At 36.0% G+C, this 144,179-nt stretch overlaps 4 protein-coding genes and 1 pseudogene across 5 annotated transcripts; 3 read left to right on the top strand and 2 right to left on the bottom strand.

Annotated features, from left to right (window-relative positions):
- Nucleotides 1-4,862: 4,862 nt before the first annotated feature.
- On the top strand, nucleotides 4,863-40,089 carry LOC109085988 (solute carrier organic anion transporter family member 1C1-like). The gene is made up of 15 exons (XM_042721625.1): nucleotides 4,863-5,399; nucleotides 8,511-8,662; nucleotides 19,432-19,573; nucleotides 23,149-23,281; nucleotides 24,777-24,895; nucleotides 25,800-25,946; nucleotides 26,154-26,252; nucleotides 28,846-29,091; nucleotides 30,387-30,551; nucleotides 30,966-31,161; nucleotides 32,615-32,780; nucleotides 34,838-35,007; nucleotides 36,795-36,859; nucleotides 36,984-37,101; nucleotides 38,735-40,089. The coding sequence occupies exons 2-15, from the start codon at nucleotides 8,525-8,527 to the stop codon at nucleotides 38,973-38,975; spliced, it is 2,145 nt and encodes a 714-aa protein (XP_042577559.1). The 5' UTR covers nucleotides 4,863-5,399; nucleotides 8,511-8,524; the 3' UTR covers nucleotides 38,976-40,089.
- Nucleotides 40,090-42,269: 2,180 nt separating this feature from the next.
- Nucleotides 42,270-52,472, bottom strand: LOC109086002 (B-cell receptor-associated protein 29-like). The gene is given in 12 exon segments (XM_042721627.1): nucleotides 42,270-42,326; nucleotides 43,108-43,208; nucleotides 43,295-43,406; nucleotides 44,166-44,301; nucleotides 44,383-44,530; nucleotides 45,251-45,351; nucleotides 45,423-45,524; nucleotides 49,103-49,333; nucleotides 51,171-51,293; nucleotides 51,647-51,764; nucleotides 51,986-52,107; nucleotides 52,185-52,472. Coding segments are annotated over 12 exon segments (1,392 nt in total). The 5' UTR covers nucleotides 52,247-52,472; the 3' UTR covers nucleotides 42,270-42,290.
- Nucleotides 52,473-52,674: 202 nt separating this feature from the next.
- cog5 (component of oligomeric golgi complex 5) lies at nucleotides 52,675-125,274 on the top strand. The gene is made up of 22 exons (XM_019100486.2): nucleotides 52,675-52,792; nucleotides 53,005-53,144; nucleotides 53,330-53,387; nucleotides 54,133-54,187; nucleotides 54,348-54,417; nucleotides 58,564-58,684; nucleotides 79,225-79,355; nucleotides 96,006-96,165; nucleotides 96,256-96,368; nucleotides 96,898-96,975; nucleotides 101,810-101,891; nucleotides 106,175-106,376; nucleotides 108,155-108,316; nucleotides 109,707-109,806; nucleotides 112,381-112,491; nucleotides 114,103-114,165; nucleotides 116,810-116,913; nucleotides 119,940-120,177; nucleotides 121,134-121,210; nucleotides 123,269-123,395; nucleotides 123,771-123,850; nucleotides 124,845-125,274. Exons 1-22 carry the CDS (start codon nucleotides 52,744-52,746, stop codon nucleotides 124,954-124,956), a joined length of 2,433 nt encoding a protein of 810 aa, XP_018956031.2. The 5' UTR covers nucleotides 52,675-52,743; the 3' UTR covers nucleotides 124,957-125,274.
- Nucleotides 64,800-69,762, bottom strand: LOC109085999 (annotated as a pseudogene).
- A 1,708-nt stretch (nucleotides 125,275-126,982) lies between the features above and the next one.
- LOC109072371 (transcription factor E2F7-like) lies at nucleotides 126,983-143,590 on the top strand. 2 transcript variants are annotated; one of them, XM_042721622.1, is made up of 12 exons: nucleotides 126,983-127,314; nucleotides 128,234-128,521; nucleotides 129,287-129,437; nucleotides 131,130-131,351; nucleotides 135,887-136,045; nucleotides 136,128-136,265; nucleotides 137,532-137,690; nucleotides 137,776-137,845; nucleotides 139,020-139,338; nucleotides 139,939-140,089; nucleotides 140,919-141,241; nucleotides 142,473-143,590. In XM_042721622.1, exons 2-12 carry the CDS (start codon nucleotides 128,246-128,248, stop codon nucleotides 142,620-142,622), a joined length of 2,118 nt encoding a protein of 705 aa, XP_042577556.1. In that variant the 5' UTR covers nucleotides 126,983-127,314; nucleotides 128,234-128,245; the 3' UTR covers nucleotides 142,623-143,590. The 2 variants fall into 2 exon arrangements, with proteins under 2 accessions (XP_042577556.1, XP_042577558.1); XM_042721624.1 differs by lacking the exon at nucleotides 126,983-127,314 and adding an exon at nucleotides 128,106-128,162.
- The last annotated feature ends 589 nt before the right edge of the window (nucleotides 143,591-144,179 follow it).

The following is a 144,179-nucleotide window of genomic DNA, read 5'->3' as shown; positions in this document are numbered from 1 at the left end:
TACTGCAGGTGACATGAGGAGCAGGGAACTTCCCGAAAATACACATTAATCACAGATTATTTTTAGGTTGTGACAGGGGTGTTTCTAGTATCAGTACTGATACTGTACTTTCTTAAATATTGTGGATGCTGTATAGAGTCGTTCACAAGCTGCATGCTAAACAAGCTGATTTGTCATTGACAAACTATAGAAGATGTTTGCAAGTTTTGTTTCCTGTGGATTATGTAAATATCCACCTCATGGTTTTATTTTCAGACTTATAAAATATACTATTTTCGTGTGTTATTTTAGTATAATTGAGAATTTATTACATTTTTATTAATATTTTGAATCAATTTTTATTTATATACTTCTCATTTTAATTTGTTCTAATCATTTTTTGTACAGTTTTGTAATTTTAAAATGTGTATGAATATTCTATTCAGTTTTAGTTATTTTAGCACATCAAGTACTAGACAGTGCTAAATTAAGTATTAATTTAAAGTGAAAAATTGCATTGTCAACTAGATGAAATTAAAAGTTTTTCATATATTTTATTTTTTTAATTGAAATTTAGTTTTTCATTTTATTTTCACGTTTTGTCATGTTCAGTGAGGTTAAGCATTATGAAATTAAATGGATTGCAATGTAAATGCATACTTCATACTCATAATTGATCACTGCTGTAAATAGAAAATGAAAAAGAATATATCATGAAATTAATCATTTCAAAATCGGGAGAAATGATGATTACTGAAACTAAAATCATAGACTTTTTACATTTTATTAATGTTATTATTTTGAAAATTGTTTCTAAAGAAAGCAGTTTTCCTCAAAAATATTACATTTTTTTTATAAATAATATAAAAATATTATGTTTATTTTGTATCATAATATGTATTTTATTATATTATTATTGAATAAAATTAAAATGTCATTACATTTATCTTTAATATTAATGTTATATTATTTATTTTATTAAATATTATTTCATTTCACCTATATTTTAACCATTAAAAAAAGATGGATGATGCAGCTCCACTTATAGTAGTGAAGGCAAAATGCCAGAAAAATTAACAGCATAATCCTTTATATTACATCAACTTTATATTTATTGTTATGTTTTTTTATGGTTTTTTAGAGTCATGTTTTTTTATTGAGAAGGATCTATTTATATAATTACCCTTTTGTGAATCAAAAGGATCTAAAACTTGTGAGAAATTGTTTTTCCAAATGAAAGTGAATCACAAACAATTTCAGACCTTTTAGCAAAAAAAGATTAGACAAATTTAGCATCTGATTCTCAACACCTAATTGATATCCCACAACTTTTGCTAAAATATTATCAGGGAAAATTATTCTCAGTTACACATCTGTCCCATTGACACACAAGGATTTATCAGTAATATTTTACAGAAATATTTTATTTCACAGCAACATAACAGGGTCTAGCGATGCCCCTGCTGTTTGATTCTTTGGGTTCAGACATAAAATGTGTGAGAACAGTCTGACTAGTGTGCGTACAAAAATACTTTCCTTTCTATCTACTTATGACGTCACACGTGGCCCTCAAATGCAAACGCGGCACACTGTATCTCTACAGTATATGCACACAATCAGTTCAAGGACTTGAGGAGATGTTGTGTTATGGATGAAGTCATGAATTCATATTTACAGCTGAAGCATTTCTCTCTTATCTTCTCTTTAGATGAGATTGCACAAATATAGCGGTTGCCCTGAGTCAAAAAAAACCCTCTCTGATACAAGAATTAAACTCTTGAGTCAGGACAATTAGCATATTATTCATATTCTCAGCTGTTATTATTATTCTAACGTCATAGATTATCCTGTGCTTGTTTTGTCATGTTACTGTAAACGGGCTAACCCAGTTATAAAGCACCATGTCAGGAGTACGGAGCTGAAGTAACCGTTTGTTCGACAGGCCGCTGCGACGGGTGAGAAGTGATTAGTGAAATCCTATTAGAAATACCAGGCCAAGAATTCTGCCATACTCTCCAAACCGTCTCAAACCACCGTAAACCACCACAAACAGATTACTAACGCCCAAAATCAGTCAAAGCTAAGAGGCAAAAACCTGTAAAGCGCCTGCAGTTTGGGTGTCTGTGTAAAGAGAATCCTGACGTGGATTTGTCTCATTTCAGCTCAGTTATACTCCTGACACTTATATTAAACAGCATCATATCAGTTACACGGTGTGAGCCATTCACTGAAATTACTGAAGGAGAAATGAAAAACCAGATCAGATCGGTTCTGTCTAGTGCAGATGAAGAAACACTTTCCTAGAGCTCTATTATGTCTGTCTGTGGATAAACAGTATTGTTTGACTTCCCACAGTAAAATTCTTTACATCTGAAATGTCCCTGTAAGGGGAAAGGCTAAAAGTTTATATAATCACATTAAAAAACAATTTTTCTGTTTTATACACACTGAAAAAAAACTTGGCTTTGAACCAATTTTCACTCAGAAATTGCTCATAAATTTCACAAACAATTACAAAGAAATGGCAGTTAACAAAGAGAATTAAATGTAACATTTTGAAGTAGTAAGACTGAAATAGCATTTTCTTGTAAAACATAATCCTTTTTTAAACAATATTTTTACATTATTTTACAATATTTTATACATAAATGACTACTGTAAAAAATTATTTTATTTCAGTATCAAATTGTTTTTATTAAATAGTTGTTCAATATATATTCAATATACATAATTATATATATTCATAATATGTAATGTTGATGCTGTAAATAGAAAATAAAAATGCATAGCATATTTAAACATTTCAAAATAGATAATTAAAGACTGATTGTTACAAAATTTAAATGAATGAATAATGTTTTATTATTTATTATTATTTTTAACTAATTATTTTTTTATTTCATTATACATTATATTAATAAACATTAAAGTAATTATATTATTAAATAATATTTTTGCCTATATTTTAACAGCTTAATCACAAAGATTAGATTGACTGCATATACATTTAGAGTCTGTTGATGTATAGAAAACACTGCAATGTGTTCACTTACGGAGACTTAATGCATGTTTGTTTATAATTTATATATATATAAAAAAAAAACATCTCTCCCATTTTTTTTAAAATTTAAATATGCAATGAATTTCCATTTTCTATTTACAGCGGTTATCGATTATGAACATGAAGTACATGGGCATTGCGTTTTATTCCATAATGCTCCACGTGGTTGCACTGACCGTCATCTCGTATTTGAAATCAGAAATACAGAGACATTTGGTCCATTAATGGCTTTATCCTTTGGGTGCTGTTGAGTCTACATGGACAAGCCATGTATCAGCAAGAGTAGAATGTGTATAATCCACAGTCAGAAGGTTATGACAACTGTCATATTATGGCTTGGTCATCTCCATGGAAACAAGGCAAGGCAAGTGCATTGTCTCTCCTCTATCCACCCTTTCCTGAAAACATGTTATATGAGGACTCCATATTGGCCATAAGACTGAATAAATAACATCTTGTCAAGAAAATGAATGTTTCTCTAAACAACTAAGAAGTGTGGCTGTAAATACTATGTGGCTGAAACAAAATCATCTGGCTGTGGATAAATATGATCTGTATGAGTACACACATGTTTGGCCAGCTGTTCCTTACAGAAATGTTTATCTTTGGAAGTCCAGGCTCAGTATAATTGATCAGGATGGGGGACGGATAAACGGTCTTGAGGAACGACTGACTTTGCACTCACAGTTTGACATTTCGCTTTGGCATTGAATGAGGTGGTCGGTCTGTCTCTCACATTGACGTCACTTTTGATTCGCAGGCACGGTTTTCCTGAAAAGCACTTGGAAACTCAAGCAAGGCAAGTGAGTTATCTCTGCAAAAGCTAACAACTGATTATGTTCATGTTAAATTCAAACATGATTGAGACTGAGCTTACTAACAAGGATCACTTTTAAGAAAGTGTCTTTTTGCAACCTGTTGGAATTAGTGTTAAGATTTTGCAGTGGTACACAGGTTAGATTTGAATGTACTATTGCACATTAATCATGTTATGTTAAAACTGATGTTTAGGATCTCCGAGACCTTGTGATAAAACTGAAAATCACTGAAAAATGTATTTAATGTTTAATAAATGTAATAATAATAAAAAAAATTAAATGTTTGCATGCTTTTAATGTTCTTTTAAAATGGAATTTGTTCAGGGTCTCAGAGACCTTGTGATAGAATCATAATTTAAAAATGTAATATTTGATTCATAATTAATATATTTTATACAAAATAATCAATAAAATAATAAAAAGTGCTTATTTAAATGTTTGCATGTTTTTAATGTTCTCTGACATAATGAAAACATGTTTTACAAATAAAGATCAGTCATGTTCCATTAAAATGTACTATTTTCAGGGTCTCTGAGACCTTATGATGAAACAATTAAAAAATTTATATGTTAGTAAGATTTATTAATAATATTTTATTAATAAAGAATATAATTATCCTTTAAATATTCCTCTGACATAATGAACACTCATTTAACAAATTATGACACATGGATCATGTTCTATTAAAAATTATTTTCTCTATGTGTAGGGTCTCAGATACCCCAAAATGTTGTGATAAAATAATAATTGGATAGGTTAATAATTATAATAATACATAATAAATAAAATAATCAATAATAATTTTATGAATCTTTAATGATCAACCCTCATATCTTAATGGTAAGTATGTTTTGGGGCTTTTTAAAGAGCCCTGTTGGCTCTCAAGGGTTAATTACACGGTTTGTGTTTTTCAGCATGACTTTAATGTAAATCATGACCGAGTGCGTTTATATGAAACTTTCATCCACAAGCATAACGTGAGGCTAAACAGATCATTAGAAGTCATGTCATGCATTTTATGAATTCGCAATGATCTAATGGTCGGTAAAGAATCATGTTTATCAAATATATTCGTGTATGATAAAGTGTCACCGGTTTATAAAACCAGTGATGAAACGGTCAGCGCGCGTGATGTGATCATCCAGAGCCTCTGTGCGCGCTCATCACGTGCTTCAGCTCAGTGCATCCAGTCCAGCCGCTCCGAGCAGAAGAAACTGTCTCACCTCACAGGAAAGGCTCGTGAAAAACCTACAAGATTGACGTCAAAAAGATTAAACTATTCGGACGCGTCGAGCTGAACGCGAAGGAATCGGATGTGAGTGAGTGGAACTGTTTGGAAACACCTCCAGGACCAAGTGCCTTTCCTCGTCTCCGGCAGCCCGTGGGAAGTTTCTTTCCATGTGAAAACCCTCTGACACATATGATCTGCTCCGTACGCACTCATTCTGGACCACCGGGGACACTTACATATCCATAGATTGTGTAACAACCACGAGAAGACGAGACCGGATCGCGCATTCGTATATGAACTGTGAGATCTGGTGAGTAAAACGCAGCTGTTCTTCTGTATACCAAGACAGACACGAGACATTTGACCCAATTCATCTCTTGCTTACAAATTATGGATATGCATTGCGCACTAGACATGACATGGTTTAAAATGGGTCTGGCGGTGCGCAAAGCTGCGTGCGTCTGTGTTAGAAGAGGAGAAAACCAACATCTGCTCGTTAAAAGTAGGTCTGCGTGTGGACTGCCGTGTGTTTGTGCTGTTTACTAGATTACTTTGAACGATTGAGAGTTATTGTGCATCATAATTACCGCGCCATTGACATATTAATTATATTAACTACCATTTTATAGCGTGCTTTTATTATTCATGCTCATGTGGGTTCAGGAGACTAATGCGTTTTTTATTGCTTACATTCAGTCTGCGCAATCGATTTTATACATTCAACAGTCTGTGAGATGTTTTTTTTTTTGTCCTCTGGTCACTCGTTGGATTCATATCAGCTGCTGGTTAATTAGACGCACTTGCGCACTGGTTGTCATGACCACTCATCCACATCAATTCACCAGACTACAGACTGTTTACCTTCTTCATGCGTCTGATGTATATGTGAGCTCCTAGTTTCGAGATGAATGCGATGCATTAATTCTAAAAAGTTGTGCAGTGTGCTGCAGTGGTTAAAGATCTGGCTGGTACACTATAAAAATATGGCTTTGAAACAGCTGCACTTTGAAATTGTTATTAAGTTTTACAAATAATTACCAAAAAAGGTAACGCATTGAATTAAGCATGAAATTCTGAAGACTGAAATACACTGTAAAAATGACTTTTAAAGATTATTAGAGTATGTTTTACGAGAAAATATTATTTTAGTTTTTATGCCTCATAATGTAATGATTGATTCAGTGTTACTTGCGGTTTCTTTGTGATCGTTTGTTAAATGTAGCAATTTATGAGTGAAAATCATTTCTATACAAAATAATTTCTTGTAAAATGTACTCCAGTGACCTTAAGTTTTATATACAACTTTAAAAATATATACATTTTTACAGTATAACTGAAAGGTTTTGTGTTCAAAACCAATATGTTTACAGATTATTTTTATTATTTAATGCAGAATTTTACCCTTTTTTAAATTTTAAATGATCAACACTCATTTCAATGGTAAGTCTGTTTTAAGTCTATTAAAAGTCTCTCTCAGACCATAAATAAAGGGTTAAGTATATAGTTTGTGTTTTTCATCATGACTTTAATTTAAATCTTGTGCTAAACTTAAACTTAAATTCATAAACTTTATGAAAGGCTACACAGATCATTAGATGTCATAAAAGATTCAAACACACATTTTATTAATTCCCAATAATCGTTAACAATCATTTAATGTTTTATACTTAGAAACTTAAGTGACCTTGAGTTTTATTTGCAACTTCAAATAATAATTTTTACAGGGGAAAAAAAGGTTAATATTAAATTCTGTATAAATATTATAATTTCTGCATTCTGTGTATGTGTATATATGTATGTATGCAGTTTTGTGATGTAAATGATCACATATTAGACTGAGTAAAAGCTTAGTGCTTCTCACTTACAAATATGAATGAACTGTGGTGTAATGATGTTGTTGAGTGCATTTCATTAGAAACACATTAAACTGTGCCATTTAGACATGATATTACAGACCTAATTTAAGTTTAAAACAGCCAATAATGTTTAAAATCAGTCAAACCGATAATTTGTATGTTTCTACGAAGAGCTGATTCATGAAGCATTGTGTCCTTGTGTAAGACACATAACCTCAGGTTACTCTACAGGGACTGTCCCTGTCATAATAAGTGTAGTGACTCAGAAAAGAAGAAAAAGCATCAGCTAAATGACTAAGGTAATCATCTCAGGTTGTGAAGAAAGCTGCAATATTTTTTAAGTTGCATGCTTTATATGTCCCATGATTTATGAATTCAAAGCTGCCTCTGAGATTTATAGTTAGTTGATGTTTCATTTACCGCACTGGCTGCACTCAAGGACTCATCAAGTTCAATCAGAATATACAATCAGAGCTTGAATAGCTAAATTACCAGCCCATAAGGTTCAAGAGATCTTGGAGACTCTTATAGAAGTTGCTTATATGAGCTTCTTGCATTTGTGAGTAATAAAGGACCCGACGTTGTAAAATTTTTTTTTTTTTTTTAACCAAATAACACAAGTTGCAACTTTAAGTTATGGTTGTAGTTGATAGTTTGGTCATAACTTTGTCAAAAGAACTTGAAGTTTAATTCAACCTGTGTGACATTCACTTGCTTGCTTTGTAACCAATAAATCTTTTGAACATTACTTTTTGGTTGTAGTTGATAGTTTAACTGTATATATATATTATATATCTATATATATATAGATATATATATATATATAAATATTATATATATATATATTATAAAAGTATCTCAGTGATACTGAAGTAACAGTTATATGAGAGATATATTCATCTCCCCAACAGTATTTAAGAGTTAGTGTTGTTAGGGAACAAGTTTGTTCATTTTTAATTCTATACCTAATAAAATAATGACTAACAAAGAAGTATTTGCAGGAGCTAAATCCCATAGAAACTATGGTGCATGTGTTGCACAAGTTCATTGGTTTTATTTGGCATTGGTCGTTGAGATTAAAATTCCCGAAGCGACGTATAAGGTACATACGCACTGAGCCTGTGCTATTAGATTAGACGAGCATAGAGCATGCCTTTGTTTACATGCTTGCAAAGAAAAGTTTACACAGTACTCCACTAGACTTCATTGTATCAATTATTCTAAATGCAGCAGCACTGCAACATTTTCCCATGATTTCATCAATTCAAACATGCATTTTGCTTTGAAACTCGTACCAGGATGTTATAGGAGAAAATGCTCTCCGCAGAAAGTTGCACATTTCTCCTGGGAGCTGATCTTTCCGCTGCTATTCTTAGAATTGTCACTTCAATCAGTCTATAAGAAGTGAACGAGAATTGCATTGCAAGAACACAATTCAGAACTTCTGTTTCACACCATGTGTCAAATTCTATTTAAACCTGTAACAAGGACAACATAGTCTTGCTAAAAGCAGTTTATGGCAGTAGAAATGGATCACACACATATGAAAACTGTTTCTCTTTCAGGAGTGCATGCATAAATGCCAAGAAACTGCATTAGAGAGACATCACCCAAAGAAAACGAGATCTTTTTGTGGAAAATGGACCCACCGAATAAGGAGAGAAGGTCACCGGAGAATGGCCCCAGCTCGGCTCGGCCCTGTTGCTCAAGCCTCAAGGTAAATCTATTGACTTAAACACCTAAAGGAGCTTTATTCTCAATTGTCACATCGTGATGATTGCTGAAGCAGAAGTGCTGGTATATCTGAGAGTGCGCGGGTCCGTTGCTTTCCGCGTATCAGGCTTTGAAAGGCCTCTGGCGCTGTGACGTCATTGAGTCCAAACAAGATTTAGCTTCAGTTTGTGGTGGAATCTTCTTTTGAAGAGCTGAGCACTGAGAACAGAGGGGGTTTTGAGCCAGCGCTCCTGATGAGATGATTATGGCTAACGATGTAAATAATGAGAGAGTCATGCTCCGCAGTTCCTTTGTCATGAACACATGAGCGCGGCCACAGAAGATCCATTCAGCTCAGTGTATAAGACATCCAGTCATGTGCACCAGTAGATGTATTGTAAAGTTATAATGTAAAGGTTTACTCGAGCTCAATTTTAAAACATACAGTACTAATCACACAGATAATCATGCAGATTTTTCACAATTGTGGCAAACAAGTGAATAGGTCATGGAGGTATTTAGTGATCATATATCACTTAATAAGCATTACCGGCACTTTGAGAGTCAAAAAACACATACAGGCAACACAAGATTAAACCCTGAGGCTCCTGATGATATATTGAAGCCTTATGAAGCGAAACGATCACTCTGTGCAAGAAACTGAACATTATTTACAGCATTATTACCTGTAATCCAGAGCCTCAGGCAAACGGTTCGGGGTGATGTACGGTTCATGAATGAATGATTCTTTTGATCCGGTTCTTTTTGGTGAACTAGTTAAACCAGTTCACCAGATCTGACTGAAGTGTCTGAAACAGTTCACGGCTCGAGCAGCACAGATCTACAAGTTGTTCAATCAAAACTCACTTTCAGACGCCTGACAGTCACTCCGATTGGAAAGGAGCTGAATCAGTTCATTGAAATGAGCTGTACGATAGAACCAGTTCAGAGAAAAGAATCAGACTTCCTCGTTTACCCGCGGCCCGGGATTACAGGTAATAATGTTGTAAATAATGTTAAGTTTCTTGCACAGACCAATCCATGTTTCATGTAGACGTACCTCTCCTTCTTTGTAGTCAACATCAATTCAAAATCGACCTTGTTTACTTTATTAATTTACATTTAATTTACACATTTGTACCTTATTTAGTGCATATTAGTACCTTTATTAATTGAATCAATCATTGGCTAAAGTGCAAATATTAGTACCTTTTGAAAAATACCAGATTTTCTACTATTTTTATGTAGAGAAAAATCATGTATATATTAATATATATATATAATATATATATGATATGTATGTGGTATGTGTGTGTGTGTGTGTGTGTGTGTGTGTGTGTGTGTGTGTGTGTGTGTGTGTCTGTGTGTGCAGTTATTCCCTATAGACTTACCTCTCTTTCTTGTAGTCAACATGATTTCAAAATCAGCCTTGTTGACTTTAATAATACACATTCCTTGTTGTGAATAATTCATGTTATGCACGCTATTCCACTGGGGAAAAAACTTGGTCTTTGTTATATATATCATTAAAATATAATCACTTTCTCTGCCTCTGAAACAGCTTTGTTTTTTTGTTTTTATTTACTATAATGGATGTATTTTTTTTTTCTCATTAAATATCCAGTTGAATCAAAAGATGTCTTTAGCCACTCCATGTAATGGTTTAGAAAACACTTTAAGTAGTTGAGCCTTTAATTTAAAACACCACTAAACCATAATTTGCTGTTTGCTAATGCTAGTTGATAGCAGGTGGAAGTACACTGTTGTTTTCATTGCATACAATCATGCACGACCACTATTTTAGTGGTGTTTTTGTTTTAAGTGCAATGATTTTATTATGATGACATGTTTGTTATACGGATAATTGCATATACAAACAGTATTCTGCACCCAAAAATACAGCTTTTGCATCAAACTATAGCAAAGAGATATGATGAGCGATGACAAAAATCCAAGAGTGCATTCTGAAAGTTGCTCTCTAGGCCATCGAGGGGTTAAATGCCTTTTTAAAGAGCATAACAGCAATAGCAGAAGATGTTATCAGCTGACTCGTTAGGAGTATCGAACCTCCGACCCTCTGGGTTTTAACGTGTGAATGACTAGCATTCAGAAAGAGCTCTTGTTGAGTTCTCAGATGAGCTATGACAGACTCTGAAAGGCTCAGTACTTAATTAGTGACATAAATAGTTTTTCTACACATTAAGATCAGCCACATGCAGATGAGATCCGAATTTAGGGCCTGTTTTTGCTTGGGATTAAATTTGCATGAGACAACAGTGTAAAAGCTGCTTAGAGTCAGATTATTTTGCACCGCTAACGAGAGGAGTGAGCACAATGAAAAGGCCGTTTTTAAGAAAAGAGACCACACCGAGGTGCGGTAAATTACGTCTTAGATGTGTCCTGAGCATAATCCTCCAATAAACCTTTACGGAGGCCTGTTCTGGTTTCCAAATTCTTTGCTTTAGCTCGAGGTCTGATCTTAGAAATGATCTGCATGCTTCAGGAGCACAGTCTAATCTGATGAATGAAGGTATTGTGATTGCACTCATAGAGACTCTAATGGTAAAGCCGATTAGTGTTTCCAGTGGTGTTACAGCTCTACAAGTTTTCTCCCAGTAACACAAAAATAAGACATTTTGTCACATCCAGCTAAAAAAAAAAAAAAAAACACACCTTTGACCACATTCAAAGATCTGGGGATCAGTTTGTTTAGTTACAGTTCATTTATGATCCTTACCAACACCAAATATTTATGAATTATGGTATTGCTTGGTATAAAGAAATGGTTTAAGAATTTTTATCTGATTATCTGAAGTCGCTACAGCCATGGGAAAAAATAAATAAAAATAGGAAATACCAGGGAATTAAAAAAATTGTGATATCCAGACATCGAAAATTCATTAAAACTATTAAAAATAAACGTGTCATTGCCTTTTGCCCCTCTAAAACATTTCAGTGGCTTGAAATTGCTGTATGTTAAATGTTTGTGAAGAATACAATTTTAGTGCAGTTGATACACTATTTTTTTTATTATATTTTTGTTAAAGTTTTAGTAATTGTGCTGTTTTTGTAATTTTCATTATTATTAATTCTTTTTAAATATGTCTATAGTGTTGATTGCTTCTTTAGTTGTAGTTATTTTCGTACTTAAGTTAAAACTAAATGAAAATGAGAAATACTTCCTTGATAGCTGGCTCAAATGTATTTGTTTTTGTGTTTGTTTATTTCAGTTGTTTTATAGTTTTATTTAGTATAATAACACAGCATTTTTTATTTTTTGTTTTCCTTAAAAAAAAATATTATTAGTTGAGTAATGTTTTTTTCAATGTGTTTAGATAGTTTTTACATTTTGGTTTATTTAGTTTAGCTGTTTTAGTGCTTAAATTTAAAATAAACAAAAATAAGAAATGTTGACGAGTGTTTGTTTTAAAAATATATGTATTTTATATTTCAGTTAATATTTACGGTAAGGTTTTAGTGGAAGACAATAACCCTATTTTTTTATTTTTATATAATTTTTTGTTTTAATTTAAATTTTTGTTAAAGTTTTAGTAATTTGATTGTCTTGTAATTTTTAATTATTATTTTTTCTTCTTATTATTATTATTTAATGGCAATATAATTTATTATTAATTTCCGTTTTTTATTTTTTTTATATATAATTGTTTATACTAAATGAATATGAAATGTTGCCTTGCCAACTAGCTGAATAAAATACGTTTTTTGTCTCATCATTTTTTTTTTTTAATATAATTATTTTTTTATTTAGTTGATTTTGAGACGAAAATTATAATATTTGTTTTTAGTGGAGATTTTTGTTGTTTTTGTTGCTGGTGAAGTTTTTGTTGAGTTTGTTACTGAAGACTAGGCCTATGTATTTTGTTGTTACTTTTTTCCTGATTGTTTTGCGATCGCATCATTTGCTATGTTCAGGTATTAATTGAGACGATGCTCATCAAAGTTTTAGTGTAAAAAGGAGTTTCAAACAGTCCTCCTCTCTGCAGCACCGCAGTGCTGACACACACCTGATAAACACAGCTCAGTTGAGCAGCACTAGAGAGATTGAAATGACAGAGACGTAAGAAGTGAAAGTGCAGAAAAGCTGAGTCTATTTCGTGCATAACTTGAACAAACTACAACAGGTAAAGCTGTCAGCTGTGTGGATATTGGCAGTATCGTTAACAATTCTCGTTTATAATCAATAATATGGCTTCTTCTTAAGATCTTAGGTCTATGCTGTGTTCTGTTAATGCATGAACTTCATTATTTGAAGTGCATTGCCATCCAGTAATCTCAAAAAGCTTTGTTACTTTTTAATAAACAAAGTATCAGCTTTAAAATTATTCAAAATTCATAATGAAATACAAACAGTAAATACAGTTTTTGACGATCTTTAATGCGGCAGGTGCAACCGCTTTAGCGCCTCAGTTCAAGCAGCAAGTAATCCATTTACTCTTTCTCTTCATTACTAGAGTACATAATTAACATCAAAAGGTAGGTTATTTTATAAGAGAGCCTACAGTACAACTGAAATGTCTCGTGTAAAAGCTCATTCAGTGTTTCAAACTGCGGAAAGCTTGTAAACATTGCAAAGTAATATGCATTGACATCAGAATAACCACTCGGTGTCCATAAGCTCATCAGTCAGTTAGAAAAATAACTATAAAGAGGAGCATTTTGCTATATTTATGTGCTATTGCATTTTAATATTCTTACTTAACCAGTTGTCTACATGATTCAACTCGTCCTTTAAAATTGCATATTACTTAAGAAAAACAGACTGAAAGTGTGAAAGACATACACTCTTAAAAATAAAGGTGCTTAAAAGGTTCTTCACAGAACCATTTTTGATTCCACAGAGAAACATTCAGTCAAAGGCTCTTTAAAAAAGCATCTCTTTCTCAACTTTTTATAATCTGAAGAACCTTCTTTCGCCACAAAGAACTTTTGTGAAACGTAAAGTTTGTTCAGATGTTAAAGGTTCTTTATGGAACCATTTAGACAAAAAAGGTTCCTCTATGGCATCGTGAAGCACCTTTATTTTTAAGATATACAACAACATTTACAGGATGCATTGAAGAGGAGCCCAAACTACACTCAGTGGCCAAATGATGTTTACGGTCCATGATACTGGTACAGATAATGAACACTTCTTTGAAACTCTATATTTCAAGTTGGAAAAGACATTTAGTTACAAGACGAGATGGATTAAAATGCCGATAAAGTCAAGAAATGATGAGACATACACACGACAGTATGACTGAAATGTTAAAATAAAAAAAAATAAAAAAATATATATATATATATATAAATGTATGTATATATATATATATATATATATATATTATATATATATATTTATATATATATATATATATATATATAATAAAAATAAATAAAACACGTTTATTCTGTTGGCACCTAAAGAAATAATTTGGCACCTAAGCTTTTTCTTATAGGAGCCAATGGCTCCTTACTCGATTTTTTTGTTTGGAGGCCTGTATTTTTTTTTTTTTATATCAGTTGATGTTTATTTTATTGGTAATGTTTACCATGATATGTATAAAATATATAAATGGCAATATGATACATAAATGAATGTAAAAATTAATATCCAGTAATGACATTAGACTGGAAAAATGACAATAGTCAAAAAGTGAGGGAATGCTAAATTACAAATTTCTTCTATAAAATGTTTACATTTACATTTATTCATTTAGCAGACGCTTTTATCCAAAGCGACTTACATTTGAGGAATACACAAAAGCGATTCATCTCCAAGAGGCAAACAGACACAGGAAGTGCTTGCAAGTTTCAAGCATTGTTCAAATAAATACAAGCTAGACAGAGAAAGATGAAAGAAAAGAGAATATATATATATATATATCATTTTTTTTGTGGATGAAGTCAGATAGTGACGAAAGAGGTGAGTTTTCAAGATGATTCCACCAGCCAGGAACGGTGAACGAAAATGTTCTGGAAAGTGATTTTGAGCCTCTCTGTGAAGGTACCATGAGGCGTCGCTCGCTAGCGGATCTCAGACTTCTAGAGGGGATGTAGATTTGTAAGAGTGAGTGGAAGTAGGCGGGTGCTGAGCCTGTGGCTGTTCTATATGCAAGCATCAGTGTCTTGAAGTTGATGTGAGCCGCAACCGGTATCCAGTGCAACGAGGTAAAGTGTAGTGTAACATGGTCTGTTTTGGGCTCATTGAAGACCAGTCATGCTGCTGCATTCTGAATCATTTGCAAAGGACTGTGTATGATGGAAGTCCAGCCAGAAGAGCATTGCAGAAGTCCAGCCTAGAAATGACAAGGGCCTGGGCAAGAAGTTGTGCAGCATGCTCTGTTAGAAAGGGTCTGATCTTTCTGATGTTGTGCAATGCAAACCTGCAAGATCTAGCTGTTTTTGCAATGTGGTCTTTGAAGGTCAGCTGGTTAAATGTTGCACAACGATTTCTAACGCAAGTTGATGGGGTAAGTGTAGAAGAACATTGCTGGATGGAGAAATCATACTGACAAGAAGCTCAGTCTTTGCCAGGTTGAGCTGTAGGTGATGTTCTTTCATCCATGCAGAGATGTCCGCCAGGCAGCCTGAGATCCGTGCAGCTACCTTTGGATCATCTGGTTGAAATGAGAGATAGAGCTGTGTGTCATCAGCATAGCAATGGTAGGAGAAACCACATGCCTCTATGATGTTGCACAGTCGTCAGTGTACAAAGGTGTTCAGTTCTGTGCTGTCCCAGTGCTATGAAGCATAAACTCCAGACGTCAGTGCATGACGGCTGCTCTGGCACATGCTTGGGAAATCCATAAGCGCGTGAAGGGACCCATGTGCTCCTGAGTGAGGAAATCTCTGGACTGTTGTAAAAGCTGAAAATTAGCCCAGAGGCCACGGCGAGCACGTGTTGATTTTGGCTGGCGGTCAGATTACTGCGCCCACGTGTAATGTGATCTAAGCTGTGCTCCGAGGAGATGAGGGACATGCCACTGCATTGACACTAAATTAATGGCGATTTGAAGTCCGTGACAGATGCTCGTGCATGTGCATGGATTCTAGCGTTTGAAACTTTTGGTTGAGGGGTCTGCTCACACTCGCCATCTACATACTCGTCAAAAGTTTGGAAACATTATGATTTTTAAATGTTTTTAATGAAATCTCTTCTGCTGACCAAGAATGCATTTATGTGATCCAAAATACAGTCAAATTGTGAAATATTATTACAATTTAAAATAACTATTTTCTATTTGAATATGTTAAAATGTAATTTATTCTTGTGATGAATTTTATTTTATGATTAATTAATTCTTTATTGTGTGTTGATTTTTAGTTATCATTTAATTCTAATATACTGATTTACTGCTCAAGAAACATTTCTGATTATCAGTGTTGAAAATAGTTGTGCTCCTTCATATTGTGCAGAAAGCTTTTTTTATTCAGGATTCTTAGATGAATAGAAAGATACAGAATTTATTTGAAATAGAATATTTCTTACATTATTAACATTTGATCAATTTAATGCATATTTGCTGAATATAAGCATTAATTTCTATTAAAACACACACATCCCAAACATTTGAATGGAAGTATATCATGGTTTCTGCATAAATATGAATATGAACTCTATTTTTGAAAATAGAATAGAATAGAATAGAATAGAATAGAATAGAATAAAAGTGTTTCCTGAGCAGCAAATCATCATATTAGAATGATTCCTGAAGGATCATGTGTTACTGAAGACTGGAGTAATGATGCTGAAAATTCAGCTTTGATCACTGGAATAAATTACATTTTACAATAGGCTATATTCACATAAAAAAAACAGTTATTTTAAATTGTTTTTACTGTATTCTTGAGCTCACTAATGCAGCCTTGGTGAGCAGAGAACAAATTTTAAAATTATAATGTTTCCAAACTTCTGTCAAGTACAGTACATTCTGTGCTGCTTGTTTGCATCTGTCAGTGGACAGGTGATTGTCACCGTTCACCTTTCAGCTGTGTTTCTATTCTGAGCATCCCGTCATGGGAGAACATGTGTGGCGTGCCTGAAACGTCCAGTTTACTTTACACACTCTTTCTCACATGCCCTCTCTTTGTTTTATCCTTCTTTAAGACATTAGTTCTTTATCCGGCGTAGAACATGTGCCAAATCAGTTGTGCGGATCACTCCGCTGTGTGGAATAAGCCGAAAGAGAGAGAGAGGAGACATTAGTTCTTTAGATCCTGCTTTCTTCACTCAGCGTAAGAAACCTCCCAAATCCCAGCATGCTCTGCGCTATCCCCTAAAGTAAGCATAAATCTTTCAGAAATGTGAGTGCTCGAGTCCCAGTCGAAGAACACAATCCATTATGACACAGGGTTGCGTGACCCAGAACAAAGTTGCGATAACTTGGTTAGGTGAAGGACGCAGACTGTAAACACTTCAGCGTTTGTGAGAAGAACAGCGTCGGCTAACTGATTGATCGATTTTAGATGTTAGAAAATACATCTTTGTCAAATGATTACTTTGGACTGAAATGAATCAAACATGACAGTTCACTGAAGCTGTGATTGTCTGGGTTGATATTTTTGCTTTGAGTATCTACGAGTTATGGAAAAAGGTTTTTTTTTTTTTTTTTTTGGGGGGGGGGTTTTTTTTTTTTTATCTTACCAACCCTTTTTTAAGTCTGTTTATGCACAGGCTGCATTTATTTGATCCAAAATACAGTAAAAAAAAAATTGAAAATCTTTTACAATTTAAAATAACTGTTTCATATGTGAATATATTTTAAAATGTTATTTATTCCTGTGATCAAAGCTGAATTTTCAGTATCATCACTCCAGTCTTCAGTGTCACGTCATCCTTTAGCAATAATTCTAATGTGCTGATTTGCATATTATATTATATTATATTATATTATATTATATTATATTATATTATATTATATTATATTATATTATATTATATTATATTATCAGTGTTGAAAACAGTTGTACCACTCCATATTTCTGCAGAAACCATGACATTCAAATGTTTGTGTGTGTGTTTTTTTTTTTTTTTTTTGTTTGTGTGTGTGTGTGTGTGTGTGTGTGTGTGTGTGTGTGTGTGTGTGTGTGTGTGTGTGTGTGTGTGTGTGTGTACAGTTGAAGACAAAATTATTAGCCCCCCTATGATATTTCAGTCCTTTTTCAGATATTTCCCAAGTGATGTTTAAAAGAGCAAGGGGAATTTTAACACAGTATTTCTTATTTTATTTTCATCTGGAGAAAGCATTATTTATTTAAATCTGCCTGGAATAAAATAATTATTAAATAAATTAATTAATTAATTGCTAAGCTCAGTATTATTAGCCCTCTTAAGAAATGATCTGTTTGATTGGCTATGGAACAAACCACTATTATTCATTAACTTGCCTAACTAACCTAGCATACCTAATTAACCTAAGTAAGATTGAAGATACCTTTAAGTACCTTCAAGTACCTTCTGTGTGGAAGAAAGGGCCAAAATCACACCTGAGCAATGCATGCGACTAGTTTCTCCAGACAGGAGGCGTCTGGAAGCTGTCATTACCAACATAGGCTTTTGTATGAAGTATTAAATACATTTCAGGAAGCGTGTTCAATAGTTTTTCCCCGTTCTTCCATTTTATTACACAGAACTTAATTTCTGAACTTATTTGTATTGTTTTCTTTGTATTGTTTTTGTTTTTATTTGTGTTTTTATTGTGTTGTTGTGGAAATTTGGTGTAAATTTCATGTTTAGAGATATTTTTGATGTGTATTTTGTTGGAGAGTTGGTTACTTGTTTTATATTCTGTATATGTTTGTGTGTATATATATATATATAGATAGATATATATAGATATATATAGATATATATATATATATATAGCATCCCTGAACTTTTAATGACCATTACAATAGTATCATTAGAATATTAAATATATAAAATTATCATTAGAATATTAATACATTTTATTTATAATTTTAATACTAATTTATATATTTTTTAATATAAATATACATAATTTAATCTACTATAAAAAAGTGTTTTTTAATATTATAGTGATTTATAAAAGGACTTTAATGTTGTCATAAAAAGATTGTTTTAATCAAGTTTTACTCCGATGAGCTTCAAAAAGTGATTCAGCTTTTTTTTCCATCTTTGTGCATGGAAAATTCAAGTGTGGGTTGAAAGACGACTGTATAGCTAACGATTTGATCATCAAAGGCTTCTCGTCTCGTCTCTTCTCCTCTGGCCTCATCTTTTTTTCCCCCTCTTCTTTTTGCTTCTTCACCCTTCTCTTCTCCACCTTTCTGTTGATTATTCATTTGGATGCAGGGAGTGTGCATATGTGCGGGAAACCCCACAAGAGTGAAGATGCACCACTGTGCCGAGGCGAAACCTTGATTTGATTTTGGCCCAGAAACCCCAGCAACAGACGATAAAAGTGTCTGCGTTTCATCATCAAAAGCAGCGACTCATTTTTCCCCTTGTTTTTCTCATATGGAGGCTTAAGTCAGTATGGCTGAATGCAGTAGCATCACTCAAGAGCGTGACATAAGCTCCCCTAATCCGCTTTTTGTCCCAACTACCCATAATGCAGTGCAGTTTGAGAAATGCATCCCCCCTTCATCTCTCCATCTCTTCTCCGTTTCTCTTTTCCCCTACGATTTTAAATGCATATTAATGAAGAGTTGCTTCCATGTCCAAAAATAGGTTAATGAGGGAGAGTGTGAGTTGTGCGTGCAGCATCTGCTGAATATATCATCTTTCTTTCTTTTCTGTGTCTCATTATGTTTGTTGTTGGTTTGTTTTTTGTTTGCTTAGTTAGGGAATTATTTGTGAGGTATATGTATGGAACAATAACTCAGCTGGAAAGACGCTTCGACATCCCCAGTTACTTAATAGGTGTCATTGATGGCAGCTTTGAAATAGGTAAGAACCGTATCTTCATGCGTCAGCAGACCTTGCGCTGTGTTTCGATCCCGTCATCTCCGCCAAGCAGTTGCCAAGGCTCTCGTCTAGCCTTTCAAGGCATCCGCAAAATAATTCTGAGACATACCATGTGTGCTGCAATTTACGCCTGTCATCGTCTGCAGTGCAGTCATCCCACAGATCGGACAGTTACGCAACTGCAAAAGCGTTAAACAAGTCACAACTGCAGCGTAAAGCGCTCATCTTCACAAATGCAAATTGCATTTTTAAGTTTACACATGCATAAGTCATTACATTGCAATAAAAGGCTTTACTTTGATATACAGCATGGTCCCAAAGAAAATATGGTATTACCAGGGTACTTGTTTGCATCACAGTCGTAATCTTTGATTCTGTGATAAAAAGAAAGCTCAAAAGAACAGCATTTATTTGAAATAGATCTTTATAAATGACAAATGTCTGTACTGTCACTTTTGATTAATTTAATCAATCTGATCAATATACTAATCTATTTAATGCATTCTTAATTAATAAAATTAGAATTATTTAGAAAATAAATATAAATATAATATTTGCAATACAAATACAATGTAAATAGTAATTTACATTGTATTTAGGAAATATATATTTAGAAATATTTAGGAAATATTTTATATAATATATATATACTATATATATATATATATATATAGAATATATATATATATTATCTATATTATATATATATATATATTATATTATAATATATAATATTTAGAATATATATATATATATATATATATATATATATATATATAATATATATATATATTTATATAATATATATATTTAGAATATATAATATTTTCAAAATAAACAAAATATAAATATTAATTATTCAATGCATTTTTCTGAATATAATGACTAATATTAATATAATAAATGTAAATATAATAGTTACAAAAATAAAATATAAATATTGATTGATTAGATGCATTCTTGCTGAACAAAATTACAAATATATATAAAATACATATATTTATAAAATAAATAAATTATAAATCGTAATCTATTCAATGCTTTCTTGCTGATAAAATTACAAATATTTAGAAAATAAATCTAAAATTTACTAAATAAATAAAATATAAAGATTAATCCATTTAATGCATTTTCACTGAATAAAATTACAAATATTTATCTAAATATAAATAGAATATTTACTAAATAAAATTTTAATATTAATCTATTATTTAATCATATTATATAATTAATTTTTATTACATATTACTATTAACATATTATATTAGTATTAACTATTAAAGATTATTAAAGAAAATTAAAGATTATCCCAAAATCTTAATCACTTAATGTTTTGACTTTTCAGGTGTGCAGGGATGCCAGGATTAAAATAAAAATCTATATTTTTATGTTGTAAGGGATGCGTCAAAGCAGCCATAAAAAGATTGTTTTAATCAAAGTTTTATTCCAACAAGCTTCAAAAGTGACTCAGCTCTTTATTCATCTTTGTGCATGTAAAATCATAATCTAGAGTAGTGAAAGCGAGCCTAAACCCTGCTCACACTGTTGCAGATGCCGCTCACGTGGCCCTAGCAACCAGTGTTTCCATAGAAGCGGGAAACAGCGTGAAGCCTCGCAGAGATCATGTGTCAGAGTTAGCATCACTGTCTCACTGCCTTGCGTCCCCATTATTAACAAGTGCTAGAAACAGGCCAAACAAAGGCTGCTGTGTGTTTTGTAAATGTTTGGGTGAGTTGTTTCTTTTTGGTTAGACTGACCTCCTCTTAAACTGAGCCATGGTCTAAATGTCTGAGAATTCCTGTTCCCATTAAAGCCGTGAAATGTCCTGAACGCCACGCTGTGTACAGAACTGTGCAATAATCGTCCTCACAAAGACCTCCGTTCATGGAGCCGTGAAGCTCAGAAACCAAATAAATCTGCCAATAAATGTTCCTCACAGACAAAGAGGTCAATCATGTAGAAATCATTTGGGAATGAGAGTTTGTGGAGCGGATACGTGCGTTCACGGGTCATCATAATGGGGGTTTTTATTGCCTGATAATATGCACTCCAGTACCAAAAAATACGCAATCAGAATTGCTTTGTATTTTACACTTGTTCACCTATTATAGGAAAATTTGCTGAGAATTCACTTATAGATGGGTTTGTTTCTTCATCAGATTTGGAGAAATGTAGCATTCTATCACTTGCTGACCAATGGATGCTCTGCAGTGAATGGGTGCCGTCAGAATGAGAGTCCAAACATCTGATAAAAACATCACAATAATTCACACCACTCCAGAACATCAGTTAACATCTTGTGAAGCCAAAACCTGCATGTTTGGAAGAAACAAATCCAGCATTAAGATGTTTTTAACTTCAAACCCTTGTTTCTGGCCAAGTCCATAATCCATAATAACGCTTCCTCCAGTGTAAAAAGTGCATATCCTGTTGTCTCTCACATCAAAATCTAGCCACATGTTTGTTTAGAGCTGTTATGGACTGTTTTGGCTTGTGAACAGAGCTTGATCTGTGCAGATTTCTCTCCTGATTCAGACAAGACCACTTTTTCCACTGGAGAAAGCAATGTTATGATGGAAGCATTTGACTTTAAAAATGCCTTAATGACGGTTTTGTTTCTTACAAACACGCAGCTTTTGGTTTCACAAGACATTGATTGATGCACTGGAGTGGTGTGGATTATTGTGATGTTTTTATCAGCTGTTTGGACTCTCATTCTGACGGCACCCATTCACTGCAGAGCATTCGCTGATGAACAAGGCATCAATCTGTTCTGTTTAGAGGATCCACTGATGAACAAGTGATGGAATGTCATATTCCTCCAAATTTTTAGCAAATTGTAATTTTGGGGTAAACGTTTCCTTTAATATCCCCTAACATATTTGGAAAAAGAAAATGTACACAACCCATTAGTGGATTATTAAACTTTAGGACTGATCACATCTTCTGTTCAGAGATTATCTCAAAATGACCAAATAATCAATACATCATTCGTAGATTAAAGCTAAAAATTATATTTTGTACAATAACATAAATATGTGAAGATTGTGGTCTATATACTGATCTTCTAATCTTCCTCATATGCTTGCATTAAAGTAATAGTTCATTCAAAAATGAACATTTTGTCATCATTCACACACCATCATATTATTCCAATCCTGTGTTAGTTTCTTTCTTCTCTTAAACACAAAAGAAGATATTTTGAAGAATGTTGGTGACCAAACAGCTGACGGTAGCCATTGACTACCATAGTTTTTTTTTTTCTATACTATAAAGCCAATGGCTACCGTCAACTGTTTGGTTACCAACATTCTTGAAAATATCTTCTTTTGTGTTCCATGAAACTCATACAGGTTTGGAACAACGTAAGACAGATGATGACAGAATTTTAATTCTGGGGAACTGTCTCTTTAAGGATAGTTGCTTACTTAAGTTCACACTTTTTTATTTGGATTTTTCGGAGAAATCATTTAATTAATAAAGCCTGTTCAGCTCAGTTGCAATTTCCATATCATTAAATGTTTATCCAAACTGTTTTTCCCATTCTCTGCTTCTAGGTAACTTGTTGGTGATCGCCTTCGTAAGTTACTTTGGTGCCAAACTTCACCGTCCGAAGATCATCGCCATCGGCTGCCTGTTGATGTCACTTGGGACTTTTCTAATTGCTTTGCCGCATTTTATAATCGGACGGTAAGCCAAAGTTTCATCCGTAAGTGAAAATGTGTGTGATGTCAGCAGGGTGAGCTGTTTTAAAGGGTCACATGGATCTAGTTTAATCTCATTAAAGCCCACGAATGCCTTCGAGTCGTGTTTAGTGTGTGTTTGCTGTGAGACGCTGTGTGCCGTTTCTTTATCAGATGTGTTTCTTGGCATCGTAAAGCTGCTGCATCAAGGAAACATTTTCAGTTGATATACAGAACAAACAGAATTTTGCATGACCTCGCTCTGCTCATTCAAATTTGACTTCATCCTTGTACATCGACATGCAGTCTCAACCTTGAAAGTGTGCCAGGTTTTTAGTTTTACACGCTGCTCTTCGAAGGCACTGCAGCTCGGATGTATTTAAAGAGACTCGAGTGCAGTTTCCGTGATGGATTGACATGCTGTATTTTATATGTTAATGTTTCGTATGGCCATGTTTTTGAAGTACATTATTTATAGAAATGATGCATTCTATATTGCGTCCTGTTTTTACGACAGCAGCATGTTCACAATGTGAACTGCTCAATCTGAGCGTCATTTATTTTCAGTTCACCTGTGGATTTGTTTCACAGTGTCTGATGTAGATTGTGATATACAGCTGATCCATCTTAGACAAATTAGTTTGACTGGATTATTTTTTTCTTGTCATGTTTTTGTCAACATTTTACAGATTTATAGATATATTTACTGTATACATTTATACAGATTTTTTATTATAACGCTTTTTATTATTTAATTATCATTATGAGGAATCTTTTCCTTCATTATTGTTAACAAAATAAAATTATATATATATATATATATATATATATATATATATATTATTGTATATACATACACATATTTTACACCCACAGGGATCACTAGAGATCAGCCACACACACACACACACACATATTGTTGAAAAAAAATGATTGCTATTTTTATTATAAACTATTTTATAATTATCATTATCATGCACCTTTCACATCTTTATTATTGCTGACATATATATATATATATATATATATATATATATATATATATATAAACTTTTTTTATATATATATATATATATATATATATAAATGTGTGTGTGTGTGTGTGTGTGTGTGTGTGTGTGTGTGTGTGTGTGTGTAAAATTAACTATTTTTATTTAATTATCATTACAATGTTTTTTCTGTCCTTGACAATATAAAAAATTAATATTTGTATTATCAGCTATTTTGTAATTATCATTACAACGCACCTTTTCCGTCTTCATTATTGACAAAATAAAATATATTTTTTTATTGATAACTTTTAATAATATATTAATAAAATATTATTATTATTATTATTATTATGCTTTTTCATTATCTTTTTCATAATCATTATTGTTAACAAATATAAACTGTAATCTGATCTAAATATGTATGTTGTATCAGTCTGTATCCCTTTTGTTGTGTCATGTGACATGGTTTCTGATTTCTGCTGCTGCCAACTTTTGATGTTTTATATGCAGCTACAAGTTTGAAACATCGATTCGATCGTCAGTGAACTCGAGCAGTAACCTCTCTCCATGTCCAGTGGGTTCTGGCGTTCTGGCCACGGCTCCCAGCACTACTGCAGGACCCAGCTCAGGTACAGAACCAATTACGGCTTGGTAGATTGGAGTCTTGCTGGTTAAACTAGTTATAAAACCTGAGGGGGACTAACATACGCTGGTGCCATGTAGGGCTTCATATGGTTTAGTATAGTCTTGCTTGTTTATGTTATGCTAAAGCATCATATTTGCTGAATGAAATCCAATACTTGTTTCTTACTAATTTTGGAGTGCTGGTTCCAAAAATACTGCCTGTTTTGCTTGAGCATGACACACTTTCTTACAAAATCTGTGCATTTTGTTGTATTTTTGCTTTTACAACCATTTTTGTGGTGAAGAAGTCTTGTGTTATCCAGTAATTACCAGGAATTTTAATTACCATCTTAGCCAGGTTACAACTATTTGTTCAGTTCTCAGCTGATTTTTATATGTAGGACATTATTTGATGTCTAATCCTGATTTCAAGGTTAGAATTAGTGACGGGAGAAAGTGCAAACATGACCCTGATGTTTTCTGCTATCCGTGGGTGATTTACTACAGATACTGACAGAAAAAGCAGACTTTGTGAAAAAAGCTTATTTTGTAAAGTTCACTGACATTAAATGAAGTATATGGACATATTTTTCAACTCCTTTGCAGATTGTAAGTTAAAGGATGCATTTTGAATACTTAAAAAACACAAAACTTGACATTTGACTGCTTTTGTTGTATAATTTGAAAAATCTTCTTATTCTTATTTGATTGAAGTTTTTATTGACTATTTTAATTCAGTATCACCAAATTAGCTAATATTACGCCATTTTTTTTCAAGATGCATGGCTGTGCAATAATCTGTCCTTGCTTGTTTATCCTGTCTCATTTTATTTGGTATATCTGTCGTGTCAGTTCCTCGAAATGCCTGACATTTGCAACCCTTCTCACCCCCTCTTCCCTCATTCTCAGGTTGCGAACACGAGTCCAGGTTGTCCATGTGGATCTATGTTTTCCTAGGGAATATCTTGCGAGGAATCGGCGAGACCCCAGTGCAGCCTTTGGGAATCTCGTACATCGATGATCACGCTCTGGAGGAGAACGCAGCCTTCTACATCGGTACATCTATACGTTTGCGCATGCATATACAATTGGAGTGAATATAGAACAGATATGCATTTGCTGCTTCATCGATTACCATGCATTCAGAGAGAATCCCAGACTGTTTTGCCCTTAACGGCTTCCTGGTATTAATTGTTTTTCCTAGAGAGCATGGTCTTTCTTGGTAAACAGCCCAGACTAATCAATTCTTGCTGTCTGTATTAGGATGCGTCCAGACGATATCAGTCATCGGTCCGGTGTTTGGCTACCTGCTGGGGTCCGTTTGTGCCAAGATATACGTGGACATTGGATTTGTCAACATGGGTGAGTCAAACAGCAATGCACTATTTCCTAAAGGAGTCGTTGAGTTCAGTTGCATCTGGATGACTTGAATGTGTTGAATATTGTGCCGTATGTCTCTGAAAATGTATAAGTCACGGTTTTCTTGAATATAAAGAGCCAAAAATAATAGAAAATGCTTCTATTCAATATGTTTTCATGGGTTTTGTCTCGTATAGACTAGACTAGGGAATCTCAAGCTCCTAAAAGGTTTTTAAAGAAGTAATTCGCTGTGAAATCAAGAGGAAATCTGGAGGAAATCCAGCTTATTCATATAAGTCTCATTTTGTTTGTATTTCAAACAAAAGCGGGAAGAAATAAAAAACTTTGTTGTTTCTTGTTTGAAAGCCACAGAGGTTGTTTATGTTGGATCTGAGTACGTTTCTGGCATGCGAATGCGCACTTTATTTGACTCGGGACGATGTAAAGGGTCATAAATGTTAAGCTGCGATTTATCCAACAGCTGTTTTGGATGAGATGTGCCTGTGAAATGAGACTGAGAGGTTAAAGGGGGCATAAACTGAAACATGTAATATCCTTAAATTGCATCATATTAATATTAGATATGTGCGTGTGTACTTAGAAGGTTCAGAAATCAGTGATCAGTACATCGTGGCGTATGAAGCTGATTCCTTCCAGAACTTTTTTGGCATTGCAAATTTCATATACTGTATGTGAAATAATGCGTGTTGGAGTTCATGGATAATATAGCGTTACGCCCTGAAGTCAAGACATTTGGCAGTAAAGTTAAGCTGTAAGATACTGTATAGTAAATATTCAGCCAATAAAAACTGTATCACATACCTTAACATCAAATGTTTTGGCTTTAATTGTATTTAATGGACAATAAAACAAAGTACAGACTACAACATCTGGATCATAAGCATAAATCCTTGCAGGAATATTGTTTCTATAGAGATTTCTGCATTTAATGATACTAAAGATTACATAAATAAGATTTTTGAATACATTTTGGAAAGAATTATCTAATGCTTAGGGAGGCTGCACTTTTTATCAAAAATAGTCAAAAGTTAAACATTAGTGAAATTTAAAATATGTTTTCTATGTGTTATTATTTATTTCTGTGATCAAAGCTGAATTTTCAGCCTCATTACTCCAGTCTTCAGTGTCACATTAACCTTCAGAAATCATTATCATATGCTGATTTGCTGCTCAAGAAATATTTTTTTTTACTATTGTTAAGGTTGAAAACATTGTTTTTGCTGTTTAATATTTTTGTGTAAGCTGTGATACATTGCCATTCAAAAAAATTGGAGTTAGAAAGCTTAAAAAAGAAAGAAATTAGTAAATTAGTAATAGTTTTATTCAGCAAGGATGTATTACATTTATGAGGAGTGACAGTAAAAAATATATATATAATCTTACAAAATATTTCTATTTCAAATACATTTCTATTTCAAATAAATGATTTGGATTTCTGTTTAGCAAAGAATCCAGGATTAAAAAAAATGGATTACTGTTTAAACAAAAATATTAAGCCGCAAAAACTGATTTTAACATTGATAATAAGAACCATTATTAATAATAGAGTATGACATCTGGATTAAATGTAAAGATTTGATAGAACTGGCTGGAAGACCTGCCAAAAGAGCACAGAGCTTGAACATGGAGTTGTGAAGCATGTTCTGAAAGAAAGGGCCTGATCTTCTTGATGTTGAATAAAGCAAATCTGCAGGACCGGACAGTTTTAGTAATGTGGTCTGAGAAAGTCAGCTGATCATCAGTCATAACTCCAAGGTTTCTGGCTGTTTTTGAAGGAGTTATTGTTGATGTGCATGGTGAACTGGATGGTGAAATTGGGATGAAACGATGGGTTTGCTGGAACCACAAGCAGTTCTGTCTCGCCAAGGTTGAGTTGAAGGTGATGGTCCTTCATCCAGCAAGAAATGTCTGTTAGACAAGCTGAGATGCGAGCAGCTATCGTTGGATCATCAGGATGAAATGAAAAGTAGAGTTGAGTGTCATCAGCATAGCAGTGAAAAGCCTTGTTTTTGAATGACAGAACCTAGTGATGCCATGTAGACAGAGAAAAAAAGTTGTCCAAGAACTGAGCCCTGAGGCACCCCAGTAGACTTGGACACCTCACCTCTCCAAGATACCTTGAAGGACCTATCTGAGAGATAAGACTCAAACCACTGGAGTGTTGTTCCTGAGATGCCCTTTTCCAATAGGGTTGACAGAAGGATCGGCATTATTCCGTAATTTTGTATGGAAAAGAGCAGTTTGAGCATTCCGCAGAACATCTCGTTTTGCGTTTCAGGATTAAATGTGGCAAAAAATGTGTTTGATCAATCCATTCCGTGTTTATGTGAAATGCTACAAACGTTTCGATCTCCTGGCAACATGGAGGCTGTCTGAGCGTACATGATAAGCTGAGAGCGTCGAGAGAGAGTGCGAGACATCTAAGACTGTCTGTGGATCACAGTCTGCATCTGCCTCGACTGTCTGCCTGGCCCAAATATTCTGAACATGTGACAAGCTGCAGCGAGCCTTGTAGCGTCTGTATTCTCGCTGTTGACATATGCGTGTGTGTATGTGTGTGACTGTCTTCTCACAGAGAGCATTAGCATCACCCCGGGAGATGCACGCTGGGTAGGCGCCTGGTGGCTGGGATACCTTATTGCAGGACTCATCACCCTGCTCTCGGCGGTGCCGTTTTGGTTCTTGCCCAAGTCTTTGCCCCTGCCAGAGAGACGGCTTGCCAAGTATTCTCCAGAGCGGACCAGCTTCATCAAAGACTCGCCCCTGCTGGAGCACAAGTACCAGGCAGACGAGCCAGCAAACTTCCTAGAAATGGCCAAAGGTAAATCACCTAAAATTCACAAAAAAATTCCCCATCTAAAATATCAGAAGTCTGCGCAGGTCCAGGCTGCATAAAAAGCACATTTGGACATTGATGACCCATATAAAGTGCTGGATTGTCATTGCATTAATAAACAATATATTGGCATTTATTTTCAGACCTAGAAAGTCTATTGTATCATATTTGATGATCTAAATTCTGCTGAAAAAACTGTAGTACACCATCTACTGCATGCATGCTATAATTTTTTTTAGTAAGTAAAAGTCCTTTTAGTATAATTGTACAAATGTCCACCTTTGGCTCGTGCTTCATGTACTTCAAATTTTTATGAACTGAGTGTAAGATTAACTTTAATAATATTTCAATTTAAACACTTACTTGACTGAAGCAGCTCAGCTTTACTTGATTGAATTATTTTGTAGAAAAATCAGAGCGTCTCAAATCTGATCATCAGGATCTTTTGAGGAACATTTGCTTTACTTTCACTGTTCCTCAGTGGAGGTATGATCTTCCCAAGCCTCCAAAACATCTCACATCTTCTGAGGAACATTTATTTCTTCACCTCTCAGTCATCATTGGATTGCATTGCATTATATGTTTGGACCATTTCAATCTCATCTCACTAAGACATATTATTGGAGATACAGCGTGACCCCTGATTTTTATAGCATTTTATGGTATCTGCTATACTGTTATAAAGATCTCATTGATCAGAATTGCATCACTTTTTGTCCATAAATCTACACCAAATTCCATATATTTGCTCAGTTTGGGCCTTTGAATGAAATTGAGCTGTTTCGTCCTCCATATTCTCACTATATCAGACTATATTAGCCATAAAAGTCTAATGGATAAAAAAAAAAAAAAAACTATTTTTTTTAAAATTTTTTTTACTTTGTCTAAAGGTTCCATAAACACTTTAACTGTTTTAAAAAAAAAAGTCATTTTTCCATACGTCAGTCTTTCCAGGGTTAAAGAAAGCGTTGTCATGCTTTTCAGTCAAATGTTTTGCTTGCATGATTTAAAATGACAAAACAATAGAATTACTTTTCTAAATGAGAACAATGTGCCTTTAGCAAAGTCAAATGTTTTGCTTGCATGATTTAAAATGACAAAACAATAGAATTACTTTTCTAAATGAGAAATTCAAGTTAATCCTAAGAAAGTTTGTGAAGTTTGCCATTTTGTATTTAATGCAATGACTGAACAGTTGTGGGTGCATGTATGCTGTCGATTGGCAAACAAACAGCAACTATTTGCATCATTCTTAAACATTTTGTATTCATGTTTTTCAGACTTTTTGCCAACGCTGAGATCCCTTTTGGGGAACCCAGTCTACTTCTTGTATCTCTGCATCACCATCATCCAGTTCAACTCTTTGATCGGTATGGTGACATACAAGCCAAAATACATCGAGCAACATTACGGACAGTCAGCGTCCAAAGCCAACTTCTTAATGGGTACGTCGTCTTCCTCTAAACACGGATACGTTACCGTTCACAGTGCAGCTGTGACCTTAGAGCTACATGTTTTGATTCTATTTTATTAATGTGTGTTAAATATTAATCTATAGTTCTTATATCGAATCTTAAGGTTTTTATAGCTCGGTTAAATCACAGTATGATATGGACCATTACTGCATATGAAAGAGAACGAAATCCAAAAATAATATCAGCTCAACGCATGCAGACACCAGAGACTGTCGTGCGTTTCGGGAAACGGCATTAGCATTTGAAAATCAGACGGAGGGAAAACAAATAGACCTATTCTGTATCCCTTAACCTTTCAAGCACAAGAAGAGCCTTCGCCTTTGTTTCAAATCTGTGATGCTGCTCCTTTGATCCAGATTTTCCTGATGCAGTCTGTTTTTTCAGGAGTCATCAACATCCCAGCCGTGGCCTTGGGAATGTTCTCGGGGGGTGTGATCATGAAGAAGTTCAAGCTGAGCATCATGGGAGCAGCCAAGTTTGCACTGGGAACGTCTCTCCTGGGCTACTTCCTGTCGCTTTTCTTCTTCACCATGGGATGTGAGAATGCCAGTGTGGCCGGCATCACCAGGTCATACAATGGGTAGGACGAGACTTTCAGTTTGGCTTCTGCTCAAATCTGGGGCCATTTTGTTGTGTCTTAAAACCTAGTCTGACCAGTTTGCAGTTAGCCAATGGGTAATCAATCTTACTTTATGGATTCAAAAAACTCCAGTCTACATTTTTAGGAAAATATTTTTTAAAAAGTTACTTGAAGAAAAAAAAAAGTGACTTGGTGAAGACTAGTCCAAGTAGTTTATGTAATCGGCCTTATTAAGGTCAAGCAAACAATGCTAAATGCAAATAATAAAATGCAACTATATCATCATGCATAAGCAGAATAAATAGGATAATCTTTGACAGAAGAGGAAATGCTTTGCATATCTTTTGTTGTTGAAGAATGATTATATATATGTATAATTTTGCATTGCATTTTTCATTTACAACAATTTTGTATTTTACATTTGCCTGTGAAGTTCATTGAAAAATCTATTAAGGCTGGAAAAAATAATATATGTTTACCACAATCAATGCAGTGCCCCATCGTTATTTGTATCATTGAGATATTATCATAGTTTTAATTAATAGTTTTTCATTTTTAAATTTTTAGTTAACTTTTATTGAAGTTTTAGTAATTCTGTTTTGTTTTTGTAATTTTTATCCAGTCTTTCTATAAAAATAAATAAGTAAAATAAGTAAATAAATAAAATAAGTTTAAGTTTTTGATAACACTTTCTTTTGTTAACATTAACTACATTAGTTGGCATGAACTAACAATGAATAAAACTTTCACAGCCTATAGTAATTATTTTTAATATTAGGATCAGCATTTATTAATAAATTTTTTAAGATCAAACATTGGGTCTGTTAAAATTAGTAAATGCACTGTGAACTAACATAACATTTTTATTAACTAACATTAACTAAGGTTAATAAATGCAGTAAATGTCAGTTAATGCATTATTAATGCATAAATGTAAAAAAAAAAAAAATGTTTTATTTTAAGTAACAAAATGCTGTTTTAGTATTGTTTTTAGTTTTGGTAATGATCTTGGTTTTAGTTTTAGTTAACTATAATAACGCTGTAATGCATTCCACCATAGAAAGAAAGAGGGGGAAAATTGCACATAAATGCTTTTTATGCCAAGTTTTGAACGCATCATAAGAATTATGAATTACTGAAGCAGGCCTTATAAATTAAACAATAAATTTACTGTTAATTCATCAAAATATATGATGAAAATTTGATGATCCTCAATCCAAGAGAGATCCACCAATCATAAAATCAACTTCATCAAAATAGTTTTTACTCCTGATGGGAGTGAGGTTTCCTCTTGAGAATATTTTTTTTCTGTTTTACTGAAGTACAAGTCAGCATTGTCCTTTTTACTGATCTGTATGACACAAAGGTATGAATTATATGATGTGCTTGATTTGCTAAATGATAAGAGCTGGATGAGCCAGTAACAATCTGCTTGTTACGTCTAACAAATTAGGACGGAAAGTCTGTACAAAGAAGACAAATATCTCTTGGCGTCCTGCAACACAATCTGTGACTGTCCCAGAAGAAACTGGGACCCCGTGTGCGGTGAGAACGGCCTCACCTACATCTCCCCCTGCCTGGCTGGATGCCGGACGTCCCACGGCTCTGGAATGGACACGGTAAGCACGGCCTCTGAACCAGGAGTGTGATTCTGGAACAATGGCGTGTGTTTGTTGTCCCGTCCCTTCAAAGAATGCGAGCCACATTGTGTTGTGTTCAATATGCCTTGAACTCGGCTTTTCCCAGCACTCTCTGAAGGGTGTGCACAACCTGTTTGTCTTCAGCTCAAAGGCTATATTGAATTTTTGAAACTTCCTGAGACGGTTCCTTCCCCGTCTCTCTTTGAGAGCGCAGACCTGCTCGGTTCTGTCTAAACACTGTGGAGTTTCATAGCATCTAAACGGCTGTGATACTCTGACTTTAATCTGCAGACTGTGCTTCCTCCCTCCCATCCTGTGTGTCCTTTTCATATCTCCAGCATCTGTTATACACACTGTCTTTTGTCCCTTCCTTTCAGACTGTTGCTAAAGAAAGAATTGGTGTAATCTTTTGTTGACTGTATCTCAACCAAAGAGCACCTTGTGACTGTATTTGTTCAATATATGGACAGCGTATATTTTTTAGATGAAGTTAAATTAAAGTAGAAAATGTATAAATATAACATCTTTAATATTAAACAACTAATTTATTTTCTCCATATATATATATATATGGAGAGAGAGAGAGAGAGATTTAGTAAGATTAAAAATTTAAAACTTTAAAAACAGACACCTTTGATTTTTAGTAATTTATTTTATGCTTCTGTTGAAGCCATATTGTGATTTTGGCTTGAATTTATTTCTTCTTTTTTATATAAACAACTACATTATCTTTAAATAATTTTTTTCTTTGCATTTTACATTTACAATAATTTTACATTTTTAGATGTTACATTTGCCTGTGAAGAACATAGGAAAATGTATTAAAGCTGGTCAAAATGACGCATTAATATTCATGTGCCACATTAAAAATGGTCAATGCAGTGCACTCTAAAATAGAAAATGTAGAAAAAATACAAAATATATAATTCCAATAAATATAATTGGAAAATAAGCAATGCATAAGCAATCTAAGTTTATTTTAATTAAATTTTTTTTAAATAAACAACTACAATAACTTTTAAAAATAAATTTTTCATTGTTTTTTACATTTAGAACAATTATACATTTTTACGTTATATTTGCCTGTGAAGTGCATAGGAAAATGTATTAAGGCTGGATAGAATAATGCATTAATATTCATATACCGCATTAAAAATAGTCAATGCAGTGTAGTTTGCAATATAAAATGTAGAAAATAAAAATATAATAAATATAACTGGTAAATAAATAACTTGAGCAACACACTTCATCTAAATTGATTTTATTTCATTAGATTTTTTTAGTTGATAAACAACTGCAACGTTTAAAATTAGTTTTTTCATTGCTTTTTATATTTAGAACAATTGTACATTTTTACATTTGCCTGTGAAGCTCATAGGAAAATGTATTAAGGCTTGACAAAATAATGCATTAATATTTATCACACTGAAAATAAATAATGTAGAGCGCTCTACAATAGAAAGAGGAGAAAATAAAATATTATAAATACAATTACAATATTATTGGTAAGGAACTTAAACCGCACACTTCATCAAAATTCATTTTAATTATTTAAAAAAAATAAATCTTTAAATATAACAATACTTAACACAATCCAAGAGAGAATCATCAATATTATTTGTGCATCATGTGACCATTTTGAACATTTCTGCTACATAATGGGGTCAGTAGCTCATTCCCTCAAAGAATTTAAGCAGTCTTTCACCTTTTGTCTGCTTTTCTTTCTTTTCTTTTGCTTCAAATCAAAGATTGCAAGAAATAAAAGAACCAGTTTTAGAAATGGGTGAATGCTTTTTAATATGAGCTCATTAACTGCATGAATAAAACTTTTAATGACCTTTTTTTATTATTATTAATCGCCCATATTTTATCAGACAGTATATGTGATGGTAGACCTAGTTAAAAATTGTGGTTAGGAAATCACTGCACTGAGTAAGTTGCAACCAAGTTGCAACCAACAACCAACAGAGCAATGCACTGTGATGTTGTTTTGCTGCTTTAAGTAGCGTCTGATGTGCTGTGTTTGTGTGTTTCAGGTGTTCGAGCAGTGCAGTTGTGTAGCAGTCGGGAATCATACGGCCAGTGTGGGCCAATGCAACAACAGAGACAGCTGCCATCGAGTCTTCCCCTACTTCCTGGCTCTGTCTGTCATCACTTCCTTTATCATCTCGCTGGGCGGAACGCCAGGATACATGCTGCTCATCAGGTGAATATCTGACCGTGATTTATTGTTCAGGAACCGCCGATGATCCTGAGCGTTACGGCTCGCTTTAAGGGAATTATTCACCCAGAAATAAGCTTTTGCAGAAAATGTGCTCACCCTCCGGACATCAAAGATGTAAATCAGTTTGTTTCTCGATTTTGGATTACTTGTGGATTATTGTGGTGTTTTTATCAGTTGTTTGGACTCTCATTCTGACGGCACCCATTCACTGCATCCATTGGTGAGCAAGTGATAGAATGCTTGAAAATTTTGAATCTAATAAATATTAGAAAGTCTTGGTAAAGTGAACTTTGTTTGCATGCTGAATTATCGTTTCATAGACAACAGAATGGAAGCACAGAAAGGTCGTCCAGTCATGTGTTTGTTTTTTCCCCCCTTAGTTCAAAAGCAGATTACAGATGAAAACTGACTGCATGTGTCTGCAGCACTAATGTGATTTCCCCCTCATTATTTCATGTCTTAGTCGAGAACTGTAGGCCAGTCAAAACTGTCACTCGATTGAATGTAAAATCATTCGAGACAAGTTTATGGTCACTTGTGAAGTTCAGTAATCAGACTTGTGTCTTGAAAGGAAAAGCTTTAGCACCAGGGACTGTCAGCTTTCTCCCAAAGCTCAGTCAGCTGACGCTGCTGGAATGCTCAGCCTCCCTCGGGCTAAATTAGGTTAGCGGCGGCAGCAGCAGCGCTGACCCGGCTTTGTTTGGTGAAATAAAAGTTCCTGTGTGTCTGTAGCTTTTGAGAGAAGATGTGATTACTTTGGATGAAGTAATCTACATAGTGCTTTTCTAAAGTCTAGCGGCTTGATTCGATAGATAGAAATCACTCTGTTCATGTTTGATCATCCTCTTAGCAATATAAAATCAATGTATTTTCATAAAAATTTTCTGGTATTATGCACAATTTATGGATGCAAGTTAAAGATTTTAATTTAACAAACTGTAATAACTGATGCTACTTTTTTCCGTCTGTTTAAAAATACAAATAACCAATAATATCATGCATAATAATATGCATCCTGATTGATTTTTAAATGTCTTAATTCAAATACAGTGGATAAAGTCATCCACAGTGAACAGTGTTAGCAGTTCATGGTACATATAAGATAGTTTTTTATTTTCATAATAAATGTTTGTGGTCTTGTTTACAATTCAGCAATGTATGTTATTTTAAAGAAAAATGTTTTTGCAACAAAATATGATTTCAGTTTTTTTTTTTTAAAGGCATGTAAAAATAAAAATAACTTTTTGCAATATTTTATGAATGATTTGCAATGCCTTCATCTTAAATCAAAAACAAAACCCTATTCTTCTATTTATTTTCATAATAAATACTTTTTATAACATGCAATGATTATTTAATTTATTATGACAAACAGAAAAATAGGGTTGATAATATATTATGGTTATTAAAATTTTTACACGCCTTTTACATGCAAAATAATAATCATTTTATTAGTAATTAAATAATTTAAATTTAAATAAAATATCAATCAAACATCACTATGCAATTATTCAATATGCAAACTATGCAATTATTTATTAATTAAATCTTTATTATCTATTAGAAGTAGTCATAGTAGGTAGTGTACTTGGTTCTATTGTATTTATTTTTTTAGAGTATCTGTTTCCTTTTTTATTATATTTGCATTCTTTTAGCGATATAGAATCTTAAATGTCTTATTTCTTGTATGCAGCTCATCTGTCAAACGTGTTTTTATATTATTCTGAAAGGAGATAATCTAGCTGCTCTTTCTCTGGTTTCATCGACAGATGCATCAGACCTCAGCTGAAGTCTTTAGCTTTGGGTTTTCACACTTTGACGACACGCACTCTAGGTGAGAGACGCTCTGGTGTTTGCTGCTGCTGACGTCTCTGCTGAATCATTGTTTAGTCACGGTGGTAATGATGATTTGTTTTGAAGCAGTAGTGGATGGAATGCTGTTTTTTTGTTCTCCACAGCTGGAATTCCAGCTCCTATATACTTCGGAGCCATCATAGACACCACCTGTCTGAAATGGGGTCAGAAGAAATGCGGTGGGAGAGGAGCCTGTCGAATCTACAACACTACTGCCTACAGGTATTCAGCTCATCTCTCCACACTCCACCTACATGCATACTACAGTGTAGGGTTGGAATAAGCAAAAGCAGCAACACAACTAACTTGTATTTTTTGCTAAATTAAAAATATGGTTTTTCCAAATAAATGAAAACAAATTTTTATTTGTAGTAAACACCTCAATCAATCCAAATGAGTGTGGTTTGAATTAATTTTCAGGTGTAAACAGGAAAAAATATAGTGCTTGAATCTAAATGTTCTCAATCGGATTCAGAAATATTTTGGGCCGTGATGCATGTGTTTACATGCATTTTATGTTTTACAAATGTTTGTTTATTTACGTCTCGCATCTCACGAACTGGCCAGTGAATACTGGATTAAATGTTTGATAAATATTTGCCAAAAAATGCTCATTTGACATGTCAGTTTTCTTTTTAGGCAAAAATTGCATCATGCCACGTGCTAATAAGTTTTGTTTAGAATGCATTTAATGCTCATGTAAAGTAATATGCAAATTGGATTGCAATATTTAGGGTTCATATAAACAGAAGATTCAGAATCTGAAATCGGGTTGGATACATTTAGAAAAACTAGTGCATGTAAACATATCTTGTGTAGTATTCAGTGACACTATTTTACTGTGTCCTTTTTACACTGTAATTGCACATTTTAGTGCAGAGTAATATTAATTAACAACATGCACTTATTATGGGGTTATGGTTATTGGTTTAGGGTTAGCTGCATGAATTTATGTATGATTTACTGTTATTGCTATAGTGAGAACATGTAACATTTGTAACAAGGCCACTGTAAAGTGTTACCTGAAATTCTTATGAGAAATTACACAGATCTTGTGTTTTTAGGGTTTCTGCAGGTTTGGAGAAAGTAAATTTAAGACCAAGTAAAGAAAATGTAAGATATGAATTGAAGGGAACAAAATAGGTCAGCGTTCTTTAAATGTAAATATATAGGAAGCACACAATGAGTTATATAAGCAACAGTTTGTTTGAAAATACAACTTTATAATATATATATATCATTTTTTTTAAATTAATTTTAATGTTTAAACTTTAATAGCTTGTAGCTTGAATAGCTGTGCTCCAAACCTCTAGATTATGAAAATAACTTTTACTGTACATTCTGATCACATGGCAAAAAAAAAAAAAAAAAAAAAAAAATTCTCAGTATTTTTGTAGTTTTTTTTAATTGTAGTTTTTTGTAGTATTTTGTAAATCAAGATACACTTACTTGAGAAACAAAGTGACATAAGAAGTCTTGTTTTAAATGAATCCAACTGAAGTATGTTTATGATTAAAACAAGAACAAAACTGAAAAAAAACTGAACAACTGGACTTTTTTTTTTCATACACCACTGACAGATATTTGTTCTTGTTTTAAGCATAAGCTTACTTAGTTTTGTACAATATTCGAAGACATTTTACATTTGCATCTCAAGGAAATGTATCTTCATTTAAAGGATGTTCAGATATGTTTATTGGAAAACAAAATATTGAGGAGAATATTATCTTTATTTTTTTGCAATGCATGCAAGTTTCAAGACATTTAGCTCTGATACAAGACTTCCTAAGACCCGCAGAAACCCTGACATGTTTAAGTTTGTAATTGTGTTCATTTGATTATCCTGTATTTTCAGGATAGCATATCTGGGCCTGACGCTGGGCTTACGGACCGCTTCCTTCTTCCTGTGCTTTCTCGGTCTGGTGGTGTTACGACGGCACGTTCAGCGGCAAGAGCGCAACACGCTGGCAAACGGAGGCACGGGGGCCGCGGCCGGCGAACTGCAGGCCCTCAGGAAAGAAGAAAACAACAGCTGTAACTCGGACCAATGCCCACAGACCGCAGATTATGACCCGGAGCGGGAGACGCGTCTGTGACGCCTGCGCAGGGAGCAACAGGGCCGTGACGCGCCATCTGTTCCACACTTTCTATCAGACTCGTGTAAATGATGTGAAATAAGTTGTTTTTGATATAGTAGATTTATTTCTTGAATGTACGTGATGTTTTGGGTAAAAAAAAAGAAGAAGAAGAATGTCTTACAAACTACCTAACTCATTTGGATTTAACATAAAGATGCTTTTAGAAGCGTCAGACGCCCAACTATATTGGATTTCCTCTCATTTAAGCCATCGTTGTGCACAGGCCCTGTAAGGATAACACCTTGTGGGCACATGATCACGTCCGTCGAATCTCTCTCTTCTGCCATACACACAGATAGATGCCTGAAACAGTTGACCATGACACTGTGTGCTTAATATACGTAGGCCTTGTTAAGCGGGTTACAGGTTGACTATGTTGTTGGATATCTCCAATTGCGTCCCATTTGTGTTGTCATGAAGGAACGAAACGCTCACCATTGTGCTTTTCAGTGTCACCTGACAGCAGTTCCTTCTGTTTAAGAAACGAGCGAGGAACGGGCCAGAACTTTGAGAACGCCGTGGGTAAGTAATCATCTTCATGATCGATGTTGTGCAATGTCACTGTGAGAAATGTTGTGTGTCGTTACGTGTGAACGGGTGCATTCCTGTGCCAAACAAAAAAACAAACAAACAAAAAAAAAAGTGCAAGAAGGCAAAGTCAACATGGTCTATTCTCAGGTCATTCAATCAATTGTTCCTCAAATTTGCAAATAATTATTCTTTTATATACTTGTATAAATCGTTGTCTGGTTTTAGCTGGCGAAAATGTTCCTTTGTCCTCGGCAAGATTTGCTTATTTCGGGCAACTGTCTTTTACCAGTAACAACCGAGCGAAGGGTTTTTATTTGTGAATTGTAAAGCAAATAAAACAAGTGGCATTTATTACTTGCTTTTACGTTAGGGAGTACAGAATTTTATTTGCTGATGTTTTTGTTTTTTTTGTATTCTTCAAAGTGATGTGTAAAAAATGCATTTATGTGAAATATTAGATACATTCTTTTTAAAATAAAATGAATGATTTGCTACATTTCGTGAAAAAAGATCCACAATCGCTTCGCTTTAATCGTGAAAATGGCATATACAATCACAGCAGAATGTAAACGAGGCACTTTGACAGGTGATTTCTGCACCCATTAAAAGAACATAGGATTCATAAAATTGCATATTTGACCACATTTGACAGGAAGATAACGATACAGCAAAGGCATAAACAATCCCCTTATCAGACCGTTTCCATCCCTAGGGAATCAGCCCACCATACAAGCTTGCATAGCAATGACGACTAAGAACATTTTTGGTTTTCCCCTAATTTTCCTGCGTCTGAGGGACAGGAAGTGAGCGTGGAAACCTTGTGCATCATAGACACATCATGTACTGACAGCATGATTTTCAACACCCACACTGTGGTTGACGGCTTATTCTTAGTAAAAGAAAAAAAATTATCTTTTTACAGAAATCTGATTTAGCCGCGTTTTTTTTTTTTCCTGTCTTACAGCACAGGATCATTTTCAGTCTTTCAATCTGCACACAAGTCTAAATAGTTTTAATTGTAAAATTTTGTGACTAGAATAGGCGATCAATGACATAAAATATCCAGCCCTCATCTAATAACAGAGTGAATCTCACCAAAACATGTCCAGGTCAGTTTAGATTATACAATAAAATAATAAATTAAAAAATGAAAGATTTATTTTTATTTTTTGAATTGAGTAATTGTATTCAATGTAATGCATCTGAACGTTTGTTTTTGAAAATTCATGATGTTTTGAATATTCTAGAAAAACATCGTAATTTTGAGATATTAATTGCAATGTTTTCTCACTTTCCAGTGAAAAAAACAAGATGTAAACTCAGAATTGCAAGATATAAAATGTTAGGAGATTGGAATAATTGGAATTACAAAATACAAATTCAAATTTCAGAGTTTATATATTGCAACATTTTTTTGTTTCTGCTATGGACTAAAAAATTTTTTTAAAAAGTTCTCACAAAAGAGACTTCTCACAAATGCATGTTTATATCTAATAATTCTAACTTTATAATCTATAAAGTTAGATATAAAATTATATCTATTATAGCTATCAATTCTGAGAAAAAATTGCTGAATAGTAAAACATTTTTAAATTATAATAAAAATGCAAAAAAAATATATATATATATATTTTTTTTTTTTTATTTTGAGGATGTATAAAAAATGTGTATATATATATATTTTTTTTTTTTTTTTTTTTTTGAGGATGTATAAAGAAAAATGTATATATATATATATATATATATATATATTTTTTTTTTTTTTTTTTTTTTTTTTTTTTGGGGTTAAAAATGGGGTGAAATATGGCCTGGACATGTTTTGTAAGATTCAACAATGTTAAGCATCGATAGCACAAAACCATCTACCTCAAATGGACTCAAAATTAAGAAATGATCCCTTATCTCTATTGGACTGTGAAATCTGTTTAGTTTCACATTTCAGCATTTGTTTAACAACTAACAGCATTTGAACTCAGGTGTGATTGACCTACCTCTCCAGACTCCAGAACAAACACACTAACGGCTCGCCAGCAGACTGTTTGCTCAGCACGGAAATACATGGTCTCTTTGTGATGTGTTTACTTCTTACCTGTTGTTTGTGTGTATACGGTTTTATTCTTCTTAATTAAAGTTGATCAAATTACTAAAGTATGCCTGTAATGTATGTCATCTTAGATAGGCTTGCTTGCATTATGTCTTCTTTGGAAAATAATATGAATGGAAATATTGCTGTGGAAAAGTACTTCAGGAAGTATTACAATCGTACTACTGTTGACTCATGTTTGCATGTTCCCGGACGTTGCATGACTAACCTGGCTTGATATGCACTTTTAAACAAAATAAGGGAGAGAACCGAGCAGAGGAGAAGGAAAGTAACATGAGGGATATCATAATGCGACATGCAAACACATCAGTCACTGGGGCTTTTTCACTAAATAAGCTACAGTTTCCTGTAAGCACACACATCAGTGAGTGTTGGGTTTCATTCGCACTATTCACAGACAGCTGCATTATGCAGCAATCTCAAAATACAGCGCTGCACCGCTTCAACATCAAAACCAGAAAACTGTGAAAACTATATCAGATGTGTGGCGAGCAGGAAACCTGACAGGATGTGATGTCATGAACTGAGAACTCCTAACAGTTTGCTTGTAATGTGACCAGGTGAGTGCATGTGGGAGGAACTGAGCATGAGCGTGATTATCGTGCAATAACGTACAGGTTTCCACTGTGTCCACTTGCTTAGTTGTCCTTTTTGTCTCCACTGTTCAGCTGATTCTAAAAAAACAGACAAAACAAGAAAAAAGCGATTCTTATGTAATTTGTGATTTTGTATTGTTCTCGGTCACATTATATTCCTTACTGTTTATCTGTAACAAATCACCTCTTTTTACTAATTTTGTCGAAATGTTAATTAGCATTTATGGTATAAGTGTAATTTATTAAGATTAATTAAAATTACTAGTTGTATTTGTTTGATTTCTATCTGCTAGATTTCATAAATTACTAATCTTTTTACATTTTGATGGGATTATTTGAACCATGGTAGTCAGTATTAGTTTAAAACATGCAAAACAATATAGATTGTTATTTTAGTATCACTGAGATAAAATATATTTTTTTTATATTACAGTTCATAAAATTTATTTATACTTTTTAATGTTTATTATTGTAATGTTAATTGTTTAGCACTTTAAAAGTGTGTTTTTTAAGGAAAGTTGTATTGTCGTTTAAATTTTTTTGGTCTTTTTTTGTAAATATGTCGATATAGTTTTAATTTAATTGTTAGTTATATTTAAATATTTCGAAATATTTAGTTATATTTAGTTACATTTTCTGTTTTCACCTTAATTTGCATGCAGTTAATATGATTTTAATTATTTATACTGTGTTTTTTTTTTTTTTTTTTTTTGTTTTGTTTATAGTTAGTTTGAGTTGTTTTAGTACTTCAGCTTTAAAGGAAAGTTATTTTTATTTATTTAATTAACGATAATAACTTCTACTTTCTAAGCACATGTATAATATCATACGGTTGGTCTGAAATTCAGGTGAGTGTTACCTGAAGCTGCTGGTGCTCTTGAAGGAGACGGTCATATTCTTTGGTCAGTCCTTCGGTTTGTTTCTTCATGGCGTCCAAATCTGAGTTTGACTTTTCCAGAGCTGCAGAAAAGCAAACAGACGTGGATCATTTGTTTGTAATTTGTTTAGCAGAATGAGTGTGGAGTGTCTGTGTGGCCTGTGCTCACCATCTGTGCTGCTCTTGAGCTCCTCCGTCAGTCTCTGCATCTCTCTCTTCAGCAGTTTGTTCTCTTCTGGATCTTGTCTCTTCCCTCCTTCTCCTTTACTGTCTGTAAGTGCCTGAGGATGACAACAGTTTGTTCTTCTATTACTGAAGAGACTTTAAGCACACCAGTTCCTCAAACGCTACAGTAATTCATTCTATTCCTCCTCAACCAGGATTATAACTTTGATAATTTGATAATATTTATATTTATCAAGTTCCATTTTACCCCAAAATCTTTTTTTTTTTTTTTTGCAAAACTGTTTAGCATTATTTTCATGACATTTCATTGAAAATGTTTTTATTTATTTCTGTCTTTTGATTTTTGGGTTATATGTGGTGCACGTTTCATTGACGTAAAAATTATTTGACAATTAAATTGAAAATATTTATTTTATTCCTTCTCATCCATGTTTATCACTTGGATAACTTAATCATTATAGAGTGAAATGTCCAGGTCATATTTCACTCCAAAAGAATAAAAAATTATAATATGAAAACGTTTTGCATTATATTCATAATTAAATGCATTATTTGTTATTTCTGTCTTTTGATTTTGAGGTGAAATTTAGTGCAGGTTTCATTGAAGTACAAACGTTTTTGCGTTATCTTCATGAAAATAACATTATTAATTGAAAATGTAATTTCGATAAATCTGTTCCTTAATTTTGGGGTGAAATGTGTTGCAGGTTTCACTGAAGTAAAACTGTTTTTGCATTATTTTGATCACAGGTAAATTCTTAATTGAAAATATTATTTCTATAGATCGGCGTTCTGATTTCAGTATGAAATATGGTGCAGGTTCCATGGGATTCCAGCTTTTTAAGGCTATTAACCTGTTTGAGCGTCTCATTGTCCTCCATGTACTTCTTGGCAGCTTTGTTGGCGCTCTCAGCCTGAGTCTGCAGAGCGGCGCTGGTGCCCACGGCCGTGGCCAACTGGTTAATCAGAGTGATGACTCTCCTCATGACACTGTGAGAAAACAGCACCAGAGTTCAGTATCACAAGACACACTGCCAGCGGGTGATGTCACTGATGAAGATCAATGCGTACAGCCACAGGAAGAGCGAGAAGCCGGAGATGTAGAGGTTCCTCTGGGCTCGGAAGAGCTTCATGTGCATGTGGTCAAACATGTTGGGTTGCAGTTTGGCGTCTTTGCTCCGGTCGGTATTTGAGTACTTCCTCACCTCCCGCAGGGCGTCTGCAGCGGGTTACAACACAAATTTGGGTCATTTCCAATCTAAATTGACTCACCCTCAGACCATCCAAGATGTAGATGTGTTTGTTTCATCATCAGATTTGGAGAAATGCAGCATTGCATCAGTGTCTCAGCAATGGATGCTCTGCAGTGAATGGGTGCCGTCAGAATGAGAGCTGATAAAAACATCACAATAATCCTCACCACTCCAGAACATCAGTTAATGTCTTAAGAAGCCAAAAGCTGCGTGTTTGTAAGAAACAAATCCATCGTAGAGAGGTTTTTAACTTCAAACTATCGTTTTCGAATGAAGTTCTCTATCCATAGCATTGCTTTCTCCCGTGAAAAAGTCATCTCATCTGAATCAGGAGAGAAATCTGCACAGATCAAGCTTCGTTTACAAGTGAAAACAAAAGTCTTGATGGATTTGTTTCTTACAAACACGCAGCTTTTCTCGTCACAAGATGTTAATTGATAGAGTGGTGTGGATTATTGTGATGTTTTAATCAGCTGTTTGGACTCTCATTCTGACGGCACCCATTCACTGCAGAGCATCCATTGGTGAGCAAGTGATAAAAGAATGCTACATTTCTCCAAATCTGATGAAGAAACAAACTCATCTACATCTTGGATAGCCTGAGGGTGAGTAAATCATCAGCAAATTTTCAATTTTGGGTGAACTATTCCTTTAAGACAAGGCAATAAAACTAGAAAACTCCATACCAAGAAAGAGAACAATGAGGATTATTATCATGGTGAGAAAGCCCTTGTTCCAGAACTGAGAAAGACGGTTCCAGATGCTCCATTTGAAAATACTCTGCCACCTGCAAACACAGACGTCAGTAAGAGCACGCGGACAACAGCGAACACAAGTGAATTACAAGGAAACGTTTACCTTTGAGCGGAGATGAAAGGCAGACAAAAGACCAGGAGAACACCAATCTCCACGTACAAGAAAGATGCAACCGCAGTCCACTGCAACGTCATCTTCTATCAGCTCTGTGAAAAAGAGAGTGTGTTTGTGAATTTTATAAATTTGTTCATTTATTTTATAAGTTTGAATTTAAAAAAAAGGCAACCAGTTTGAAAAAAACTCATTCATAATGCCTTACTAATCAAAGCTCTCAGATAATCTATTTATGGCATTACGCCTGGATCAAAGGTCTTGTTCAATGACATTTCAACCGCATCTTCACACTTTGATACAATGTTTGTTAACAGAAAGCATATTTATCATGTTTTTCCCACACACAACATATAATAACAGTATTTAGAAGAAGTATTGTGCAATTATCAGATTCATATAACCACGTTCATGTAGTAAAAATGCATAACAGTTGAATTATATTGAATGTTAAATGTAAATGAACAGCTTACAGGAAGAGATGTGATCAAACAGGAAGCGAACATACAGAAAGCACACACCAAACTCAAACGTAGATAAACTAGAAATTACGACGCCACCCGCGGAGCCAGAAAAGCGGTGTGTTTACGTCTCACCTGCGAATGAAGAAACCCTCCGGAGAAATGTCGGACGAACCACACAAGTCGGGAAAACTAAACTAACCCACGCTAGACGAGAGTAGGCGCCGCACTGCCGTCTCACGCGAGTGACGTCATTACACCGCGCGTGCGAAGGAACGTTCACCACGTCACAGACAAAAGTGAAAACGCAACTAACCGAATAAAATGTTTTTCACAAGAAAATATTTAAATGCTATGATTGCAATCATGCGATTGTTAAATTACACAGACGAGCAAATAATAAATAAAACCAACAGTTAATATAAAAAACAGCTTGAAAGCGTGTATTTTAAACAGAACAGAACAATCATGCATGGGGTAATTATAATAACAATGCTCTCAGATGCATCTAAAGCATTTAGAAACAGAGAATTGCTTAAGTTAAGTTACCCATTTTTTTTTGTTTGATAAGTTAAGTTGAATAGATTTTTTTTTTTTTTGTATGTGTGTGTTATGTATGTTATATATTTGTCTGTAAACTGATGCTTATTATGTCCCCCTTCTCCTTTTTCTCCCTCTTTTTCCTCGTTCCTTCTTGTCGATGCATGTGATGTTGTTATACAGTGGGAGATGGCATCCTACATATTAGTGGTTGACAATAAAGCATTAATATAAATAATAAATAACAAAAAAAATACAAATAAATAATAGACTCAATTTGTAGCACTGTAATTCACGTAAATCACCACAGGAGGGCGCAACCTGTTTAAGTTCATTAGAATTAGAATATTTTTAGCATAACTATATATGTTTTATTTATTTTTTTTTAATACTCATTTTGTGTGTAATGCTTTGGCAATACTGTATGTAAACAGGCATTCCAATAAAATACTTAAATTTAAGTCGATTTTCAGCACTGAAATTCACAAAAAAAGAGACTTTATTATATTTAATATTTCTTAATCATATTTTTATTCATTACTCAAATCCTTTTTTCAATGCAATTTTTGTAGTTACTTGTTTTGTGTGTAACACTAGTAATATTGTATTTAAAACAATCATGGCAAATTAAGTCTCTTCAAACTAAAATGTATTTGCAGTGGTGTACTTCACAGAAATGAAGAAGAGAACAGGTTTAAAGTCATCAGACTTGATTTGCTGTGGTGTTATTAAGAGGATAAATTTTTTTAAGTCATCAGACTCGATTTGCTGTGGTGTCATTCACAGAATCAATTTTTTTATTTTTTCACCATAGATGGGCACATGTTTCAGATCATTTGTCTTTTTGGTAAATAACTTTATAGCTACTGTTTTAAAAAAAGAACATTAGAAAATATGAAATAAAGCTCATGATTAGTTTTGATGGGCTGTTCACATTGCAATGCATTGTGGGTATGTTCTTCTGATCTCACCCTCTTGGAGAAGCATAGTGCATTAATGCTATTAAATTTGATTTAAGCTTATACAATTTTGCAAAATCACCACAAAAGTGCATAACAACTTATTTGAACAGTGGTTTGCTTTAAATTAAATATCTTCGCATCAAATGTTTTTAATTAAAATTCGAGCATTTTATCCCACAGTGTGTTGGCTTCGTTTGCAGCTGAGCTGAAATATGTGCCGTTTGCTATTTATTTAGAGCTTTTACAAGCAAATGATCTGCAGGAGTTTAGCGTGATGTTGTTATGACTGTCATCAAGCGTTATGTTGTCAAACAACCGAGGAAGTGAGACTCAGACTGAGGGAGAACCACACTGCCGTGCAATTGCATACAGTGTCTTATTAAACACAGCTCTATGGAGCAGGAGGAAATGATTCACTTTGGAAAATGATAAGCAATATGAAATAAATATTTTATCTAAATAACACATCCGACCCAGGACTTGAACCAACAACCACTACTCAGATCTAGTTTTAGAAGCATGTGCTTCACCACTGAGCTACCAGCCAAACACCTTCAACAGATCCATGAATGCAGACTAAATGTAAAAGTTTTTGTTTGATTTGGGTTGGAGCCATCAAGCGCTGCTACTATTTCACGTCCAAAAAGAGCATTAACACAGACATAAAAACAGGCTGTTTTCATCATATATATATATATATAAATAAAATCAAAAACTTTTTGATTACTTTTAGATTGCTTTTGACCGAACTCGTTTATGACATTAATTTAAATATCTTTTGCCATATTAATACAAAAATACAAAGAGAAAGAAAATATATTTCATTCGTTGCTATTAACAACATGAAGTGAATTTAAAATTAATTTATTTTGTTGTTTTGAAAAATTGTGTATGTAAAGAAAAATCAGGGGGTATATGAGTTTAATGAAAAGCTAATATTTATTAAAGCTAATAATTATTAAATCATGAAAATGTAAACTTAAAATAAATAATTTGAAAATATCATTGATCAAATAAAACACTTACTAAAAAATTAAATATTGTATTTGTTTACCTGCACGCCATGTGATCATATGAACATGCAAATGTGATAAGTTAGTTATTAAAATATTTATTTTAAAATCTCAGGAGTGCTTCAAGTAAATATATTAGGTGAAAGAGGTGAACAAATGAGAGGTGAAGAAATGACAAAAACAAAAAAAATTAAATAAATACAAAATGATTTAGAAATGCATGATTTGACCCTTATAAGAAACTATTTAACATTTATTTTTGAATGAATTCATTTCAATTCAAACAGCATATATATTCAGATGTTTTTTTTTTTATTTGTGCCTTTATTAAAACTTATAAAACAATGCATTCATTAAAAAACACCTACATGGAGCCGTACGTACTGTGAAGGAAGTCAACGACGGCAGACGTACTGGATAAACTATTGAACACCCTCCTCTCGGGCTGAGAGCTGATGCGCTCCAGCATGTAAATCAGGTGATGGTGGAAACAGGTGAACGGGGTCCCGTGTTCCACAGCGATGTCCAGCCAGTCCCACACGCACTGCAGCGGGGTCTCCTCGTACCCGGCAAACATGGCAGGATTGGCCAGCAATCCCCGAGCAGCCATAACACCTGCAGAAGTCCACAAATATCAGACACAAAATCAGCTGAAACAAGAAGAGACATGAAACCAGATGCTAATTAAACGACACACACCGTCCACCCCTGTGAGCTCGTAGACAGCCTCCACGTCCTGCATGCTCTTGATGTCACCGTTAGCGATAACCGGGATGGAAAGACTGTCCTTGATGGTCTTGATGGCGTTGTAGTGAACAGGCTGGTGTCTCTCGTCGGCTGTACGACCGTGAACCGTGATCCAGGAGACTCCTGCTGCCTCCACCTTCTGACAGAGATCCACCGTCTTCCTGAGATCCTTGTGAATTCTGAGGACAACTCACTTTTATATATAGTGCTTTTCACTATACATATTTCAAAGCAGCTTTACAGAATATCATAATGTTTATATATATACACACACACACACACACACACACACACACACATATGCATATTTCAAAGCAGCTTTAAAGAATATAGTAGTGTTATTGAATTAAGTTGGATATAAAAAAACAATTGAAACACTATAAACAATCACGAATATTGACATCCACTGAAATGTACTGCACTTAAGATAACAAGCATTACAAAAAAATTGCAAACATGTATACTGGTGATAATTACACAGGGAGCAGAAACACAATAATATAATAACAGATATATCATTAATATGAATAAAATGATAAATACTTATCATGAATATTGGTAAATATACTGTACAAATGGACATACTTTTTATTTCCATCCTTTTATTTATATCCAACTTTATATTAAGAGTTGGACAATAATTTAGTTCATTTTTTGTAAACAGTATAGCTTCATGAGAGTATACTGTACATATGCAGTATGCAAATAAAGTTGGACATACTTTAATAACCAACTTTATATAAACAGCTGTTATAGAGTATATATAGTAATATTCTGTGACAACATCTTTAAACATTGTTTAAAACACAGTTATTTTATTTACATTCATTTATTGATAGTCCAATTGTCCAACAATTTCAACAACTTTCAAATTAAATTACACACTTTCTGTATATATATATGTTACGTCCATAAATGTGCCTGTGTTCGCTCTCGCTCTCGCTCTCTCTCTCTCTCTCTCTCTCTCTCTCTCTCTCTCTCTCCTTGTTAACTGTCAATCTCTTAGGTCGCCTCCCTTGTCTGCTGATTGGCTCTGGAAGCTGTCAGTCATCATTAATCAATGTGACACCGACCTATCCAGTGCCAGTAAAGTTTCCACCGGCAGATAAAAGGACATGCAAGGAAGTGAACAAGGACTTCTTTTGCTTCCTGGGTTTTGCTGTCATGTTACTTGTTTCTTGGTGTTGATTTTGTTTCTTTATGTCAAATTTCAATTTGTTTGTTTTTGCCATTTTTCTTTTGAACCTTACCTTTTTCTTGATTTGCTATTTTGTTTGTTTTAGTCACTTTGTGACTTGGGATGGCGTTGCTTTGCTGAGCTTAGGCTCTAGGACGTTTCCTCTTTACCCAAGAGGAAGGTGGATAGGAAAGATGTCGTGCGACTTCCATTGTGCAACATTTAGGTAACTCGATCGGTTTAGACACCCTAGGTAAGAGGTGAACGCCACCCCCTGTATGTTTGGTTTTTATTAGTTGAGGATAGGGAAAGTATATGGCGCTTGGCGCTGAAGATTGCTTTCTTTTCTTTAGTTAGGTTAGATTTAAACAAAGTTAGAAGTGTTTGTTTTTGTTTCTTCTTTCTTTTGGCGTCACTAGCGTCCTCTTTCTCTTGGGTTGATTTCGTATTGTTCTTTTTTGTTTTGTTTTCTGAGTTGTAAATATTTGTACATATTGGTTGTCTCTTTAATGATATATATATATTTCTTATAAATATTTTGGTAGTTATTTGGATTTTCACTTTGTACAATAAATCACATTTGTTTGCAATGGTGTGTCTCTGCATTGTATCTTGCTGCCTCCTTCAGTTTTACAGTTTTTACCACAAAAATTGAATGTTACTCCTTTTACCCCTAGACCATTTTTAAGAGGGTCGTAACTATATATATATATATATATATATATATATATATGTGTGTTTTCTAACAAAAAAACGTAATGTTGTATCACTTTGTCTTCACTTGTAATTGCACTGCGATCCTGAAAGCACATTTTAAAGTCAGGAAATCATATGCTCACCTTATTTTAATGGATACCGCATAGTTGGGATTGTCGATTTGGTTTCGGACATGACGGACCATGTCTTTCACCAGCTCGGGTTTGTTAATCAGACACGCACCATAGCCTTCAGACACGGCCCACCTGCGACGAAAAACAGAGAAATATGCGGATGCTACAAATGCAATCTGTGCAGAAAATGTTCAAACTTCAATAGAATTAAACCACATTTTTTCACTCCTACTGCATTTGTTTATTAATTATTTTGAGCAAATTTATTCAATTTAAGTTTAGTACCAAATTTAACAGTTAAATCCACATTTTGCATTAAATTCAGACTGAAAAATGCACAAAACATTCAGCAGATTACATCTGGCACTGCACAGAAATTGTTTGACATGCCATGTTTAATACACTGCTTTAAAAACCTTGAGTCAACAGTCATTCAGGGTAAATATGTGCACACATTTTTTAAACACTCTGAGTATCAGCATTACCTTTGTGGACAGCCGCAGTTCAAGTCCACCCCATCTGAGAAAGGAGAAACCACACACGCCGCTTCGGCCAGGGTATGTGCATCCTTTGCAGCAAACTGGACGATCAAGGGTCTGTCAGCTAAGAAGATTTCTAATTACTGAGCAGAAAGATGTGCAAGCGATTCAATGAAAAGTAAAAGGTTGCCTACACCTTCATGAGTGATGGCAATGTTCTGTTCACTTTTGCATGATGAATTAATTTATTTAATAGTGAGTGTTTTTTTTAATGGTGTGTGTAAAAGTAAGTAAAGTTAGTTGAAAACCACCGGCTTAAGAGGACAGCTAGAAGACAAGGCTTACTCTTATTGGTGGTGAATTCACTGTCTCTAGCTTTTGCAGAGCGCATGAAATCAGCTGCAATGATCATTGGGGTGAAACACACATCACAGTCATATTTCCTCACCAAACACCTGAAAGCCAACCTGAAAAATCAGGAAAAACACTCGTATCAGGGCAACACATACATCACAGGACTCAGCTCAGATTCAGTGTCTCTCACTTCGAGTAGCGGACCATGGGTGCACACACTCTGACTGGCCTTCCCCTGTTAAACAGATCCATGAGATTCCCACTGTCCACTGGGATTTATCTCCGCAGCTTACAGTCCTAAGAAGTCATTGGGAACACGTGCGGTTCAAATACTCAATATTAAAACGTATTTCATTTTTATTACAAGCAGGACGCGTGCATTTCGTTAAAGTTCTGAATAGTAAACATTAGAATAAAACACCCGGCTTCGTGAGATTCACACGCGTTGTAGCGTATCACTTCCTGTTTGTGTTGGTGGGCGTGTTTAACCGTTGACCACGTGTCCACAAGAAACGAAATTCGCATTTATTTACATTGATAAAGTAATAGATCGTTTACATAACTGAACAGAATACACGAGAAAAAACCTTCTAAGATTAGCTAAATTAACATTAGCTAAAACTATATCCGTTCGCGAATCAATAATGATGTGACGTCAGTAAAACTAATTAATATTCCTGACCAATCGCCGTTGCGCTCCATTCACGTTGTGACGCAGGAATTGTACGTCACTCACTGATGAAGTGGCAATGATGGAGGCAAGTCAGGAATCAACAGCGGATTCACTGCTGAAAGATGGTAAATCTAGCTTTAATAGGATTTCTCTTTTTGAAGTGTATATGTGCATGTGTTTGTACGTTAATCAGGCTGATTAATCCTCTCGAGCGGTGCCTTTACCTGCAGTAATAGCACAGTAACACGCATACTCTGTGTGTTGTAATGTAGCCGGATCTCCAGGTAATGCTTTCTCCTGTTACGCGTTTAACAAATCCTGATCCCTTTCCTTCCAGAGTGCTATGCTGATTTCCTTAAAGAGGGTTTCGATGTGAAGACATACACAGCTCAAGCCATTCATCATGCTGTCATTGCAGAGCAGCTGGCAAAACTGGCAGAGGGCATCAGTCAGCTGGACAGAGAGCTGCACTGCCAGGTGAGAAAAACACCTGTCCGCATGAACAGCTTTCAGTGCAGATCCGTGCTAGCATCATGCACAGGAACTTAGAAAGCGACCTAATGCTTTACAGATCATCTCTAAGCACTGGAAACTACATGAACGTTTAAAAAACTACCAATTGTAAATTGCATGCCGATATTTTGTTTTGATTTTGATCTCAGGTTGTGGCTAGACATGAGGATCTGCTAGCTCAGGCAACAGGGATCGAATCTCTTGAAGGTAATACTTCACTATCCGCTTTACAATTTCAGATCACAATCATCAGTTGCATTGAGTTTGTTATGTGATCTAATAATATTAGTTTCAAATCCATTTTATCTGCATGATAACTCATTTGAAGTTGTAGGAAATTTCACAAGCATGTAAAAAAATGACATTTGAAGTATACTGAGATGACGTGTATATATATAGAAGATGCAGTGTGCAACTTTCCCCCCTTCTAGTACATTTACAAATAGTTTTCAGGGGAATATAATCTATGACTTGCCTGTAGTTGTCTCAGTATTATAATCTAAGAAAATTAATAACATTAAAAATGAACATTAAATCACTCTGATGAATTTGAATGATATCAGATGATGCCATCTTTAAATCAACATACACAACTGCCAGATTTTCTTTATATTGTGATCATAATGATCACAACATGTAATCAAGGCTTTAATGCATTCATTGTTTTTGCTTAAATGATTATGTGACGTTTACCAGCTGCGTGATTTGTATGCACGGACATTACTTTGACACATTTAAGTGTAATGTAGAAAAGTGCGTTTTCTGTGAAGCTGCTTTGAAAAGATATTTATTGTGAAAAGCTAAACAAATGAATGTGAGTGGAATTGAATGTACGTGCAGTTTAGCAGCTGTCCACCAGGAGGATCCCGTGTCACATCTTAAATTCTTGCACAGTGGCTGTACTTCAGCTCATTCTTCTGAGCATGGAAATTATGGGTGTTTTTGCTTCTAGGTGTCTTACAAATGATGCAGACCAGAATTGCAGCTCTCCAGAGTGCTGTGGACAGGTAAATGACTCCACTGAAGGCAGTGAAATGCTCCATGTTTTTAAAAAAAGTGGTGGTCGCATGCATGGTTAATCGATATCAGAAAATGTGCTATTTGTGCTATAAATTGAAAGAGTATTTTATTTATGCATTTCTTATTTCACTTTCCTTCCTTTTTCAGGATAAGGACCAAAATTGTTGACCCTTACAATAAGATTGTGGCACGGACAGCTCAGCTCGCCCGCTTGCAGGTTATTTTATTACTTTTATATCTGCTTCTGTCATCTCATATCTGTCTATCCCTGGATATTCCAACAGAGACATTCTGCAGAACTATTATTTCTTCGTTGTCCTGCTTTATAAACACTGTGCGCCTTCGATCAGAGGCATGATTTCCATGTTTATTGGCTAGATGGAGACAACCCTGACTTCACAATTGTTTGCAGTCAAGACAGATTCTGTAGTACACCCAGCATGGGAAAAAAAAAGAAAAAAAGGAAATGCACACAAACAAAAAGAAAATTATTCTGGTGGAATAGATGTATTTCAATATTGATTTTAGATTATCACATCCAAAAATAAAAAAAATAAAATGAAAATATAGATTTCCAAAATATTTTAACATCTAAAAAGAATAATAAATAAATACATTTTTGAATAAAAAAATTACCAAAAATAAAAGACATTTAAATTTGTCTTTCAAAAGTCTTTTAAGAGTGTATTTAGCATGACCTATTATATCTCTTAAAGTGGTCATATGATGCTTTTTTAAAGATCATTATTTTGTGTATTTGGTGTAACAGAATATGTTGACATGCTTTAATATTTAAAAAATGCACTATTTTTTCAAATACTGTACATTATTGTAGGTCCTCTATGCCCCGCCTCTCTCAAACTCGTTGTTTTCTACAAAGCCCCTCCTTCTGACAAGTGCAGTCTGCTCTGATTGGCCAACTGACCCAGTGCATTGTGATTGGCCGGCGGACACCGCAAGCACTCTTTCCAGAATCCAAAATAAATGTAAAGACAGTTAATAATGTCCTTAGTTTTACCATCAGTTCAAGCCGGAAAGGGGGACATGAAGCTCGTATGTGTTTGTAGTACACAAGCCACGGACGGTTAAGACAGCTGACTCCTCTGTGTGCTGTCTCTCTCTCTCTCTCTCACACACACACACACACACACACACACACACACACACAAACACACACACAACGTGCAAAACTCCGCATTTGAACAGTCAATAGCAAATACTTAAACTAATAACAAAACATACTTCCAGTAGCTGATTCAGAAGCACCAGATTGTCGTAGTAAAGTCAGAATTAACTCCTCTTCTAGGTTCACGAAACGGTTGTTCATAAAATGCGTTCCTAAATGCATCTACTTTCGGAAAGCCAAATAAAGTGCTTTTGCTTTCGTCTTGATACACACAGCATCTCTCTGACATGACTGCTTCAACACTAACAGCGGTTACTGAAACCACGCCTTCTTTCTTTGCGTGAACATTTGGGCGGCATTACGCAAATATTTCCACATAGTGACGTAGAGATTTGGGGTGTGTTTGAATGAGCCGTTTTAGGGGGGCATGGCAGAGTCTTAACTTTGATAAAGAATATCTCTTTGGATTTGAGACTTTAGTCTTTGCAACTTTACAGATCTTCTTTATGCACCAAGAGCTTGTAACACTCCAAAGAGAAAGAAAAATTGAAACCGCATCATATGACCCCTTTAAATGATTTGTAATTATTTATTCACTCTCATGTAATTCTAAAAACATATACTTTTGTTTCCTTAGAGGAACATAAAACTAGTATCTTTGTGCAGTATTTAAGATTTACAGTCTTTTTTTTTTCTGACCTTCAAAATTAATTTTAAAATAAAGTTCCAAAAGCAGAACAACAAATAAAAAAGTCTGTAGTGCCTTTGTGCCAAAGTCCATATCTTCTGAAGCTTGTATGGTCTGCTTTTACTGTGCTTTTTGTTCTCTATGTAACTTGACAGATGTGGTCACTATGTATTGTCATGGTAAAAAAAAAAAAAAAAAAAAAGTGGCTGAAGGAAAGTCGTTTGTGCACCTGCTAGTATCTTTGTGTTTCAAGGCAAGAAAATGCACGCTTTTATCATGTTCACTTTCTGCCCCCGGTTCACATGATGTCATCATGAGTGTCTGAAGTCTGCAGAAAAGAAAAAAAAATCAATAAAAGTCAATTTGGACCTGGAGAAGAAGGGTCTCTGTCACACTCTATCTGTCACACACAGCTGTCCCGCTCTATACGTCTTGTGGATTTACCGGGTCTTCGGTCCTGGTTTTTAGTGGCTTTGGGGAATTGTTATTAAATATGTATGAAATACAGCTGTGGAAAGGTCGCTGTGGTTATGAAATGCTCCCCTTTACTCTCAAATCACCTTTCTGCTCCTTTTCTTGTGAGGCTTTATTAAAGTGTGAAAACACATTTGCATTTTTGTGTTTGCTAATCAGCATAGCACCGTGATGATCCGTCAGTGGTTTGATCATGATTTTGCATGCAGCTATATAAAGGAAATACATTTGTAAAGAAGAGCAGGGCATGTTTTCATAGTATTTATGTGGATAGTCTTTTTATTTTTTCAATTCTTTAATATTTTTTAAATGTTGGCAGATACGTGAAGGTCTTAGTCACAAAAAATAAATAAATAACATGAATGCAGGAATTGCACCAGTGTTATTGTACGGGGGTGGGGGGTGGGGGGGGTTTGATGAGCATGGGGCAAGTTGTCACAAATATTGAAACCTATGAAAATATCTAGTGTGTGTGAGAATTTGATCTTCACCAGTGTGCCTGAAATATTAGTGGTGATTGCAAAAGCATGCATCACTATTTTTGTTCATACATTTTTTTTTTTGTTCATACATTTTTTTTTTGATATGGTGTACTATTTTATTTTTGTGTTTGTATTTATTATATCTGATGGCAAAAATAGCTTCAGAAGTGTGAGACTTTGTCATGCCATGTTGTTTTTGTGTCTGGGTTTGACCTGTCCTTGCCTTTAGCAACACATTTTTATAATTTATTTTTAATCCTAGTAAGAATAAGACCAGACCTGACGATGGGGACACAGCTGATTTTTTTTTTCTTTTTTTTTCTGTTATCCTTTTATAATTTTTCTGTCACAATATCTGACGCACTGTCACCCCAGGACAAAGCAATCAGTTTCAGACACACACACAAAATCAGATGCACGTACTTTTGGGACAGTTCAGCGGCACCTATTCACTGAAAACCAAAAAAGAGTGACCTCCACGAGTCCTTCATCCACCTGCTGTCTGCCCACAAGCTTTATCATCGCCACACTACTGAATCTGTGGCTCAGTTGCATGATTTTAGCACAAACGCACTGTTTTACAAGCATTTCATATTTATTTTTTTATAATATAGTGTCTGTTGGCTGTTAGTGTATGAACTAAATGTTTATTCATGGCTGTTTGTAGTATTTTTATGTTTGTGAAGTGCATTGATGATTAATTGATAGCATATTCTAGTGTTAAATTAAATCTAGTGTTAAACCCTGTTAGATGATGCACATCCTTCTCCTTAATTAAATTAATCCAAAAGTGATTAAAGCACCACTTAAAAATTAATTCTGAGTCTATTAGCAAAGATTTGTGTGAGGGGAAAAAATGCTATTATCCTAGCTAAAGACCCTTAAAAAGAAAAAGACCTCCAATTGGTCTCTGGATGTAGGTCAGGTCCCTCCTTGAAATTTGGTCTATGTTTCATCCATTACTAGTCTTCCAGACAAAAATTATAAGTCTGGTTAGTAAAACCACACTTTTCCTTAAAGCGATAGTTCACCCAAAAATGAATTGTCATCATTTACTCACCTCAAGTTGTTCCAAACCTGTATGAGTTTCTGTCTGCTGCTGAATACAAAAGAATATATTTTGAAGAACGCTGGTAACCAAACAGTTGCTGGTAGCCATTGACTTCTATAGTATTTTTTTCCATACTATGGAAGTCAATTGTTACCAGCAACTGTTTGTTTACCAAATGGTCTTCTTTTGTGGGTGAACTATCCCTTTAACGAGCCACACTATAGATCCTTTTTGTTTGTAGCACAAAATGTGTGTTACAAGGGATCATAATCATAGATTTTAATACCACGATTTTACACTAGTAGCATGAAATATGAGTCACTAATACCAGATTTTCACAGTTTTATTGTAGATTCAGTCTGTATCATGGAAACTATGGTTGCCATGGTGAATTTTTAGATGGAGGATTTCACGTTATCATAATGTAGACATCACTGTCTTTACCTTATCATTGATATTTGCTTGCGCTGGCTATCATAGACCCACAAGTCATTATGTTACTTGATGAACGCAGTAATGAGAAGTCTTATTTTGTCTGGCAGGTGGCGTGTGACCTGTTGAGAAGGATTATTCGCATCCTGTACCTGAGCAAACGACTGCAGGGGCAACTGCAGGGGGGCAGCAGAGAGATCACTAAAGCTGCCCAGAGCCTCAACGAGCTGGGTGAGTGACCTATCACGATGAGCGTCCACTTTACTCATCTCTCGTGTCCTTCAAAACATTTATTCATAATGGGGCACTCTGCACGAGTGGCGACACTTTACCTCTGTTGTCTTCATTGGGTTGTATCTAGGGATTTTATTGTTTATTTTTCCTGTTGCAATTAATTGATAATGTTTTGTCACGGTATACGGTATTATCACGGTATTGAAATTTAGTTTAAAAAAAGTGGTCATAATACAGTAAAACAGGTTAAATAGCTTTTTTCTTATAGCAAAAATAACTGAAAATTTAAATACAATAAAGCAATACAGAAAAAATATATAAAGTTAAAAGTTTTACAAATTAAAGTGCAAAAGAACTATCAAGACCAATAAGTATCACTTTACAATAAGACCTCATTAGTTAACCTTAGTTAATGCATTAACATTCAAGGCAAAGGCAAGTTTATTTATATAGCACATTTTGTACACAATGGTAATTCAAAGTGCTTTACATAAAAGAAAGTAAAAAAAAAAAAATTCAAGAAAAATAACCTCAAAAATAAAACAAGCAATTTAAGAACTTTGAAAATGATTTAAAAATTGACTTAAAAAGAATTTAAGACAGTTTAAAAATAGAAAATGATTTTACATAAAATATAGTGCAATACAATATAGTGTAATCAGTTTGGACATCGCATAGTGCTCATTCAATAAATGCAGCTAAACAATGAGCAATAGCTACATTTGCTATAGAAGTTATTAATCTTTGTTAAAAAATACAAGTCTTAGTTAATGTTAGCTCATTAAATAACACAGTTGCAACTTTCAATTTTAACAATGTGTTATTAAATATTGGAATACCTAAGATTAATGAATGTTCAGAAAAATTTTTAATTGGCAGTTTGTTAACTAAAGAAGCCCTAATGTAAAGTGTGCATTACCGAATATCGGCACAAGTCTAGTTGTATCACGTCCATGACGGCTAATCAGAAAGCAAGTTGGTGTAATACTCTTAAAATTAAAGGGGTTTTTTGCAGCAATGCAATAGAAGAACCATTCTGAGCTCTCCAAAGAACCTTTCAATGAACACATTTCCTGCTGCTGGTGCAGATGCAACCAGGAAAACGGCTTGGAGGGAAAAATTTGTTCCCTTCTAGCCAGTTCCTAGAACTACACAGTGCGAAAGGCCCTTTTAAGTGTACCTATTTTTCTAACATGATGGCAGTTTTTCATATAGGATTTGGTTGTTTGGGCATTTGGCAATGTTGTATTTTGTGTTCCTGTTTTAGGCCACTAATGGCAATTATTCAAAAGCTATAGAGCATCTTCCACTTTTGTGTAAATGGCATTAGTTCAATGTTGCACAGTTTCCAGGTCAGCCCTGTTCTTGTGGCCTAAATGTTTTGCTGAGTTTGCGACGCAGGTGTGAGGACCGTCTGAAACCGGTTCTGAAATTGTCTGACCTGCTTTGGAGATATTTTAGGTTATGCTTCGTTGAAACCCCCTTGATTAACGCCTGACCCGAATCGCGTTTACGTGACTTCAGTTCCAATAGTGACCCGAGTGCATTATAATAATCTCACAGAGCTTAAAGTAGACATGAAATCAAAGTTGACCCCATTTACTTTCTTAATGCACGCTCCAGGTCGTATTGGTGACGTCAGCCCTCAACCCCTCTCGTGTCATTTAGAGAGCACCTTTCATGATCCAATCAATTTCTGTTGCATCAAATTAAAGTCTGTCCCACATATTTGTTTCCACATTGATAATCTTGTTTCACTAGAAAAGCCACATTTCAAAAGTAAAATGAGAACAAAGAACATTGGCGTATTATTGTCTGTAATTCATGTGGTTGTGGACACTATCTGAAATGAGAGAATTTTCGTTCATGGGTTTAATGGCTGTAATATCAGATTCATATTGACTCGTGCTCTGTTGTCCTTTTGTTTGTACATTTGCCTAGATGTCATATGGACAGATAAATAGCGCAATGCAAATTCAGTGTGCTCTTATTCCAAGTTTGTGTGATACAGTAAACACATGCTTCATTATTGCCTCCCAGGCCCTGTGGGATAAATTCCAGTGAAGATCAGCAAGGTACCTTTCCCTGGTTTCTATTTGCATGTTGTTTTCAAATGAAACTAAATCAATGCAGACGCACAGTAGTTTACCATTGTGCATAAGGAGGGCATGCTGATTTTTGCATTCACCAGTTGCATAAGCTCTGTTTGTGAGTTGAGTTCCAAATAAGTCAGTTAAGAGATTCCTTAAAAGGCAACCTGAGGTGTAGTCTTATTCTCTTTGTGACACAATATGATTCAGTAATATGTTTTCCATCCATTAAATTATTTATCATGTCAAAGTGAGGGTCATATTTGGATTCGTCTCACCCAGCTAATGGATTACAGAGACATCTTTGCATTAGCGTCACCATCCAAGACGAGACAATTAGACTGCTCTAACACCACCTGTCCTTCTTTTCATTCGATGCTCTGCTCTTATGCCTTCCCTCCACCCCCTCAAGGTATAACATGAACAGCCAGGGTCTGATATGATATCATTATCTGTATGTGCAACTCTCTGGCATCCAGCTGGAAAGCTGTCTAACAAATCTCCCATTAGGCAAGTTGTTTAAAAACACGCTGTCTTACAAGGAAAGCTTTTAGTCTGTAGGTTTTGACAGTGTTTTACGGTACATGCTAAATCACAAATACAGCAGGATGCAGCTCTGAAACTGTAGAAGCAATTAAACTGCTTTCTTTGTTTTGAAGTCTGTCTCTGTCTAGTGCACGCTGTCCTCGGATGCTGTTACAAGAAACCAGACGAGGTGCAGCTGGACAGTGACTGGCTCGAGCTTCAGCGTTTATAGAAATGCTGATAGCATCATGTTATTGGATTGTAAACAAGACAAATCAGTAAATGATAACGGACCCTTGAAGGTTTAATTGACAAATCGATTTCCTGTTCACCATAGTTGTGTGAGAAGTTAACTGAGACATCATTGTGTTCCAGCGTAGTGTTGAATGGATAGGCAGCATATATCATTTATCATTTTTTTTACCAACGTGGTCAGTATGGCATTAATTCATTTGTTATTTTCTTGGTTTATCTCACTGCTTACACCAAACATATGCCTGAAATAGCTCTGAATTATGGCGGTCCTAACACAATAATGACAGCTCACCATCTTGCCAAGATGATTTATGAATCCCTTCACAGTGATGTGAGGTATGGATGGGCTGCCAGATGGATTGAACAGTTGAGGGAAAACTCTAAATGGCTTAAAGGGAAGATTGACTAGGGCAATGGAAAGGGGTGAAGGTGTTTTGATTGGTGGAGGGCATGTGTGTGACTGCTGTCAGTCATAATGAGATGATTGGAGTGGGATAACATGGGCAAACTGAAGGAATTAGGCTGTTATTGGGGAGAGGAAATCAAAGTCAGATAAATGTCAAGAGCTGAGAATTGACAGGACGAAAGGTGAACTGCATGCTGCAGTCTGTTTGGGAAACAGTCATATATCTATTTCTGAGTAAATGTACTTGCATTTCCTACCTTGTTACCCTAAATATTGAAATAAGGTGTCCTCGTTACATGTACTTAATATTATAATAACAATTAATTATCCTTAATTGCATGCAAGTAACACTAAGCCAAACCCTAACCATATAGTAAATAAATGTAGAATTAAACCATTACCACCTTAACATAAAGTGTAACCTAATAAAGTATATTTTTTTATTTGTACAGTACTGTATATACATAATAGCAATTGCTATTACTGATCATATAAACTCGCATGCCTTGGCTAAATTTGTCTATTTACAAAGCAAATGACTTTCAGAATAGTGGACAGAAAATTCAGTGCAGGGGACTTAATTCTGTTTGTTTTCTACGTCACTTGAACTGCACCTGCCTGTCAGATGGAGATGGAATGTCAATCACAGGACTTTTGACTCAGTGACCCACTCCTCTGGGAATATATGAGTGGCATGGATGTCGCAATCAGAGTAGCAAGGTAAGAGAAATAGATTGAGTAAATGAAAACAGACAGTGGAAAAGTAAGGATGCTCCATGAGGATGCTCCAATTAACTAGATTTTTAAAGCCAAAGATATGATGTGGTTTGTGGTTTGGCTGTGGATATGGGGACAGCCAGAGAGAACATTTGACTCTTGGGTGCTGTTCAAAGAAGATTTGATCTTTTTTTTCCTAGGTGCATTAAGTTTTTGGTTGGTGTTGTCGTTTAAAACAAACAAACAAAAAATAAGCTAACCAAGTTACCAGGGTCTAAATCAAGATACATGTAATAGTAACAATACCAGTCAGTTCAGTATTCTTTTTATTGGCATTAACAATGAAACAGTACTTTGTATTTGTGCTAATGTGACTTTGGATGCTTTCAGGCCCTGAACACGACTTGTAAGCAGAGCCATCCAAGTTTTGGCAGCCTTTTTTACTGGCAGAAGGCCCATTGCTCGCTTGCAAATACGTTATTTTTCCCCGCATGCCTCTCAGAAATGTCTATACAGCTTGTTTACAGCAAAACAATAAAGCCTCCATTCATGGCCAACCCCAAACCTTCGGTCAAGTCATCACAGGGTAACAGCTCCACAGGCCTCTGTATGATCTGTTGCATATGAGGATGGCCTAAAGGGCTCTTAGAATTTGCCATGTGCGTTTTAGGAGTTGTCTGGGAGTACATCTACGTTAAAAGTAACCATTTTGCCCTTGATATTAAAGCATAGAGCCCCAGGATAGCTGGGACTCGGGTACAGCATTGACAGATTTGTCACATCGTGCAGCTTTTGTTACAGTAACTCACTGTTTTGAGAGACCTGTACTCCATAAAAGACGTGCATCAATCATACACTTCAGCTCCCACTTTCTCTTGTTCGGCACAGTGTGTGAGCTCTAAATATGGATCAGCCCTGGCTCTGACCCTTTATCTACAGATAAACTTAAGAATGTATGATTGTAGAACAGTCACTTGATGATATAAGCTAAAATTAGTAATGTTTAGTTCCTAACACTGCAGTAATCACAAACAAACTGTCAGATGGGTTTTCAATCAAGTTTAAAGCCTTCCCAACTGAGATGCGCTTTGGGTAACTGCCCGAACCTGTGCATATAATTGTTTTGCATTTTGCACCAGCATGGACTGAAAGATTTAGTGTGAAAATCTTTTAGTGCTTGAAACAGCTGTTTAATTTGATGAAGTATATTCAATTAGCATTTAGGGGCTCTACAGTGTCATATGTAACACCCTTGAGATGTTCACACCTCTATTTACTAACCTTAGATACCCCCTTGAGAACATTATCTGGATGTCAAATTTATTACCAAATTATGATGTTTTATTTGTTTCCAGAACTTTTATTGGTTTGATTGTTGTTAATGTTTTGTTTGTGAACACATTCATCCAACACCATTTGCATCTATTCCTGAAATTGAACATGTCAACTCATTCAGGAACCAACCTACCACTCATGACTCTGTATTTTACTTAATTTTCATGTTTAATGGCATGACTTTGCCTCTCATACTGAACAGTGTGTGACCTTTCATTGCTGCAATGCAAAGGTGATTATTTTTGTAGGCTGCCAAAAGATACAGTTATCACCCTCTAATCCAGTCTAACCCATAATCAAACACCATCAGCTCAATAGGTCTCATAGGGTCAAGTATTTGGAATCAACACCTTTTCATTGACACTCCCCATCCACTTCATACTCCAGCAGCTTTTTTGGATGATATGCTGTGAGCCACCTCCCTCATCCCTATAAAAAGATATGATTTTTTTGCCAACTGGCCGTGCAAATGATTTTGAAAGGAAGCAGACCTTGCTTTGTAAGTGCACCCTGTGACTTGTTGACCTGAGTAATATAGCAATCTTGTTCCTTTTATTGCAGGGTGGAGGGCAGGTAATATTCACTTAATGAAACTCATGGTGTGAATTCTTAACAGTGTTTATCTTATATTTTGAAACAGTAAAAACTGAGGTGGCTGAAGCCAAAAGAGAACAAAGACATATAACCACTTTCTCTACAGAGTGAAAAAAACTACTCGAGAAATACGACCCAGTGTTATCACGGTTGTGCAGGGTTCATCTTGAGAGCAAAAAAATTCATCTGCTGTTTTTGGGGTATTTAATGCAAATGAACAAACCCAGAAGCATCAGTTTCTACGTCTTTACATTTGTGGTTTATAATTTACTTGGTTATGTATGTACAATCTCTAGCACCACTTCAATAAAACACATGCAGTATTTACACTTTACCATCTATGACAGCTACAATAGTCACCATTACAATAAATAATAATAAATTATTCCTCTTGAGATACTGTACAATTAATACACTTCAATTCATTACTTCTTTGGATTAGTGGTTTCCCTTTTTAATGATTATGTACCTGATGTGGATGTTTGCCTTAAATTGGCCCAGTAGCTCATTCCACATCCTCTGATGAGAGGCATTTTTGCCTGACCTCGGTCTCCTCAAAAGTCACCTTTTTGTTCCTTTTTGGGTCAATCCATGAGTTGTGGATGACCACATTATTAGGGATAGGGTCACCCTCTACAACTGACACAACACGCTTCTTCATTTTACTCTTTAGAACCTTCTGAAATTTCTGCCGAGTGAAGGCATAGAGCAGCGGGTGAAAAATGGTGGTTCCATAAGCCATGACCAGGAAGCCCAGTCTGAGACGCACCGTTAAGTTGCTCGGCCCTGCACTCAGGATAACAGTATTGAGCACAGTGATGGGTGTCCAGCAAAGCAGGAAGGTGGAGATGATAAGAAGCGACATGCGGAAAAATGTTTTTGTCTTTTTGCTGTTTCACGGTTCCTGTGCCGTTTGACTGCCCTGCGGAGGGCTATTATCACGGACACAGAGGTACGCATGGCTTCCTGCCTGCACTGCTCTGTGAGGCGTCAGTGGACTCTGGCTGAGTGGAAGTCATGGAGATGGTCTTTTTCTTTCTCGGTTTCTTCTTGGGCACCGAATGGAAACGTGTGCCTATGCGGATGTTGAGCGCCTGCAGAATCTTGTAGTAAGTAACCAACATGACCACAGCAGTGAAGAAGAAGATCGGGATCTGTGCCAAGAGGTGATAGTAGAGGCCCAATTCAGTGTAATATTGGTTTGACGGTTCCTCTCCCTCTGTCTGATTCCTTTCATTACCTGCCTGGCTAAAGAAACCCTCTTCTATGAAGGGTACCAGAAAGCTAAGGAATGATAAAGCCCAAATGGACCCTAATAAGGCCACTGCTCGTCCCATTGTCAGAACTCGATTTGCAGGCCGAACTGAGATGTCATAGCGGTCTAGTGTGATGGCCAGGACATTGGCAGCAGTAGCCACACTAGCAAAAGACACACAAGCCTCGTGGAAGCAGCAAATGAGTGCACTGTTGCCTTCCAGTGGCAATAGCACCACCACAATCGTAAGTGGGATGCAGCCCACACACACCAGGACGTCTAGCACATGAAGGTTCATGGTTACAATGTTGCTGACAGAGCTCACCAGGTTTGACTTCATACAATAGAGAGCCAGCACAGTCAGGTTGCTACTGAGACCCAGCACGATCTCCAACATGAGGAAACCTGTTAGAGACACCTGGAAGCTGACAGGGTAAGGAGTGTCCAAGTCCATTTCGAAGTCAAGAGGTTCAACGTTATCGAGGACAGTGACGTTGCTCATGATGCTCTGGAATCCCAGCACAGAAGGGGTATGCATTCTCCTACACACGCAAAAACAGAAGATGGTTGTTTAAACGCTACATGTATTTTTAAGAAGCATTTCCATGACATGCTACTGAGTGTATGATAATGGCAGAACTGATTAGCTTCTGAAATATAACTTGAAGTTAATTTAGCCAAATTCTAGCTGGCAACTAACAAGTAAGTGAATGGAAAGGACCACAGTTAAGAACGTAAAAAGGTTGAGATATTTATCTGCTTTGAACATGCAGATAAAAGATGTGCATACACTAACAAAACTCACCCCTCCCTTGTGTTCACTGTCCTGGTTAGGAGCTTGTGTAGCAAATGCAACCAAAGCGTTGATGTGTTGGCAGGTTGTCATAGACGCCAACCATACTACAGAGCCTCTTTATCTCAGCAGTGTCCTTTGCTCCTTCAATGCCATTCTGTTATGTACTTGCTCCGTTGTGTGCTGCTTTTTTTTTAATGAGCTAATATTTAACAAATGCATCAGCTAAGGCTGTCCTCAGCCCCAGCATGGCACAGACTGGACAAGTGAGGACACCCCGGTTTCCTCAAACACCTCTCTTTAGGGTTGATTAAACACCGTCTAACCAGCTCATACCTCTTTCCCTTGCATCCTCAGATTTCTGTGGGAGGATGTGGGAGATGGAAACACTCTGCTCTTCCTTTTCAGAGTGTGGGAAGGGTTTGTGCATTGTAATATCCACGTGGTCCTGACATGAAAGCTGTGTTGTATTCAGGCTTGTTTTTAGCCTTTTGTCCTTTGTGTTGACCGAGCAGATCTTACAGAAGCGATCAAGGACAGCACCATGTCCCATCTTTGCAAAAGTCCTCTCTTTTCATTGTTTATTCCAAGACTTTGTGAACCACAAGAAGAAATTCATCTCCCTCAGTGTGACAGGTAAGGACTGGCATTCCCTCCTCACTATATAACAAAAGTTGTACCGACTCCTACAGAGTCCATGGCCCCTTGTATTCCACCTGAGTAAATCACACTCCCACCTGCTGTGCCATAATATAGCTCCAGGAGTCCAGGCAGGTAGACAGCAGTACGCAGTAATCACAACAAGGTCACAGGTTTCCAGAGGGAAGGAGGTAGTCAGGCCGGTGCACTGTGTGGCATTTTTACCCTCTCTTTTTCACAATGTTCATGTGGTACAAAGGAACAGGGGCTCCATCCTCAGTAGTTTCACACTCTGGCTGCTGGTAGGTGCAAAAAAGTGAGAGTTAGAATTATTTTTTTGTCTTTCTACCCAAGTCATAAATGACCTTGAAAATCTCTAAAGGATAGTGGTGGCATCTTAGCATTCACATAAGCCATTTTACACTAACTTTGTCCATGATCAATGGTTTCTAGTTGTTCTGAGACAGTGTAATGATTGTGCACCCTTCCAACTGCCTTTTTAAGAATTAACCCCAGTCAAAGCCAACTTTTGTCTTTGAAGGTGTCTCTAGTGTAATTTGTTAGTTGAAAAGCCTTAAAGGTGCCATAGAATGCATTGATACAATATTTAAAATTGTTCTCTGATATCTACATAGAAGGTATGTTGTTTATGTATTGGGTAAGGTTATAAATTCTAAATGTTTTGTTTTTCATTTTTCCAACCCTAGGATTTGTCCCTAGAATGAAATAGTCTGTTATTACATATTTATATATATAGTGTTATATATATATAGCGTGGCTTATATATATATATATACAGATATATATATATATATATATATATAATATATATTTTTGTATGTTTTAGAGTTTTTTATATATTTTGCTAGAATTCTTAGTATCCGTGGCATGAGCATGATCGCTGCGAAACGCTTGCGGAGTGAACGAGGCTTGAGAGAGAGTTGTAAGTGAAGGCGTGGACGCAGCCTCTGTGTTTCGTGTTGCATGTTTTTTTGTTATTTTTTTGTTTTTTTGTTTTGTATTTTTTTTTTTTTTTTTAGTTTGTTAAGTTAATAAAGTGGGACGTTGCAGTTTAGCGTCAGCGATATATTTATCTTATCTTAATTGCAAAAGATTTGAAATAATTTGGGTTTATTTTTATATATTTAGCGTTTTTGTTTGTTTTAATAGCAATATCTGGCAACACCGCATTGATGATTTTCCTGTGCAGGTCCGGCTGGCCTAGAACATGGGCTGGTATATGTTATCCAGATGTTGGGGGCGTAAACATTAATGATGCCGACTGTAACGTCACAGTCAGTGTTATGTTGGGATTTGCCTCTTTTTCAGTGGTCTTTTGAATACACAAGATTTACATAAGAAGGAGGTAACAATGGTGTTTGAGGCTCACGTTATGACATTTCCATGTACAGAACTCTTATTATTCAACTATGCCAAGGTAAATACAGTTTTCCATTCTATGGCACAACACAAGCCCAACTCATTAAACTCAAGTTCCTTTGGAATAATGGACTCCCACAGCGGCTGTGAGTGGTTGTTTGCAGAGCAGGTTTGCAGTACTCCCACACCATACTTACATGGGCAATATTCCATATATGTGAAGCAGAATACTCATACATCTCCAAGCATCTCTCTCACTCTTTCTCTGTTTTTCTGAGCTGAAAGGCAGCTTTCAGCACAAGCCGGAGAAAGTAATAGCGACAAGAGTGCTCACATAATTTTCCCCTTAAGAGGATAATGGGTTAGATGGGTTTCGATTACTCAGTTTTGCTCTTTCCACATACATTAAATGAGTTAAATGTGTCAATTACTGTGTTGGCCACTGGAGGAGTCACATCAAAATACAGCATGCATCAATTTTTTTCACATTGCAAGCATCAAAGCAAGACAGCACACAGTTTTTCTTCAAAAAACAGTTGTTAAATCAATTCATATTCCCATCCAAAGCATAGAATCTAACTGCTCTGAATTTAAAGCATACTGTCACATAAATTTATTCATTCTTGGTAGCAACCCTGCACATTTTAAAAAGTAAAAGTTGTCAGCTTTGTACAGATTTCTAAAGTTATGCCTTGTATGGAATAGCATGCATTCCCTTTAGCAGATGCTCTAGTTGTGAGAGTACAGGAAATTGAAGCTTTTTACCTCTCGTTGCTGCCATAAGAGTGAGTGACCTGGTAGCCCATATGTTTCCCAGTTTGAGTAGAGCCATGCCAGGACGAGTAATAAAGGACATGCTTATCTGACGGGATGAGTCTGGCTGTCTTCCTCTTTCTGCCTTTCTGTGAACGCTCCCTTGCCTGACAAGGGGGGCAGGGAAGTCAGATGTTGTAGGATGTTGTGCCATGCATCTCGCTTAGAGATCTGCTCCTCTCCTTCTCCCTTGTTCCTTCCCTCTCATTCTTTCTCTCTCTCACCATCCCTATGCTCAGCGCTTTCAAAATGCCCTACCTACTCATCTCTCTCCTCCTCCTCTTTTTGCTCTCTCTCTCTTCCCTCCCACCTCCCTCATCACTCTCGCTTTCCCTCCCCCTTCCTCCCTGTCTCTGCTGTGGTTTATATCACTCCTCTGGTTCCCGATTGGTCTCCTGTAATAGTTGTAACCCTTTCTTCCCCTGTTGCTCAAATAGGGCTTTTACCAACAGGTGAATTTTAATCTTTGTTGACATTGTCACAAAATACACTACTTCTCTGTTCTGCTTTCTTGCTAACTTTTTATTGCAGTTCTTAAATTGTCCATGCATTGACAGTTAAGAAGTGAGGAAATAAAAATCCATGTAATAGCCTTGAGCAAGGATGTGGGTGAGTTTACTTGCAAGGCAAGGGCTCCATCTGAGTCTTCACAATGCAAACATGACAAACCTCGCATGAAGCGTGATTTAGGTTCTGCCTTTTTTGCCGCACTTGTGTGGGTGTGTTGGTGCACACTGATGTGGAGAGGAGGAATGGGCTAATTATGGAACATCACTTTTCTCACCAATTCAAAACTATGTTGTAGATGACACAAATTTCACAAAAAGGCTTCAATTTACCAAGTTGAACATACTTGTAAATATTTCAAGGTAAGCATTAATATTTAAAACTATTATTTAAGATGCCTGAACGAGAGAGAGAGAACGTGTTCAATTTTTACTATTTTTAGTCAATTTCTTAAACTAGTGGCCCAAAGCGCAATTCCCTTGGATTACAAAAGCTGTTGTCTCATTTGACATTTCTAGCGTCTGTCAGTAATGACCACTCTCTTTATGTCATTATCTCTCTCCCGTTGTATAAACTGCCCTATTGAGTGTGTTTGTGTGATTCTAGCTTGATAATGCTGCTGTGACTGATGCTCACTGAGTGGAAGCAGAACTCCAGAAGCCCTGGGTGAATTAACTTGTGCTTAGCAACCGCAGGTTCCAGGAGCGGAAGGTAAGACGCCAGGTGCCATCTCGCTGGGAGAGGCGTGAGGGATGAAGAGTTGTGGAAAATCTACGACTCTGCTCCCTGGAGCAGCCTCCTGGAAGCAAGTGTGCCCATTGGGGCTCTGGCACGACCCTCTGGGATGCTGCCTTGCAGTTTGCCACTTCTCATCTGGCTGAATTCCTTCCATATGTTTGGGGTCCTACCACCAGTTTTTTAATGTTGTTTTATTATACTTCAATCTTCTTATTTCATCTCTTGTAAGTTTATATCTGTTATTAAGTTTATACTTCAATCTTCATATAAATTTAAAAGTTAAAGTTTTGTTTAGTTCGTAGTTCACCTAAAAATGTATGAATTTCTTTTTTTCTTCTGCAGAACACAAAGATATTTTGAGTAGAAAAAAAATCATTCAGTTGGGTCCTAAACAACATTTGATTCTGTTGGACAAAAAAGCGTTATTTCAAAATATGTTCTTCTGTGTTCCATTTTCGAGATACTGTTCCATTTTTACTGGTACATGCTGTTAATTTAAACAAGCACATTTGAGCAGAAGTTTAAAGAATATGGCCTCCTAAAACCAAAGCCAAAAAGGAAATTCTGGTTGGCCTATAGTGTTGTATTTTGTTGGCTCCCTACACCCTCAGAGACTCTGGAGCTGTTCGTGGTCACGTTCCCAGTGTCTCTAAGTGCTGTCTTGCATGTGGACTTAGGACAGACCAAATACAGATGACAGACCCAGTGGTCAAAGTCGCCTTTGGCAGTCCACAGTCCCCAAAGACCTACAGCTGTTCCATCACGGCTCAGTGTATGAACTGCACATCTGTTGAGCCGGGTCTAAGTAGAACTACAGTTTACCATTGCACTGCAAACAGAAAACATTTGGCCACATGACTGAACTGACTTTGGAGCAGTTTATCTTGTTAAACTTATTTGTGTTTGACATTCAATGGCCTGGAATATGATGCAAGCAGATGCAAGGAGCTTTTGGATGCTTTTACAGAATTAAACAGATTTTCAAGCACTCTTTCAACCAATGGAATTGATACAGATGGTTATACTAAAGATAGTGCAGTCTCATATTCTGAGGTGTTAGGTTGCATTTTTCAGTCCTCATTATTAGAGTTATTATGAACAATAATAGTTATGGCTTTTCTGCAGACAGCTTCAAATACAGTGGAAGGGTCTGGTCTGTATTTTAGCAGATTTCAGAGGCTTTAGTTGTATAAACTGTCAATTCCCCTTAGCCTCTGCAGGGCCAACACGTCATTCTGTGATGCAAGGTTAGTGTTAATGTGAGTCTAGATCCCCCACATTGTGTTTTCACGGTGGCAGATTAGTGGGGACACCCTGACTGTGAACTTCTGCTTTCTGCGTATGTTGGTTCAGCTTTGCTTAGCCATCCCATAAGGACTCTGTGGAATCCCAACAAAGCATTCCTAGTTCATCCACTTCCTGCCACAGTCTAGAGGGCTGTGTTATTATGTGTTTTGTTGTGCCGGGGGAGGGGAGGCATGGGAAAACGCCATCCCTTATGAGAGGGGTGACCTTCAGAAAGCTCCATCACCCCCTGATGCCTAATCTGTTCTGATTCAAGGACAGAAACGTTTGTATCTGTTACTACTGGAATCTCATGCTAATGAAACAAACGTTCATCTTTAGTTGTTGGTTAATGCTGAGAAGGAAGGTGTTTAACATGTAGGACTGCCTGTTTCTTGCTATAAGCACTACACATAGACATGTGTACACAGTATAATTAAAATGGAAATTGAAACTGAAAAGCAAACCACGCATTCCTTGCTGAAAGTGTGTATATCAATACTTTTTGTGCAATTTTTTACAAGTGCTTTTTCATTGTTCAGACAACGCCCCACTAAATGACTTGCCTAGTAAATAATAGATATTCTTCATAAAAATTCTGTTACATTTATATTTCACTTTTGCAATAAATGTAATATTGTTATGGGAAATTGTAAATGGTATGGTAATATAGTGGTATATCCATAATATTATTAAATAAAATAAAACGGGACATCTAACAATATGTAGTCTCATAAAGTGTAAGTACATTTTACCAGAATCTTCTCTGGTCTCTTCCGAATCACATTTACAGTACATCATCGATTTTATTACACCATGAACAGTAGCAGCAGTGGTTTACCACCTTAACTTGGTGACAAGTGAACTTGGTATGTTATTGAGGTATAGAGATGGTAGCTTGAACACCTGTCTGAAAGAGCCCAGCTTATTCTTCCAGTTGGTCAAATTGATGTGCGAAAACAATGCCTGACCTTTGGATGTGATTTCATTGTGCAAGTAGTGATCCTGTCAAGAAGTTGCTGGAGCGATAGTCACTGTCTTGTCAGTTCTGACCAGCTGAATTGTTTGTGTTTCCCTCACCTGTCACGTATCGTAGCAATGAAGCGTCCAGGTGAAAGGAGACATTGGGTCTGGTGAGAAAATAAGTAATTTGACAGAGAAATGATCCAAGGTTGCTTTCAGTCTGTGTGACTAAGTGACTTGGCATGACGTTCTCACATTATATTAGCATGATTTCAGGAATGCATGTAGGTTGTTCTCATGACCGTCGTCTCTCATGGGATACTGTGCAGGTCACAGATTAATGAAAACAGTTTTCCTCCACTGCTGCTGGGGTATGATACGTGATGAGGTCCTAAGTGCTATAATTTTCTTTGAAACAGAAACCGTCAGTAAACATTTGATGTTCTTTCAATTAGATTATCCAGATGTTTTGGCATTGCAAATGTTTTCTGCTTTATTTATTTTTCACTGAAAACAGTGCAATTTGTTTGGTTTTGGACATGTCTTGTGACTCATTGCTATGCTTGGTGTTGAGTTCTTGAATTTAAATGCTTTTGATCCTAGTATTGCACTTTTAGTTGACGTTTTTTCTTTATCTTCCTTGTAATTTTAGAGATGACTATCTACACCAACAGCAATTACCTTTTTCACTTTCATTTTAATCTCAAACTAATTGAGTGCCCTGCTTTGCAGGAATCACCTCCTCAGACAGACCCCATATTGAATTTGCGCTAATGTTTCTTATCGGTCCCTTCGTTTTTACACCGTAATAGGGAAAAAATTGAATTTCCAAGGTCACAGTTAGAATCGTTTTACACTATATTGCACACTGCACCTTCTCTCTGTGGAGTGGCTGTTGTGCTCCATTCCAGATAAATGCAGGTAATAACTGTGATTGATGCTGAGCCTACAGTCCTCTAGTGCCTCTACAAAAAGGAAGGATATGCAAAGTCAACACATGGTCATATAAGTGTCTTTTTCTCTGCAACACCGAAACTACAGAGTCAAGAACAGTGATTGAACAACCACCTATGCCCATCCCCCTGACATCCCTTCTGACACTCAATGCCCCACCAAGATTTGGTTTTGGAGAGAGGAGCTGTCACTGCATTCATAACAGATGCTAGTGTCTGTCTTTTTGCATACTGCAGGGTATCTGCTGTTCAAAAGGTGTATATTCCACTCAAAAAAATTTGATTAATTTTTACTTTTTAATTTTTTTTTTTAACTTTTTTTTACCCTCTTGCCATCCCACATGAATTTATAAAATGTCTACTCAAGTGAAACAGTAGGTTTGTGTGTTTTTGTTTATTTTATTCTAAACACCATTCCAACATCTATGGCTATATTGACGGCAAGAACCAGTTAATTCATACATAAGTCTGTCTTGCAAAATAGTTGTGTGTTGGACCATTTGTTGTGTTAGGTTCAATTTACGTGTATTTATTTGGTCTATGGGAGGAAACTAGAGTACCAGTAGGTTTGTGTTTTGTTTGATATTTTGGATTTTGAGGTTCAAGGTAGAGGTCTTGCTTTTGATTAAAAATAATGAAGATGCTTGGATTTATGTTGGTTTTGTTTTAATGATAGGTTTGTCTTATGAGAGTTGGCTGAAATAGTAGAAGTTTAAAAGGGAGTGGATTATTCTCTAAAAACCTGAAGAAAGAAAGGCGTATATACAGTGGAGATCAACAACACAGAACTTCCTAAATTTCAAGGTCACTGCTTAGTCCTGTTTGCAGTTATCCAAGCAGGAGTAGAAGGGCAATTGTTTAAGCATATTTCATAAATTAATTGTACTCTGAAACACAGTATAATTAAAAAAAAAAAAAAAAAAAAAAAAAAAAACCTTAAATGAGATATTTGAAAAAGAACTCTGATAAAAATTAGAGAACAATTAAAGATACCTACAAGGTATCCTGAGCTATATGACAAACCCTGTTTAACTGGTACAAGTTTTGTTGTTTTCATGATTTTATTTCTTCATGATAAACCGTATTTAACTTGATTGGTTATAGCTTTTTTTTTTAGAGTGCTTACACTCACGCTGGACTGAATTCAGTTATAGGCCTATTCTTTGATAATATAAATGTTCTTTGCTCACTGTATAATTTGTTCACTTTTTGAATAATTGTGGACATGCGGCAAAATCTTTTTATTAAACGTTATAAGGTTAAATACAAATTCAGTCTTGTTAAAATATTTTATGGCATAATATGGTACCCTACTTGCCTAAAATGTTATGATGTGCATAGTTAATAGATTACATTAGGCTACAGTGTTTTGAGGACATTTGACCAGAGTGCAATTAAACAGCTGTGCTTATGTGATTGACGGTGGCTGTCTTGAGAAGCGAGAAAGCTTTGGTTTTTACAAGTCGGAATGTAAAATTACGGTAATATCGCATGAACGTTTCACATGAAATTCTGTCAAAGTGAGGGGGAGATGTAGGGGCGTGTGCCGCAAGGCATGCAAGAAAAATACAACTGCACTAGGCTATATATTTCTGGTCAGTTCAATATATGATTAATCACAAAACAATCACAAAAGTTAAGTATCTTGGGGTTGATCGAGGGGCACAAGGAAAATCTCAGGTTTTTGTTGAAATGCCATAGTTATTTTGTCATACATGTTAGTACAACAGTGGTATACCCACATCTAATATTCCTTAAAATTTTAAGCAATGAAGATTAACAATATTTCAGAAAAAGTATTTATAGATTGTTCTCTAATTTTGAACTCTACTGTCAACTTGAAAGGCATAGGGGTGAGTAATAATGGAATAATTGTCATTTTGGGGTGGCATACCCCTTTAATTTAACAAGTAGTGTCCAGTTACTGTTATCTTAGAAATAAAGAGGGTTCTTTTTGGATTTTGAACCCAATATTGCATAAAACCATGCAACTATCAAGTATGAGTATCAGATTAAAGACACAGCAGAATGCTGTCCCTTACATGAAGAATGCATTGTGTGCATGCTATATTTAATTGAATCTCAGCCTTTTGCAGTTTAATAATCGCAAAAGGTCCCACTGCAATTTTGATTACTTTAATTGTGCAGCCCAAGTTGCATGGTATTCCAAACAAAGCCCGAGTTACAGAATCATCATGTCATGTTAAATCCCTGCGACCATTTGTCCTCTTAGAACAACACGCAACAGTTTCAGCACTTGTCATCAAAGTGCAAATGATAGAATGCTAATTGAGAGTCCCCCTTCAGTATTGTGGTTTTCTTCTAGGGCAATGTAATCATTGTTGCAGTCTAGAAGGGTGAAGCAGAAGAGGGTGAAAATGAGGTGAAATGAAATTGCGCTGCAGGGATTTTTGGCAGGGATCGTTGATTTTATTCTGGCTTTAGGCCTGCCTGTACAAACAAGAGCCAAAGACTCCCCCCTGCTTTCCTGTGTAGAAGCCACCTGTTTCCTACAGCTCTCAATCTCTCCAGATTTTGAACCATAAACTCAAAGTCGCCTCTTAGCATCTGGATGCAACAGTATGGAGTCATTTCCTCAGCAAGATATCTGACCTCTTCTAATGAGACAGCATTGGGGTTTTTTTATGATCTCTTAGTTAGCAGTCTGCAAATCGAGTCACGGAGTCGTCAGCTGGTGTGCGTTCCCCCAGAAGGTGCTAATGAGTAGATCTATGTAGTGACATTGTTCTGCTTGGTGCCACTGTATCCGTATCAGTCAGCATCTCTGACTCATGGGCTGTCTGTTCAGAGGCCTGTTCAGTATGGCACCCTGTGTTTAGAGATGCTGTTTCTTTCCTCTCATTTACTTGCAAGAACCTTTTACTCTTTAAAGAGCAGGTCATATGGCATTTAAATTTGTCCTAATATTGTGTTGGAGTCCCCTACAACAGGTTTAAATGCACCAAAGGTCAGAAAACATTTTTCTTATAAATATTTTCTTAAAATATACATTTAATATTAGAGTCATTTGCCAATGATTTCGAAACGATACGTTCCAAGCAAGTACGGAGCAAACAAACCCACAAGCCTACTCTGCTCTGATTGGTCAGCTGGCCAAACCTGTTGTGATTGGCACAGAGAGGAGTCCTTGAGCCAGTTAGCCAGCGCTACCATTGACAAAGCGCCTTTACATAAAACAGTAATATATTGCTCCAATCCATTCTTATAATAATGACATAAAATAGAAAAACACTTATGCAAGCGAATTGTGCCCACAGCTAAAGTTTAGCTGCTAAACTGTGAACACTTGGTGGATACGTTAGTCGAGTGCTAACGTAACTAAATGATGAACCATTTTGACACTAAACTATTAAAAATTTTCTGCACAAACAGCTACTGTTTATGTCACGGTGGTCTGCCAAGGCAGGGGTTTTTAACCTGTGGGGCGCCGGCACCTGTCAAGGGGGGCGCGAGCATCAGTTAATTCAGAGACATTCCCTTGAGGATTAATGAATATGAGTTAGCAAATCTTTAGCCATCCACTAGGGGGCAATCAGAGTTGGCCATGTCGGAAATCCAACCACGGATAGGCATGTTGTTATCTCAGAAACACGCTCAGCCATTGCACTGAATCAGGTAAACTGGTTATACATTTATGTTTCAGTATAATTACGCACTATATACCAGGGGCGGTTCTTAACCCCTTTAGGTGGGTTTCAGCCCCCCATCTGTCATCTTATCCCCCCAAAACTATCTTAACGATCAGGCCAGTGCTGCCTCCTTAATGTTTTTTATTCTCACGTGTTTTAAGTCTTGTCAGTTTAAACACTAAAGTAATTTAAAGCCATTTAAGACCAAGACATCTCAGTGCGGTAACTTACTCATGTGCCGTGATAAGGCAAGTGAAATTAGACAAACTTGGGGGTCGCATGTCCTAAAAGGTTGAAAACCCCTTGTGCTAAGGTGCTTACTTCACTCATGCAGCACACCTGAGAGGACAGGTGTTGTTAAATGAATGACTACCTGAATGAGCACACATTTGTGAATAGCATCTGGTCTCCCGTGTGGAATATTTTCAGGTGTAACTGGGACGTTCCTCCTCCTCCACCTGTATCCCACACCATCCTAGGAGCTGCTACCCTACTTGCCAATGTATTCATTCCAGGGCATGCTGCCATCTAAGTAACTGCTTTGCTCTTTTCGATAAGTTTAATCAGCCCTAAGTAGGAAGCTGCTAACATGGGTCGAGTGGCTTCAAGACTCCCTGCTTAGTGCAGACAATTGCGAAGAAGACAGTTTGCATGCTAACAGCTCAAATTTTATTACATTCCTTGTAAACGGTGATTGATAATGGATAATCAACAGTAACAACCAGCTGAAGTCTGTCTCAGTGAGAGAATCTCGTGGAGAAATCGAAACAAATGAATGCAACTGCACACAGAAGAAACATAAAAATGTAACTTAGTTTTAATATTTATAGCACACAGCCTAGTTAAGCAACATATGACCAAGAGAGTGAAGTTTTCTCTGAAAACCATGATTGCAAATTTGACATTTTATAGTTAAAACGAGTAGTTAATTACATTTTAGTTCATTATTTGAATTTGATATATCGTCAGCGTTGACTGTTTTTGCTCCATTTGGTTAGTGAAAGTAGGTCCAAACAAAGATCTCAGCAGAACAGTTGCAGATATCTGAGCAACACACAGCAATGTTTCGTCACTGAATGATTCACGTTTTTTAATTTTGAATCATTTGAGTCAGTGATTCAGTGGTGCATTCATAAAGACAGGCACTTGCTTCATTCTTGAATGAATCAGCCATCTGAATGAATAAATCGTTTGGAATTTGTGAATCGTTAGTAGACAGAATCACGATTCATATATGAATAGATTTTTACATGCACCCATATTTTTCTTCCTCTTCTTTAAAGCAGCGCAGCATGGCCTCGCCCCCTTTGTTGCATGTACCTAGGGGTGGGGTTTGTCTGATATCACAAACCCGGGAAGTAACTCGTTGTAATCCATGCGATCCATTTTTGTAGGCATTAAACTGCCAGAATTTTAAAAGACAATATCTCCGTTTGCATTGAACTTTCAGCACTGCAACTTTGCAGATATTGTTTATGCTCAAACAGCAACATTATATACAAACTAGCATAAAAAAAGTGAAATCACAATCAACCACCCCTTTAGACATCAAGCCCTGTATATATATATATATATATGGAAGTTTTTATCAACAACATAGCTTAAAAACCAACAAAAATGTTTTGTTCTATCTCTTGCAGACTACCTGTCCCAAGGTGTTGATCTGTCAGGTATTGACGTCATAGAAAATGACCTGCTGTTCATCAGTCGAGCTCGTCTGGAGGTTGAGAACCAAGCCAAACGGTTACTGGAACAGGGCATGGAAATTCAGGTAAAAATAAAACAATGTCGGGGAGAAACAAAGTACAAACTGTTGCAGAACTTGACAGCATTTCGAAAAAGCTCTCAATGTAGTCAGCTACTTGGTAAATTGTAGCATAGCTAACTACTTTTAAAAAAGATTTGATTTTACATTTAAGATGCTGGTGTTACTGTAGGGGTAGATTAACTGCCTTCATTTATGAGTTTTTCACTTGGCAGGCTGCAATTTCTAAATTCTCCAACACCAAATCCAAGAACTGTTTACAAGTACAAGCATCGCTGAAAATGCCCAATTTGCACTGTGTTATGAATTGTCGTCCAACATATTTCAAAACACAGCCATGAATGGAATCGTTTATGTGGTTAGTTGTGTGTTCATTTAGTTGCTCTTAAAATTTGATTGATAAAGCCATGTCTGACCTAAAACTTCAACTAGATGAAACCTGTGCCAGTATTCTTTCTGTCTCTCTCCATCTCTCCCTCAGCATGTTTCTCTGTCACACGACGCAATCACACACAGCAGATGGGCCACACTGGCCTTTTCTCCCATCTACAGACACACAGGCATCACACTGAACTGTCCAGTCACATTTCAGAAATTCAGCTGCCACATGGAGCTGTCTCAGGGGCTGAAGGATGCAGAATATATATCTGTTTTTCAATTATAGACTATTTTAAAATGCCTCCACAAATAATCATGTTGCATATCATATGAATTCAGCTGTCACGGCCCTTTTTATGTTTTGCTCATTGCGTCTCTATTATATATATATTTTTTTTTGATTGACAGTTTAATTTTTCAGCACAGTTTATGCAGCAAATCAATGCAGAGCTCCAGTTGGAGATGACAAGACTGTTGAAATACTGGCTATGAGGTCAAAAATTGCTTGCTTTATGCATCTCTCATGGGCCATCAGCTGTCTTTGAAAGCATGAGCGTTCAGGGAGTTTAGGTGAAGTTGAGGGGATGAACAGCCCATAGCTGACCTGGTCCAGTCAGGTTTTGTTTGTCCCTGCATTTTTAATAGTTTCCATTGCTGGCCGCTTGGTAAAATAAGCCTCCCAGTGCCTGCCTTTTTTTTTTTTTTTTTTTTTTTTTTTTTAGCTTCATGATGGCCAGTCACCCCCATCTTTCACATGATGTCTCAAGGTTATTGGCTGCAGACAACGAAATGACATTAACCACTGTGTGAACTCTTTAAATTTAGGTATTGGGCAATGGAAGTTTCTGGTTATAGTGGTTGTCTTTTAAAACCTTGTGCGCTGCATTTTTGGGCATCATAGCTGCCTGTGATACTGAAACGAGATTCTCAGTGTAATGTCTAACCGTATATATTACTTAAGTCCCAAAGTGAAAAATAAAATGCGCTTAATAAAAATACCCTGCAATTGTACTTGGTATACTAAATTGGTATACTTAAAGTCTGCTAAATTGGAACAATTAATATTGTACATAATGCATTTTAATTGTGCAGAAGTAGGGCTGAAATCCAACTAAAGTGGATTGTTTAATTGTGCTAAAGTGGAACTATTGTAAGTTTACTTTAGGTTAGGGCTTTGCAAATAATGCTCTGTGTACTGTTTAGTGAATTTCAATCTGTATGAAAGTGCTTGTTGTTTTTTTTTTTATTACTGATCAGGGTTTAGTGTTTAGATGCGTATTGTGTTGTAATTAAATTATTTGCACAGCCCTACTTTAGGTACACTTAAATGTTCTTGCATTTAAAGACTGATATTATTAAAAGATCGTACAGTTCTCATCAGTAGTGTCATTAAAACACATTTTAAGCTTAATATTAAGAAATGTGCATTGTACACAAGTAGTACTCAAAATAAAGTTTCATTACAATGTTTATGTCAGTAAGTCTCAAGCGATATGCATGCGATATGAAATGTTTTCCTTCATCTTTCTCTTTATTTTCATTGTTTTTTACTAAGGATGTTTTTTCCATTGAAGTTAAGACTTTGCTTCTTGAGAAGTGTTACATTTTTTGCATAGAAATCTACTTATGAAATATTCTCCTTTATTTCTTGATCACTTCAATTAAGTGTGAACGGCTAGTTCAATGTCAGTTCTCTATCCCAAGCATCTCTTACAAATTCCTTCTCTGCTGTCTCCTTACAACACATTCTTGCCCTATTAGCATCTCATTATAAAACCAAGCGATGCAAGAGCCCCCTGACCTCTGTTCATGTTTTTGTTGTTCTGGATCTTATCATGTAGTTCACTCCACTCCTCCACGGCCAGTCCTGCATCAGTATATTTAGAATTGTGTGGGTTACATAAGCCGCTATTCCTGAGCTCATATGGAGAGATGGTCCTCTTCATTTCACTCTTTTAGTCTAAACAAAAAAAAAAAGAAGAGGAATTTCGATTTAAATAGGGAATTTTAACCAAGATATCTCAAATCTTTTAATGTCCTTTAATGGAAACGTTCTGGGTTTAATGCAAGTTAAGCTGTATCGAGAGCATCTCATCCCTCATTTATAAGAACAGCTGTGCTTCCAGTAATGCACTTACAGTTTAAAATTATGGAGCAAAGATACTGGTGCTGCTTTTGTTATTTTAAAAGTTGTTTTCTTGCATGTTGACAGTAATTTAATGATTAAAAGCTTCATAAGATTATTTTCAAATCTTGTCTATTTTAACATTTACTCCCATATAGTGCCTTGACTTACACTGTAAGTGCATAACTGTAAACAGCTTGTTTCTCTTTTTAAGGTTATCTTGTTTTCTGAAATGGCACATTTGCAAGTGAAACGATATTCATTTCATTCATTCAAAATAATGCAAAGGTAAACAAGATTTTGTCCAGTGGGATTTAATAAGATCAAAGTTGTTGTTTTTTTATTGATTATTTTTTTAAGGGTTCCTGTAATTAAGTTTTGATGAAAAGAAACAAAGAAAAACATAATCTGACTAATCGTCTTAAAGCAGCAGGAACTGTTTTTCATTTTCTTTAAAAACTTATTGGAGGATTGGAGGGATTCTTCTGTTCTTAATTGCTTTTTGGTGCATAGTGACATAGTGCTTAGTTTAGTTTTCTCCTCTAAATGTCATTAAAAACATACAGAAGAGTGGTACTTTATATCAGTGTATTCCTGTTTTGAAAGCATCAGCTGTCTGATTCGCTGCCATATTGTCAGAAGGGCACTCAAAAGGAGATTGTGTTTGAAGGTCAAAATTAGACATTGACGTGCAGGGAGGCAGAACAAAAAGTGTAGCCTGTATCTGCACATTAATTTCGGATGGGGTGATGGAAGAGGAGGTCTGTTACATTTTTTTTTTATCCACCTTGTTTCAAGTCTGTTTTTATTTCTCTTCTCATACATTTATATCAGCTGCTTAAGAGGGATGTTTTCACGCAGAAGGTCGAGAGAGGTGACACTCTCGGGGGATGGAGGAGAAATCATGTTTTTTTCTTTTTTTAGTGTGTATGAGGGGATGAGGTTTTGGAAGTGGATTCTCATTACTTTACTGCTCTTTTTTTTTTTGTTTGCTAAGATTAGTTTGGTTTGAGTTAGCTGTGTTTTTTTTGTGGTAGGTGGTGGTGATTACTAGGGTCTCAAAGGGCTCAAAATTCACTGTGTGGAGTCGCACAAGTGTGTCCACAGACACACATATACAAATGACTACTCTTGCCTTGGCTCCTGTCTTCCTGACCCAAAAAAAGCAGAGTACTCACGGGGCCAGTGTCCTGTTTCACATACTCGTAGGGGAATGGACATTAATGCAGCCTTCTCGCTTACAGAAGAGGAAAAAAAATGACAATCTCTCCATCCACAATACAGTGACCCTAAAAATGTCATTGCATTAGATTGCAAACTAAGTGTCGCTTAAAGAAAAACTTTCAAAGCAAAACATCTCACAAAAATACGTTTGTCTCATTTTGAAATAATAAAAAAATAGATGTTGTTGAAATTGTAGACAATGAATTGTGAAATATTAGGACACTTGAGTGAACCTGAGGACAACTGACTTCATAAATTCACTAAAAATCAACAATACAAGAGTTGATTAAAAGACACTGAGCAAAAATATTGAAAAAAGTGAAGTTAGTGATGAGCGGATCCTGCATTATGTGGTTTTATGCTTTTATCTGATACAATGACATTTACACATTTATCACAAAAACATAAGTGTCCATATACTTCCTGTATTCCTAAAAACATCTTCTCTTAAGATGTCTCTGTTCATTAGACTAGCATGGATATTGTTTTTTACGCATTCATGAGTCCTGTATAAAACTAAATTATCGGAAAGTGTTTTTACAGTCTTACAGATAGTAACTCATTGTATCCATTACGAGAAAATATACTGTATGCTGATACTGTATAGTGGTTCTATGAAGGATTTTTTTATAGCCACAAAACCTTTCCATTACACACAAGCTTCTTTGTGGTGAAAAAGGTTCCTTAGATTATTAAACATTTTCTTCCCACTCAGGATTTTTTATTTTTTTTTAAGAACTGTTCACTGAAAGGTTCTTTGGAAAACCCAAAACGGTTCTTCTATTGTACCGTTCTTTTGGAATCATTATTTTTAAGAGTGTAGGACTAAATTGCTGATGTGTTTGGGAGATGTTAAAAAGCTAGTCTTTAGCATAGTTTGACTGCTGACCAGCACATTCTTAGGAAATCATTTGTCCATGTTCATGCATGATCAAAAACAGTCATAAACCAAGGAAAGAACTAACCTGCTTCAGACATAACCAGTGAAATCACAGGAGTGTGGTTCCTCCACATAATAGATTAGGCACTGCCTGCATTGGAAGGGTGTTGATGGTGGAATCAATGAGAGGAGGGAACGAATGAGTCTGGGTTTTAACTGAGTCTCCGCTGCTTTGACAGACAGATGCGCCTCTTGCCCCACCATGAGTAACTGTGTATTACATAAGCAGCCCCAGCAGAACATTGATCATGCACCCTTTAAACAATACGTCACCATTGTCCATTTCAAGAGGTCAAAAGTGCACCTGATGGTTGTCTGGCATAGATTTTTGTTCTGTTGATATAAGGTGCAGATATACAGTAGTCCACATTGCCACAATCAATCGGGTCACGTTATTAGTTTTCAAAAGTCATTTTACCAAACATTCCACTTAGTCTAGAAATACTGTTTTCCCTGAATGTTTTTTAGGATTTGCATTCATTTTATTTTGGATTTGAGGTTATGCATACTTAAAAATAAAAGTTCTTTATAACCCAGTATTTAAAAAAACAAAAACACATGCATCTTTATAGTGTAAAAAGGTTCTTTTAAATTATTAAAATGTTCTTTACACTAAGAAAAAATATTTCTGTTAAGAACTTTTCATTGCAAGATTCTTTGGAGAACCCAAAATGGTTCTTCCATTGCATTGCTGTGAAAATCCCCTTTTGAAACCTTAATTTTTAGAGTGTATCTAAGATTGAGGTTGTTAGGATTGGAATGATTTTCATTTCTCTGCTTTTGTCCATTCTGTCTGATCTGTTTAGTGTTGTCCATTGTCATGGTGGAATGTGATTTTTGTCATCCAGAGCTTAATAGACCCATGTACCTGCGGCATGTAATGGAATTTTCTCTCACACGCTGCTGAAAAGACACAACAAAAATGTTATCCGCCTTGGGCCAAACAAATACTGACAAGAATGTTAAGTGAAATCGATTCAATGCTTCTTTTCTTTCTCTGCTATACCACATGGCAATTTGTCTTTTTTCTATGTAAATAAATGCCTTTTGCTCATGCATGATTATTTATAGACAATCTCCTGCAATTGCTAATGTGCAATCCTTGTCACTAATAATTTGATAACAGCATTTTTTTTATTGTTCCTTCAGGGCTGATCTTGATGCATGACTCAAACTGTGCGTAAGAGGGTAGTAATCTTTTAGAAATGTCTTTTTAGTGCACAGTTTAGCTTGTCGCTGCATTGTTACCACGAATGGCAGGACTCAAAGCACATTTGGTATTTGTAAACGCCTGATCAGAGATGTGTGGCTTCGTTTGTGCTCCTTTGACTACATTTTTTTGCATGCTGACATTTTAAGGTGAAAGGAAATGGTGTTGCCCTTTAAGCTAACACAGTCAGGATTCAGACAGGGTTAAAATTGTTTGTGTGTTCTTGAATGATCTGATCTGTCTAATATTGCAAGAGGCTTTGCATTGTTATGTGACAGATGGGTCCTTATCCCGAGAACCTGCCGGATTCAGCTATGTGTTTATGTATATAAGGACAGGTTTGTCAGATATGGATATGACAGCTTGCTTGCTTGTTCCAAACAAGAGAAAAAAAACGGTATGGTAAATCGTTTTTAATTTACTCCAGCCTGTAGAGTGCAAGAGTTTAATAACTACTCACTCTCACGCATGATTTTCAATGACGAAATTGAGTCATTCATCCTAAACTACTTGTATAAATTCATATTTAGCAATAAACTTATCATTTATAACTCTAAGTCAATAGCTTGCCATACCATCACTAATACCATCCTTTTTATCTTTGCTATTTACAATACTTTGGATGCATCAAGAAGATAATTCCATTATAAAAGAATAAAGAGAGACACACATTTTTGCTGGTTTTAATGCTAATTTTGTTTTAAATAAAAGGTCATAATGTTGGAGCTGGTTGATTTGGTTTGGTGTTTTGCTTTATGGATTTTTTTCAATGCCTGTGGTGAAAATGAATGGGGAAAATGCCAAGGTCACAAAAAAGTGGATGACATTGTTGCACTCTATTCAAATCTATTCAAATCAAAAAACGTTTTCCAGTGTGCTCAACTGTGCTGGTCACTGAAAAGGTTATGCAGTCCCCCCCTGATATTCAAGGTTCATCCATTTTTTGAAGCATGTGTTTGAGTAACCTTTACATCAAAAGGAATGTCTCTCAGGACTTGAAGCTGCTAAGGAGTGAAATCATTGCTTGTGTGTGCACCTCAAGTCTTTTTTGTCTTTTTTCTTTAGCCATCGCTGTCACTCTCTCACATTCTTTCTCTGTTTGCTCTCTAAAAACCATGAAGATGGAATATAGATGCGCTGGATTGCTCATATAGCTGACGAGCAGACAGCAGGTGTGGCTTGTTCTGCCAGTATGACTGCTTTTATCTCCACACTGCTCTGTCAGTTGAAAGAAGGCAAAAGTCTTGTTCCAAATGATCATACTACTCATCTATATTTACAATATGCATACTAGGGCTGCACAATATTGGGAAAAAATGACATTGCGATATTTTATTTTTCTGCGATATATATTGCGATATGAAATCTAATCTAATTTTTTCTTACAAACAAAAATGGGGTGCCAAAAATGGGGTGCCAAAATGGGGTTACATTCTCATTTTAAATGATTTAAACATCAGAGTATTATTTAAATTAGAGTAAATTATTTGTTTGTAACTTTAGGATATGGTTTGAATTGTTAACATTTTAACTAACATGAACTTACCACGAGCAATACTTTTGTTACTATATTTATTAATCTTCGTTTATCTTAGTTTATAAAAACACAGCTGTTCATTGTTTGGTAATGTTACTTCACAGTGCATTAACTATGATAACAAATACTGTACAACTTTTGATTTCACCAATGAAGGCTATAGCCTAAATGTTGAAATTAACAATGTTGTAGAAGTGCAGTTTAGTAATAGTAAATGTTAAATAATGTGGTTAAATAGTTTAATAAATAGAACATTATTGTAAAGTGTTACAGATTTTTTTTATACACCAATTCAGACGTCTCGTGAGTTCAGTGTTGGACAGGTCAGGTGTTTAAACCATTCATTAAATTGAATCGGTTCAAAGGAATCATTAGTTCGTGAATCAGACGGGTACGGCACGCGTTGTGTAATTATCTCGGCAGTTTAGGATATCGCACAAGATTTGACAACACAGAAAACATTTCATCACTGGATAGTTTTTTTTTCTTTTTTTTTCTCTCGACACCATCGTGTCAATTGATTTTTATTAATATGCGCGAGGGAGAGAGAGCAAGACAGCCGGGGCTCTCTCGCGCTCTCTCTCTCTCTCTCTGCTCGTTCTTATATGCGCCCTGTTAAACTGACAGGACTTAAAAACACATGCAAATGATAAACTTTCACTCTATGATGGTTAAGCTGTGCAATTAATCCGCGAATCACATTTGTCAAGGGCCAGGGAGCAGCTGGCCCGAAAGGTTAATGAATAACGGATCAACTACGACAGCCTACATCGCACATCCTGCGATGTGACTATCATGGATTCATACATCGCGATATCGATGCTTAAACGACACATCGTGTAGCCCTAATGCATACTGTGCTCAGTAGTAGCCCAGTTATGGGAAATAATGCGGACTTGGCGACACTGCATCCAACACAATCTGCAGGAGGCAGATTTGACAAATCACAGGTCGAGAGTAAAGAGAGATGACTGACAAGACCATGCTGGAGGATTTGCTGCTCAACAGATCCTGGGTTTACTGTGGTGTATGTTTTGTTGTTAGATGTGTTCTGTGTTTTTTGTAATATTTATTATGATGTGGAATGTACTTGTTTTAAGTGGGTTATAATTTTGTAGAATTTTCAATACCCCGCTTATTGAGTGTGGCTCCCAGATGCACGAAAATTATATACAATATTTGAATGCTTCCAGGAGCAGGAGGGACTGGACACGAAAACACACAAGTTGTGGTAGTGGGCGGTAATGGCCAAAAATTCAGTGGTCTCATGCAGAGCTCTAGTATGAAGGACTTCTCCAATCATTTAGTCCCTGCATAAATCCCTGCAAACTCATGTTCGTCTGCCTTCATTTTTAAGTGCCACGGCCACATCTCAACATCCAGTCAACAACCAATGTACAGAACCAAGACCCAATCCTACAATTTTTCAATTCGATAATCTGATACACTCTGATGCATGGAAATAAAGATCTGTCACTGCTTCCATTTCATTACGATCCTAAACTAGCCTAAACCGGGCATGTCTGAAGCTGGGAGATGAGCAGGCCAGCCTGCTAAGCCAGCGAAGACCGACAAGCCACTGTAGACTGGATTAAAGCTTTGTTTTTCAGCAGGGTTGTGTATGATATATCGAAAGAATACTGGTACACTGTTACAGATCAGAGACCTGTTAGCAACTGGCTCCCATGTGTGCTGATTAGCGCTTCTCGTTCTCGCACGCCGACTTCTCTCACCCATTACCCATCAGTAACACGTTCCTGCCAAGCACCCACCTGACAAATTACTGTTACCATGGAGACCATATGCACATGCTTTTTAACATCCCTTTTGCCTGGTGTCCGTTCTTCACAATTAAAAAAGTCACACAAAGGTTAAAAGCACAAAGATGCCGCAGTTTATTTATATTTTTTATAGTGTCGTGAATGAGCTAGTCCTGTTGCACTTGATCAGTGATAGTATCTACCATATTTTGATGTGTACCATGTTACTGACTGATTATCATTGATTTTTACAGGTTTGTATACTTTGATACCATGAAATGGTATCCTGCTAGTAACGATAAACATGCAATTTGCATGGTTTGTTAATACTCTATTCCAGCACCATTCAAGTACCTTGATATATGAGTATGTTAGATCAGATTAAGATTTTGGCTTGGTGGATGATGAAATTCATAGATTTGCATTGGAGGAGGAACTCTTGTGACCAAGTCACCACCGTTCTTTTGTGCACAAGTGTCTTTATCTGAACAAGTTTTCTGCTTTCACAAGATCGAATAGTTATTTTATTTACGGTTATGCATGTCCATCTTTTTTCTGTAGGTTAACCTGCACTCATGAATTAGCACTTAACAAATATATGAGGGCACATAATGGGAATGTATTCCAATATTTAATAACACTTAAAAGGATCACTAAAAGATGTTCGTTAAATTTGGGTTACACTGACATAAAAGTAATGACATGATACAAGATGCATTTAACCTCAGGTCTTACAAAATGCATGAATGAAAAGAGTTAATTTCCTTTTAATGCCGTTGCAAATCAAAGTTTCTTTATCGCTGAAGATCTCATTAGTTATTCTAAGCACACCTCATCTTTCACCTTTCTCCTTTCTCCTTTCCATAATCATCAGTTCTCTCCCAAATTGAGTTCATTTTGTCCTGGTCTGGCATTGCGGTGACATTTACCAAGTGCATCTTAAAAGGCTTTAATCGGTCTTCGTAGTGTTTGTTTTTGGGTTGCTGTGGAAACAACACGTAAATGAATGTCTTAGTGATCCATCATCTTTTCACTTTTTCCTCACACTCAAAGTCTCACTTTCGCTGCTCTGTTCAGCAGTACTCTTGCATGGCCAAGACACTTTTCTAAGTGTGAGAAAACGAACTCTGCATGTTCCTATGTGCTGTCATCGGCCATGTTTGTTGTTGTTTTTTGGATTGGGAAAGACCTGACCAAAAGGAAAATAAATGTCCCTGTATGTTCCATAGAATTCATGTCATTCTCATATTGGCTGGGTCATTTGTGCTATGTAGTACTTTCTATTACTTTTAAAAATTTTAACATATTGTGTTGTAACTTAAGGAAGTATTTCTACAAAAGATTTAACAGACTTTTAAAAATTTCCTCTTGTCAAGCCAGTGCCTTAATGAAAGTAACAGAACAAACATAAGCAAGTATTTGATCTTTTGATCATGATTATATAGTTGATTATTTCCACCATATTAATTTTATTGCCATTTGTGTAAACTAATAACTAAAATATCCATTGCTCAAGGAATTGACAGTTAAATTGAGGATGCCAATTTTTTTAATGTAGATTTTGTATTTTTTTGATAATCTTTAAAAAACTTGATATGGTATTATCTATGATTTTATTATCTGTAATGTTACTAAGCAGGCTGAAATCGCTTGCTAATACTTACTGATGTTTGTGCAATTGTTTTCCCAGCCACAATTACGTCACTTCTTGAAGAAGGAAGAAGTAGATTTTTGTCTTTAAAAATTCCCAGTTATTTGTATTTTAATTGTATGTATATACATATAACATTTAATCCAATATTACATTGCATATAATGGGCACATGGAAATGTTCTTATAGTAGGAATTACCTGGGCACCGCATGTGGGCAAAGACATCTACTTATCTGCTACTGGTTGGTTTGACAAATATCCGGACTGATTCGTCCATATGGTGACAAAACAAACACAGCCAGAAGCTAATGACACTGGCATGGTGACCAGGTGTTTTTATGAAAGGAAGCAATTGGCTAGAAATGACTGTTGTTTTTCTCATAAGGCACTGTGCAGGCAAACTCTCACCCTGTTTCTGTTGAGGTGGCATACTTGATAGCATTGCCAGTTCCCTTTTTGGGCCGTGTTTTTTTTTTTTTTTTTTTTTTTTTTTTTTTTTTTCAATGTGGTTTCTTCAGACAAAGGACATCTACAGTACCTGAAGCGTTCATGCAGGACGAAGGTTGACCGAATTGAATTCTACCAAGCAGGACAGAATTTAATCAAGCCCCCACACAGTGTTTGTAATGGAGGTGATACCATCAGTGTGGTATAGTTATGACATGCCCAGGTAAGATACATGATGTAGGCAGGTAGGACTGTGATAGTGACCCAAGGATGATCTACCACATCTCCTTCTTGGGATCCCACCCCATCTTGTTTACCTTGTGTGACCCAGTTTCTTCCACCAGGTTAAACACTAATACATCAGCTTGTTGTTACTCTTATAAACCACCTCTGAGAGGAATATGAAAGTTACCAATGCCATCAAAAAGCAAATACAAGAAGCAGTAAGATGCTTTTTCATATGCATTTTGTCTCCTACGTTGCCCTTGAGAAAAGCGCCTAAATCTCAAGATGGCAAAAAAAACATTGGCACATCTCAAAACTCCTTATACATATGATCTGTAGGATTCAGATACAGTGATGTGTTTGCCAAGCATGCCACTTGCATTATGGTACAGATGAACATGCAGTGCCTTTCCACGAAGATGGCAAGACCGTTTCTGACCTTCACTGTTTATGAGGGGTTATCTGATCTAGACATATTCATTCCAGTATGAAATGTAATTCTCCCAAGAAACAAATCAAGAAAGGGCGCTACACCCTACACAAGTTCATGTGATCCCATGGACAGAATGAATTTCGCATCTGCTGGACAACAGACGGAGTGAGAACGGCACTGACAAAACTAAACACGCTGTATAAGATTTCCCACTCTTTGCAACAATAGCCCACAACATGCAAGCCAATCTAATCAACATGGAACCGAGGTGTATTTTTAGTTGCATTTCACCTTCCCAGTGATGGCTAACTGTCTATGTTCCCAATCAAAAATTGGTCTCTTCTGCAGTTTGAGCTTAAAAGCATTAGCCCAAATATGTTTTTCTCCCTCTTGCCAGTAAAGAAAGCGATCGTTGGCCACCTGTTCCAGCTAAGTGCTAATTCTGGGAACAAAAGCGTAGTGCTTGCCTGGATGTGAGTAATGTGAAAACACCTCATTCACGGCAGTTGGCGGCTAGCCACCCTGGGTCACCGGCTTGCACTGAGCTGATCAAATCCATCTCCACGGTGACTGTGCATGTCCCTGCTAAACCATTATCCCTCTGCAGTTCAGGGTAAATGAGGGCTAGCGCATTACATGCTGCGAGTGAACCTGCTGCAGGCAATTAGGTCTCTCCCAATCCTCTGTTTTTCTTTGTCTGTAATTCACATCTGTTCTTTGACAGCTACACTCACTGTTGCATAAGTGACGACATATGATTAATGCTGCTGGACAACAGCCAATTTTGGCTCGGTTTGTGAATGTTTCAGCTACAGCTGAGCAGTATCAATAAAACAATTATACCACTGTATTTTTCAGCAACAAAATATTAATTGCCACAAGTCGATGCACAAATTTTTGCATTTTAAATCAGACTGTATCATACGGTGGCTGAGAGAGCTCAACTTAAGAAAACACATGCAAATAGAAAATTACAAAAGCAGATTATGAAAACATCATCTGTTTGACAACACATGAGCTGCAAATACTCACAGCACAACCAAATACAGAAATGTGCTGCAAGTAGCACAGACCACAACGGAGCCCTTACAGAAATGAACAATGGTTTTACTACAAATAAGACCAAAAAACTGTGGTTACTTGTAGTTAAACCATGATAACCAACAAATTAACCATGGGTTTGCTACACTTACCATTGTTAAACCATGATATTTGTAGTAAAACTGGTCATACAAATTGTAGTTAATAGGCCAAAAAAAAAAAAAAAAAAACATGGTTAAACTATGGTTAGTGTAGCAAAACCATGGTTAATTTTGTTATGAAAATTAACCATGTTTTATTGTAGTAAAAGTGTAGTAACCGTATTTTTGGCATATTGATTACCATTTGTATAACCACAGTTTTACTACAAATACCTTGGTTACACTATGGTTAATATAGCAAAACCATGGTTAATTTGTGGTAACCATGTTTTTTTGTTTTTATTTGTAGTAAAGCCATAGTTAATTTATAAGTTGTAAAAGTAAGTTAGCCAGCTTACATAATATTTCACAGTTACAGTAATTGTGTTTTTTGTCAGCTTATTTAAGCTAATAATATCCAAAAAAAGAGCTAACGAATCATATGATCAGGGTGTTAAAATGAACAAAATCTCACCTTTCAGAGTAGACATTGATGAGCATGTCCAAGCCTGGTTCATCACTTGTTGCACTTAAATATCTCTGATGGGTATGTGCGTATTTGCAGAGGGTTTCTGTATTTGGCTGTGTTGCCGAGTAATTGCAGCACGTGTTGTCAAACAGATGTTGTTCTCTTAATTTGCTGGTGTTTTTTTCTATTTGCATGTGTTTTTTTTCATTTGCAGCACGTTGATCTCTTTCGGCCACTGTAGTAGTAAAACATTTTTTGTCTACAGCTCTCATACAGTACTTGCACGTTATTGTCATGGTGTATTACATTCACATTACATTACATTTATGCATTTAGCAGATGCTTTTATCCAAAGCGACGTACAATGCCATTCATGCTATACATTTATTTTTTTTACCAGTATGTGTGTTCCCTGGGAATCGAACCCACGACCTTTTGCCCTGCTAACGCAATGCTCTACCACTGAGTCACAACCAATGCTTTGCAATTTTTTCTAAGTACAGGGACTGCTTTTCCCATTTGGTCTCACTTCCTAAGATCGTAAGTAGCTACAAAAACAATGCAGCCACCAGTGTATCAGTAATCGGAACAGCCCCTCACCAACACCTGTAATGAGATCACAAGGGATTGCTGTTTCTTTTTGTACATACTATAGTCAGTGAGTCCCTTGGGTTTTCCAATGTTGCAGTGCATAAAAACTAAGTGTTTCAATCAAATTGACTCTTTAAAATTAAGTTTTATCTTGATACATCCATTTTGTACATGAACCCAATCTTTTTGCAGTTGTTTAGAATATTAGAGTGAATCTTCTTTCATAATTGTGCACATTTCTCTTAAAAGGAACAAAATTCAGAGCTCAGAGAAGCTGTTGCAGCCCTGTCCTCAGTTTTAGCCTTCACTTCAAGAGGACTTGGACATCATTTGCGTGATTAGAGCTTGAAAACCCTGATTGCCGCCAAGTACTTAGCCACCACTGATGGCTTTATCCTACCACTCCTGCCTTTTACACTCAATCTGTGCACCATTAGTCAACCACATAGACAAAAAGGGTAGATTTACTGGATTATCACTTTCTATCATATTTTCCTTTTTTGTTTTTTTTAAAGCACATGCATATATCCATTCACCTGCAGTTTTCAGTGTACCGTTTGGGAAAGAGACTGGGCCTGATCATCTTTGATCGACTGGGATTAGATTGAAGTTGGACGGGGTCTTGAATCGTTTGTAATGCTTGGCGCTTTCATCCTGGAAGATTAAATTAAAGGCAGCATCAGAGATCAGGACCGTCTGCTAGAAGCTGTTTTGAATGAAGCATTGGAGAGCTTCCTAGTTTGCATTTTAAACTCCAATGTCCTGTAGTCACTGCTAAGCTGAGACAGTTGAATTTAAAGAATTTGAATTTGACCTACTTTCCTAACATGTGCTCTGGTGTTGAGCGCAGTGACGTCAATCGGTGGCTCTCGCAGCAAGTGCTGCACACAGTCTGTGATCCCCTCATGCAGAGAAGACTAGTCTCAGGTGTCAGGTTCCTACAGGGAAGAGGTACAGCACCTGGCCACATGGTGCGCTGACAATAACCTGCTCCTTAACACCAGTAAAACAAAGGAGCTCATTGTGGACTTCAGGAAGAAGAAAGGAAGCACGCATGACCCCATCCACATTAACGGGATGGTTGTTGAACGTGTCTCCAGCTTCAAGTTCCTGGGAACCACCATCACGGAGGAGGACCTGTCCTGGACCACAAACACCTCCAGCCTGGTCAAGAAGGCTCACCAACGCCTCTTCTTCCTCAGAACACTGAAGAAGAACCAGCTGTCTTCAGCCATAGTGGTGAACTTTTACCGGTGTGCGATCGAGAGCATCCTGACCAGCTGCATCACAGTCTGGTATGGGAACTGCACGGTGGCTGACCGCAAAGCACTGCAGAGGGTGGTGAAAACTGCCCAACGCATCACAGGGACACCACTTCCTGCTATTGAGGACATCCAGAGGAAACGCTGTGTACGTTGAGCTCGCAGCATTCTTAAGGACTCCTCTCACCCTGACCATGGACTGTTTAACCTCCTGCCCTCCGGGAGGCGCTTCAGGAGCCTCCGGACAAGGACCAGCAGATCCAGGAACAGCTCTTTTTCCCTACAGCTGTCTCCTTGCTGAACTCTGCCCTCTGACACCCCCCACACCATACACACAGACTCCTCCTCCCCCACTTCATCACTACATCTGACTGATATTATTATTTATTTATTTACAACAAGCAAAAACAACAAACTTGCTATTACTTGCACTACTGTCTGTTCATCCAGGAACACTGAATAATCCATTGCACACTGAATATTTTCTATGCACTTTACTTTCCATTGCAATAGTTTAAATTGTTCATATGTTCATAGTTCTGCCTATAGTGTACATACACTTCACATATTCATCTGTATAATATGTTCATAGTACACCTATCTGTATATCATGCTGATAGTATTTAAAATCTGTAAATTTTGTCCATAATACTTATCTGTATAGTTATTGTACATATTGTAGACCTTGTATATTCTGTACTTACTGCTTATTGCACTTCTGGTTAGATGCTAACTGCATTTCGCTGCCTTGTACCTTACATGTGCAGTGACAATAAAGTTGAATCTAATCTAATCTAATCTAAATGTGATTTGGAACTGAAGATGCGAATGTAAAGAGTTTGGCGGGTCAGGCATATTTTAATGCATTTAGATTTCTGTGTCAGTGGCTTATTCCCCATGTCTATATTCTATTCAAATATTCAAAACCACTGAACACACAATACTGGTGAAACAAAACATTACCTGGGAGATAATGTATTAAAGAACTTTATGTAAAGTGGGAATTTATCATATAAAGTGGGATTTCGTTAACAAAATGGAGGAGAATGTTATACTATTAAACACATTTTCTATGCAACTATGACAAACTTATTAAACTTATAACCTTGCTTCTGATTAAGCCACAGTATTGCATGTGCTTATACCATTCATATCAAATTTGTAGCACATTGTAGCTAATACAGTGTAATTTTTTTATGTTTTTGATTTGTTTATCCCACAGAATCCATCTCAGGTGGGAACGGCCCTACAGGTGTTTTACAACCTCGGCAATCTGAGAGAGACCATAAGAAGTGTGGTGGATGGATACAGGACATCTGTGCAGGAGAATGTTGTTAATGCCCTGGACATTAAAGTCCTTACTCAACCTGCTAACACTAGAGGTTTGTAGTTTGGTGCGTTTGTGGCTGTTTTAGAGTGCTTGCTGATTCTGCATTGTATATAAGTGTGTGCCTCTCATGTCTGCTGTGTAGGTGCCCCTGGCAGAGCTGTCATGCCCACTCCAGGGAATACAGCTGCATTTCGAGCTGCCCTTTGGACAAATTTAGAGAAACTAATGGACCAGATCTGTGCTGCGTGTGGTCAGGTATGCATAAGTCATCAAACTCACACAGATGTTACTATTAAGAAACACTGTTAGTGTCATCAGGCCAAACACCAGCATTCACAGATGGCTGTGGTATTACCATGTCCCACTCCACTTTGTCGGGTGTTCACTTGTAAAGCCATTAAATATTAAGCTTGATTAAGCTCCGAAATGAACTTTTTTGCACTTGTGTTAATGGTAGAGAGAGGATGCTTAAGTGGGTGGGAAGATTGCTATCACTCTTCTCCACTCATTCATGCTGTTCAAGTCCATCCATTACTTGGCAACTTGCAAAGCTTGATGCATAAGTTGCTTCTGTTGGTAAAATAAAATATATAAATCAACTCATCTGATTTTGTATTAAATGCATGAGCATGATGCATTAATTAAGTGCATGGTATTAAAATTTGTTAATAGATCTACTGTATGAATGCAGTAAAAATTGTACCTATTTTTTGTTAAATTTAGATCATGCTCGAAATGGGTGTTTGAAAATATAGGTTTAATTTTCTGCTATGTTCCTGAACAGGTGCAGCACCTGCAGAAGGTTCTAACCAAAAAGAGGGACCCAGTGTCTCATGTGTGCTTTATTGATGAGATTATCAAGGTGAGATGGAACATATGATTTAATATCTATAATTGTTTTAAATTTTACATGTTTTTGTTGTGTATGACGGAAGAGTTAAACAGTTCAATTTTGTTTGTAAAGTCGCACTGGGAAGTTATGTGTGTCGATAATGTACGTATCCCATGAGTGAAGAGTTTGTCCTTGATATGTAGTGATTTATTACAAAGGATTTTTGTGTGTTGCCCTTGCCTTCGGCTGGCCTGCCGGCATAAGCCCCTGCTGGTTCACTTGCTGCTGGCACATTAGCAGTAAATGACATCCTAATTGGTGTCTGCAGGTGGCTGGCCCCTCTGTGACAAGGTTATCTACCCCACACGCATACACACATGCACACACACATATATCCACCACACATTTTCAGCCAGACAGTGATGGGACAATTTTATCTACATTCTCCATTTGGCTCTGGGTGACTTTGTGAACTAGCAGGAGTGTGTTGGTGCACGCTGTGTGACAAGAACAGCGTTCGCAAAGGCATATGCAATGCGCTTCCCCTTCGGTATCCCAGACATCCATGGCTCTCCATTCCTTCAGTGGCGAATTTGGCTAATTACAACCAGTAATTAAGGTGCTATTTTCTGCTAAATGAAGGGCTAAACTGTGAGATCAGAAGAGTTTAGGAAGGGGTGGTAAGATTTCACAGATGGTTTTCAAAGAAAGCATAGAGAGCTGGCCTTTAACGACGCATTTCCTTAAACAATAACTAGCAAATCTGTTGTGGGGGATGGTGATGCAAATTTTACGCATGCATTTTTACATTTCAATGAGAATTTGTGTCCGTAATCATTTTGTAATTTAGATATAATTTAAGATGTATAAAACCATTAATGGCATGCAAGGCCATGCTTTTTTGTTTATATAGTCATGGCATTCATTCCTCTAGCCTTTATATTTACAGTGTAGCACAAGTCTACAAAGTAGAGCACACTACATAAAATACTACATTGCTCAACCAATGAACCAAAAACAATATCAACAAAAATTTTAAACAAGGCTTTCTTGACTTATTGTTTGTAATGCAATTTCATGATAGCTGCACGCCACTTGCTTTAAACGTAATGGGGTCATGCAACAACAACATGGCATACTACTGCATGGTAATGTTTTCTGTTGCATAAAGTGTACCGCACAGTTTGTTAGTATTCCATTCCGAACACAGCCATAGTTGTGTCTTGCATTTGTGAAAAAGAGAAAAGGTCTGTCTCCAAACCTGCAGTCGTTTTCTCTCTCTCTGTCGGTATTCCTCCCATTTTCACTCAGTAAACAGTTTCAGGGGAGATGAGTTGAGCGGCTTCTAATCACCTCTTGGAAATCGAGATTTTCTGTCAGAAGATTGAGGTCTGCAGGAATGGGGGGGGGGGCAGGTGGGGGCATTTCCATGGCAACTCCTCCTCCCACTCTCCCATAAACCTTTTTCTTTCCTTGTTGGAAAACAAAGGAAAAGCAAAAAGGTCGATTTGAGAGTGATTTTATTCAAAATTTGGCTCTTTTGAATATGTAAGAAAAAATTACGCATGATAAACATAGATTAAAGTTCAAATAATGCTACATCATATGTGTGCTGATTTAAATATAATGCTTCATAGACTGAAATGTGTTTATCTTAAGTTGACAGGCTCACATTTTGTATAAAGTAAAGAAATTCAGACCACCCAGAATGACTGACAGAGTGTCATTGGGTGCTCAGACAGCCATCAACTGTAGATGAAAGAGGTGCCCGACATTTAAAGGGGTCATATGATGCGATTTCAATTTTTCCTTTCTCTTTGGAGTGTTACAAGCTCTTGGTGCATAAAGAAGATCTGTAAAGTTGCAAAGACTAAAGTCTCAAATCCAAAGAGATATTCTTTATAATATCAAAGACTCTGCCACGCCCCCCTAAAATGTCTCGTTTAAACACGCCCCCACATATCTACGTCAGTATGTGGGAAGATTTGCATAATGACGCCCAGATGTTCACGTAAAGACAGAAAGCGTACATTTTATTCTCGCAGTTGCCGCCGGTGCCATTTCATTGAGAAGGTGTGTGTTTCTTTGTGAAAGTGAAACTACTTTGTTGGGCCTTCCAAAAGAGCATGATATCCACTTCGTCATGCCTAGAGCTGATCCGTGCTGGTCGCTGAGGAAATACATCAACTTCACGCTCACGGTGGACGAAGCTGAGTCCAGCCTGGGGTCGTCACATGTGGTTGCCGCGAGCGCTCCTTCGTCGAATCCGCCAGCCGTTCCTCATTATAGCCGCTGGCCACCACTCACTCAAGCCACTGGCCATTCCTTACTCTTTGCAAGGACAGTCTGGCACTTCTGACTCATGGTATGTTGTCGCGAGCGCTCCTTATGTTAAAGGATTTGTCACTGATGATTCAAATGCAAATTTTGAGCAGTGTAGAGTAGCACTTGTTGTTTGTTGTTTCTTCGACCACAAATGCAGACATGGTATTATGTTTACATGGCACGATATGCAACGCAACGCGTAAAAAGACAGTAAAAGTCTTTATAATCAGTAATTATGTCCCCACTGGATGCAACAACTGCCTCGTTTGTAATGGGTTTTATTGTTTTTGTCCTGTCATGCCGGTGTTCTGACTGGGATACGACATAACAGTACAGTATATTTTGAGGGGCATAACATTTCCGTCAGACGCTTGAAACATTTGACTAATCACAATGCACTGGACAGCTGGCCAATCAGAGCACACCTCGCTTTTCAGACCGATGAGCTTTGTAAAAATTGACGTGTTTCAGAAGGCGGGGCATAGAGGAGAAACAATAATGTACAGTATGTGGAAAATAATGTGTTTTTTAACCTTAAACTGCATAAATACATTTCATTACACCAAATACACAAAATAATGTTCTTTTTAGCAGCATCATATGACCCTTTTAAAAGGCCCCATGAAAGGTGTTTCAGGGCAGGCACCTCTTTTGGAGCCTCACAAGCCTGTAACAGCACTTCTGAACCTTCAGGTTAACAAGATGCATGCAGAAGACGGGACACGTATGCAATGTAGGAAAACACATACAGGAAATTTGTACAGGAGTCAATTTACAGCACAACAAAGCTGCTGTCGGATTCCCTGGAGACTGGAAAAGTGGGTGAATATCATGTTTTTTGTTTTCTTTCTCTGCCTCCACTTTGAAAGCTGTTTTCATACTCCCACAATCTCACACCTTTATTTGTGGCAAAAACACCCCCCACACAGGCACCCATCGGAAAGCAAAACCTGCAAACCGCTACATTTAACAGTTACACAAGTAAAACAGACCTTCCCGTTGGATTCCCAGCTGCTTTTATGCAGCAAACAAGCCTCATGCCAGAGAGCAAAGAAGCTCTCTTTCTCTGTTTGGTGCTGTTGTTCTTTTCGGGTGTCATTATTGTTAAATTCAGGTGTCATAAATGTGAAATACGACTCTACATTAGAAAGAAGAAATTGCCTGAAGTACTGGAACATATATGAAACTCACTTGTATTTTTTAAAAAAAGAAAGAGATTCCAAGACTGGTTTCATTTCATTGAGGATGGCACTGAAACCATGCCTTTTGTACAATGGAGTTTTCATGCTCAATGTCACAAATTTTCCTTAATTTCCTCTACACTACCCATTTTTTTATGTTCAATTAAAAAAATAAATAAAAAATAAAAACTTGCTGTGTATTTCCAGATTTTAAGATTGCCAATGTGGTCTTATATTTTTTGGACCCACTGTATATATACTTCATATTTTTAACTTTCAAGTCTCCATACTTCATCTTGTCACATCTTTTTCTTTGGAGAATTCTCAAATTTGTAGCAGCAGAAATTGTGTGAGGTATAAGAAAGAGACATTTATATCACTGTAAAGTCACTCTGCAAACTACTTCAGCCTGATGTACGGCGAGTCAGCAGGGACATTCAGAGCAGGTTGATTTGCTCAGGTGATGTGTGGATGCAATGTCACTGAAACAGTACTGCTGCTTGCTCTCTGTCTCCAGCAAAGCACAGAACCAGAGGAATTGATTGAGATAGTGGATAAACTCCTCTTTAATGGCCTTAAGCTCTGTACTAAAATATATCTGGCTCACCCCATTCCCCCTGCGTACATAAAATTAAACTTTGGAAAATCATTGTGCATCCTGTCTGTAAATTGACAGTCTATCCAAGTTATACACACTGTGTCAGGCACACAAATACTATTTTGGTCAGTAAATAAATCCGACTGAATTCATATGACTTAAATAGTCTATAAAGTAAATGTGATCTCCCTTTGTACGTAAATTAGATTTGAAAACAAAGTTTGTACTAATTTCTCAATAGCTCAACAGTGGGATTAATAGGATAAGGATCAGACAAACTAACTGCTTCTTTATTTGGCTGATCCTGAGACACTCCAGCCTCTTAACACACACATCGTGAGAAGTGGTTCGATTGGCACATGGCAACATCCATCAGCATTAGACCATATTTGTTTTGTCATGATTCCCAAATGATCATTTGCCATAGACTTCCCCGTTTACCCACAAATACACAAATGGATCAGACATAAATAGTGTGGGGGGGGGGTGTCATATTATTTTTACCAATTAAAAGTACACTTATTGCCAATCAAAATGTCTTGCACCAAAAAGATTGTAATTTTGTTTAAAATGTGCTTTATTGCTGTGATTCTAGTTTTTATTTAGGGTGAAATGTGACCTGGACATTAGTTTTTTATGACGTGTTATGGGTGGGAGCCATTAAAGGCTTTGTTTGCATAGTATGTTAATGCATATATGTATGTTATTATGTGTGTCGGAGGCCATTATGGTAAAGTTCATGTGTTTTCTCTCTTATCAGGATGGGCAGCCTGACATCTTGCACACCTTCTGGAGTTCAGTCACTCAGACGCTCTCCGAGGAGCTGCAGAAAGCCACAGCTGGTGAGTCTCAGTCTGGGGTTTTTGTTTAAGACGATGCCCCGCCATGCATCTCAAAAGCTCATTCTGTATGTGAGTGTTACACAAGCTCCCTCCTGCGCCTAGCCTCTCTCTTCTCCTCCGCTCTTGCTTTCTTTTCATCACATTGCAGTCGGATTCAAACTCTATTACCCACGTACACTCTTCTGGAGCTGCTTTTAAGAACAGTGACTCTGTTAACCCTTTTCTCTACGAACTGAGCCTGTATGCTTTCTCAGATATTGTTCGTTCTGCGCTTCCACTTCACACTATAATACCTTGGAGAAGTGTTTACACTTCCATAATCTCTGATGAATTTTAGAGCTCAGATGCTGCCAGCGATAGAGGCCATTATCAATACAGGCACAAAACGATGATCTCTACACTGATCTCAGGGTGTTATCATCACTAAGAAGCAGGATAAATCAAGGTGTTTGGTCACAAGGGAATATGGAGGAAGCAGACCTTCAAATGTGAGATTCAGGTGACTCCACAGGTGTACAACCAAAACATACTCCCCTCTTTATTTCTTTTTAAATTAACCTGTAACTTGGGAAGTTACAGTACCATTGAAGAATAGCCTTTTCCTCCCAGTCTTGGGATAGATTTTAGATCCTAGGTCTTTAAAGCCCAAAGTATACTTTGGCAAAATTTGGCACCAGAATAGCAAGTGCACCACCCGATTTTTGTAACCGTGCATACTTTTTACGAGCGCGTGTCACATGCGCATTGACTTGGTTTTGAACTAATCAGTTATTCCACGAGGTGGCAACACTGGCCCACCCTGCCGTTTCATAGTAGAAAATGAAACAACAACAAAATAGTGGAGACTGCAACAACAACAGACAGACACATTGACAGACAGACAGTTATATTTCATAATCTGCGAAATTTCGGTAATGAACTTTTTTCATGTGTCCTTGGGGAGTGTTTCAAAAACAGTGTGAAGTTTATATTTTATTAAATTTGCTATTTGTGTTATTTTTAGTTGGTTTTTTGATTTGGTTGTTTCTGAATTTGGTAGTTTTGTGAATGAGATTGTGACTAAACCAAAGTGCCGTGACACACAGTTTGAAGACCGATGTCTACTTCGCAATGCAAGTGTAAATAAAGAACTGATGTTTGAATAATTATAGTGGTTACTTTACTCAAGAAACACTGCCAACAAAGGCTGATGTTTTTGTGTGTTTGAGAAGTGGAAAAGAGTCATTTGCCGTCTAGTTGTGGCCAATATACTTTGGTACGTTTTAAATATCCTGTGCATAGCGGTTCATCTTTTATATCATGAGATTTTGGCTAAATGTATTAGACAACAAGAAAAACGGAGTGCCCATATAGCTACAACGCTACGAGTATAGCATACACTTTATAACCTGTAAATTGATGAAAATGGATGCGATTAATTTACTTAATTAAATCAGGCCTTTTTAATGACGGACAAAATACAGAATCTCCATCATTTACTTGTCAAAAACCTTGTTACAGTAACTCCATTGAATGTGTTTTTCAGAAAATGCTAAGTGCACGTGTCTGAATTACAGAATCTCCATTTAATAATAAATACCAACCCAGACCAGCACACACTGTTAGCAAAGTAATTATACGGCTGTGCTAAACAAAAAGCAAAATACCCCTTTCGCATTGTTAAAAACGTCCCCCTTTCTATCGTGATGTGCCATGGGATTTTTTACTTATCAAAACTGTGCCGTAGCAGAAAAAAGGTTGGGAAGCACTATGCTTGAGTATGTTTTAAAAAAAAAACAGAAGTATACTTTGAGCTTAAACCTGCTCCTGGGGATCCACTGTCCTGCAAAGTGTATTTCCAACTTGCTTTTGCTCACCTGGCCTGTGATTTTTCCAAGTTATCCTGAAGAGCTTGATTAGCTGGTTCAGGTTTGTTTGATTAGGGTTGTGGCTGAACTATGCAAGACAGTGGATACCTAGGAGCAGGGTTGAAGACCTAGCTTTAAGACACTTGTATTGTATATCAACTGATGGTTTTATAGGCTGGTGACAATTACATTTGTGTGTTTAACAAATAGTTTTATCTAAAGTAGTTTGTTTGTCCATGTATTCTCAAAACCATGACCTTGCCATTGGGTTGTGTTTTTAAACCACAGAAGGGATGTTTCATAAGCTATGGCCATTGTGCTAGAGATCTAGGCACTTAAATCTAGGTTCCTCGAGAGGAAATGTTCTCTGGATGAACAAGTCTGGCAAATTAAGAAATTTAAATATGATTACTCACTTTATTGATGCATCATTTCGGTAGCTGTATTACAACAAAAAACACTCAATATCTCACAGAATTGCCACATCACACTGACTCATGATTGCAACTGGTGCCCATCTTAATTAGTGAGCTAAAGATCTCGGGCAGCCCGTCCTCCCTGCAGAGACACTGTAATTTAGACCTTGGCCTTGATTGTGTGGCTCTATTGATCCCTTTCTGTGTTATCACGACCTAATGATGCTTTGCGCTTCACTCCCTCTGATCAATAGAAGGTAAATAGGAGCCTTTGCATCACTTTCATTATCCAAATGCTTGTGCATTACTCCCTCTTCTAAGCCTTTATCAAGCTTGATTTGAAACCTCTCAATCAAACTTGCTTTTATATTCTCCAGACCCAAGGGGGCTCACCTCACCAACATCTATTATGGAAACTATGCCAAAATACTCTCACAAAATGAGAAAGTTTGAGGTGAAGACGCTCTCACAAACTTTGTGGCTCCAAGAGGACATCAGAAAACATTTTAGTTCTCGGGTCGATTGTTATGGACTCTGTCTTGAGACATCAGTGCTCCACAAGCCTTCAAAGAAGATCGGTTTATAAATGATTTATCGCTTCCTCTTTGTCCTAAAATACGTTTTGTGACTACTGACAGCTCCCTGCCTCTTCCCAGAATTCTCTCCTGAACTGTTTGCCTTTTAAAGAGCAGGTCAAAGGATAAAGCCAATATTCTTCTCAATGTTCAGTGTAGGCTTCCTGACTTGGCCTTCAGCATTGTTTGAACTTTGGGGAGCCGTATTAATTACTTTGCTAACAGTAAGAGTGCTGGTCTAGGGTCATTCCTGCTCTGTTTTTATTATTAATGTTTTCATTTCATTATTGTATCACAGCATGAAAGGCAAAACCTGGCTCCTGACTAACACTTGTTCAATGAAGATGGCATTTTTCAACCACTGACGTTTATTTGTTGGTTTTTGTATGCACCTCGTCACCTTCCCCGAGGAAAGATTTTCTTGACAGTTATGGGTTGTGTTTGAACACTGCTGCATGGCAGTTTTATGAAGTGAGAAATTTTAAGCTTCACTACCGGCAATAATTCAGAAACATAACATCAGCTGAACATACAGCTTATATTCAGCACTCCATCAATAGAGTAGAACTACCAGGACTCGTCTTTGTTCAAGTGATAGCAAAACAAAGATGGAAACTGTTTAAGATTCTTGCTCCTCTGAACTACTCAATTATGCATTCATCAAATCAATCTGCATAGGAAACAATCTGCATAATATTCATAATGAGCATTTAATCACCTGTAAAGTTGGGTTATTACCATATTAATGAAGAGGCATTGTTATGCAATTCCATCCATTTGACTCATTTTGCCAAGTGTATTCTCTTTATTAGACATTGTTCTTGTTAGATTGGTTTGAGATAAGGGATTTGGTTTTTCAGCTCACTGAGGCACAAAGAAAGAATTTGAAGCTTTAAGTCACTGCTTGCCATTGTCATAGGCATTGTTCACAACAATGTAGGCTTTATAACCCTGATTTCTAAACTATAGTGAAACTGACCATAAAAGGCAACATGAAATTAAAATGGACTATTAAAATACATTTCTTTTGTAGATTCATTATTGCACATCATTCAAAAGAAATACGTGTCTGTTGTAGCATTCTTTGTAATCACAAGTCTATGCATTTGCATCCTTTTTAGCTGTTTTAAACTACTGCAGTAATGCAGTATTTCTAAAATGTCAATATTGGGACAAAGACACATCACATCACATCTATAGTGGTTTTCGCACTGTGTAGTTCTAGGATCTCAGTTCTAGGAACTAGCTAGCATGGTGGTTCCTAGAGAACCAATTTCCCCATTGGGACGTTTTACTGGTTGCATTTGCACCGGCAGCAGGAACTCTGAGCCAACCAACAGCGACGTCTTTATTCACTGAATTTACTCTGGTGCGAAAGCCCCTTATGTGGCCATCTTCTCTCTAAATGCATCCTGTTCTCAATTTATTTTTTCTTTTGTTCTCAGCATCAACCTTCCTGAAGCAGGCCCTGGAGGGAGAGTATCCCAAACTCTTGAGGCTTTATAATGAGCTATGGAAGAGGCTGCAGCAGTACAGCGCAAGCATACAGGGGGCGCTTGTGAGCAGTGGTGCAGGTCTAGATGTGGAACTGCCGGTGTCAGAGCATGATGCTGAAGATCTGTTCACCCGGACCAAACCAGACTATGAGTGAGTAATACTACAATAAACACACATACACAGTTAAATTTACACTAACTCTCCAACATTTGTTTTCATAAATCTGTTGTAATTATTTAACAAATTGATGAAGTGTAGTCCATACAGAAATGTTTCATGATATATAATCGTTTCTGCCAAAATACAGTAGCTGCTACAGAAATTATTAATGTTTTGTTCTAAGAACTAAATTGCTGAAATGATTGCTGACTGACTTAAATTTTAAGATGCTAAGTGCAAGCAGTCAACCAGAAATGCCACGATTTCTCATAATAAATGCCATCTACACAGCTATCATCTTCCTAATCATTTTGGTGGCACAACAAAGATTTTGTTTACTCGCAAAGTGCTCTCAAAACTGCTCTCATCAATCAGACAGTTTCTGCCTTTCACCTGAATATGATGCTTTAGGAAGCAAAGAAGCCCTTCTACTCTCAGACACATTTTCAGACAGTCTTTCAGAATGCAGTCAACGTTTCTGCCACTATTCTGATCAAACACCAAGATCCCATAATCACAATTCTCCCCTAAACGGCCCACATTTTACGTGCAGTTTTCTTGTATCACATAATACAGCTCAAAAAAGCATGTCAAGATGCATGACAACCAGCAATTAACCAGCAATATGCTTTAATTAATAAGCCAAGATTATTAAAGCATCTTGTCAAAAACTGGCAAATGTGTTTTATATGGCAGGGTGATGTGGGGGGTAAACTGTTTTCTTTGTATTTAATTTCGGAGAGATTCAGCAGATCTATATTTGGCTCTAATAAAACAATTTGCATTGAACAGCATCCGCTGAGTTAAGTTTAGAGATCTATTATTATAGAGAAATCTATTATGTGTTAATTCACTGCACTCTTTTCATCTTTAAGAAAAGTAAGATTCATTTGGTTTTTAGTTTCTGACATTTAATGATGCGGTTTCTCTTAGCCCGTTTAACACTATTGTTAAGATTTACACAAACTATTATATTTTTTTGCAAAAAGTGTGCATAATTTATGATAATGAATGACTTTTTGCCCTCTAATTCGCATTACCATTATTGTATAGTTTTTTTGCAATTCATTACTGTATTACAGTAAAAAAAATAACTCTGAGATGGTTTTATCCTAAATCAGCATAAAGTATTATACAGCTAATACTACCATGATGTATGAATACAATTTTAAAAATGAGTCATTTTCACATTATAGTGATGAGAATGAGGTTCTATGCATTACTATAATAAGAACTGTCAAATTATATTTTAAAATATACCTCATTTTCAGACTTTACAATATAATGAAATGTCTGAAACTTTTAATGAAAATAGTAACCGTTGGGGAAACGATCATAAATCAGTTACACTTTTATCAACAATTGGTATACACAGGTCAAACATTATAATAATTATTGGAAATTAAGCAGCTGTCAGCCAGGAAAACTAATTTATTAAAGAAAAAAAAAATGCTGGGGGCTTTGATCCCTACTGAGATGTGGAGTGTAAGTAGGCTATGGTTTCATTGAGTGTCATTCAGTTTGCTCTGCTGCACTTTTGATTTAGTGTCAATTCGTTGTTGATTATCTCTACGGGCATGCCTCTGATTAAATTCCTTTGGTTTTATTTAGTTTCATTAATTTCACTACATACACACAGAGATACGTGAACGTGGAAATGAATGGTCTGTCATGTGTACAAAAAAAAACACTTCAACGTGTGCAATTTACTTGTTTTACATTTACAGTTAAGCAAAGGAATAACTTGTTTGACTTTTTATTTGTTCCAGTCCAGAGAAGGACCTGAAGGACTCCCTTCAGCCATATGAAGCAGCTTACCTGTCCAAGTCTCTGTCCCGCCTCTTTGACCCCATTAATCTTGTGTTCCCTCAAGGGGGCCGAAACCCACCCTCTAATGATGAACTTGACAGCATCATAAAAACAATTGCCAGGTACACCTCCAATATGCATAGTAATATCATAACTCTGTTCCAGCATCATTTCCCTATACTGTGCCACTATGCTGCCTACTAATGCTGCTTTTCCACTGCATGGTACGGATCATTTTTGGGGGGGTTTGCACTGTGTACTTTACTTTGTTGTTGTTTTGTTATGCCTACTAATGCTGCTTTTCCGCTGCATCAAATACTAAAATGTGACGTGTAACGAGTCTAACTTAAATTTTGAAACTGCAGGTTATCTTTCTTTTCTGCTCAGGATGAGAACGTTTTGATTATTCTAGACATTTTTAGTAGATCATGCTTTTAAGTAAAATATTAAAATAGTATAGATTTCAGAAGGAAAAGCTTGAACAGAAACAGTATTTTTTTTTGTCACATGGCCTCACATTCATCTAAATATAAAAATACAGTGATGATACATTTTTGTACAAAAATACAATGTAAAAATGTTTTTTTTTTTTTAATTGTCTGGACCTCTGCTTGGAAGAAAACATAGAGGCCGTGCCTCTTGGAACTTTAACTGAATACCCCTGACTTATATAAAAAAAGAAATAATTTATTTGTATGGTTTTGAAATATCTGTCACATATTTTTTTGTGTGTCATGGTAGATAGGACCCTTATTATAGAATTCGATTACAAAAAAACATGGTAATGGATTAAAACATATAAGTAACAGGCTGGATGTACATTAACCTTACATCTTAACACCTCTTTAAAAAAAACAAAAATCTAGATCATATATTTTGTCAATTATATATATTTCAATACATGAGGATTCTGAAAGGGAGCCATTAAATTAAATGACTTGAGACTCGACTCGGACTCACGACCAAAGAATCGAGACTTGACTCAGACTCCAGGTTAAAGACTTCAGACTCGACTCGGACTCCAACTTAAAGACTTGTGAACATCTCTGGTCAGCAACAGCCACTGCAGTATCATTTGTTCGCACATAGTCATCTTTTTTTAAACGACTTGCTTTAAAAGACCGTCACACTGTAACAATCAGTCTATAATCCCACCAATTTTGAAGTGGTACTAAACTGCAGTGGAAAAGCAAACCGAGCCAAAGTAAAGCAAGCTGAGCCGAGCTGTGCTGTGCCATGCTGAGTCATACCACACAGTGGAAAAGCGCCATGAGAAAGCTCATCTTTGGCCAAGTGTTAAGGAAGTATTGCATGTTTCCTTCATGAAGAAAACAATCCAATAATGCACTGCAAGAGAAATGCCAATTATAAATATAGTTACATTTCATATAATACAAAAATTTACTAAAGGACTAATAATGGACTGGAAAGTATATAGTGATTAGACTACTGATTGATTTATTGACTGTAATTTGCTGACAGTTGACTCTATATGTTGTTTTTGCACGTTAGTGAGCTGAATGTTGCATCAGTGGATTCCGGCCTGACGATCGCAGTCGCCAAGAATGCCGCCAAGACTGTGCAGCTTTTCTGCGTCAAGTCAGAGCAGTTGGTAAGACACACACAGAGATAATGAGCTAGGCTGAGTGGGAGGCTGTCTGCTCTCATGCCCCTCAACACTGCCAGGGAGGTGACACACACGGTCGGCGACTGAGCTCATTATGAGAGCCGAGTTAGCGTGGCGTTCATCTCAACAAGCGTCAGAATCAGAGCACCTGCTGAGAGCCGTGACCTGGACAAGAGGCAGGGCGGATTTCAGCCTACCTAGTTAGAGGTGCTACTTGATTTGGTCTATAAATAGAAGCCACACAAATCAGGCAAATGTGAGTTTGAGAATGCAATGCTTGGTCGGAAAAAAAATAAATACCAGTAGTTGGAGGACAAATCAGTTTGCAACACAATATTCATGCTCTTAGTTTACTAAATGTACTTCTCTGCTGTTATATAATGGTTGATAGATGTGTGCTGCTTGTGTTTTAAGCTACAGAAGTGGTCAGAGTGGTATGAGTCTCAATCTCATTGTCAGTAGTGATCCACATTAAATTACATGAAGATAACAGCCAGCACAAGCTTTACAGTGAGATCCTTAATCAATAAATGGTAACATTTTACTTGCAGCTTTTATGTATAACGCATTATAAAAGTAGTTTTAGTGCATTAATTATGCCTTGTAATGCACATTATATGCATTGTACAATCTCGTGAACATATACATTATAACACTTTTTATGCATGCATTTTAAATTCCTTTGTAATTATTTACGACAAGATACAATGTATTACAATGCACATTATGAATAATTATAATGCATTATAACCTTTAATAACCCTTTATAATTCATTGTACATAAAGGCTTTAAGTAAAGTGTTACCCAATAAATCAGTAGATCTATAGAGTTTGAGTTAACTACAAAGCCGAACTGGCTTTACAAGTAATCAGTCTCATTTCAGTTAATCCGTTTCAGTTAATTGTTACCTGCTCTCCAAAGATTATGCAGCTGACTTCTGAGATAGAATAAAAAAATCATTTAAAGACAACATGAAGTCTACATTTACCCTGTTTGTCTCTATTGACCTCTCATATCCTTCCTGCTGTGATAATGGAATGGGACTTAAACCAACTCCGATCTACAGATTTACACAGAGTGCACTTGCAGGGAGAATGATTTCCGAAACGTGGATAAAATTGCTGCCCAATGTGCCATATAACCCCAGGCTTTCATTTATTTATTCACCCTCAGGTTGTTCCAAACCCATAAGACTTCAGTTAATCTTTGAAACACAAATAAAAAAAGATATTGTTTAATAAGACCTGACAGGTTTTTGTGACTCCATTGAATGTCCAGGCAACCAAAACTTAAAAGAGCCAAAAAGGTCATAAATGCGTCATAAAAAAAAAATCAATATGAATAGAGTGGTTTAAAACAAACCTTGTGAGGAGATACGATCACATTAAATGATGAATATTTAATTTAGTCTTTTTTGGTTACCTGGACTTTCAGTGGAGGAACAGAAACCTCTCAGGTTTCATTAAAAATATCTTGATTTATACCTTTAAGATTAACCAGACTTACAACATAAGGGTAAGAAAATGATTACAGATTTATTTTGTGGGTGGATTGTCCCTTTAAACTATAGATACAATAACTAATGGACATTCTCCCTAATGGAAGATTTTTTTATTTTTATTTTTTTCAAAAATAGGTCAGTGTTTGAGTTTTAAAGTAGCTTCCTGTAATCTGGTTTAGCTGCAGGGGAAACATTTGACAACAGCGGCCTTCCTTGAGGATTACAGAGGTATAAGAATGTTTCTGGTCTTCAGGCAGGTTTACCACAGACCTAGTTAATCTCAGAACGGTTCGTTACTGTATTGGACTGCAGATATGCACCGGAGGCTACGCTTTATTTAACATCAGGTGTGAAGGAGCAACCCACCTAGAATCGTCACTAGCGTTACTGCACCTTACTTGGCATCTCCACACCTGCCACGGGAAACGTTAATTAACCGTTGCCTTGCCATTTTTAGACTGTTGCCATGGTACCCCTGCTGCCACTATCCTATGTGGTTTTTCCTCGCAGACAATGTGTGATATCTTTTTTCTCCCCGATTTTATTTCCCCAGTCCCCCACCTTTGATGAGAGGTGTGATGTCTTGGAGGTTGTGCTGCTTTTTTTACGATTTCGGCTTTGAGTTGTTTTGTCTGTAGCAGCTGTTTGTTTATGTCAGGAGGCAGCAGTGCGGCACGAATACGTGTTTGTGTGCTGTGGTTCGCTCGTGACTGTGACAACCTTTTGCTTGTTAGTTCCTGTGGTGTGGCACTGAGCCGGGCGAATCCTTCTTCTTTTTCGTCTCCCTGTTGCTCGCCCTCCAACCCACAATGTTAGCTGCTTCTGCTGTCTGAGCTCCATGGTGACGCCCGTGTCTCAGCACGCTGACCGCTGTGCCACCACTGAGCAAGGCACTTCTCACCTCTGGGACATCTGGGGAAATTAGTGGGAGCCTGCGGTCGCCTCGCTTTTGATGTTGACTCCTTGATTATTTACTGAGGTCTTTGGCTGTGATGCTCAATATTGTTTAATCTCTCATTTTTTTCTCCCTTCTTTCTTTCTTCTGTATTTCTCTCAGCTCTGTACACAAGGGGATGCCAGTCAGGTGATCGGACCCCTGACGGAGGGTCAGAGGAGAAACATCGCCGTGGTGAACTCTCTTTTCCGCTTGCAGCAAGCTGTGGCTAAAGTAAGAACACCAGCTCTCAAGACACCATAGTAACTACAGGTTTATTTCACTCCACAAAGTCATTTATTCATCCTTGTGTTGTGACAAGCCCATATAACTTACTGCCTTCTAAGAAACATTGTTTCTTTTGTGTCTCATTTTAACAGTATTCTCGAGCTCCAAAAAATAAAAAATCACTAAAAGTACTACAAAAATGTGCCCCTGGACCACAAAACCAGTCATAAGGTTAAATTTTTTTAAAATTGAAATGTATACATCATCTAAAAGCTGGATGAATAAGCTTTCCATTGATGTATGGTTTGTTAGAATCGGACAATATTTGGTACAACTATTTGAAAATCTGGAATCCGAGGATGCAAAAAAATCTAAATATTGAGAAAATCACCTTTAAAGTTCTTAGCAATGCATATTACTAATCAAAGTTTTGATATATTTACGGTAAGAAATTTACTTAATATCTTCATGGAACATGATCTTAATGATCTTAATGAATTTTGGCATAAAAGAAAAATCTATTTTTGACCCATACAGTTTATTTTTGGCTATTGCTACAAATATACCCTTGCTACTTATGACTGGTTTTGTGCTCCAGGATCACAAATAGTCCAAACGACTTCCAAATATTTGAATATACACTGCTCCAAAAGACATTTTAGAGGTGTGGTAAATGGAAAGATAAAAAAGTTTGGTCTGTTCCTTGCACAAAGCTTTGAAATATGCTGATATAGCTTTCATAGCACTCGAAATATAGTCCAGAAGACCTAATAACTACTTGAATGGTCCCTATTCATTTTCATTGTGTGGTAAATAGCTCTCCGTACATTCTGCTAATCATCTATTTACTAATTGTATGGTATTTATTAATTTAAACAAGGTATGGTGAGTAAAGGGTAACTACCACTTTAAAAAGAGTTATTCAGTTAGTTTGATTGGCATGTGCCAATTTTACAGAATGCAAAATGGGTCAGTCTATCCAAATTTCTATTCTAAGTATTTGTCTGGATAATGAGAAATCAAACCAAAGTTATGGTTTGGTATCCTGTAGATGTTTTGCCATGATGTGCTTCCTAAAGCTGTGTTTTATTAACAGATGATTGTAAAAATGCACTCGGCAGGATGTATAAAATCACTGTTCCACACCAAGGAAAGTCAGCGTGAAATTATTGTAGAGTCCTGCTGTATTATAAAACTCCTAAAAAACAGTCCACCTGTCTATAAACATCATACGGCTGCAGTGACTCTCTCTTTTCTCAGGAGAGAGTCTTGAAACTGCAGACTCACCACCAGTCATATCTGTACAATATGAGTGGTGATATTTCAGAAGTGGCTTTTTTAGCACCAGCTGATGTAGTTCCCAGTCTGGCCCATTAAAAAAACATGTCAGCAGCAGCCAAAGCTTTTTCCTTGCTGGTGTGATTAATAAGGTAATAAAAAGAGATTTCTCTATGATTAAATATTTAAACTGGAGGTGATCAAAGTTTTACTGGTGAAAAGTGAAGGTGCTTGTTTCAGTAAGATTATTTTTTTAGGGCCTGAACTTTGAGTGAAGACAGGAATTAATGTTCAAGGGCTCTAAACATTAAATGATGGCTGACTTTGAGTTGTTTTCAGGTTATATCTGGACTGGGTACCTTCCCTCCTGAGGCAGAGCAATCGCACACAGCATCTTTAGAGGTAAAACACAAACAACAAATTTCTGTTTACACCAGAATCACTACAAAGATCATACAAGGGACATCCATAATTCAGTTAATAGAGCTTTTTGACTTAAATAACAATATGCTAAAAACATCACAACTGGTCGCTGGCAATACACGTTAATAACTTAACGGGGCATAACTACACCCGGTCACATTAGTAACATTATATACATCTTTTTTGGTTTGAATATCAGCTCTCAGCAGGTAATGTCCTCTATATTCACAACATTCATTTCATGATGCTTTTCAGCAACAAGTGCACTGCACTATTTATGCAGATAGTGGTGCATGATACACCATCAAGCTGTGAGCATTTGTGCATCCGTGATAAAGATTACCAGGTGAGCACACGGGAAAATGAACTAAAAGGGTCAGAATTTGGATAGAGATGCTGCAGCTGTACACAAGCACACACAGACTCTAGAGGTGGTTTTGGAAAGTAATTGTGTAAACATTGAGCTTCTCTGAATTCAGCGCTCTGTCCCCTGAGGTAAATTGGCTATCAGATGAGTAAACTGGTCTTTCTCTTCCCCTTCGTCTATTTTAACGAAACCTGCCAGCTGTACGGATACGCATACACGCTTTAACCCTTGATCTTTAAGTGTAAACAACATCTAAGGTGAAAACACATTACCACACTTTACCACCCGCTGTCCTCGGAGTTGAGGCAGTGCTTTCCTCCCATGTAGGGCATGTTATCTCGATATCCCTGTCCCAAATGTTTCACATGATGTGGAAATACAGGGTTCGGGCTTAATTTTTGACTCATAATTAAATCATGGTTAATTTACACTTCAAAGCACTGCCTATGCCCCCTTTGGAAAGTATGCTACTCGTCATAGACTTATCTCAGATGCACCTCCATCACCAGCTACAAAATGCTAGTTCTGCTTCTCCCCAATCCTCATCAAATCGAACTAGGAACTATTCTTTTTTTATATATACAGTACAGGTCAAAAGTTTGGAAACATTACTATTTTTAATGTTTTTGAAAGAAGTTTCTTCTGCTCATCAAGCCTGCATTTATTTGATCAAAAATACAGCAAAAAAAAAATGTAATATTGTGATATATTATTACAATTTAAAATATTGTTTTTAAATTTATTATACTTTAAATTAGCCTATTTATTTCTGTGATGCAAAGCTGAATTTTTAGGATCATTATCACTTTAGAAATCATTCTAATATGAGGATTCATTATCAAAGTTGGAAACAGTTCTTTAATATTTTTCAGAACATGTGATACTTTTTAGGATACTTTGATGAATAAAATGTAAAAAAAAAAAAGCTATGTTTTTGATAAATATCGTTTTTTTGTAATAACAATATACACTACTGGTAAGTATTTGGGGTCAGTAATTTTTTTTTCTTGGTTTTTTTTTTAAATAAAATCAATAATTTTATTCAGCAAGGAGCCTATGTTAAATTGAAAAAAAGTGCTGATAGTAAAGAAAATATATTATTAGAATACTTATTATTAGAATTTTTTTTTTTTGAAATGCAGTTCTTTTTAACCTTTTATTCATCAAATATATTAGACAGCAGAACTGTTTCCAACACTCATAATAAATCAGAATTAGAATGATTTCAAAAGGCATGTGATAGACTGGATGTTACATGTTGACACTGAAGGCTGGAGTAATGATCGGGCTGTAAAAATTCGGGCTTTTAAAATCACAGGAATAAATTATTTTTTTTTTAAAGTATATTCAAATAGAAAACTATTATTTTAAGTTGTAATAATCCTTTCACATATTATTTCTGTTTTTTCTGTATTTTTGATCAAATAAATGCAGGCTTGATGAGCAGAAGAGACTTCTTTCAAAAACATAAAAAATAGTAATGTTTCCAAACTTTTGGTCTGTACTGTATATATGTATTTTTGGGATTTTTATGCCTTTATTGTTTGTAGGACAGTGGAGATATGACAGGAAAGCATAGAGCAGAGAGAGGGAAGCATGGTCGGCAAAGGACCACGAGTCAGGAATTGAACTCGGGTTGGCAGAGGCACAGTTGCACTACATGTCTGCGCACCAACCACAAGGCTATCTGCACCAACAGGAACAGTTCTAAACCAGAACAAAACTAAATGCAACAGAACGAAACGGGGCACCAGCACCACCCAAGATCCACTTGCCGCTCTGAACAAAGAATGCCGGGAAAGCTGAATATGTGACTACCTACTTTGTTGTGAAGGAGTTTAGGAAGAAGAGATGTGCAGCGGAGATTAGCTCTTTATCTCCTGCTTGCAGGGGATTTTGCCGATGACCGGTTTGGTCAGAGAGACCTATTGGGTTTGCATTGATGTCGCTCAGAGATGGAGAGCCGGATAAGAGCCTAGGATGAGGGGGGCCAGCTGCCGTGACACACACGATGGTCAAACTGATGTCCCATCAGCAAATGTCAGGCAGTCACATGGTAGGAGGGAGAGCAGGTGTTAGCGCAAGTCGCCATGCGACCATGTGAGGAAATACTACAAGAACCAATGACCTTCAGAAGAACTACTCTTTCACACACGTTCAATAACGTCTGGCTGACTGATATCATGGATAATTCTGTCTCTCTTTGTTTAATTCACAATGTTTAGTTAACTTATAGTTTTTGTGTGTCTCTTGCAGTCGGTTCAGGCTCTGATGGGTAGCGCCGTTCAGCCACTGCTAAATTCTGTTACCGACTCTGTCGAAGCAATACTCATTACTATGCACCAGGAGGATTTCTCTGGGTAAGCAAGCAACACATGCACTGTATTACTATAATATGTACTGCATACAGCTCAGTATATACTGTATATATTGCGCACCATTCCATGTAAGGCTACTCAGTCTGCATAAACAGTAGTATGTTATACTGTTAAACATCCTCAGTTGTATCCACCTTTCCTCTTGGAAATTTAATATAGTTCTTTTTCAGCTAAAATGTATAGTTGACCGAAAAATGAAAATGACTCCATGATTTCCTCACCCTCAAGCCATCCTATGTCTATATGACTTTCTTCTTACAATCGGAGTTATGTTAAAAAAAATCTCCTGGCTTTATAATGGCAGTGAATGGTGGTTGAGATTTTAAATTCATCATAAACAATTCAATTCAAGTTTATTTGTATAGCGCTTTTTACGATACAAATCATTGCAAAGCAACTTTACATAAAATGAAGTTTCTACAATATTTAGTAGTAGCTTATCAGTAGCTGATGACTGTCAGTTTATGTGCATACGGCAGAAATGTTCAGAAAAGTCAATAAAAGACGTAAACAAACAGACGATTAACACTATTAACAGCAATTATGCAATCAAACTTAGAGCAAAATGTGGTAGTTCTGTATGTTGTCTCAGGGTTAGCATCATCTGAGGTCCTCTGAGGGGTTGGCATCATCTCTTCTCAGGTGTTCTGGATCCAGACTGGAGCTTGTGTACATTGGCAAAACAGAGAAACAAATAGAGACATAATTAGTGTAGCTGCTGTTCCAGCCAAGTAAAATTAATTAGTTTAACCCAAGCTAAAGAATAATAATGCGCATTTGATCAGATATAACTTCAGTCCAAAATTATGAGATGCATTATTTGAATGTTTGGCCAAAGAGGTGTGTTTTTAATCTAGATTTAACCAGAGGAAGTGTGTCTGAACCCTGAACATTATCAGGAAGGCTATTCCAGAGTTTGGGAGCCAAATGCAAAAAAGCTCTACCTCCTTTAGTGGACTTTGCTATCCTAGGTACTACCAAAAGTCCAGCGTTTTGTGACCTTAGGGAGCATGATGGGTTGTAGCGTGGTAGAAGACTAGTTAGGTACGCAGGAGCTAAACCATTAAGGGCCTTATAAGTAAGTAATAATATTTTGTAACTGATACGGAAATTAATAGGTAGCCAGTGCAGAGACTGTACCATAAACAGTGCTCAACATGGCTCTGGGTGTTAATAAAGGCCTTCTGAGTGGAATCAATGCATTTGTGTGAGAATAATATACATATTTAAAACTTTACAAACTATAAGCTTACACTAACTGTCCTATGTGCGTTCGTGAAAGTCATATGCACCCAGGATGGCTTGAGGGTGAGTAAATCATGGGGTAATTTTCATTTCTGGGTGAACTATCCAGAATATTGACCATTTCAAAATACCACACAAAACAACTGAGAGATGTCAAAATTGGGATTTATGGTTGTACAAAGACTGTGTTCTCTCCTCATGGGCCCCCCAAACACTAAACATGACATTTCGGATTATGTCCCCTACTTAGTCTCGTTGAGGGCAATTATGAGAACAGGTCTCTTTTAGCTCACTATATTTCAACATAAGTTGTTTCTTAAAGCAGAGACAGAGTGTAATGGGTATGCTGTTGTCATAATTCTTTACAAAAGTTATGATGGCACTACCAGTATTTCTAAGTTTGGAAATCACAATGCTACGATCAGAGGGTGATGCAATTTAATACTAGCTGCTAAATTAGTTTAGCTCCTCTTTGACTTTTATTATGATTTCCTTATATGCAGTCTTACAAATCTCCATTCAGTTATTCATGTCCTCATGCTGAAAGACTGAACCTGTGATGCCATGAGACTGCGAGTGCAACAGACTGCAGACACATGAATGTGGGGATGTACCTGTGTGGTTTTGGCTGTTATAATAGACACATTGCCTGAAGATTGTCTTCTGCATTCATCTCTTGTTTTCTCTTGTACTTCCTCTCGTTGGTTGGTCTGGGTGGTCCAGAGAATACAATAGAGAGTGATGTGCCAGAGTTTGATAACATTTAAAGCGTCACCCCTATGATTCAGCGTGGCTTCTTTTGTCCACATCTCTCGTCCCCGCAGGGCCACTGGAGTCAGGCTTGGTGGGCTTGTTTTATTTCTGTCCCCGCTGACGGGCATTCCTGAGGGAAGACAGCATGGAAATAAACATGCCATAGAGACGATTTTGTCCAGAAACACCCCCAGTTTCACCCTGTCGGCAAAAGAGTTTTCCTCCTTTGAGGAGATGAGCTAAAAGGGTGAATCTCACAAAATCAATGTCTGAGTCATATGTTAGTCCGAAACGAAAAGAAATAAATATAAAAAATATATATTGCATTTAAATGAAGTACCATTTGTGGTACATTTTTGTAAAAACATGTTACTTAAACTATAGTTTTTTATGAAACTATTCATATATCATGGTTGTGTTTATAATAGTGCCACTGATGTATGTTGATTTTTCTTATTAAAGATTATCAATCTATTATAGTATTTGTACTCCAATATAGTAAATACATGCTGCATTACAGTAGTTAGATAACTAACCCTAACCCTAATCATAAAAAATAAGAATTATAAAAGTAAATCTCACAAGATGCACAAACACATTACAATAATGAATATTAACACATTCATTTTTTTTTTTTTTTTTTTTAAGAAAATAATTTTTAGTATTTTGGTTTTTGTAAAATATTAAAAATATAGTTATTGTGAGATTCACCCAAAAATGACCTCCTATGCGTGTAAGGAAAAACTGTTACTTGCTAAAAGGCATTAATACGACCTTCCTTTTCTGACATTGTGTGTGTGTGTGTGTGTGTGTTGTGTGTGTGTGTGTGTGTGTATTTCAGCAGTTCCAGTAGCTACACATTTATGATATTGATTATGTGACAAAGGAAATCAATGTGTTGCTTGTAGCTGTAGTCTACGCTCACATTACAAGATCACAGTACACTACTCTTGTATGTGTGTGTGTTTGTGTGTGTGTGTGTGTGTGTGTGTGTGTGTGTGCACGCCCAGTCCTTTACCAGCAGGTGGCCGTCCGGACGTGCCATGCTCTCTGTACATGCGTGAGCTGCAGGGCTTCATTGCACGAGTGATGAATGACTACTTCCGCCCGCTGCAGTGTCTGGACTTCCTTTACGATAGTACGGAGATCATCGCCCAGCGCGCCATCACCCTCTTCATCCGCCACGCCAGCCTCTTGCGCCCACTCGGAGAGGGAGGGAAGATGAGGTTGGCGGCCGACTTTGCTCAGGTGAGGAAAATGAGGGTCAGCCTTCCTCATTATTCTCTTTTACTTAATCTGTGGCTCTCTTCTGTCCATGAATCACAAAGTAATTGGGAACTGGGGCTGTTAAGCTCCAAAATCTTCCAAAGTCTTCTGATTTCATTCATTAGCTTTCTGTGATTAAAAACAAAAAAAATAGCTTAATTTAAGCATTTATCCATTAAAAAAATCACTGTAGCTCTCAAAACAAATAAATTTTACCTTTACACCAAATAATTAATTCAAAAGAAATTGAAAATTGTGTCGTCATTAACTCACCCTCATGCTGTTTAAAATCCGTATTCAGATTTCTTTACTCAATTGAACAATGTTAATGGGAACTGTGGCTATCAAACTCCAAAATGATTTTAAAAAAAACATAAATATTGATGAATGTTCTGAATTCTTCTGTTGTTCATTAGCTTTCTGTGAGAAACAAGCAAAATATAAGCATTCATTCACTGAAAATTCAATGTAGATCTCAAATCAAATATGGTCCCTTTAGACCAAATAATTCATTCAAAAGTAAAAATTCTGTCTTCATTTACTCACCTTCATATTGTTTCAAATCCTTTCAAAGACTTCTTTTCGACCACGAAACACAAAGTAAATTGGAAATAGGGATGTCGAGCTCCAAAATAACATCAAAAACACCATAATCATTTTTTTTCTTTTGCATTCAGATGTCATACATTTAACTTTCTGTGAGAACAGCAAAATTCAAGCATTTAACACTCGCTGTAGCTCTTAAATACATGCCGTCTTTAGACTTGTTACATTATGTCTGACGTCACAAGATGCAATGACATTTGAGGTAATGGACATCCAGCGTCATGCAAAGTGTCTACATGCATCATGTTTAAGTTTTACAGTCAAGCTCTTATGTGTCAAGAAAACAATGACTCTTTGCATCTGAGAGTGAACATCTCATGTGCATGTTACAGATGGAGTTGGCCGTGGCTCCTCTCTGCAGACGGGTTTCAGACCTGGGGAAAGCATACCGTCTCTTGCGATCTTTTAGGTGAGTCTTTATTTACGGTCTGGATGATGTCAGGTGACTTTATCTTCCTGTCCTCAAGTGACTGCACGTAGCTCCTGATGTCACACACTCAGTAATTTTGTGTCTATTTTTCACACAAATGCTCTCAATCTGTGTTATCCTTTGTCCCCGTCCTTCCTCCGCTGAGACAAAGAGGTCGCTGGAGTCTTCCCTCTGAAAATTGCTGTTAATTAACAGTGAGAGAGAGAGAGAAAGGAAGGGTATTAATGGAGATGCTCGTCTGATTAGCTGAGGAGAAGTCAGTGTCAAATTATTTGTCTGGATAATGCTCACCTCCTGTTGCTTCTTTGTTGTTTTTTATTCACGATAGCTCCACGTTCTTGGTCTTGATGCATCGGTGCACGTTATTCCAAATAAAAACGTTTTCTGCTGTAGTCTTACATCAGAAATTGTTCCACCATTTGTGCATTATGTATAAATGTATACAGGGATGTGTTAATGTTTCGTCCAAAAATGTTTTTTTGGACCTGAGAGGAAGTTGGCATTTAAGTTTTTATAGTACAATGAACTAGTGACTCATGAACAACTTAACATTCAGGTTTGATTAAGGCAGTCCCCATACTTCCTCCAGGCAATCTAATAAACACCAGTGAGGTCTCGCAGGATAGCTAATCAAATTAAAACGCTGCCATCTATGCCAGCTCTGGGAGCGACTGCCATGCCTGGAGGCCCGATTCCCCACTAGCAACTTTATTTTACTCAATGAGCGTGTGTGTCAGCATGCAAAACGATGTCTGGCAACCACAGGGGAAAGATGTCATTACAAGAGAGCCCTAAGATAGAGATATAATTATTAATATGGAGATATTTGTCTTGTTTGATCACTGTTGAGGGACCACTGATGGCAAGTGATGAAACTGAACTGAGGTGCAACTTGTAAATGACATTCGTCTCTCTTCCATACTCTTAAGCTTGTTTGATTAAATATAGCCTCTCAGCTAACAGAGTACAGGGACATAGTTACCCTCTAGATATGTGTGTTTAAATTTGGAGTCGATTCATGCAGTATCTTGTGATTCTTGTGACCTTTCCTCTTTTGACTTGGGGTTGCATATGAAAAGGATGCTTGCTATGGAAATATCAGTACTACTATTACTATTGTAGAGGCTTCTGTCTTCTGCATTCTTGTTAGTGTATTGCTTTCATTGCTGGCTGAGCAAAACTGGTTTCGCTATTACTTACAGCGCCTTTACTTATCCAAGCAATCAGATGTATGTTTTTTTGGCTGGTGAATGATAAAATGTATAAAATGCATAGACTTGCATTGTTTTCCATTCATGAAAACAGTGATGCAATTGAAATGATTTAAAGTAAGCTTCATAATACAATAAGATTCACTCTGCGATCTCATATTACATCTGTACTTACCGAAGCTTTTACTTACCTGCAGCAAGTGATTAGATGTGTGATTTCCAACTGGTGAACGATAACATGTATTAAAAAATGCATGGATTTGCATTGTTTTCCACTTTTTAAAATAAAACTCATAATATAATTAGATTCACTTTACAGTCTCACTATACAGTATTCAAGAACTGCATAAGTTGTACTTACCGCAGCTTGTTGAGAAGAGATGATTGGTCGGTTAAGAGTATGATTTTTGGTTGGCCAGGAGAAAATACGTACAAAAAAAACATAAACTTGCATTGTTTTCCATTTATGAAAATAGTGGTGCACTTAAAATGATTTAAAATGAGATTCACTCTACAATCGTATATCGTATTCAAGCACTGCACTGGCACAAAAATAAATCTACGATTAGTCTGAAACTGGGACTTTTTTTGTTACTGAAATGGCATTCGCATCTTGTCAGTAATGAGTGGATATCTGCTGTGAACCCACTGGAGGACGTCATATGAGCTCCACTTTAACATGTCACGGACATTTGGTGAATTTTATTTGACGTTTTTCTCATATGCTCCTACCTTTCAAATCTTCAGTTCAGTGTTCATTTTAATATGTGCTCCACTTTTGTTTTTCTCTGTTTGATGTTTATATATTTGTCTGTCTCTGTTTCAGACCGCTGCTGTTTCAAACGAGTGAGCACATCGCTAGCAGTCAAGCGCTGGGAGATTTGATTCCATACAGCACCATATTGCATTTCCTGTTCAATCGTGCCCCGGCTGAACTCAAATCACCACATCAGGTACACACACACACACACACAGTCGCACTAATGCAGAGAGATGGAAACCTCTTGGTTATAGATCCTCAAGGATTGAGGTTTTAGGTTTGGGTGTTAGTGAGCAAAAGGTTTTTGAGGTCAGATCCTGTTTATTATGCCCTTGAGCGGGGCAATTCACCTCAAGTTGCCCCATTGCGACTGTCCCTGTGATTGACCTACTGTAAGCCGCTTTAGATAAAAGCTTCTACTAAATGACACATTTCATTTTGAGTGCCCGGACTGGAAAAGATGTAGATATTTTTAGCCATTTTATAAAATGAGGGTTCTCTGAAATAGCTTTAGCATTTGAAGAGCTCTTGTGTACCACTAATACAGCTTCCTTTCCCTTATAAACAGAGAGCGGAGTGGTCAATCTCTCGCTATTCTCAGTGGCTGGATGACCATCCATCAGAAAAGGACCGTCTCACTCTTATTAGGTGAGATCTGAGGCTCAAAACTGCAACTCCAATTCACCATTGCCACCGCTTTTACAATAAACCTTTTCCTGGTGTAATGCCAGTTTGCTCTAATTTAGTTAGTAGTTTCGTTTTCAACTCTTTAACCGATCCAAATAGAAATGTCATGCCTCCCAAAATCACAGAAATCCTTCCAAGGGAATTTTTTAACCAAAAATAAATATTAAAATAAATGCATTTCTGTGAAAAAAATTGCTGCATATATAAACTAGTGCTGTCAAACGATTAATCGCATCTAAAATAAAAGCTTTTGTTTACATAATATATGTGTGTATTGTGTATATTTATTATGTATATATAAATACAAACACATACATGTATGTTTAAGAAAAATGTTACTTATATATTAAATATATTTACATATGATCAAATTTATATGCGTAAATGCATGTAAATATTTTCAAAATATATGCTGTATGTGTGTGTCTTTAATAAATATACACAAACATATATTATGTAAACAAAAACTTTTATTTTGTAAGCGATTAATTGTTTGACAGCACTAATATAAACCAATATATATAATTACATATACATACACCATATACATAATTTAAATATTTATATATATGACTTTTCCAGGCTTGGAAATCAACTTTAAAATTCTATGATAATTCCAGGTTTTCCATTATTGTTGGATCTTGACTGTGTTTTCCATATATATAGAAAAATCACCGACATTTCTTAAGTTAATATACTATTTATTTATTTATTTTTTATGCTCAGCTCTAAAATTTTTCATTGGCAAGAAATTGCATTTTACGAGTGCAAAGTTCCTAGAAATATTTTTTTTTAAATCCCTATTCATAGAAAACTCATGGTAATTTTGTATTTTAGACCAAAACTGAACTTTGTGCAACATCAGCATCCTCTAGTGGTGCTTTGGAGAGAATACAGCAACCTTTCTTTGATCAGCCAAAGTAGGTAATTAAAATGTGACTTTCCTTTGTTGCAGGGGGGCTCTGGAGGCATATGTGCAGTCTATCCGAGCCAGGCAGGGGAAGGAGTTTGCCCCGGTGTATCCCATCATGCTCCAGCTGCTGCAGAAGGCCACGAGCGTCTCATAGGATCTGCAAACAGAGCCATGTCTCATCAGAATAATGTAGACAATTCATAACAATACACTTGTCTTCACCAAAAGAAGTCTTAATTATGTTTCATTACACTATGATGATTATTTGGTTGAAGTCAGAAATTAATTTGTATAGGTTTACGATGTATTTTTTATGGGTTGTTTGATTACTAATGGCTTTAATAAGAATCCCTACCTTTTTAAAAAAAAAAAAAAAATCTACACATATTTAAAAATAATCTGTTTTGCTGAGTGCAAAATTATTACTAAACACATCATGTAAATGCTGATTAAAGAATGTCTTATTCCTTCATCACAGATGTCTCATTCATCACATGTTTTGATTTATAACTCTAACGGTTATATATCTGACGAGTTAGCTTTTCGCGTATTTTCAGATACAGAAAAATAGTTTGGATCGTTTTTATTGGATTTTTTGCAAGGAAATGCAATGACACCTAGGCATTTTAATTGTGATTTAACTGTCCAAATACTAACCTTTGTTGGTGCTAGTAGATATTCAAAACAGTAAAAGGAAAATGACCGTGTTGCTTTGAAAAAGGACATGCATTTATCACTATCCTACAATTTTAAATAACAATAGATGGTGTTTTTGAGATCCTTTAAGTCTGAAGCATGTTAAGTAATAGTTGAGAGTCGTAGCATTGGTTTATATTAGTACATAACAGGCTGTTAGCTGTGTAACTGTAGGCCTGGTGAATATTAAGCTGCCTCTTAATATTCGGCTCCGGTTCTGGTTCAGTTCTTCTTCCTGTCTGTGAATCCTCAAAGTCTTTCCTTTGCCACCAGGGGCCACGTCAGCCAATCTTCAGAGACGAGAGATCCTCTTTTCATGTCTATCCCCACCTTACACTCTTTTATTTGACCTACATGGCACAATCCCAGATTTTAATGTTTAATATGTGCCGACTGTGGGCTTGCCAGTAATATGCTGCTCTAAAACATTCATTCAACTACTCTTTCTCTACAGTTTTGCATAATCATGCAAATGTGATTCATCCACTTGACTAACCGCTCCTTGAAAAATTAAATGAATTTTGTGTGCGTGTCTCAGACAGACAGTTTTTCTGAAATATTTCACATTGCCATAGTGCACCAGTGCATATTTGATCTCATATAAATAACTGATCATGACACATAAATTACATTAAAGATGATGTAATGTAACGTGCACCCAAACAAACCCAATATATTTTACATACAGCTATTTTAAGTTTATTAAAGTTGGTGTGGTGGTGGTTAATTGGATTTTGTTTAGCATCTTATGGTATTTCAGCTCTCACAGAAGCAGAGGATGAAGACCTTGAATACAGATAAAAAAGGCTTGAAAAATGAAATAATTAAAAAAGCAATAATCTGATAGCTTTTAAAACATACAACACAATAGAAATTAAACAGAATGCATTAAGAGGGAAATACAACAAACTTAAGTGAAAAAAACACTATATGATTGAATGAAAGCTATATAATTTTGACCTGATTTTACAGTTATTTTAATTAATTACTCCTATTTAGTTGTCTAGTTTCGTTTTAGGCAATAATGTGTGTGCTTACATGCATATATATGTATGTTTTATGACATTTGAACTGTGATTATTGATACATATCGGTTTTATTTGGTTTATACGGGTTCATTAGTTAGATACATTCTATTATTAGACATTTTATTCTATTTCTGTGGTTATGACGTTGAAAGTTCGCTTACGTGGGGGTAGTTTGTGGGTGTGGGGTATGTTCTCGTATTACATTTTTTCCCGCGACAAAACCCTCAGTCGCGCCAAAACCCCACCTGTGTCACTCACCTTTGTTCCTGCCTGAGCTTGTCATTTTAATCTGTCAGGAGACACTCGGAAATTATTTAACGTCAATTAATCAGCTGTGATGATTAATTATGTCCCTGCTGAGTTACAACGGCGGCTTTAAAACGTCAGGCGCGCTTGTGATAACCGCAGAAGCGGATCAATAAAGAGCGCGCCTACTGCCCCGCCAACAAACCCCCACAGGCTTGGTCAGAACGCGTCTCTGATTGGCTACGACGGTCGTTCTGAGGCATTTCCTCCTCTCTCGGCCAATCACCGTCGATATATTTCCATAGCGGCGACGTGATTGGCTGAGCGAGAGTGTAACTCTTCAGAGCGCCAGAAAACAATCTTTAGCGGGTGATTCCTTCTCGCCTGTCCATCTGTGCGACTGAAATAAGAAGATTACCAGCTCAGATCTTCTTATTTAAAGAGAAAATTATGTTCATTTAAGGAGGAAAAGGAAGCATCACCTCTGCCAAGGAGTTATTTACGTCTTTAGGATTTTTCTATTCCAAGGACGGGACTTTAAGGTAACGTTAAGGATTTAAGTTTAAATCTTCTGTTTATCTGATCTGACTTGCATAATCTAATATATATATATTTATATATATAAATTAAATTAATCTCCTTAAACTCAAGTTTGACTTTCACTGGCAGACATTTGACCAGTATTCAAATAATCAGAAGGAGAAAAGATTTTTATTAAATGGTTTTTAATATCATAAGCTCCTACAATATAATGTAAAATAAAGTATTGTGACAGTCATATCAATATAAATGACTTAAAAAGTTGAATCATATTTTTTGATTCTGAGAATCTGATTGGTTTGGTTTCCAGGCAACTGGTAAAGATATTTGCGCCAAAATCTTGCCACCATTGTCAGATCTTAGATCACTTTTTATTAAGAACGTGATTATTAGTCATTAAGTCATGTGATAATTACTTAATACTGTATGATATTATGTAATATAACACCCAAGATTTGTTTTTTACTAGAAGTATTTGAATAACCTTTGGCAACATGTTATAATAACTTAATTAGTTGGTAAAAAACATCACATTAATATTTTACACATCAGTTTATTTATATTCAGATATGTAACTTATGCAGATATATACAATATATCATAAAATGTTTGATATTATATGTTAACAATGCAGAAGTTAGTATTAATCTCACAGTGTCATTCAAATGTAATAACAAGGTAATAAACTAATTTACTGATAGCTTAAAGGTACTGGTTATGATTGATTCGTTTTTCTTTTTTTTTTTTTTTATGTTTTTGTTTTTTTTAGATTTTGATGGATTTTTTTAGTTTGAGGGATCTAGTGAATAAGACAGGCTCAGGTGATACTGGCAACACGAATGACCAAAAAGTAAGAGATCTAAATGTAATAAAGCATGATTGTATGCCTCATTTGGTGTCTAACAAATACGCCGATTTCAGGAGAACATCTGCATGGACAGAAGAAAAATGACCCCACTGAAGTGTGAGTCTGTGAACGGATTTAAGAGAGTTTCCAGCCCAGATATCACCCATATGACCCCCATCAAACTCACGGAGAGGGTCCATCCGGACCCATGGACCCCAACAGCCAACCTGAAAATGCTGATCAGTGCCGCCAGCCCAGACATCCGCGACAGGGAGATGAAGAAAACCCTCTTCAGACCCATTGAAAATGAAGAGAAGGCTATAGAAGAGGATGAAGAGGAAGAACTTGACGACTCGTGTCAGGTATCAAAAAAAAGTCTAAATCAGTGTAATGTTTGGAAACTTTAAAGGGTTAGTTCAGCCAAAAATGGAAATTCTGTCATTGATGACTCACCCTCATGTCGTTCCAAACCCGTGAGACCTCCGTTCATCTTCAGAACACAGTTTAAGATATTTTAGATTAAGTCCGAGAGCTTTCTGACCCTCCATTGAGAATGTATGTACGGTATACTGTCCACGTCCAGAAAGGTAATAAAAACATCTTCAAAGTAGTCCATGTGACATCATCGGAAAAACATTTTGGTCCAAAAATCAAAAAAATTACGACAAACAAAAAAATTACGGCAGCGTATTGAACGCACTCACAACAGACCCGGAAGAGAAGACAATCCTGAATAAAGTCATCATTTTTGTTATTTTTGGACCGAAATGTATTTCCGATGCTTCAATAAATTCTAACGGACCCTCTGATGTCACATGGACTACTTTGAATATGTTTTTATTACCTTTCTGGACGTGGACAGTATACCGTACATACATTCTCAATGGAGGGTCAGAAAGCTCTCGGACTAAATCTAAAATATCTTATACTGTGTTCCGAAGATGAACGGAGGTCTCACGGGTTTGGAACGACATGAGGGTGAGTCATCAATGACAGAATTTTAATATTTGGGTGAACTATCCCTTTAAGGTACTTTTATCAGCAGTAGCTTACAACATGCATTTCATCTTAAATATGTTCAGTATTTTAATATGTTCAATAGCTGGTTTTATCTCTCTTTATTGCAGTATGAAGCGTTAGATGACTCTGAGAGGAGACCCAGCCGTAAACAGAAGAGTTTGGGGCTTTTGTGTCAGAAATTTCTGGCCTTGTACCCTGATTACCCAGAAACCTCTGAAGGCATCAATATTTCTCTGGATGAGGTGGCCGCACGCTTGGGTAAGAGAAGATAACTCCTAATCATAATCAAATCCCTTATTTCTGTATAAAATACAATGTAATGACTAGTGGTTCGATATGGCAGAAATATATATATATATATATATATATAATATCACACTATTTGGTTTAAAGATAGTAAAAACATGCATAAAAATTATATATATTTACATAGAATTTGAGAAATAATTTATTTGAAAGTGAATTGCATGATAAAATAATTCGAATAAACAGATTTATACTTCAAATGACAACTTGATTCTGTAATCCTGTTATAGTATTTTTTTACAAATAAATGCGTGCTTGCTAAATGCTGACGGTAGATGAGAAAGTATTATAGCGTTAACCAATCTATTACTAAAAATAGAAAAGCAAACACTTTTTATATATATATATATATATATATATATATATATATATATATATATATATATATATATACAGTTTGGTTTCTTTCTATAAAAGTTCTGTATAATAATTATTAGACGGAACTGTTAAACACATTAAACTAATTAAAAACAGCTTATTAATGATATGGAAAAATAACCTGAACTTGATTAAATAAATCTGGAAAAATAAAGAGATTTATGCTTTAGATGGCAACTTTTTGATTCTGTGATTTATTAAATTATTAAAACAAAAAATTATAATAATAATTCATTATTAAAATTAGAAATACATTATTTGGAAAAAAAAAACTGCATCAAAAAATAAGTAGAACTTGATCAAAAAAGATTTATGTATTTATTTTTTAATACTATTTACAAAATTAGTCAAATTATCTGAAAGTGAATTATTAGAAAAATTTGAATTTGATAAAAAAAATCTGAAAAATAAACAGATTCATACTTTAGATGGCAACTTCAATAATAGAAAAGCAAACACAATTTTTTGTAACAGTTTACTTTATAAATGTTTAACTGTTCTGTGTAATAATTTATCAGACAGCACTGTTAAACAGACATCAAACTAATAAAGATGGAAAATGAATTATATGGGAAAATAATCTGAACTTGATCAAATAAATCTGTAAAAATAAACAAATTTATACTTCAGATGGCAACTTCTTGATTCTGCAATCAATTATAGTATTTTTACAAATGAATGTGTTTGCTGAATGCTGACGGTAGAGGAGTGTAATGATAGTTCACAGTAGGAGAGCGTAGTGAGGAATCCAAGTGCAGAATTATTTAAACAAAATGATCCAAACATAATACAAACAAATGTAGACTTAACTTGAACAGACTAGACTCAGCGACAGCAGGATAAATACATTCAATACACGACAAAGCAACATGATGGCTACTTATAGCAAACAATCACGGTCACATGACAAGAACTAACCAATAAGGAAACAAGACACATGACTAGGACATCCAATCAGAACATAACACACAGACAAGGGATCACATGACAGAGCAAGGACCATGACTAAACTCCAAAATAAAAGACATGAAACAAAACCCAAAGCCTACATTACAATGAGAATGTGTTATAGTGTATACCAGTCTATTACTAATAATAGAAAAGCAATCGCTATAATATTTTTTGTATACCGTTTACTCTCTTGAACAGTTCTCATGCACAAAATAAAAGTCCTATAAGCCATTCAAAATAAAAGTGCGTTCCACATCAGCCAAACTAAAAAATGCTGTTAATGAAAGATTGCAAGTGACTGTCTCTGTGACGCAGGCGTTGAGCGGCGACGTATCTACGACATTGTGAACGTGCTGGAGTCTCTGATGCTGGTGAGCAGAATGGCTAAGAACCTGTACGTGTGGCACGGACGCTCAGCTCTGCCACAGACCCTGCAGGATCTCCATCAGGCGGGTCGCGAGCAGGGCTACCATCTGCAGATGGACCAGAGAGAAGGAAGCTGCCCGTATGCCACCCACCACACACAAAACACACACGGTACGTCACACAAAAATTCCTGTTCAAACTTCTTTGAAGTATTCAAGTTATTAGTGATCGATATTGGTTTTTGGAAAGCAGGGTGTCCGATATAAAAAAAAAATAAAAAATTATGAATATTCAAGAAATTTGAAATAATTTGAAAATGGATTTAAAAAAATAAATGTTTAAAATAAACATACTTTAGATGACAAAGTATTTTTCACAAATAAATAAATATTTAATAAAAATATAATTAAAAACACTGTAACCAGTGTTAATTTTGGCAGGCATTTTTGATTTAGTCTTAGTCTTTATCTTGAGACAAAAATGCTTAATGAGTCTTTCATAGTTTTAGTCTAGTTTTAGTCAACGAAAAGTCATTGCATTTTTGTCAACTTTTAGTCATTTTAGTAAAAATTTATTTTGGTAGCTATTTTTATATGTAGTCTTTAAACTAAAATAATCATTAATTCTCTCTTTAGACCAAATCAATTAAGCTTATGAGAAATTTGTATAAAGGACTGAATTTGGAAAATCTTGAATAAATTATGACAATTTTCATTTTTGGGCGAACTATCCCTTTAACAGAAGTGAAAAAAAGGAGCAACTTTGAATGAATAATATATATATATATATATATATATATATAGATATATATATATATATATATATATATATATATATATATATATATATATATATATATATATTTTTTTTTTTTAAGAAGCACAATAAGACAAATACAATAGAGATACAAATTAAACTCATTTTTTAGATACAGTAGGTTTTACTTAACATGTATACATTTATTTAACATCTTTTGTTGGTTAACATTAATGACAGATAGGTATTTAATTTGGAATGCTGTCCTTTTAAGACGGAAGGCATGCATGAAATACTGACACACGTTCAGTTTTCACACACCTGTTCACGTTCACTTATTCCATAACCTACTGTATTTACATGAGATACTCTGCACGATAAACATTTGGACTGCTGTGTGTGTATTTGAGCGCTGTATATGAGAACTGAGGAAGGGACACACATTTTGAAGGACAGTAGCCTATAGGATGCATTTTGAATGTCCGGTAGTCCTCAAACAACATTATAGTCCAGTCTCATCTAGTTAACGAAGACGTGGCATAAATTTCGTCATTATTTCGTCATCAGATATTATTTTTAGCTCGTCAACGTCTCATCTTAGTCACAGAAAAAATGTTCGTTATTTTTGTTAGTTAAAGAATTTTAGTTTGAGTGTATTTTTCGGTGGTCTTATTATTTTGGGAAATTAACACTGACTGTAACCATCATATTTTTTCAAATAAAGCCAAGGTAACACTCATTTCACATACAGCACACAGTGGAAATGAATATGGGAGCTAAGTTTGCAAGGTTTGTGAAATCAAATGTTCATTGGTCTTTCAAATATTTGATTAAATTAAGCGATATATCGGTCGACTGCTATTCGTTATGCATTGCAAAAACAGATTTAAAAACCCATCTGCTTTGGTTGCATGATTCATATAATATAATTTGAATAATTCACTATATTGCACAAACAGTTTACATTACAACCATTGTGACGGTCGCCCCATTAACCCCATTATTAGTGTCTCACCCTTGTGCTCCATTAACCGGTCACCCCTTAACAGATAAGTGTTCATTTAAATGAATAAATTCAGGTTATTATACTTAATAGAGTTATTTTATTTAACTTAAAACTGAAACCATAACCAAAAAATCTTTACTTGAAAAAAATGGAATAATACATAAAAAATACTTGTTTTATTTCAGATAGTTGCCAAAGCAGCAACTTAACATACTAAAATAACAAAAAAATACAACCTATATAGATTTGTACATTAAAAAAAAAAAAAAAAAAAAACGGAAATTATTAAACTGACAAAAACACAACAAAATTACTTAAACTAAAAAGAAACGAATCTTAAAATTTATTCAAATTTTAATAAAATAATATCATAATAGTAGTAACAATCTTGTGCCTTTTTCTTTTGAGCAAATCTAGAAATTATGGTGAATATGATAAGTAGTTTTGTTAATTCTGACATTTTAAATCTACTGTATTTTTGTGTTTAACAAAACCGTTTTTACCAAAAAAAAGCTCTAGTATATAATTTTCCATCCAATTTTCCAAACTTATTTTTAAAAAGCACATTAGAAAATATGGATGCTATTTGAAATCTCTGGTGTTTTCTGCTTCCAGAATGATCTGATGATGAAATAAAAGCCCCTGATGGCTTTAGCACCAGTCATTCTGTTAAATCATTTAGTATAATGCAGATAAACTTTATAATTGTCAGAGGCAATTGATTTTAATACACTCAGATGTCTCAAATCTATATCTTTTTGTATGTTTGTTTGCTCAGTAGCTTTGAGCATTTAGATTAATCTCTTTGTGTTTCCTGAGTTTGATGTCTTGATAAAGAAATGAAGCATCCTGCTGGCCTCGTCCGGATCCTCTGATGTGGTTGTTGTGTTTGCTGGCTTCTTAACTCATGTGGCCGCCGTCGCCAAGCAACAGCTTTCCTTTCTAACAAAAGCTTATTACCATCCCATCATGAGGGCAGGAATCACTCGACCAGCCAATTCACAGAGCAATCATGCCATTCCTCATATCCACCGACTCTGATTTTCTGCTGCCAGTCACCTCGGATTTATTCACTCATCCTTTATTCATGTCTTCCATCGTCTTTTTTATGCCACATAGGTCTGGGCGATATGGCGAAAAATGTAAATCTTGAACTTTGACCAATTCTCGATTTAAAAAAATATATATATACAGTACAGACCAAAAGTTTGGAAACATTACTATTTTTAATGTTTTTGAAAGAAGTCTCTTCTGCTGATCAAGCCTGCATTTATTTGATCAAAAATACAGAAAAAAACAGTAATATTGTGAAATATTATTACAACTTAAAATAATAGTTTTCTATTTGAATATACTTTAAAAAAAATAATTAATAATAATTTATTCCTGTGATGCAAAGCTGAATTTCAGCATCATTACTCCAGTCTTCAGTGTCACATGTAACATCCAGTCTATCACATGATCATTTAGAAATCATTCTAATATTCTGATTTATTATGAGTGTTGGAAACAGTTTCTGCTGTCTAATATATTTGATCAATAAAAGGTTAAAAAGAACTGCATTTATTCAAAATAAAAAAATCTCTAATAATATATATTCTAATAATATATTTTCTTTACTATCACTTTTTATCAATTTAACACATCCTTGCTGAATAAAAGTATTGATTTTATTTAAAAAAAATAAAGAAAAAAAATTACTGGCCCCAAATTACTGACCAGTAGTGTATATTGTTATTACAAAATATTTATATTTTAAAAACATAGCTTCTTTTTTTTTTTTTTTTTTTTTTTTTTTTTTTTATTCATCAAAGTATCCTAAAGAAAAGTATCACATGTTCTGAAAAAATATTAAGCAGCAGAACTGTTTCCAACTTTGATAATGAATCATCATATTAGAATGATTTCTAAAGGATCATGTGATAATGATCCTAAAAATTCAGCTTTGCATCACAGAAATAAATGATAATTTAAAGTATAATAAATTTAAAAACAATTATTTTAAATTGTAATAATATATCACAATATTACTTTTTTTTCTGTATTTTTGATCAAATAAATGCAGGCTTGATGAGCAGAAGAGACTTCTTTCAAAAACATTAAAAATAGTAATGTTTCCAAACTTTTGACCTGTACTGTAGGTCTAGGCGATATTGCAAAAAATGTAAATCTTGAACGTTTGACCGATTCTCGATTAAAAAAAAAAAAAAAAAAAAAATATATATATATATATATATATATATATTATATATATATATATATATATATATATATATGATTTTTAACTAGTCAACTTGAAATTGTATTGTTACTACAACATGATTCAAGTAGCATAACTTTTTCTTTGTTAACAATCTAGTTAGAGACTATTTTATTCCAAGTGCACCACACATGAAGTTTTCAACATGATGTAAAATCACTTGTTATATATCTTTGCAGAAAAGATGCATGAACTACATCGTATTTTATACATATTATATGTTCAGAAATAATAGTCAAAGTCAATGTAATTCATATTCAAAATGGTATAACACCATTATTATTAACTATAAATGTTCCGTAAAAACAATGAACAGCAGCTTTCAGCCTGCCACGATGCAAACATTAAAAAATATCAGACATACAGTAATTTTTCTATGTAAACATGGACGCGTTTGACTGTTGCGCCCGCGTCTCATGCACGAAACTGCATTGTAAAAATGCAGCGCTCTAGTTAAAAGAAGTTCTTAGCGATGTGATAATCTCAAAACATTAAATTTGAACAGTTGTTAAAACTGAAAAAGCATAATTCCTCAACTTATTCAAATTATATTTTTTTATTTTTTTTTGTTTGTTGTATTGTTGTATGATTATCTTTATTTTAAAGACTAATACATTAATGCCTGGAATGCCAACTTTGACATGTTCTACAGTGTTGTAAGCATGGTTTATCTCTCTTGTACAGCGGCCTCCAGCAGACGAAAGGATAAATCGCTCCGTATCATGAGCCAGAAGTTTGTCATGCTGTTTCTGGTGTCCAAAACACGGACCGTTACCCTCGATACAGCTGCTAAGATTCTGATCGAAGAGGGCCAGGATGAGTCCAGCCACAGCAAGTATAAAAGTAAGACCATTTTAATGTTAAAAATAATATGCATTCCGTTATTGATTAAGAGTAGCTCACAATCTTTTTTGTGTTTGTTTAGCTAAAGTGCGTCGTTTGTATGATATCGCTAATGTCCTGACCAGCCTGAATCTGATCAAGAAACTTCAAGTGCGAGAGGAAAAGAGTCGTAAACCTGTCTTCAAATGGATCGGACCCGCCGATTTCCACAGCAGCTGCGGTACGTCTTGTTTAACCCTTAAAGACCTGTGGGTAAAATAGGTCATTTTCACATATTTTATTTATTTGACTGTAAAATATCTAACAGAATGTGTTATTTTCAAGTGCAAGTCATTTTTTTAGAAAACAGATGGCTTTCAAAAAAATGTAAGTTATTGATCATTAATGTTGTTTGGGTAGTTTGTAAACAGAATTTAAAAAAAAACAACAAAAAAAACATGAATACATTTTGGGATTTTTATTTAGCAAAATCATGATCGAAAGAATCCAACACTTCATACTTGAAAATTCAACTATATTACATATATACAAGTCTTTTTGTGGCACTGGATTACACAGTTTTTATTCAGGAGGCTTTTTTGTTCATACATGCATGCATATGCATACGCACTCATACACACAATCATTTTTGTGCTGTTTACTCCTCACTTTGTTTTTGTTTGTTTCTTTGATTATTTTATGCAATTCAAAACTCCTTCCCACTCTCCTGGAAATCCTGGAGTGCAAGAAATTACCGTAATAAGCCATACATTGCCAAAAAGCACATGCTGTCTACTGTCAGGAGCCATTTTTGTGCAAACGGTTGAAGAGTTACGGTTAACATGAATACAGCTTGGTTTTATGTGTTTAAAGGTTTAAAGGCACAATATGTAAGATTTTCGTAATAAAATATCCAAAAACTACATGCACAGTGTGATTTATATCATGCATTTGTGTATTTGGTATTCCAAAAAGTTCCCAAGGATTTGTAAATCCAAAGAAATTCCAATTTTAAACAATGGCTCGTCCCTGGTCATTGTCGCCTATCAATGATGTAATATCCGCACTATCCTCAGTTTCAGCTTTTACTGCTGCTGTACAGTTAAACTAAATCCATTACGGCTGTCACGAATAAAATTAAAAGTGTTGACAGCAGCATTAAATTTAGATCTGCTCAATGTTGCGGCATGATTTTTTACGTGTTTTTAGAGTGTTTCGCATTATAACCAATCACACGCGAATCTGTTGAGTTTCTGAATGCAGTGGCCAATCAGAGGCGTTCAGATGAGTTGCTGTTTGAATAACTGGAAAGTACAGGTAATAAAAAGATGAATTAATTACCTCATCCATGAACATCTTCCTTCATAGCGTCCTCAAGCTTCACCTTTGTTATTTTAAAAATGCGACCTCTAGAGGCAAAAACGTACATATTGTGCCTTTAAAGGGTTAAACACTTGAAAATTGCTTTTAGTCTCTTCGGTGTGATTATTTGTTGCATGTCTTTTAGATTCAGACGATCTGAGAGTCTCAGCAGCTCAGGTCAGCACCACCGGGGAACGACGGGAGAAGATGACGCGTCACTCCTCCTTTCAGGTCATTCCCGCACCTCCTGTCAATCAGAGGCGGATAAGCTCCGCCCCCAGCACACCTCACAGACCTTCTACAGGTGAGAGCTGAGCTGAACACTTTTCATAATGTTGCATCTGTTGGAACTGTAGTTTAGGCAATGTTTTCTGTGTTTGTATTTTCAGATGAGCCGGTGGATTATTCTAGGAAGAGTGTGAACACCAGCGCAGTGTGTCGACTGCAGTTTGGAGACAGGTGAGTGCACCTGTATAGAATTTGTATTTGAAGAAATTTACACATTTTAAACTTCAGTCGTTTACAAACGCTGGGTAAAGATCTAGGCTGAAAGGTTGTAGGCTGAAACGCATAAAATTTTGCCCTTGATTACTATCAATATTAATTCAGTGTTATATATATATATATATATACACTACACTGAAAGAATTGTAGGAAAAAAATTATTCAAAAAATGCTAGTAAATTTCACAAAAAAATATAAAGAAATGGTGAGGTAGAACTGATTAAACAAAGTTTTCAAGTAGAAAAACTAGTATTTTCTTATAAAATGTCCTCCAATAATGGTTTTATCTACAACTTTGGAAATTCATTTTTACAATGCATTATGGTGTTTATAATAATATTTAAAATTAGGTTTTATTTTTAGATTTCCGGTTTTCATTTCAATTCTGTTGTGCTTTTGTCATTTTTATTTAATTAATTTATTTTTTGTACCTCTATTTTTCGTTAATTTATTATGTCAGTTTTATTAATTTTAGTACTTTAACTTAAAAAACAAATTAATTAACTTAAACTAATTAATTTGAAAAATCTTTTTAACATTTTATTGTAGTATTTACATATAATAACGTTTTGAATTGGCTTTTATTTTTAGATTTTCAGTTTTAATTTTAGTTTGATTTTTCTTATTAGAACATGAATATTTTGGATTAGCCTTTTTGGGAGGGATTTTCATATTTCATTTCGATTTTAATTAGATCTTCAGTAATTTGGTCATTTTTATTTAGAATATATTAATATTTTGAATCAGCTTTAATTCATAGATTTTCTATTTTAATTTTACTTAGATTTTTAGCAATTTTGTCATTCTTATTAGAATATATTCATATTTTTAGTGTTTGAGTTTTTATTTTTAGATTTTCAGTTTTAATTTCCCTTTTGTTGTGCTTTTTTTCATGTATTTCTCTTTAGCTTTATTTGAGTGTGTGTGTGTTATTTTTAGAAAATTAGAGTACCTTAAACTTATGTTTTTCATTTAGTTGTCATTTCAACAATCTACTTAGTTAAATTTTTTAATATAGTGTTTATATATTATTTTATTTCAGCTTTACTTCAATTAACTGAAGCTATTTTAGTTTCAAATGAACAACAACAGCACTGATCACTAACTACTGTGTTCTGTATATTTGTAGTGTTCAGCCCAGTGGAAGTCCTGTAGTGTTGTCTACTGGACAGGCGTCACTAGCGGTCCCTCTTCAGACTGACGTGCCGTATGCATCGCTGCCCGTTTCTGCCCAGTTCACCTCTCACCCGTTAGCGTACCTGCCCGGTCTGCCACAAACACCCCTGCTCATGGTGTACAGCGGACACGTGCCAGACGCCGTCGCCCAGAGGTCACCGGTCTCAGGCCACAGGGAGGGACATCTGAAGAAGAGAGAGAGACTAGAGGAAGAGGATGATGATCAGGCAGCTAAACGAAACAAACGCTCTGCTTCCATAGAAAGTGAAATGGTGGGTGTTATGAGTCAGATTAAAACTATATGCATATACACATTTCAGCATATTACTGTGGGTTATTTCTGTCAAATATTTCTTTAATATTTATTTAATAACATTTTATTTGTATAGCACCTTTCATACACAAAATGCAGCTCAGAATATAAAAAATAAACATCAATAAATAAAATAAGAAAAAAAAATTAAGGAAAGAATAATACAAAAAAATACTCTTAAAGGTGCTATACAAATAAAATATGTTTTAAACTGAAGTATCTGAAATGAAACAACACGGAGCATTTTAACTTTATGTATAATTACAAATGTTATACATATTTACATTAATATACATTTGTAATTATAACAACATAGCTTAACAAAAATAAACAATACATATAAGACAAAAAAATAATAATAGTAAAATATATATATATATATATACTATTGAGTATGATATGAATTGTTGAGTATATATGAAGACTTTTACCATGGTGAAATCACTGTAATGCACAGCTTTGATGGGCTTGTTGGTTTTATACTGGCAGCTCAGCAATATTATAAGCTGTCATTATGAAAGTTGTATTTTGATCTCTGACTTTTGTGAATGTCTCACAGTGTGAGACTGAGAGTCTGAGCTCCAGCGCCAGAAGGTCTCCGGTCTGCTCTCGAGAAGGTTCCCCGTGGGACGAGGCCTCGTTTGGGCCGATGAATGAGGAAGATGCGGGAGTGCTGTCCTCTCATTACCTCTATGTTCCCAACACAGCAGGTACACAAACCCTGAGCAGTGAATGTCATTGAGTACGTTTACATGCGCATCAATAATGCGATTATTTCCAATAATCAGAGTGAGGACTTAATTGCATTATGATGTGGAATTTTGGTTATTTTTCACCGCCATTATTCACATTCGTCACTGCACAGAACAAATGAAGGACTCAGAAAGAGTATAGGTGTGTTACATAGCCACTGTTTTATTTATTTACGTCAACAACTTGAACTCTGTTTCCTTGGTTCCCCAGAAATGCGATGCTTTCTTCCCCGCCATCGTTTCTATTCTGTGTATTAGTAATGTCCGGTTCCAGTTCACCAAATCGGACTGAATCTTTTGAAACATTGACAAGCACTCATCCACGAATTACATCCCCATGCGACGCCATCCGACGTTCCCTCCAGAATTTCACATATAAGCATATACTTCATCCTCGTTATGATGCAGTTTTGGGTGTTTTATTTTTAATTTACTGAATGCTTCAAGTGCAGTTAATTATTTGTCATGCTATACATGCAAAACCATCAAACGGTTGACCGCTGCCGTGAGTGAATCCTGTCGCAAAATGCATCGAAAAAAGACAGCAATAGTGTGATTAAGGTGTGTACTGCACTTTAATAATGCAACTAAAATAGGGATACTCCACGTTTTAATTTGATTTGTGTTTTCTTCAAGTATGACTTTAGTCAAGTTAAGGTCATCAGAAATCTCTGTTTGCATGGCAGATTCTTAGTTAGAGTTTTTATCGTGTTAAATATTGTTGTGCATGTAAACATACTCAGTCTTTCTGATTGCACACTCATTCTAATGATTCTAAACTCTGTAGGTCTGAACGGTTTGAACTTCCTCATGCCAGCGGGACACACACAGGGTGGCGTGCCAGCTGTAGCTATGCCGTATTTTTTGGTGCATTCGCCACTCATAGCGGGTGCAGCGCCCACCTCTGGTGCTGAGGGGGCTGCCAGCAGCGGTCTGGGTTTCAGCGTGCCCACCGTGTTGTCACCGGCTCATTTTGTGATGGCAGGAGGGGCGTTTGGTGTGGTGGAAACACTGAACAGCCCTGAGCATCATGGGCACAGATTACCAGCAGCCACACTTTCACCACAGGGGCCACGAGCACAAGAAAGCCCTCAGCCAGCGCAAACACAGGTCAGTTTACTGCATACTGCTCTTCAGTGATGCACTGAATTTCTGGTTTCAGCCTGCAACAGGAAAAAATGTTAATTTCTCTCTTTTAATGGCTGGATGAGCTCTTTTAGTCTACGTCGATTCCCAGTAAACGTTCTCAGAATGTTCTGACTTTATCAGAACCTTCAAAGTTATCTGGTCTTTAATCATATTCTCAAAATATTAGTACAAAATGTTTTTTTACATCATTAATGGAATGTTTTTTTTAGTTGGATGTTTATCTAAAATTTTTAAATGTAACTACTTGTTTTAGAATGTTCAGAGAACATACAAAAGTAACATTCTTGTAATGTTTGCAAAATAATACAATGGAATGTTCCCTTAACATTCTCATTCGCAACCAAGATAAAAAAAAAAAACATTTTAACATTTAAAAAAAGCACACATTCAGAAATAACATTTTTTAAAGTTCGTAGAAAATGTTTTTGCACGTTTGTTTTCAGTTGATGCAAGAACAAAACTTGTTGAGCAAACACCTGGCAACTAATAATCGCAATTATTTTATATGAAATAAAAACTCAGCATTTAAATTTTGCAAGTTATTTATCGACATTCAAACAATAAATGTGGTTTTGATGCTCTTTAATGTGAAGTGACCAATCACTGCAGTAACTGAGTTTGAGCGTCAGTTTGAGAGGTAAGTTGTTAGTTTTTATGTTCCTCTTTAACTACTAGTTAAGCACAAAATAAACATGGAAGAGCATCAGGTGTTCAAAGAAACAAAACACCTTACTGAAATGATTATTATCTTACATAATTGCTCGATCAGATGCTGGTAAAACAGCATCTGATCGATATTTTTACTAAACCTATATTTTTATCAATATATTTTTACTAAACCTGTCGTCTTCATTATTTGATGTAAGTCTGAATAAATCTATCTTAAAAAAAAGTTTTATTACAGCCACAGTTGAAATGTTTATATTTGAACAATGAATTGGAGTGGAAACATAATTATATCATAAAAAATTTTATCTAAAACGGCCTTGTGTGCAATTTAAATATATGCAAATTTAGTGTTGATTCTTAAATAAATATAATCAAATAATTTTATTGAATCATTATTATCGTTTTTGGCTAAATGAAAATTGTAATCATCTTGGTGCATCATTACTGTTTAAAAAAGATAATAATAATATGCAATGACAAACGTGATTGTCAGTTTCTGACCTTCTCACTTCTGCTATTTCAGACTCCTGTGACACCAAAGGAAGCGGCAGTGGGGTCCAAATCTTTCTTCGAGACGCCTGGAGCTTTTGGGTCTCTCAGCACACCGCCGGCGGCACGCAAAAGAGGCTCCGCCCAGAGGAGGCTGGACATCGGACACGCCTCAGCCAATTAGATTAGCCGCTGCATTTGTGTCATGTTTCCATGCTTCTGTGGTGCTAGAGTGCCAAAGACAGAAACAGCATTACACCACAAAATAATTCTCATGAAATGAACATTTCCTGTTTAGCAACTAGTGAACATCAGAATAAGAGGGCAGATACTAGTGTGTCATTGGAAAGAGTCTGTTACACACACTCTTGTGGCTATGTTTATGTTTTCCCGCCATCACTTTTAATAGTGTTTTGGAGTTCTTTTGACATCCTACAAAAATATTGCCTGATTTCGTTTACCGTTATTATTTATTAAAGTATTCCAGAGGCTAAAATCAACAATCCAGCTTCAGCACTACGTATTTAAAAATGAAAATGAAGTCTGGATTGGCTTCTGAGAAAGAACTACACCGATCTGCTCTATAGTATGTTCACTATCTCACAGGCTTCTCACAGTGTGAAGCAGTCATGCCTTAGAAATGTATTTGGTACATGACGCCTTCACCACAGAGAATGAATGAATTCTGAGTGTATTTGTGATTAAGAACAAAATAATGGTTGTAATTTCTGACACTGTTGAAGTTTGAGGTGCTACATCTGTGAAACCAACAGAAAACAAAGACATACTTGAATGACCAGAGAATATGATCTGCAGAAATATCACAGTACTGTACTGTTTTGAAACAAAGTATGTTTATGTGTGAACTGTTTCTAGACTAGTAATAAATTATTTTTGGAAACATCTGGATTGAATTTTGCACCACGATCCATAGAGCTGTACAGTATTTACAGGTATTTCACTGTACTGTAACCCGTAGCATCTAATATTTTGTATGCATGTTATTTTTTGTATCTGTCAGTGTTGGATGTTTCAAGCTGCACTGCTGAATCTGTATGGTGCTTTTGTGTTTGTCAGATGTATTTTCAATCATTGTATGTATGGACACAGGTGTCATACATGTCATACAAAATAAATATATGTAAAATGTAATATTTTTTGTTTTTCCATTTCATATGGGTATGAGCACAGTGCAAAAGGGCTTAATTTTGTGCAAACACAAGATGGCAGCATATACAAAACAAATGATGTCCAAGACATTTCCATGATTCTTCTCAGAAACAGAAAAATCTTTCATAATTTGTCCTCTGAGAGTGTGATGTTAAAACATTTATCAGTGCATCTGTATTTAAACACATGGAAACATGACATCCCATTAACTTGCTAATAATTGTCTTTAAATAGATTAAAACAACTGTCTTTGTTGTTGTTTTACCTTGAAATATCAGTTTCAGCATGTTAGCTTCTTAGAGAGTTTCTGTTTTTTTCCAGCCGTCTGTTCTGGGACGTTGGTGTTTGGTGAACAGGTACGAAATTACGTGAAAAGGGCGGATTGCTTTATGGCAGGGGTTCCAAAGTCACAAAAGTGCCTACAGTTGCTTTAAAATAAACACTGCTGTAGTAAATGTTGCGCCTAATTTTTAAGGCTGACGAAACGTTTCGAGGAAAATTGTAAAGATTAAATTTCTCCCTCAGCCACAGTTTCATCCACAGTCAATTAAATATGGCATCTAACCTAATG

This window comes from Cyprinus carpio, chromosome B4 (assembly GCF_018340385.1).
Source record: "Cyprinus carpio isolate SPL01 chromosome B4, ASM1834038v1, whole genome shotgun sequence".
Lineage (NCBI taxonomy): Eukaryota > Metazoa > Chordata > Actinopteri > Cypriniformes > Cyprinidae > Cyprinus > Cyprinus carpio.
This window is presented reverse-complemented; position numbering and strand designations above follow the sequence as displayed.

Coding starts and splice junctions, on each gene's coding strand:
- LOC109085988 (XM_042721625.1), top strand. CDS start 8,525: ATGCCAAGAAACTGCATTAGAGAGACATCACCCAAAGAAAACGAGATC. Junction 23,282..24,776: donor CCGCATTTTATAATCGGACG/GTAAGCCAAAGT, acceptor TTTTATATGCAG/CTACAAGTTTGAAACATCGA. Junction 29,092..30,386: donor CTTCCTAGAAATGGCCAAAG/GTAAATCACCTA, acceptor CATGTTTTTCAG/ACTTTTTGCCAACGCTGAGA.
- LOC109072371 (XM_042721622.1), top strand. CDS start 128,246: ATGGACAGAAGAAAAATGACCCCACTGAAGTGTGAGTCTGTGAACGGA. Junction 139,339..139,938: donor CTTCCATAGAAAGTGAAATG/GTGGGTGTTATG, acceptor AATGTCTCACAG/TGTGAGACTGAGAGTCTGAG. Junction 141,242..142,472: donor CTCAGCCAGCGCAAACACAG/GTCAGTTTACTG, acceptor CTGCTATTTCAG/ACTCCTGTGACACCAAAGGA.
- cog5 (XM_019100486.2), top strand. CDS start 52,744: ATGATGGAGGCAAGTCAGGAATCAACAGCGGATTCACTGCTGAAAGAT. Junction 52,793..53,004: donor GGATTCACTGCTGAAAGATG/GTAAATCTAGCT, acceptor CTTTCCTTCCAG/AGTGCTATGCTGATTTCCTT. Junction 109,807..112,380: donor GCGTCAAGTCAGAGCAGTTG/GTAAGACACACA, acceptor TATTTCTCTCAG/CTCTGTACACAAGGGGATGC.